The sequence below is a fragment of the Corvus moneduloides genome, chromosome 15 (assembly GCF_009650955.1).
Source record: "Corvus moneduloides isolate bCorMon1 chromosome 15, bCorMon1.pri, whole genome shotgun sequence".
NCBI classification, from domain to species: Eukaryota; Metazoa; Chordata; class Aves; order Passeriformes; family Corvidae; genus Corvus; species Corvus moneduloides.
The window spans coordinates 1,465,823-1,605,701 of NC_045490.1; the positions used below are offsets into that span (position 1 = coordinate 1,465,823).

General features: G+C 49.7%; 5 protein-coding genes across 11 annotated transcripts; 3 read left to right on the plus strand and 2 right to left on the minus strand.

Annotated features, from left to right (window-relative positions):
* The first annotated feature begins 1,305 nt into the window (after positions 1-1,305).
* IL12B (interleukin 12B) lies at positions 1,306-11,505 on the plus strand. Its single transcript, XM_032125287.1, has 8 exons — positions 1,306-1,449; positions 2,314-2,727; positions 5,699-5,783; positions 6,653-6,928; positions 7,701-7,818; positions 8,741-8,934; positions 9,670-9,815; positions 11,026-11,505. The coding sequence occupies exons 3-8, from the start codon at positions 5,699-5,701 to the stop codon at positions 11,146-11,148; spliced, it is 942 nt and encodes a 313-aa protein (XP_031981178.1). The 5' UTR covers positions 1,306-1,449; positions 2,314-2,727; the 3' UTR covers positions 11,149-11,505.
* A 6,033-nt stretch (positions 11,506-17,538) lies between these two features.
* SPINK9 (serine peptidase inhibitor Kazal type 9) lies at positions 17,539-22,749 on the plus strand. Its single transcript, XM_032125288.1, has 5 exons — positions 17,539-17,563; positions 18,466-18,633; positions 20,726-20,745; positions 21,629-21,756; positions 22,233-22,749. Exons 1-5 carry the CDS (start codon positions 17,554-17,556, stop codon positions 22,276-22,278), a joined length of 372 nt encoding a protein of 123 aa, XP_031981179.1. The 5' UTR covers positions 17,539-17,553; the 3' UTR covers positions 22,279-22,749.
* Positions 22,750-25,617: 2,868 nt separating this feature from the next.
* FBXO38 (F-box protein 38) lies at positions 25,618-46,570 on the plus strand. Of its 5 annotated transcripts, none has more exons than XM_032124891.1 (22): positions 25,618-25,714; positions 27,814-27,958; positions 29,005-29,138; positions 30,214-30,377; positions 30,712-30,877; positions 31,210-31,347; positions 31,623-31,760; positions 32,121-32,214; positions 32,486-32,616; positions 32,879-33,049; positions 33,294-33,436; positions 34,272-34,497; positions 35,108-35,227; positions 35,895-36,074; positions 37,317-38,000; positions 39,668-39,768; positions 39,944-40,046; positions 41,002-41,168; positions 42,225-42,370; positions 44,568-44,671; positions 44,868-44,981; positions 45,939-46,570. In XM_032124891.1, the coding sequence occupies exons 2-22, from the start codon at positions 27,831-27,833 to the stop codon at positions 46,115-46,117; spliced, it is 3,531 nt and encodes a 1,176-aa protein (XP_031980782.1). In that variant the 5' UTR covers positions 25,618-25,714; positions 27,814-27,830; the 3' UTR covers positions 46,118-46,570. The 5 variants fall into 5 exon arrangements, with proteins under 5 accessions (XP_031980782.1, XP_031980781.1, XP_031980785.1 ...); XM_032124890.1 differs by having other exon boundaries at positions 27,817-27,958; XM_032124894.1 differs by lacking the exon at positions 25,618-25,714 and having other exon boundaries at positions 30,290-30,377.
* A 4,126-nt stretch (positions 46,571-50,696) lies between these two features.
* HTR4 (5-hydroxytryptamine receptor 4) lies at positions 50,697-121,109 on the minus strand. Of its 3 annotated transcripts, none has more exons than XM_032125234.1 (8): positions 120,906-121,109; positions 108,342-108,482; positions 99,179-99,260; positions 86,172-86,297; positions 85,079-85,279; positions 76,937-77,090; positions 75,661-76,271; positions 50,697-53,358 (listed from the first exon to the last, which is right to left on the minus strand). In XM_032125234.1, the coding sequence occupies exons 3-8, from the start codon at positions 99,202-99,204 to the stop codon at positions 53,271-53,273; spliced, it is 1,206 nt and encodes a 401-aa protein (XP_031981125.1). In that variant the 5' UTR covers positions 99,205-99,260; positions 108,342-108,482; positions 120,906-121,109; the 3' UTR covers positions 50,697-53,270. The 3 variants fall into 3 exon arrangements, 2 of the variants coding, with proteins under 2 accessions (XP_031981125.1, XP_031981124.1); XR_004243251.1 differs by lacking the exon at positions 108,342-108,482 and adding an exon at positions 54,035-54,212 and having other exon boundaries at positions 53,272-53,358; XM_032125233.1 differs by lacking the exon at positions 108,342-108,482.
* Positions 121,110-131,698: 10,589 nt separating this feature from the next.
* On the minus strand, positions 131,699-134,386 carry LOC116451568 (sulfate transporter-like). The gene is made up of 2 exons (XM_032125169.1): positions 133,763-134,386; positions 131,699-133,320 (listed from the first exon to the last, which is right to left on the minus strand). The coding sequence occupies exons 1-2, from the start codon at positions 134,366-134,368 to the stop codon at positions 131,749-131,751; spliced, it is 2,178 nt and encodes a 725-aa protein (XP_031981060.1). The 5' UTR covers positions 134,369-134,386; the 3' UTR covers positions 131,699-131,748.
* Between the last annotated feature and the right edge of the window lie 5,493 nt (positions 134,387-139,879).

Genomic DNA, 139,879 nt, shown 5'->3' on the forward strand with positions numbered 1-139,879 from the left:
AGACCTCTGTTAATCTCTGCATTAGGCTCTGTGAACAAAGGAGAAGGGCATCCATGGAAGCAGGGAAGGGGCGACGAGAGGGAGCTCAGCCTCCGAGGAAGTTGTGCACATAAAGTCACTCCTGCCCTTATTTGTACCTCAGTGCCTGAACCCAGCTCCCACATTTCCTGTGGCTGCTGTTGTGTGTTATCCCAACACCCCCATCCTGGCCAGCTGCTCCAGTGGTACCAAAATCAAATTAACCACTGGTCTATAAAGCCTTTTGCTTTTTGCCAGGAGTTGGATGTATTTCCCCCGCCTTGTTTTCTCTCAAGGCTGGATCTCGGTTCGGTGATTCCATGGAGAGGTTTAATGGGAATTCTTTAGGAAAATCCCTTGCTGCACTAATATGACACAGTATTTCCTGATGAATTCACATAAGTGACTGAATTATAGATTAACAATTATAGGATCATATCTAGAATTACAGACAAAGAACAGTGTTCCCTTCTCAGTGCCACTGCAGTAAAAACGATGGGAACAAAACTTGATCTTTGGCATGAATCTGCCAATGGACATCCATGGAAAACCAGCCAGGGGCTGAAGGGAATTCCTCAAAAAGGAATCAGACAGATTATACACTTCTTATAATTATTCCTTTTCCTTAAGTTACACAGGGGTTTTTCCTGGATGGGAGTGATTTCTTTGTCATTCCAAAATGCAAAAACCCTAAGAAACGGGCCCTTTCTACCAAAAAGGAGTTTTTCCTGTCACTGCTGGCTTGCTGTTGTGTGTTATCCCAAAAGGGATTCTGGACACTGCAAATTCTCTTAAATGGGAACAAATTTGTGCCCAACCTCTGCTCAGCCTGGGCTCTTTCTCCCTCGTGCCCAGGGCTGCACTTACAGCAGGAGGGGAGGGGGTCACTGTTCCCTGAGCTTCCTCCTGCTCCTCATTCCAAGGAGTCCCTGGAAGGACAAGCAGCAGAATGGAAAAATTGTGCCCAGCACAGCCTCCTTTGAGTTGCCTTCAAAGGCAATCAGGGACCGGGATCAGGAGGGGACAATTTTGTCACCTGGAATGGTTTGGATCCCTTTGGAAGTGCCTGGAGCTCCAGTTTCTCCATCCTATCACTGACACAGATCTCAGGTGAGCAGTTCAGTGGCTGCCGGTCAGTTCTGTCTCAGGAATGGATCAATGTGCCCCTCGGAGCCAGATTCAGCATTTGGGATACGAAGGGAACAGCTTTTCCCTGCTAGAGGCACCGTTCAGAGCTGCTCCCCGAGCTGCCCTCCCTGGAGCCCCGCCCGCACCCAGCTCTGCCGGCTGCTCTGGCACAGGGAATTCCCGTGTTTGGGAAGCAGGTTGGGCACTCTGGGATCGGCAGGGAGTCACCAGGGCCACCTGGGAATGCAGGGCCTGGGGTTGTGTCCTGTGGGATGGGAAGGAGTTACAGCTCAGCTGCCAAAGGTGAGTGTGACCCTGTTCAAGACACATTTCTTGCCTGCCCTCAGCCTGGAGTGCCAGGACACAGAGAATGGCTTCCCACTGCCAGAGGGCAGGGCTAGGTGGGATATTGGGAAGGAATTGTTCCCTGGGAGGGTGGGGATGCCCCTGGATCCCTGGCAGTGCCCAAGGCCAGGCTGGATGGGGCTTGGAGCAGCTTGGGACAGTGGGAGGTGTCCCTGCCCATGGCAGGGGTGGAATGAGATGATCCTTAATGTTCCTTCCAACCCGAACCATTCTGGGATTCTACAGCAGCAGGAACAGGCTCCATCATTCTGTTGCAGGGTTCTGGCACTGCAGTTCCTGCACTGTGGGAATCCTGTCCCTGGAAAGCAGCTGGAATTGAGCTGTGTCTCCCCATTAATTCCTAAAGTCTGTCAGGTTGAGTTTCAAACCTTTTTTTTTTTTGCTTTCATAAGCAGTGTGTTTTGGTTTGCCTGGCAAATAATGAGAATTGAATTCAATTATTTCACAAATAATAAAAAAAATCCACAGAAAGTCTTTCCTCATTTTCAAAGCCCATGTGGGGCATGGGGCTCTTCTTATGCCTGAGGTCTAAAAGGAACATCAGGTTCAGATTATATTTTAAAACTGCGGCATAATAATGTGCAAACATCAAGGTTTATCTCTAAGATAGAACTAATTGTTAATTTTTTGGTTGACTTAAGCCTCAATTAAGAGAACAAACACAGCTCGAAACCAGCAATTAAAACTTAATATTCCCTTTCCTTCTGATTGATGTGGGAACCAGGATTAGAGGTCATGTAATTATCTCTCTCATGCTTATCAGGTAGAAAGAGTTTTAGTTTATTGAACTTTCTCTTTCAGGCTTCATTCTGTATTTCCCATCAGACACTTTTGGAAGTTGATTTGGTGTCTTTTCACTCTTCCTCTGTGATGAAGAGACAGAATGAGAGAGAGAAAACCAGTGAGAAAAGGAAATGACTGGCAAACCATTAAAGGTCGTTAAACAATCTCATAATTTCATTTCCTCCTTGAAGTTTACCTGGGACTCCCAAATATTTTTTTTTGGCTGTAGCTGTGGCCCAATGTAAAATAGGAACTGGGGCCGTGTGTTGCAATCCTGTGGCTATTCAGCAGCGAGGAGCACCTCCCCTCACGTTGGGAGCATTTATAAGGCACCCCTTTCCTCTGCAGACTTTGGGACTCAGGACTTTGTTTCCTCCACACCACAGAGCCAACCTTCAGCTGCAGCTCCAGCCCGAGGCTTCCCAGGAAACGGTGAGTGCTCCTTTCTTCTCTACTCAGCTGTCAGATAAAATGAATGACAGCTTAGAATTATTTATGTGAGCGTGGATTTAAATAGGTTTTGGGACATTGTCCTCAGGGCAGTATTTATGTACTCATAAAGTTTAGCACATGATGTACCCATGTCCATGCTCCTGGAGCTGTCACCTGTGTCACCAGGCAGTGACAACCCTTTTATTGGGCCAATATTGGTGTCTCTGGGCTGGCAGCATTGCCAAACTCCTTTTATGGCCATTCTGTTCCCTTGGCCTGGCCCTGCCTGGGGCTGGGACTGGCCCAGATGAGGTCCAGAGGTCCTTCCTGACAGGAATCATTTGGAGATTCCCGGTGAAGGAATCCAGGCTCAGTCCCAGCGCTCAAGCTCCAGAGCAGCGGGGACACGGAGGGGACACCAAGGGACACTCTGTCCCTGTGCCCCTGTGCTCAGGTGAGACCCCACCTGCAGAGCCTCCTGCCCTGGGGTCTCCAACATCAGCAGGACCTGGAGCTGCTGGAGAGAGTCCAGAGGAATCCACGGAGCTGCTCCCAGGACTGGAGCTGCTCTGGAGCCAGGCTGGGAGACCTGGGGGTGTTCATCTGGAGAAGGGAAGCTCCAGGGAGAGCTCAGAGCCCCTTCCAGGGCCTAAAGGGGCTCCAGGAGAGCTGGAGAGGGACTTAGGATGAGGGATAGAGGGACAGGACACAGGGAATGGCTTCAAACTGCCAGAGGGCAGGGATGGATGGGATATCGGGAAGGAATTGGTCCCTGGGAGGGTGGGCAGGCCCTGGCACAGGGTGCCCAGAACAGCTGTGGCTGCCCCTGGATCCCTGACAGTGCCCAGGGCCAGGCTGGACATTGGGGCTGGAGCAGCCTGGGACAGTGGGAGGTGTCCCTGCCATGGCAGGGGTGGCACTGGATGTGCTTTAAGGTCCTTCCAACCCAAACCATCCTGGGATTCTGTGATTCCCTGAACATATGGAACTGGAACATCCTCATCTCTGAAGTGCTCAGGAATTCACTGGTGGTGTTGAGAAACTGAGCTTGTTTCTGATCAATTTTTCAATACAATGTTGAGATGGGGGAGGGGGTGCTCTGCCACATCGAAAACGTGAATCATTTCCGTACAAACTTAAAGTGTTTTCATCGAAAGCCTGAGTCATGAAGCTTCTCTCTCAAACCAAAAGAAACTTTTCTGTCCTGGAGGTTTTAATTGTGATGAATGGAAGAAGGCACAAGTCCCATTCCTCTCCCCCAGTCTGAGCTGTGTTTTGATGTTCAGTTTCAGGTTTATGAAGTGTGGTGATGAATTTCATGTTCCTGTGACAGAAACCAGCAACTTTCAGAAAGTTGCCAAATGAATCTTTCTGTTGGAAATTCCAGCTAATCCTGCCTGAAATCTAAGAGTGCAATGAAGCACTGCTAATACAATATGATATATTTTAGAGCTCTTTTCCAACCTAAATTATTCTGTCATTTCTGTCCAATGATAACTGGCTTTTCCCTGCCCCTCATGCTCCTCTCTGAGCTCAACAGGAGCTGCTGCCTCTCCTGGACACTCTCCAGACACTTTATTGTAGCTCCTCCATTAAGAGCTGGGTACAAATCCAAAGGGCACTGGATGATTTGTGACCAGGATTTAGGATGCTCAGAACAGCAGGAGCTGTTGGGAACAGATTTGCCCACAGGAACCCACTCTGCTCTCAAGGAATCAGGAGGGCTACTCCCCTTTCATTACAAAATGAATGGTTTGGGAGGCAAAACCAACTCAAACCGCTTAATTTTGTGCTTTTCAGTTGCATTCAACCTCCAGCTGTAGTCAGAATAGGCCTTGAGATTATATTCACCATCTCTTTCTTTAAGAGATTCTATTTCCCTTAATTTGATTTAATCTCCAGTTAACAAGGTCTGGAAGTGCAACTGAATACCTGTCATTAAAGGTTTTATGTACCCAGTAGTCGTGACAATATTTGGCAGAGGTGTTTGGTGTTTCGTGGAGAGCTCTGGTGGTATTTGGAACAGATTCAGGATAAATACACATTTATATGTTGGGCATATAGCAGCAGTGATCTCCATACCAGCCCTTCCTGCAGACAGGGCTGTGCCACTGAATCCAGGAGGACTTCTGTCTGAAATTATTCATAAAATTAGATTGTGTGAGATCAGGTGGATATTAGAACTAGAACTAGAACTAGAACTAGAACTAGAACTAGAACTGGAGCAGTCAGGCAAGTGCTGGCACCAGCTCTGCACTGATTACTGTCCTGCTGTCACTTGCTCAGAGATGACGGAGACAAAATCCAGCAAAACCCTTGAGCAGCTCCTTGGGTTTATCCACAATCCATTGTTTTAATGGAACTGCTGATGAGCTGAACCAAACTCAGGCTTTGGATGGGTGAAACCTGATGTCCATTGATCCTTTAGTGCAGTGCCTTGGTTGTGGGGAATAATGGAATCATGGAGGTTGGGAAAGAGCTTTGGGATCACCAAGTCCCAGCTGTGCCCGATGCCCACCTTGTCCCTGGCCCAGAGTCCCGAGTGCCACGTCCTGACCTTCCTCGGGCACCTCCAGGGATGGGCACTCCAGACCTCCCTGGGCAGCCCATTGATCCTTTCTTCCAGTGCCTTGTTCATGGAATTGGCCTCACTGGAGCAGCAGGGCTTTTCCTGCACGAGGAGTATTTAACGAGGGACCAGCCCAGACCCACTCACACAATTCCCGCTGAGTGATTCCTTCTCTAAACTGGCTTGGGATGGGAATCCCAAGTGGATCAAAATCTTGGCTCCAGCTCCAGCACAAACCTGAGATGAACACTTTAATGCAGTCCCAGAGCTCTCAGAATGGGAGGATGTTTCTCAGCCCACTGGGACTGAATTTGTGTCCTTGTCACCCTGCCCAGCCGCAGCCCAATTTTGGAGCACACTCAGCCAACCTCAGTGAAGTTTAATAACATTTTTTCCCCACAGATGTCTCACCTCCTCCGTGCCTTACTGTCCTTGTTGTCCTTTGCTGCCCTACTGGAAAGTGCCCAGTGGAAACTGCAGGAAAATGGTAAGGAAGTCTCTACTTAGTCAGACCTAAAACTCTGGAATTATAATTGTGGCCACGAGCACAGGATTTGTTAACTCCAGTTTCTTAGGCCAGGGCTGTATGTTTATTTGTTTGACAATAATTAATTGGAGTTAATGGAAAAGAAATTTAAATGTCTTTAAATGTCCTCCAACAGCATATTTGCAATATTTGCATTATTTGCATTAGCAACTGTTTTATTTCCCATTCCTCTCCTCATGTTCCGAAGTCTTAGTCACACAGCCTGGATGCAAAACCAGCCTCCTGTGCCTTAGGGAACAACCCTAAAACAAACAAGGGAAGAATTAATTGTGAAAGTAACACCTAAACCCAGAAGTAGTTTATCAACTTCTCTGGTAAAGAAATTAAATGAAAATGAAGGCTCAACAAAAACAAACAATTCTTTTGAATGATTTACCAGAAATTGCTAAATTCAGATTGTCTTCTCTTTCAATGACTTTTCCCCGTATTTTTACATTGAAAAGAATATTCATCCTGGGGGTTCCCCAGGAGGGATTTAATGCTGAAAACAGCAAATCTGTTTGTCAACATTGAGAGTAAACTTTGAGTTTGAAGATTCACTTTGCCTGTGTCCATAGGGAGCTTGGGAGACTTCCAAACTTCCTAGAGCTGAGTATCCTCTGCCAGTTTAGGTTCCACATTTGACAGCTTTCTTAGTGTTTCTCCTTTGTGGTAAAGCCTTAAAGCTCCTTTTCTGGTGCTGAGAAGGTCCCAGAGCTCACTGGGATTCACCCGGAGCTCCCTGGAGGCAGAGCTGAAGGAAAGGGCTCAGCCCAAGCTTCCCCCTGGTCTGTGTGAGCAGCTCCTGATTTTTCCTTGGCCATGGCCAGTGTTTGTCATAGAATCCCAGTGGAATGCTGAGGCCCCAGCCACCACAGTGGAGCTCACCTGTAACACCTCTGAGGAGGCAGTTTACTGGAAAAAGGACTCGGAATGGAAACAAGAAGGGAAGACTCTGACTGCTGCAGTGAAGGAGTTCCCAGATGCCGGCAACTACACCTGTCTGAGCCAGGAGAGCCATGAAGTCCTCGACTCCAACCTCCTCCTCATCGCTAAAATCGACTCCAAGGGGCAGATGATGAGGTGGATTCTGAAAAGCTTTCAAGGTGCGGCCCTAAAATGCTGGGATGGTCCCTGCTCAGCTTTGTGCAGGCTCTGGGAACACCTGGGAAATGTCCTTGGAAAAGGGTTCTCTTCAAAGGCTTTCCTGACAGTGGCAGGCAAATCATCACTGCTGTGGCTCTGGGCAGTGCAGCTGATGAGCAGCACAGGAATTGGGTGCCATGGGATTCATCTGGGGTTCTCTAGGCTGATAGGGTGGAGGGATGGGAGGAATTGGTTTGGAAAACCAGGGCTAGGTGACAGGACCCAAAGGAACATCTGCAGCTGCGCCAGGGAGGACCAGGCTGGATTTTAGGGAAAGGCTCTTCCCCCAGAGGGTGCTGGGCACTGCCCAGGCTCCCCAGGGAATGGGCACGGCCCCGAGGCTGCCGGAGCTCCAGGATAGGGTGAATAGGTTTGGACACTGCTGCCAGGGATGCCCAGGGTGGGAGTGTTGGGGGGTCTGGGCAGTTGAACTCCATGATCCTTGTGGGTCCCTTCCAGCTCAGGAGATTCCATGATTCAGAGATTTGACAGAACCAGGCCCTGACCCAGGTTTGAAGCGCTGTCATTTGGGCCTCTCCATTCAGGGCTAACCCTGGGACAAGCCTGGGAAGTTTTGCATTTTCTGCATGAACCTCACTCATCTGTGTCTGATATTTGAGTCTCTCATGGTACTGCCGGGGAATCGGTGAATTTAGGAATTGCTGTTTTCTCTCTGCCTTGGCCATTTTGGCAAAGAAGAGTAAATAACTCCTGGTTTCTTTCTCTGTCTAGAGCCCAAGTGGACATTTCTAAAGTGTGAGGCAAAGAACTACTCTGGAATTTTCACATGTTCCTGGATGACAGAAAATAACAGTCCAAATGTGAAGTTCACCATCAGAAGCCTGAAAGGGTAAGAGCTTGTACTTTCCTCCACACCCTCACAGAGCAGCCCTTGGTGTTAGTCTGGGCAGGATTTTAGGCTGTTAGGGACATGCAGAAGGGGAGATCTTTTTCCAAGTCTGAACATCCCCAAAATGTTTTGAGTCATTACTGGGATAAAGTTAACTTCCTAAGGGCATGGAAGTCACTCAGAAATGAATAAAGCCTTGAAAACAGAATGAGTCCAAGTGGGCTGGAGTAGCCACTGAGTAACTTAAGCAATAGCAGAACCGTCGGTGCAGGGCAGAGAGGAAGTGGAGCCAACCCAGAAAGAACGAGAGCTCGGGTGCAGAGTGGAGTGGGAGGCTGCCCCCACGGCAGAGGCACATGGCTCCAGGCAAGGCTGTGCTGAGGAACCCTGCAGAAACCTGCAGGGAAATGTGTGCCGGGAACCCTGGGGGGATTTCCTGCCTCCCACTGCTCGGGGGGTTCTCCAAAACATGGAGTGCTTCAGCAAAGGTCACTCCAGTCTGCTAAAGGAGAAACAGCTGCCAAGGGGTTCAGTTTGCTCGGAGCAAAAGTAGAATCAGACTCAGGTAGGACTTTGGTAGCTTTTGGTGTGGACACTTCTCAACCCTCATTTCTTCAGCAAGGTTTGGGAGAGGGCCAAGGGACGAAGGAGGATAGTGGAGCTTGCCACAGGATGGTGGCGTTGAGAAACGAGGTTTAGGTTACAATATTAATTCCTTCTGCTGAGGCAGGGCTGAGGTGAGGCTGTGGTCTGACATTAATACATCCCACAGCCCTGGGAACGGGACAGCTCCCACTGAGCCTTTTCTGCAGCTAAGTCCAGGCAAACCAAAACATTCCCGTCCCAAGCACATATTGTTGTGGTGGCAGCACATTCCCAGGACAAAGCAGCATTCCCAGTGCTTCTCCCTGCTCTGTGCCAGCCCCCAGGGAGACGTGTCCTGCAGCAGCCCCGTGCCTCACACCGAGGGGGCCCTGACCACGTACACGGCCCAGTGCCACAAGGAGAACTTCTGTGCCTTTGCTGAGGAGCACCAGCCCATCGACATCTTCCTGGAGGTCATCGACGAGGTGGAATATGAGAACTACACCGCCAGCTTCTTCATCAGGGACATCGGTGAGTAGCCCAGGAGTGGGGGTTAATTCTGAGCTTTATTTTGCTGCTGCCAGTGGAACTCAGGGTTCAGCCCAGCCCTGGGAATCCCTGCCCTACCCTAAATGTCCACCAAGCCCCAGTTACAGGAACAGGGGATGCCAGGCTGGAGGAGGATGAGGAAGTGAAGCAGCAGCATCTTCCTGGCATGTGACCTCCAGCACCCCGACACTCCCAGCTCCCTGCATGTGTCCAAAGGATGGACATGGTTGGAAAGGGCTCTGGACAAGCCAGAGAATCACCAGTGACCCAGCAGGCTCTGAGAACTGGTTCAGGCTCCTGACCCATTCCTACATTTGGGCATCCAGGGCAGGTTCATAGAAAGGGACAGGACTAAGACAGCTCTGAGTTGTGGCCATGATGCCACAGGGCACAGGAAAATGAGGCAGCATCCCAAAGAAACAGAGGTTTTCCTAAATGCATTAATGGTCAGCAGGGGCTAAAGATATTCCTGTGTGTCCAGCAGAGCCCTCTGCAACCCTCTAGGCCAAAAAAAGAAGGATCTTATCCAGAGTGAGTCTAGGAATGTGCTTAATTTCCCATAAAAAGCACCCAAGGCAGTTCTTACCAATGAAAGCTACTCCTCTCTTAACCTGGAGGCTCCCGAAGCTCGTTCCCATAAAACCACCACCAGTAACACACCAGTATCTGATAGGAAGTTGTTAATGTGAATTAATCCCTCTGTGTTTTCTCTTGCAGTAAAGCCTGATCCCCCCCAGTGTCAGTACGTGGCCACCAATGGAACAGTGACCTGGACGTACCCCAGAACCTGGAGCACCCCAAACTCCTACTTCCCTTTGACCTTCAAGGTCAAAGTTAAAAGCACAAAGAGACACAAATACCAGGTAGAAACACAACATTTGGGACACAATTTTCTTGCTTGAACAGTATACATAATTTAAGTTTTGTATGCAAGAATAATCAATTAAAGTTAAAAAAAAAAAATTGGTGCTGACCCCAAATGTGGCAAATTCTGTCCTGAGAGGAAAAGCCCTTCCCAGGTCCATGAGCAGGAAGATCCCTGAGGTAACTGAGGACAGAAAATCCTGCCCAGCATTGCAGAGCTGTGTTTACTAATTCATTCGGAGGCTGTGTGGGGCCTCATGTGGGAAAATCCCGATTTCCAAACTCAGAACCCCAGGATCCGTGTGTTCTCGTGTGTTGTTCGTACCTGGGTAGCTCAGACTTCATGGGTGAATTGGAAATAAGGGATCAGTGACTCATCTGGAAGCATTTCTGTGGAGAGTCTGGTCTTTTGCCCCCGATTTCCAGTTAATTCATGGAGTTAATTAACTGTGTCAGTGTTAAATCTCCAATGTGTGTCCAGATTGCTCTCGGACACACGATGGCCTGGCTTGGGAAAGAACTGGGAAAAACCACTTGACCACAGGGCAGTTGACCACTGACGCCCAGTGCTGCCTTTCCTAGGTCCAGCACTCAGGAAAGCAGACATGGAATGGTTATCCCAGTTTTCCGGGGGATTAAACCAAAGGCACCAGGGAATGTTTTCCTCAGGGGACGGGATCCAGCCCGGACCAGCAGATGGGGCCGTTCCCCCGATGCTCATTCCCTGATTTCAGCAGCACTGGCTCCTCCGATCCCTTCGGGAGGGAAAGGAAGCTGCTGCGTCCGGGGATGCTCCTTGTGCCACCTCAGCCCTCAGTGGGAATTTCAGCGATACTGAGGGGGAGCAACTTCTGGTTTTTAGGGTTCCTGTTCTGGGAAGAGAAGGAAAAAGAGAAAAACCCAGATAAATAAACGGCCCCTTTGTTTAATGAGTGCTTAGATTTGGGGGTTGGGTCATTTAGAGCACCCAGCTCAGTGGGGTTGGGTCATTTACACCCTCAGTGGGTTTGGGTCATTCAGAGCACCACCCTCAGCGGCGCATGAACTTTTCAGCTGTTTCTGCTGAGCTCAGGTTCTCCCAAGCCGCAGGGCTTTGGGACCTGTTGGTTGGAGCCTCTGGGGCACCAGAGCCCGGCGGGGGCTCGGTGAGCCCTGCCGGTGCTTTGCTGGGTGTTCCGTGCCCCCTGCCAGCGCTGTCGCTGTCCCCAGGTGTATGACACCGACGAGCAGTCCGTGCAGCTGCCAGCCCCCGGGCCAGCAGAGGTGTCGGTGCAGGCCAGGGACCGCTGCTACCTCTCCTCCTGGAGCGAGTGGTCCTCGCTGTGCAGGTAAGGATGCACCGAGGCGGGGCGGGGAGTCCTGCTCTGAGAGACCTGGGAGAACTCTGATGGAAATGGCCTTATTTTACAGATAACCAGTAGGAGATCCCGGGAGGGTGGCACAGCGCTCCTAGAGACAGCAAAGAACGAATTAGCACAAGAACAGAAGCACAGTTAGAAGAAAAGTTTGCGTTTGAGACTCTTAAGAAGCCATAACTTATCTTGCTTTGTAATAGTTGAATGTGGTCCTGATTTTGGCAGCTCTTAAATTCCCCAGACTCGAGTCACACCTTTAGCATCCATCATGTTACATTAACATGATTTTGACAGGTTGCTGGCAGCTATTATTGTATGTCCTGCGTATTATTATTGTGCCTTTATTTATTTCATATTTATTTCATATTTATTTCATATTTATTTCATATTTATTTGTTTGATATTTATTAGTGTGATGTTTATTTATTTATTTATCGATCTATTCAGTATTTTATTTATTTATTTATTTATTTATTTGTTGGCTTGCAAGGCCAGTGGATGGCAGTTGCTGTTCAAACCATTTCATGTGATAACTTATTTGGAAAGTCACTTCCTGAAAGAACTGTTTAGCAATTCCATTATTTAATGGTTTAATTATTTGTCTAGTCGATATTCATTTGTATTAATTTCTGTGGGACTGTGCAAGCACAGAAAGCCTCGGCTGCCTGAGCAGCTGGGTGTGGGGTATCCAGGCCATCCCTGTCCTCCAGGATATTGGAGTAAGGAAGAATTGCAGGTGCAGAGCCCTGGGGATGATTTCTGCTGCCCTGTGTCAGCTCTCTGTGCCCACAGCTGCTGGTGCCCAGCTGGAGAACACTCCTTGAGAGATCCATGGAGCTGGAGCCAACTGGGAGCACTGGGAGCACTGGTGTGAAGGCAGCTCTGAGCCTCCTCTCATCCCTCAGGAACATGAAGGGAGCTGGGAGCCAGGAGCTGCATTTATCACCTCCTGAACCACCTCCCCTCCTTCCACTCCTGAGGCCCTTTTCCCATGGTCCAGGGGTGCCCAGGGCATCTCCTGCAGTGGAATTTCGTGGCAGTGAAATGAATTCCACAGGAATGGCACAGGGCACAGGAGTCAGGAACCCCCAAGGGCCCCAGGGCAGCTGGAACTGCACCCCCAGTGCATCAGATTCCCCAGACCCCAGCTGGGAACTGGTTTTTGTAATTAAATCAGATTTTAGAATAGAGATTTTTATAGCCCACTTTGCAAGTGTTCCCCACCATGCGTTGGGGTGTCCAGAGAACCTCAGGGAAAACTCCTCCTGTTCTGAGCTGCTGGCAGAGCGAGTGCCCAGCTCTGGAAGGAAGCAGAAGCATGAGTTGAAACCTTTGTATTTTTCATGGACTCCTGGAATGGTTTGGGTTGGAAGGACCTTAAAGCTCATCTGTTCCACCCCTGCCATGGGCAGGGACACTTCCCACTGTCCCAGGGTGCTCAGAGCTCCATCCCACCCGGCCTTGAGCCCTGACTTCCAGGAGGGCAAAATACTCTGAAACATCTTTGAGGATTCAGGCCTTAACATCTGATACAGAATCACTGAAATGAAAGTTTTTCACTGCAACCACGCTTCCTTTGTCCAGTCTTAGCAATGGGTGGTAATTTAAGATATTTAAACATTGAAATGTGTGAAGTATCTGACATATCAGAAAACTGCTGACAATTTATCTCCAAGTCCTGTTAGTATTTATTAATATGAAGTTGACATGTCTTATTTTGGCTATAAAGGCAACTTATGTGCTTGTTTACAAAGGAGCTCATAATAAATACACCTGAAAACAAGAAAATTTGGTTCATTTGTGATCTTTTAAGGATGGTTCATGTCACTCTTTGCTTTCCTACCAGAGGATCAGACACTATTTCTGTCTTAATGCCTGCAGGGCAAATTAATTATTACTTATTAATAATACCAAATCCCCAGCCTGTAAAACTGTTCAGGATGACCCAGCCAAGGGACCAGGGTGTGACAGAAGGATCTGCTGAGCCCTGTCCTGCAGGAGAGGAGAACTCTGGGCTTCTTTGTGGTCTCCAGCTTTGAACTGAACCCACCTGACCCAGACCTTGAGGGCTCTGAGGTTCCTCCCTGGTTTCAGTGCTCAGAGGTCCCAGGACCTTCCTGCTCCTCAGGGTTTAAACCTTGGCACTCTTGAACCAATCCCTGAAACCTCTCCTGAGCTTGGGCCCAGCCCAGTCTCCATTCTTGGAATATTCAGCTCAATTTTGGATCCTGACAAACCCTAAATTGATCTTTGCCTTCGGAGTGTGCCTTTCATGACGGCCATAAAATGAGAGAAACCTCCCCACAGGATTCCTGGCATGGATTGTGAGGATCCAGCGAGGGAATTCCTGGCATGGATTGTGAGGATCCAGCAAGGGAAGTCATTAGCTCAGATTTTTCAGGAAAATAACAAAGCTCAGCCTGGAACTGTCCCTTTCTCTGCAGGGATCAGTTCGCTCTCTAAGGCATTAAGTTGGGTTTGATCCCTGATTATCCATTTCCTGGGCCTTCCATGGGTCCCAGTGCCTGTGAATGTCTCTTCTGGGAATTATCAACCTCCCACCTCTGTCTAGATTGGATAAAAAGCAAAAAATATTCACTGTGGTGGCTCCACGCACTGGAGATCATTTTCTAACATGCTCCATCCATCCAAGAACATAATAATTGTGTCAGTCAGTCCTTGGGCTTCTCTTCCTTCATTCCTCTCCTTGCTGCACTGTAAATAATCTGGAAACCTCTGGATAAATGTCACATGCACAGGCTCAGGCTGCACTGTACAAAACTCCCCCCCAAAAAACCCCTTTGGACTGCAAAATCCAAGCTTCTGACACAAAATTTTAGATACAATTTATTCCTGAGGCCCTTGGGGTAGGACAGTCGTTGACTGTATAAAAATAAAGAGTTTTCTGCTGGAGCTGCTCCTTTTTCCATGCCCCACCGTTTCCTGGGAAGGGGCAGCTCCTCCAGCTTTCTATTCACACCCATCACTCAACCGCTGGCTTTGGGTTCTGCTACCACACCTCCCCAAATCTGCTCTGAAAAGAGCCTGACTAATTTCCCGCAGGGCTTTCTGTGGGTGCTCCTCAGCTCAAGGAATGCCTGACAAATAAATGTCGCTGTCCTTAATGAGGCACTAATAAGTCGCTGTAGGAATTTGCTGTTCTCCAAGAGCTTCGGCCCCTGGAGCTGGGCAAGCAGGCACTTGCTGAGAGCAAAAGAGGGGAAAAGCTGGTGTCTAATTGGGGGTTCTGGGGGAGACCACAGATTTCAGGCCCAAATGCTTCATATCCACCCCTTCTCCATGCTGATCTTCCTCCCACCCCTCTTCTTCACAAGTTGCAACTTCTCTTTTATAAATGCTTTATTTTGAATAGAGGGAAAATCAATGCAAGTTGTCCAACCTTGTTGTGAGCCATGAAAAAACCTTAAGAGGCGTTTCTTCAAATGTCAGTTTGATTGACTTTGGTGTGCCAGAACTGCAGAGTCCAAACACCTGGAAATGGCATCTTGAGGCAATTTCAAGTCAGTCATTCATGACCCAAAGGTCATTCAGTGGAAGTGTTGAGCTGTTAATACTTTGTTTTTGGGAAGAATCAGCTCAGAACTATCAATGGTCTGACACTGAGGAATCAAAGGATCCTGAGTTGCCTGCAGGATACCAGGAACCGCTCCTGGCTCTATCCCCCAAAGAGACCAGGAGACACAAAGCAAAGCAAAGATCAGCTCCAGCCTTTGCTCAGCAGTGTTGGGTTTATTTTTAATTTCTGAGCCAACACGAGGCCTTCAGCAGGGCTCTGGCCTGGCCTGACACCCGCAGTGCTGAAGAAAGGCTCCTTTGATCTCCCACAGGGGCGGAAAACGGGAACTCACCTTTCCCCAGGCAAACACCCAAATACTCTGGCACAGCCCCAACAAGGACAGCCCTTGCTTCTCAAACCCTGCATTGAGCAAGACTTCAAAATCTGACGCTTTAATTGCACCTGGGCGGACAACCCTGAGCCAGCCACCCTCCCTGGGCTTGGGGAGCTCAGGATAAACGCCCCGGGATCACGGAGAGGAGAGGAGAGAGGAGAGAGGAGAGAGGAGAGGAGAGAGGAGAGAGGAGAGAGGTCCCACCGTGGCCACAGCAGCCTGGGCTGGTCCCTCCCTCCGAGGTGCTGAGGGACAAAGTGGTTTTCTCACCTTTTCCACGTGCTATTTGTCAGCTCTGTGGATGCCCTGCATGGGAGGCTCTCCATGGATGAGTGGGAGCGGGTTCCTCTCTGGAATGCAGCCAGGGAACATCCTCCCACGCATTTAACTGCTGACCTGCTGCTGCAGCATTTTTGGCATCCCAGTGGTGCTCCAACTGGGGCTCCAAAACGAAAAGCAATCTATAATTGGGAATAAATAATAATTGGGAAAAAATTTCTTACCCTCAGAAAAATGCACACTGGTATTTTACCGCATGGAACACCATGGAATTGCTTTTTCTTCTCCAAAAGATCAACTTGGAGGGATAAGAATTTGGGAAAAAACCAAGATATAATGGCAATACCAGCACACTGGTATTTTACCGCATGGAACACCATGGAATTGCTTTTTCTTCTCCAAAAGATCAACTTGGAGGGATAAGAATTTGGGAAAAAACCAAGATATAATGGCAATACCAGCACACTGGTATTTTACCGCATGGAACACCATGGAATTGCTTTTTCTTCTCCAAAAGATCAACTTGGAGGGATAAGAATTTGGGAAAAAACCAAGATATAATGGCAAAGGTAGAAAATTATGAGAGTTCCACAATTAACCTCCAGGTATTCATGGGTTTGCTGATGAGGTCAAAATTTCACTCACAATTCTTCAATAGAAACTATTTATTTACCTTGTTTACCCTAAATTTCAGAATGAGTTCAGCAGTTAGGCCTTACTGACCCAGCTCTGGGAAGCAGCTATTCCTACACAGATCCCAACATTTGTTTGCCAAGGAGCTTCATTTTCTCCCAGGAGCTCAAATCAGTCCGCTGTAGCACTTCATTGCCCATGTTTGCTTTGTCAAACATTAATTGATGAGGACAAAGACACCACAAGGTCCCTGAAAGTGCCAGCAACAGTTGACATTTTCCTGTGGGAATGCCAGAACCAGTTCCATTGGAATGGCCCATGGAGGTCACCTGGATGCCCACACCCTCTGTGGCCACTTCAGAACAGACCCATTTTTTGGTATCTGATGATCTCTGTGGATAATGTCTCCCTGTGGTTGACTCCTCTCATTGTGAAATTTGTTTTGCTCCCATCTAATTGGGATTTCTCTCCCTGCAATTCGCTCTGTTCCCTCTTCCTTTCACTCTGCAGCTCCCGGAGGGCTCCAGCTCCTGTCTCCTCTGTCGACAGCGAGGCTTTGCCTCCTCCTCCACACGGAGCCAACCACTTCTCCCAAGTTTTCCTCCGTGTTTCACCCCCCTCAGCAGCTTGGTGCTCCCTCACTGGCTCTGATCCAGCATTTCAGTGCCTCTCCCTGCCAGGGAGCCTAGAATTGTCCCAGAACAGCAGCTCCAGCCTCGCCAGTGAGACTTTGGGAATAACTGACTGAAATTCAAATGCAGAGCTGGAAAATCTTCCTACACCAACTCAGCAGGGTGCAGAGAGAGGTTCGTATTTCCTGGGAGGGATGGGATGGGATGGATGCTGGGGCTGCATCCCACGGGACACTGGGAGCACTGGAGTGGGGCCCCTTCCCCATTCCGAGGTCAAGAACCAGTGGGATCTGTCAGGCTGCAGTTTTACAGTGCCAGGACATCCCCCAGAGCTGTGTGTGCTCAAAACTCTTCAGATTAGGAGGTGCTTCCGGGATGTTTTGGGTTTTGCTCCTGTTGCCCAATTGCTCATAATTGTCCATCAACCAGGGACATGTCCTGAATACTCCCCACAAGTTTCTGCATGTTCCTTGCCAGGCTTTCCTCCAGAAAAGCTCCCCAGAACACAAAGTCACCGACAGCCCCAAGCAGAAGCATCCAGACAGCCCCAATGTGAACCCCAACCTGCCTTTAGTGACCTCCAAATTAAGAAAAAAGAAAAATTTAGAACAAAACCACTGAAGGGCATTGAAGAAATAAAATTCCAGGCCTCCAGCTCCAACCAGATCTTTGCCCATTCTGGAATTCAGATTTGATGGCATTTATGTTTTTCATCCTGTTAAGTGATGAGAAATTAAACATTTATTAATTACCTATATTCTTTAAAGACAAAATTATTCATATCCCTTTTGGGATGAGTTAGTGAGGCCCAAGGCTTACCTGACCTATTGGAATCTTTCCTGTAGGAGTTTCCAGGCCATTGTTTTACTGGAATGAGAACCTCTGACTCCAATCCTGCACAGGGAGAAAGCCCTGGGCTACCTTGCAATGAGGGAAGGTGAGCACTAAAAAACTGGGAATTGTGGTGGTGAGCAGGGACTTCTCCTGTGGAGATTTTTGCACATTTAGATGGTAAATCACTAAGAGAAGGCAATTCTGGAAGGATGGGTTGAAACCAAACTCTCACCTCCAAACTCCACATTACTTTGGATTTATGAAAATCAAGCCTCAGATCTGAGTGTTCCATTGGGGCCCCCTCGCAGCTCTGTCGTAAGAGACAGAAATTGCTGCCTTTTGGTTAAGTCACCAACAAATGCTGGATTTGTTTAAGGAATCCCTCCCGTTGTTCTGGGAAATGGGAGCAGAGGGGCAGGCAGAGCAATCTCCTCCATGTGTCCATGGCTGGGCTGGTGCTTGGGGGATGCTCGGGGGGCTGTGAACTCCTCTCTTCCCCTGGCCAGGCAGTGCCACGGGGCATCTTCTCCCCCCAAACATTGGTCCTGATCCCAAACTGGGGACGTTTGAAAGGAAAAGGAGCACTGGGGGATGCTCTGGGTTGGGTGTGAAGGGCTTCAAGCAGAACAGATTTCCCAGAGCAGCCTTAAGGGCTCAGTGCATGGCCACGACCAGCTCAGCTCAAAACCAGCTCCAAAGTGCCCAGAGAATAAGAACGAAGCATTCATGGGATGAATCTTTAGGCAAACATCCAGGCAGGATTATCTCTCCCTGGGAACTACGTTCAGCTTTGAGTTCCCATGGCAATACCAGAGCACCCACCCCTGAGTCAGAGCCCTGCCGCTGGAGCTGGAACAGTTAATTAGGCTGGGTTCAGCCAGGAACAATCCCTGCTCCATCAACACGGGACACCCAGCCCTGCCCCGTGCCCATACCCCGCTCCCTGCACAGGACACATCCCACTGACTCTGCCCACGGCAACACCTTCCCTAATTACCCGCACAGGCATTTCATCACCAGCTCCTGGCTATAAATTGCTCCCACACTCCCATGGCCACACTGGGGACACTGCAGGGACCCGAGAGAGGCTCTGGGACAGCCAAGGGTTGGTGTTTGCCATGAAGGTCACAGGCACCTTCGTGCTCCTGGCGCTGGCAGCTCTGTGCTTGGCACGTGAGTAACTCCCTTTGGCTCCTCAGGGATTTTTCTCCCAAACACTGGAAGGTTCTCAGGTGGTTCCTGCTCTGGGTGGGAGGGAGAAAATGGATTTTTCTGTTTAAAATGCTATTATTTATCACCATAATAATTTATTATTGTTATCCAGCTGGGGCTGGAGTGGAGGGAATCTGCTCCTTGCTGGGGGTAACTCAGAGCTACGTTCTGTGACTGAAAACAACTGGGAAGCCTCAGAATCACCTCATTTTATCTATTTATTTTTAAATTTCTATCTGAGAAGGGAGATGGGAGCTGGTGAGGTCCTTTCCCTGCCCAACTGACCAAGCAGGGGACAGCTGATGCTGCTCAGGCCACAGAAAACAGCTGGGAATCACCTCTTTTTAATGTTATTTTACCAGGCTGCAGAGAGATTTGAGGAACAGGTTGCTCTAAAAAATAGGGATCTAGGAGGAATTTTTTCAGCCTTAACCTGCTTATTTTATTTGTATTAAAAACTTGCAGTAAAAACATATTTTTAGAGAAAAATAAGTGCATTTAAAATAACTGAAAGACTCCACACCTCTGCAGGTAGTATAGAAGTTCAAAAGCATTATGAATGCTAAAGCAGCAAAATAATGAAAATGTTGAACCTAAAATTATGGAACAAAGTAATCTGTTGAGTAGCTCTGAAAAGGTTGCTTTGAAATTCATCAAAACCCCCAAAATTCTTATGAAAAACAGCAGTTTAAATGAAATGTGATGGAAATAATTCATTCTTTCGGTGTTTCATTAACTGCAGGAAAATAATAAATATTCCTTCCATTGGAATTCCAGGAAATCTCTTCCTTGAACATTCTGGTTTATCTTGTCTGCTTGAAAACTTCATGAATCAACACTTTCCGAGCCACACCTTTTCTGCATTCACTCCCGTGTGCAGAGTGGCTCCTGAAAGGTTGCGAGAGGAAAAAATAACATCTGAATGTTTGGGGGGAGTGGATTAAATCAAATCCAATTCCAGAATAATGAAAACTCAGTCAAACCTCTGGTGACAGAGCTGGAACTTGACCTGGAGCTTTATTTCTGCTCATTTTCTTTATACTGAACAGCTGTATTCGATGTGAAGATGTAAACAGGTTTATAAAAGGAAGTTTGTGTGGAAACTTTAACCTCTGAAGATCAGAAAAAAGCCAAATTTATTCCGAAAGACAAGTGCTAGAGCTCTGCTCCAGAACACCTTTGGAAAGTTTAACCTTTAAAGATCAAAAAAAAATCCGCATTTAATCCAAAAAACAAGTGCTAGAGCTCTGCTCCAGAACACATCCCTGCTCCTTCTGCACAGAAATCCCTCCCTGGTAACTTTGACCCCCTGGAAGCCCCAGGATGATGATGATGGGACAGCAGAAGGACAAATACATTCCTAAAGAAAGTACCAAATGTGTCAGCAGCACGGAGCCACGCCAAGGAGCTGATTACTTTGTGGGAGGTGTAATTAGCATTGTTTGGAAGGAGCTCCCTGAAGCCCCACCTGAGAACAGGGCTCTGTCCTACAGGAATGTGGTAAAAATAGGAGCCAATCGGCTTAAAATCCCTGCTGAAGCAAGGGAAACACTTCCTAAAGTGGGATGATGAGCCAAATTGCGTTATCATGGTTATATAGAGCTAACAGTGTGTTTTAAACCTCATTGCTGACAGCAAACCCCAATATAAAAGGGACATGGGATTTGCTCAGAGCCCCGTGCAGCTTTTGACAAACTCAGGAATCAAACCCAATCATGCTCAGCCACCAGTTAATCCTGAACATTACATTTAATATTGACTCCTGGGTTGTCGATGGTTCTGTGGTGAAAAATGGAACAATGGCTCCACTCCCTCCTCCAGCAAAGGCTGCTCCAACAGGTGACAGAAGTTTCTAAGGTAAATAATGCACCAAAATCCATTTGTTTAATAGGTTTGGACACCTGGGCCTTATTAAAAACTGGAAAGCTCTGTCAGTATTGACATTTAAGGAGGTAAAATATTCAGTGTTGCTGAGTGAAATGGTCCTGGTTTGCACCTGAGTGTTCATTAACTGTGGTTTTATTTTCTCTTTTGTGATTCTGTTTCATCGCAGATGCTGCCGAACAGAATGAGGTGAGTGATTTCCTTTTTTCTGGATAAAAATCTATAATATGAGATCAGAAATTAGAATATAATAACATGAGGTCAGGACAAAGTGTGTTAAACTTTAAATAAATGCTGCCAACTTACTGAGATTTCAGTGAACAATCCCTGAGTTTGGGATATGGGGTTCCCATAGAGTTGCCCTGACAACTTCCAGATGTTTTCACCTGTTCGGCATTCGGGGCAAAGACAAACTTTAAATCAGAGAAATCTAGATTTTAAAAAGTATTTATTTGATGATGACTCCATATGGCTTTTTTGATGACTTTTAGGTCTTTAATCGGGTACCTGGAGATTTTAATTCTCTCTCAGTAGTCTGGGGTCAATGTTTGGAAGAAATGAGGAACCAAGCAATAAAAATCCTTCCTGGGGTGAGCAGGAAAGCCCTGGCAGAACAGACAGTGGTGGGGAGAGAAAATTCACCCACACACAGAGCTGGGCCCATATTGGTACAAATCAGGAGGAATTTCTCCATGGAAAGAGGCAGTCAGGCTGCCCAGGGAGGTGGTGGATTCCACCCCTGAAGTGTCCAAGGAAGGCCCGGATGTGAATTAATCCCCCCTGAATTTACTGATTGTGATCAGGTCATAAGGAATCCCAACACTCCGCTCCTCTGGAGCTGGGGAGGGGCTGTGTTCCTGCAGGGGCTCCATTCCTGCCCAGGCCCTGTCACAGGCAGCAGCACTCTCACCTCTGATGAGAAACCTTTCATTTTTGGGGCTTAGCCGCTGCTAATAGAGGTGGTGCCGCCTCCCTGGCTGCGCTGCTCCAAAGCATGCCCCAAAATGTGGCACGTTCATGATTTCTGTGGTGAGTGGAGCATGCGAGGGACTCAAAGCTGCCCTCGTTGCAGGTGGACTGCAGTGAGTACAGGAGGCTGGAGAGAGGGAGGCCCATTTACTGTGAGAGGCTCTACCAACCCTTCTGTGGCTCCGATGGCAAAACCTACAACAACAAATGCTCCTTCTGCAAGGCCGTCCTGTGAGTACAGAGCTGCCAGCCAAAAGCTGGCACTGCCCGAGCTACCAGGGATTTCCACTCCACAAAAGTGCTGTTTCTTTTTAGGCTTGTTACTTCTCTGCTCCTTTGCTTTACCTTTACACAAGAATTGTGCCTCCCACCATAATGTCCAATTGATTAGAAAACAAATGACAGTGATATTTGGGTGAGAGCTTCCCATTGCAGCAGGAATTGTGAAGTTGGGCAGTAAAGAGTCCAACGAGCAGCACAGGCCTGACAAAGCACCCGCACCCAACTCCGGCCACACAGAAGTTCCCAAGTGCTACTGGCAATATCTTGGTTTTGGGGATAAAAGATGTGATTTTGAAAGGAAAGCCGTTTACAGATTGGTGCCCTCATGCCTGCTAGGAATGTTTATTGTCTCCTCTGTAGGCAGAGGGTTTCGGGGGGATTTTGGTGAAGCCTTCTGTGTGCAATGTGCATTCCTTTCCCTGCAGGAGGAGCGGAGGGGCCCTGCACATGAAGCAGGCAGGGGCCTGCTGAGGGAGCTCTGCTGAGAGTGCTGAGAACAGCTCCACACTGCCCCGTGCCCTGGATTTCATCCATCCTGCCTGTGCCAAGCCCAGCCCCAAGGAGAATTGCCAGCTCTGGTCCCTCATTGCTGCTTCTCACTGCTTCAGGGCTGGGACTGGCACTTCTGTCCCTGCAGCAGAACTGTTCCTGTTGCTTTACACGAGCCCTTCAGCAGCTGTTTGTCTCCATGGCTAAAGTTCAAATCCTCTGGCAATGCCCCAAGTCTCTCCCCCGTGTTCAGATGTTTCCTTTCCTTTACCCAGAAGCTTTTAGCATTTTCCCCAAAGGGTTCGGCTTTCCCAGGCAGTGCTTCGACTCTCCCAGTTTTGTAGCTGATTTTTAAATGCTTGTTTTTCTTCCCTCTTTGTACAACTCTGGTTCCTGTATGTTGTTCAGCCACTCAGTGTCCTTGTTTATTAAAATAAATCTTGACTCTTTTTTTTTTTTGTCCATGGTGAACTTCCTAGAGAATTTATTGCATCCATTACTAACAAGTATTTCCCAAGTTACAGAAAACTGTGGTGGAGCAGGGGCTGAGTCTAGAGATAAAAATCCAAAGCCTGGAATACAAAAGTTGTATCCCACTATATGGCATCATATTCTGGAATTGACCCCCAAATCGGTCTCTTTTTTTCCTCTAAATGAAACAAATCTGGTAAAATGTAAGACTGTAGAAGTCTGTTAAATCCTGCCATTTAAATGTGATCATTAATCAGTCTCTTCTAAGAAATTTCAGGCTTTCAGACCTAAAGAAATTTCTGTTCTGCTCTTACATCCTTATTATCTTCACTATAGTTTGTGTCTTTTACTTAATAATTGGTCATGGGAATGTATTTTCCCAGAATTAAAATTGTGAATGACTGACCTTAGTGGGCTTACAGGAGGAAAATTTTGGGACAGCTGCACACAATAAATCCAGCCCCATTCTGAATTCTGTTTATCTGGAAACCAGGTCCCAGCAATTGGACAGCAGGAAAATGCAAATGAGCCAGGTAATATCATACAAGTTTCTCATAGCTCAGAGGCTTCAACCTAAAAAGGTTCCTGGAACAGCTCACCTTGACTGAAAAAAACGAGAAAACAAAGATCAAGTTGAGAAAACAAAGGCAGACTCTGAGGTTTCATCATGATGTCAGAAAATCCAGATTTATGGATATTTTCTGCCTCCCAGCCTCAGCGGATATTCCCACCCTCTGCTTTGGTGGGTTGGGATATTTAATGGGCTGTGCTTGTGGGCCAGACCGAAGACACCAAATTCCTCCTGCAGCCCCAGGAGTGATTCAAGAACCTTTGAGTCCGAGGTCTAAACTCCACCCCTGCGTTTCCCCCGGGGGCTCCAGTTTGTCCCTGATAATTTCTGACATGGAATTACTGAGCCAGGAGCAGCTGGAGAGCAGCACCTTCCCACATGGGTGCTTTTTCTCAGCTCCTGCTGGCTCAAACTTGGCAGAGCATGAGAGATGCACAGCAGCTCCTGCCACATACCAGAGCAGAGAACATCATTTGCAAATTGCTGCAGATGACACCTGAAGAAAATGCTGAAGTGGCTGGACAAGCCGGACAGTCGAGTTTGTGGGATGGAGCAATGAGAAATGCAATGGGCTCTTTAATTTTGCAGCTGATCAAGACCAGAACAGAGTTTTTATTGTTGGCTGTTCAGCATCTTTGATTTCTAATTGTTTTCCTTTGGGTTTTAGTTCAGATCTCCTTGAGTGCCTCAAATTCTAAATTTTCCCACATCTGGCAGTGGAGGGAGAAAGAAATGGAGCAATCCAAAAACCTTCAAAGATTCACTACAGCTGGGCTATGGGATAAATCAGTGGGTTTCTGTTAAGAAAAAATGGGGTGGTTTTGGTTTCTGTTGTGTGTCTTGTAACCACTTCACCATTCCCATACTCTGACTGCTTCAATGACAGTTCAACCCCAAGGCCCTGCCCAAATTCCTTAATTCCATTTCGTGTCTCTTGTATCCTTTTGGCAACCTGCTCTTACTGCCATCCCCTGTGTCCCCTGCCTTGGGGTGAGGGAGGGCAGGACAAGCTCTGCTGGACCTGAATCTGCTCTTCCCACAGGAAGCCTCATGTGCCTACTTCTTCCACATTTTTAGGTCTAACATTTGGGTGCTGCTGTTGTTTTTGATGCTGTGTTGCTGTCGCAGGTTGGACTCAGTGCTCTATGAAGGCTTTTCCAACCTCAGTGATGCTGTTGACACATCCAAAACCCACAGGGATTGCCAAGAATTTATTTTGTTTTTCTTACTCTGCCACAGAGCGCTGTGGATTCCTCTGGGATTATCACTAAACCAGCAGCTGAGTCTTTGCATGCTGTCATTCACAAAAAATAACTCACAAACAGTCTGCTGGGTGACGAATGAGCCTTGTTACCCAATCCCTTGGGGTTTGCATGAAACATGACTTTAAAATGTTGAGGAAATTGGGATTTCTGCTGAGATCCACCCAAACACACTGATTAAAACATGGCTTAAGTATAAACCTTTATAATACTGCAAATACACGTGGAAAGGCAACAGGCAGGAGTTTTGGGCACAGGGTAAAGAGTCTCCATGAAAAATCACTTACAAAGCTCCCAGAGAGCATCTGAAGGAGGAACACGGGGATGGGAAGGGTCTGGAGGGGCCATGGAGGAGCTGCTGAGGGCACTTGGAATGTTCAGCTGGAAGAGACTGAGGGGAGACTCCTCGGGGTCTGCAGCTCCTCCCGAGGGCAGCTCGGATCTCCGCTCTCTGGGACAGGGACAGCACCCAGGGAATGGCTGGAGCTGGGCCAGGGGTGGGTTAGGCTGGATATCAGGAAAGGCTCTTCCCCCAGAGGGTGCCCAGGCTCCCCAGGGAATGGGCACGGCCCCGAGGCTGCCAGAGCTCCAGGAGCGTTTGGACAGCGCTGCCAGGGATGCCCAGGGTGGGAGTGTTGGGGGGTCTGGGCAGGGCCAGGAGCTGCACTGGGTGATCATGAGATGGTTCGGGTTGGAAGGACCTTAAAGCCCATCTCATCCCAGCCCTGCCACGGGCAGGGACCCCTCCCACAGCCGAGGCTGCTCCGAGCTCCATCCACGGTGACTCCTGTGTGTCCCTCCAGCTCAGCACAGCTGTGACTGTAACTGCGCGCTGCCGGAACACTTTTATTGAATCACATCCCTCTCGCTCTGTGCTGAGCGAGCGCAGCCTGCGAACCGGAGCCCCCGGAACCCTCAGCGCTCGCCCCGCCGGGGCCGGGCGGTGCCACGCTCAAGATGGCGGCGGGGCGGGGCCGGAAGCGCGGGCGGAAGCGGAAGCGCGGGGCGGAAGCGGAAGCGCGGCGGCGCTGGCGGAAGGGGCCGCGCAGGAAGCGGGGCCGGGGCTCCCCCGCGGCCACAACCGGGGCGAGGGCGGCGAGGGGAGCGAGGGCAGGTGAGGGCAGCGAGGGGCAGGGGAGGGGGACGCGCCGGGCCCGGCCCCTGGCGGCGGCGGGGCGGGGACACGGAGGCTGCCGCCCCCTGCCGGCCCCGCGGCGTCGGGCCGGCCCCGCTGTCACAGGCCCTGGGGGCCTCCCCGTGAGGGAACGGCGGCGGTGGGGCTGGGGGGAAACCTGTCTTTCTCTCGCTTATCTGGGCACAGATCACCGCGGCCTCGCGTTTTCCCCTTTCCTTAGGGAGCGCCCCTCTGTACCCGGCGCTTGCCAGGCCGGCCCTGGCTGCTCTCGCCGCGTTTTTCCTCAGTTTTCGTTTCTGCGGAGTCTCCCCGTGGTTCTTTAAGGTTTTTAAGGTCCGTGGGGTATTTGCTCATCAAGAATGGAGCACGTCGTGCTGTTGTTTCATCCGACCTTTATTGTCGGGAATTAATTGAGGCGGGGGCCGCAAAATCCCATTTGGTTTATTGAATATATAAAGCTCTTTGCTATGGAGGTTTGTTTTTTATTTTTAAATGAGGTCAGCTCGCTAATATAGAATGAGGTGTTAAAGCTGTGCTCGTTCTCTCAGAATAGCCCCAGGAGGAGCTTTTATTGTGCAGAAACTGCAGACTCATAGAGACGAATCCTTCTTTTTCCCCTCCATGGCAGGGGCGGGTTGTGCTGTTGCAGTTGTGTCTAGCAGGATTTTTCCTGCTTTGGTCGTTAATATTTTTATTTCTCTTGCCTTTTGTCCCAGTCCTTCTGTTGTTCTCTTTCCTGCTGGATTGTACCCAGCTCGTGGCTGTGTCAGTCTGGGATTTTTTAGGTTATGTCCTGCCCTCTGTTCAAATTGAGTTATCCCAGGTGCCTGAGAATCCATGTAATGCTTGCTTTCCTTGGAATTCAGTTTATAAATAATTAGTTTGGGGCTTTATGAGGTTGATCACCCCAAACTGAGCCCTTCCAGCCTGCCCGGAAAAGAAAAACCCAGGGTCTTCACTCCTGGCTGGAGAATTCCCCCAGTCCAGAGGAGCAGAGATCACAGGCACAAGGTGGGGATTTAGTTATTTGAATATCCCCCTTTAAAATCACATCATGGCAACATGCAGTTATTAACTTAGAGTGCACCCAAAATGTGTGAAACCACGTGTTTTGCAGTAGTTAGACCACAGTGAGGTTGTCAATATTTCAAATTTTGCCATCACAGGGAGGCTGCAACAGAGGCCTTTTCCAAAATCTGTCTTTTTTGACCAGTTGTTTTTCCTCAATCCACTGAATTTTGGCATCCAACCTGTTAAACTCAGGTTCACTGAGCTGGTGATGCTTTGCCCTCCTCGTTCTTGTCCTTATGTTAGAATAAAATAAATCCTTGCCAGATACGGTGGTGAAAGGATCTCTCAGCATCTGCAGAAGGTGATTTTCTGTTAGCACTAAGTTCATATTTATTTTAGTTGCCTATTTGTTGCTTCTCATTATAATTGTGGGTGTTTTTAAAGGAGCTGTTGTGGCTGCTGTGCCTGTGTGTGCTGCAGTGTGGATGGACACAGTTCAGCAAGGAGCAGAGGATCCTGCACCTTGCTTTCACACAATGACTCTCAGTTTTTCTATGGCTTTGATCTTTAACTCAGCAACCTGAATATTTTCCTTGGTGTCCTCACCTCGAAGAGGAGCTGGTTTGAGGGGTTTTAGTAGGGCATTTTTGGAGAATGATCAGCAGGAGCCCATTTTTTCAACAAGGAAAAAGAAATCATTTTCCTGCTGGACAGAGACTTTGGGCTTTTATTTTTCACTGGAACGTTGTCGTTGGTGCTGAGTTGGTGATCTCTGCACAACTTTCCTGTGACTGATTCCAGGGTGGAATCTCTGAAGTCTGAAGACTTTTTCTTCAGCAAAAGAACTGATCTCTGGTCCAACCTGTGGAGATTTCCCTCTTTGTGACTCCCTCAGCTGAGAGGGTCTGTCCAGTTTGTCTGATCATCCGCAGGTTATGTCTGAGCCCTTCTGTCTAATCAAACCACAACTTGTTTTTTGAAGCTTAACTGCTGCTTCCTCCTCTTCTCTGTCCCTGTTGTTTTTCAGTTGCCCTGAATTTCCTAACTCTGTGCCCATTTCCTCCCAGCAGAACTCGGTGCAGAGATGGGGCCCCGGCGGAAAACTGTGAAAGCGAGCGCAGTGAGCAGGGAAGGGGCAGGCTCTACCAAAGCTGAGGAGCCAAAAGATTACATGAACCAACTCTCTCATGAGGTGCTTTGCCACATCTTTAGGTGAGCAGCCTGGCAGAAATTATTTAGTGCTTATTATTTTACAGTTCTCTACCTTTTTTCCAACATTAGCTGCACACACAGGAAACTTTTGTGACACGCAGGAAACTCTGGATGTGACACGCAGGAAACTGTGGATGTGCCACGAGTGAATTGGTGGATAAAAAAGGATGGCAAATGTTTTTTTCAGTCCCCAAAATTCATTTGGAAACTGAAAATTAATTTATGAATGTTAGAATGAATAAGAAATAAATGAACAAATTCTGTTATAAATATTGATTTTAGAGCAGAAATACACCTTGGGTAGGGCACAGTTGAGATGATTGGGAATTGTTGCAGCTGCAGAAGGGATCTGGGATGAGGATGTGACCTCCCCTGCAGCAAAGTCATTCTCCCAGATGCTCACTCAGCCCTATTATCCAAAAGTAGCACCTCACCAACAAGTTCTTTGGAAACAGAAACGCTCCACGATAGTTGAAATTGAGCTTGCAGTATGTGCTAGAAAATAGAAGTAACTTAATTAAACCTGTTGAGGCAAGTGGCTTGGTCAGCAGGGTTTGGGTTGGTTTAAATTAAATTTAAGGACAAAATCCTTCCTTGTGAGGGTGGGCAGGCCCTGGCACAGGGTGCTCAGAGCAGCTGGGGCTGCCCCTGGATCCCTGGCAGTGCCCAAGGCCAGGTTGGACATTGGGGCTTGGAGCAGCCTGGGACAGTGGAAGGTGTCCCTGCCATGGCAGGGGTGGCACTGGATGTGCTTTAAGGTCCCTTCCAACCCAAACATTCTGTGATTCTATGATTTATTAGAGAACTAACTCATCTGTGTGTTTAATATTGTATTTGTATGAATGTTCTGCATTCAGTGTCAGAAACTGCTGAGTCACTCTGCTTAGCAGAACTCCACATTTCATCAGAGCGCAGCCCGAAAATTCTGCTTGAGCAGCCACCGTGCAGTGTTAGAAACCCCAACATGGCTGCAGCCAGGCTTTGGCTTGTGACAGGTGCTGAGGGCTGCAGCTGTGCTAAAGCAGGGCTGTTTTTGCTCTCCCAAGGTACCTTCCCTTGCAGGATATCATGTGCATGGAATGCCTGTCCCGGAAGCTGAAGGAGGCGGTGACGCTGTACCTGCGCGTGGTGAAGGTGGTGGATCTGTGTGCGGGGCGTTGGTGGGAGTACATGCCCACAGGTGAGCCCCCTGCTGCTCCCTGCCACTTACCTGTACCAAAGAAACCTCAGATTGTTTGGATGTTCCGTTCCTTTGGGTGGCTGCCTTGAGGAATGGTTTGCCAAGTTTCTGTCTGTGTGTAAATAGAAATTTTGGGTGTTGCTGCGTTAGGTCATAGGTTGGACTTGATGATCTCAAAGGTCTTTTCCAGCCCAGTTCATTCTGTGATTCTGTGACTGGGGGTGCTCTGTAGCCACCTGTCAATACAATCTGTGTTTGTCTGATTGTTGGAAGGGAGTTTATCCAAGGGTTATGCCATGAAGAGGCTGTTTGCATGCAGGCAGCAAAAAATGCAGTGGAATGAGAGAGCAACTCATCTGCCAGCACTTAACAATGTGAGGATAAGTTTTGATGTCACACCTCGAGTCACCTGCAGATCAATAGATAAATGTGTCAATCTAGGTGAACCCTGTGAGTACCAGGATTTCTGTTGGGTTTAAATTGCACTGCTGGGATTTGGTGGGGGACAGAACTAAACAAATTAGACAACTTACAGACTGATATTGATTAGGGCTGGTAGTAGGCAAGTGTTTAGACTTAACCTAAAATTGGTATAAATACAGGCAACTTACCCAGTTAAAATCCTTTTTATGTGCTGAACTACACTAGAATAAAATAAATCCTTGCTTTAAGACACCATCCTGTTTCTGTGAGAAATGTGAGCTGTGGTGAATAATGAACTGAAATAAGGGACCCAGCTGGGATTTTTTTTAGCCATGGAGTTGATAAATGGAATTCCAGGAAAAATAGGCACACAAGCCTTCATGTGAGGAGGGAGAGAGCACAGTTAACCCTTGCAGCCATGCTGCTCCACTGAAGGAAACCTGTAGCAAACCTGCAAAATTCAAGGCAGAAGAGTATTTAGGTCATGATTTCTAGAATGTGGAAGTAAAAGAAAAGCTGTTGCTTCACCAAGTGCATCTTTCAGCATCACAGAACTGGTACTGCCACATACAGAGAGAAGTGTGTTCGGCTTTCCCTTCGCAGCTGAGTGTCTGCTGCCACACCAATACCAAATGTGTTGTTGTCGTCTTAGGTTTCACTGATTCCAGCTTCCTAACGCTGCTGAGGAAGATGCCAGACATTGAACAACTTTATGGTCTTCATCCCAGGTATCTGGAAAGGCGCCGAGTCCGTGGCCACGAAGCTTTCAGCATTCCTGGAGTTTTAGAGGCTTTGCAGGCCTGTCCAAATTTGCTGGTGAGTGGCTGGCTGGGGAGAGAACCTCCTTCAGCACTGTTAAAAGTTGTGACAAGGACTTGGTGCTTCCGGGGCTTTGGTTTAGACCTGGCTGCACAGGGAGCAGTTAATTGTGACCCTATTTGCCAATGACAGCTGTTTTCAGTCGCATCACTGGCAATCCCAGGTGCTCTTAAGCCCAGCAGTGAATTAAAGCTCTGATCCCTCTGCTTTTAAAAAGACAAGTCTTGCTAGAAATTAAGTGATTTAAGCTTGCATTCTGTAGTTTACATGGTAAAGAGGATGTTGTTGTTGAACTGGTGTTAGAGCATTTGCTTTGCTTCCTTTTATCCAGGGTGTTGAGACCTCTCATTTAGAGCTGGTGGAAGCTATTTGGACATACATGCCCCAAGTCCACATTTTAGGGAAGTTTCGTAATCGTAATGGTGCTTTTCCAATTCCTCCTGAGAACAAGCTGAAAATTCCTATAGGAGCTAAAATTCAGACTTTGCACTTAGTAGGTGAGTGTGGTCGTGGTGAAGTAGTTGGCTTCAACACAGGTGGATTTAAAGGCATTGAAACTCTGCAAATTTGTAATTCTTTTGAGGAGAGGGAGTTTGGGCTGTGGCATCTTGGAGCTCTTAGTTGGATATCTGATAGCAAGTGCAGAGGGCAAGTTCTAAAGAATTATTGCCAAACCAAGGCGAAGAACTTGTGTTTCAAGTGTTCACAGCTTTTCTCACTTGCCACAAAGCACAGAAAAGCTTCCTTTTGAAAGCCAGCAATTTGTCATGCAGCTGAATGGTTTAAAGCTTGTTTAAAATGTTTGTTTGTTTTGTTTATGTATTATTAGGGGTGAATGTCCCTGAGATTCCTTGTATCCCAATGCTGAGGCACCTTTATTTGAAGTGGGTGAGACTCACCAAACCACAGCCTTTTAAAGATTTCCTTTGTATCAGCTTACGTGCTTTTGTCATGAGGAACTGTGCTGGTAAGAGGGATTCTTCCTGTCTGAAGGGGATGGTAGAGCATGTAGGAAATCTGGTTCTGTTAAAGTCTTGGAATTCCACATTCTGAGATCAACCCTTGCTTGATTTGTGGTGTTGGACAGAAATCTCTCCCTGTCCTATCCCTTGCTTGGTGCTGTGTGCTTCTGTTGACTTCCTGCTCTGGAGGGACGTGTGTGGATGTGTTTTGATTCTTCCATGGCATAATTCAGGGAGAAGTGAACAATCTGCTTTGTCTTTCTGGCCTTGTTGTGTGCAGGACCCACAAACTCTCTGAAGTACGTTCCCCTGGTGACAGGCCTGGCTTCTGCCAGGAATCTGGAGCACTTGGAACTGGTCCGTGTTCCATTTCTTGGAGGACTTATCCAGCACGTGGTAGAAGACAGCTGGAGATCAGGTGGGAAACTCCTAATCCCTCACACTTCACCAAAAATAAATAAATAAATTAAAGCTTTAGCAAATTCTGGAGGTTTTTTTGTCTGTAGCATATCCTTTCCTGATTGTTATTTCCAAGTTTGGAACTATCATCAGGGGGCTAAATATGTTCTGTATTGGGTGTAATTTTGATATTCTAACTGCAATTAACACTTAATGAGCTGCACTTATTGGTGAGCAGAACCAGGATTGGAGGAGTTGGGTGCAAGTATTTGTTTTCTTGCTTTGCTAAAAAAGGTCAAGACAACACTGGTGCAAATGTGTCGGGCTGAAGGCTGTGGTGTGAGACTGAAGAGTAAGAAGGGTGTTCTTTATTTGCCAGGTGGTTTCAGGAATTTGCACACTATAGTACTGGGAGCTTGCAAGAATGCACTTGAAGTGGATCTTGGCTACCTCATCATAACTGCTGCACGAAGGTACCTCCCTTCAGATGTCTCTTTGCTTCTCCTTTTTCAAAATAAATGTCTTAGGAATGATGTCCAAGAGACAACAGCTGTCAAAGTCTAAGGAATACACGTTTAAACTTTGCATAACAGGAGTGTTCTGTGATTAAAATAACTGCAAATACCCTCTGAATCCAGCCATTGCTGGAAGAATTCTCTGATTTTATTAGGACAGGGCACCTTCTGGAGTGTTTTCTGTGTTGTGGCCTGAATTTTGATAGGAGCAATTTTGAATTCCCTGCAGGTTGCACGAAGTGCGGATCCAGCCTTCCTTGACCAAAGATGGTGTTTTTTCTGCTTTGAAGATGGCTGAACTGGAATTCCCACAGTTTGAAACTCTTCACCTAGGCTACGTTGATGAGTTTTTACTACAGTGTATGACACTTTTTATGTACATAAAAACCATAAGGATTACATAAATTGCTCTGTTCTCAATCGCGTTCTCGGTGATTAATAAGAGTATTAATGTTGCACGTATTGAGGCTGCTGATCTCATACAGCCAAATCCGGTTTTCCTCACTTCCTGAAACTGGCAAAGCTCAGCTTTATTAAAGGAATGATCTGATCAATAAGGAGTTAGAAAATCCTGCTATAAAAGGCAAATTTACTGCTGTGTCTGCTCCTCTCTCTTTTATAGGTAAAATGACGAGTACGGACTTGGTGAGGTACGGCTTGGCTGATGTGGTTGAAAACCCAGGAATTATTACAGATATTGGTATGAAAGCTGTAAATGAAGTTTTTTCTTTCATCAAGTATCTGGTCATTTACAACTGCCCACATCTACATAACCCAAATAATTGGATCACAGGTATTGCACACCTTTGAAATTTCAGAGCTATTCTATGAATTTCTGTGCTAAACCAGAATTTCTCTGCTCTAGTACTGCTTGTTCTGTTGTTAGTAAGTACAGTAGATGATGCTTGCTTTGGGGCCATGGTGATGCTGGGAACAGGATGGAGATACAGAGGATGCTGCTCTCAGATCTGAAAAGGGAGTAATGAACAAGGAGTGAGGTGGGAATCCCTCAGGAACGGCCTCTCTTGTGTTCCCAGATCACTCGAGGTGGACACGCCTGGTTGACCTGACCCTGGTGAGGTGCCACGCCATCAAGCTGGACTCTTTCAGTCAGTTCATCGAGTTACTGCCAAGCTTGGAGTTTATTTCTCTGGACCAGATGTTTAGAGAGCCTCCAAAGGTAAATTCCACAGGATGCTTTGGCTTTTTCTTGTTGCCAAGATTTGTACTTGTTTCTGTTTCATTGGCAATCCGGTGTGCTCCTGCTGCTGTGCAGTCTTTTCAAAGTTGTCATTATTTAAGGAGATTGGTAAGAAATTACTTTGGTTTGCAGTTGCTTTTAGCATGGTCTGCTGAGGAAAGTGGTGCTGCTTCTGCAGATGGGAGCAGTGGCAAGGAGTGAACGTGTGACCAGAAAATAAAACTCACTCATTCTGTCAAGATCTCTGCTGATAGTTCACTGTGCTCCTGCTTTGGATATTATTTTTTCTTCCTAGGCCTCTCTTTACAATACTAAGAGGTTTTTATGATTTTTTTTACTGGGTGAAATGGGGGTAGTTTCCCTTTTGAAGTGTTTTCAAAGCTTAGGAATTTATTTCTTCACGTTGTCCCCTCCCACACTGTAACACAAATCCTTGGTAAGCTGCTGGCATGGAATGGAAAGGGCCCATGTAAAACCTGCTTCCTGTGGTCATTAATGGTGCCTTGAGGCTGCTGTGTGCTGGGGAGACTCTGATCTGCTGTTCCTGTTGATGTAATGATCCCACAGCAAATTAACAGATTAACACAATTAATAGATTAAAATTAAGTGCCTTGAGGAGTTCCCTTTCATTGGGAGTTTAACTGTCAATTTTCTGAGTTGCCAACCTGAAGATGGACATGTGCAGTCAGGAAATCTGAGAGACAGCTTCCCTTTCACAGACAATTCCAGCAGAGTGGTCTTCCTGTTGCCATCAGGGAATGTTGACATAACAAATCCATGTTTTCAAATCTGAATTCCTGCTCTTTGTTTCCAGGGTTGTGCTCGTGTGGGCCTAAGTGCAGGCACAGGAATTGGGGTCTCCTCTGCCCTGGTGAGCAATCAGAACTCCAACAATGACAATGACAACAACAACAACCACCAGAACAACAACAACAACCCCAACATCCACCACAACAACCACCAGCACCCCAACGAGCAGAACGAGGAGAACGAGCTGCGCCAGGAGGGCCCCGCTGAGGAGCAGCAGATTGGGGCTGAGGGTAATCCCAGGGCACCTTTTGGGGGAGATTTGCAGCTGAGGGTAATCCTTGGGGTACTTTGAGGGGTGATTTTATCTGCATTCCCCCTCACATAGGCTCCTGGTGAAGATAGGAATATGCATTGAAAGCTCGTTGCTCTTTCAGCTCCTGGTGTGCAGTTTGAATCTTTCCTGTGCCACATCTGGGTGATAAAAGCTGCCACAGTGCAGAGCTGGCTGTCACTGCAGCTGTAGGCTCCGTGTGACATCCTCTGGGGAAGTGCCAGGACTCCTCAGGGCACAGCTGGGAGAACATCCCAGTGCTGCTGGTGTATTTTTAATATTTCCCAGCAAAGACTGAAGTCGTTGGAGGGAATGAAAATGTAAATCCTGGTTATGCTGCTCTCTGCATAGAACAAAACTTTTGAGGAGGAGGGGAAAATCTGAGTGAACTAAACCCCAAAAGTTAGGCTGGGCTTTAGCTACAGAGATGTAGAACAAATCTGTGAGAGACTTTGTGCAACCCAGAGGCTCATCAAGGGAATCAAGGCAGCTATTATTTATTTCTTGTGGGTGCTTGAGGGCTCTCTTCATTCTCTTTCCTATCCCTGACCTCCTCTTGCCCTTTCCAGCTCTGAATGAGATGGAGGAGGTGGCACAGGAAGAAGGGGTGGCTGCTGGGCAGGCCCAGAACGAGCTGCCAGCTCCCAGCCAGGCTGTTGTTCCCATGGAGGTGGATGAAGAGCAAGCAGGTAACTCTGGCTTTGGGAAGAAATCATCTCTTGGTATCTCCCTGAGGGATTCATTTTCCATTGTAAGTCTGGTTTTGCTTCAGCTGGGTTGTCTGGTTTGGAATGATGATGTTAGCATATCTTAATTTATTTTGTGTTACAGCCCAGAGTTTTCCTCACATATGCAGGGAAATACCTTGACCTTAAATCCTGATTTTTGTGCTCAGTATAGTGAAAGTCAAGGCCTGAATGAGCTTGTCCTGTTGCTCTGTTGGTGTTCATGGCCTTACTTCTTTCACTGCAGCACTTGGGTTCTTTTTTGCTTTTTCTCAAGCCAGCACAACTGGTTCCAGTGTTAATTGGATTTGTATTACTGGCACAAGGCAGTCTTGATTTCTTTTATTGCCACTTTTTGCTGGACAATAACATTTTCTACTGAATATCCTAACAACCTGAAGTAGCATTCCATTGTGCCACTCTTCTCTTCCAAACCAGAATGCTTTAATGCTGAAATGCAGTTATTTTGCTCTTCTCCCATTTAGATTTTAATGAGGGAGCCACAGAATGGGTAGTTAAACTGGCTCAAATTAATTTCTTACCATTTTTTCAAGCAGTGCAGAAAGTTCTTCAACCCTTTAATCCATGCTTGGTTAATTTGTACATGAACTGTTGATATTCTCCTTCTCAGGACCAAGTGGAATTCAACCTGTTGTAAAAGCAGCTCCAATTACCATCCATGATTCAGACAGTGAGGATGAAGAGGAAAACATGGGCACTTCCAGAGCCTGCATCTCCAACAGCATTGCACAGAATTACTCAGATGGGGAGGAGAAGAGCAGGGATCCAGTGGAAACCAGAGAACCTTCAGGTGTGCAACATTTATTTGTAAGCTTCAGTCTTTCCATCTGGTTCAGGTTCATTTCTAGCTCAGTTTGGGATGTAGAGTGAAGGTGTAAGGACATATTTTGAGCTCAAATCACAGATGTTGTACAGAAACAGAAATAGTGGTGCTGCACTGATCAGAAACCTGCAGCTCCTCTTTGGGATTCCCAAGTGGACAGAATTTATCATGCTTGTGAGCCCCCAGTGTGGATGTCAGTTCTGGTTTGAGGGGGGAAATAATCTGTGTTTGGACAGAATTTTTATCGACATTTGTACTGCCAATATTGGGGATTTGGGGTTTGGGGTATGTAATGAGCTAAGAGGATTAAGACAGTAGGTGTTAAGGAGGAATTTCTGCATGGAAAGGGAGCTCAGGCCTTGGCAGGGGCTGCCCAGGGAGGTTTGGAGTGCCCATCTCTGGAGGTGCCCAAGGAAGGGCTGGAGGTGGCACTCAGTGCTCTGGGCTGGGGACAAGGTGGGCATCGGGCACAGCTGGGAGGGCTTTTCCAACTTCAGTGATCCTGGGATTAAGTTCTGTTATGATTTGTACACTGCTCAGTGGGGGCTTTTATTCACCTGTGAGCTGAGGCTGCTGTTACTGCTGGAAGCACTGCCCAGACCCAGGAGGGGGAGCTGAGGGTTGCTGCTGAAATGTGAACTTCAGTCCTGTCTCCATTCCTGTTTGATTCCTCACCTTTAAGAAAATAGAAGCCTCTTTATATTAAATATTAGGAAAAAATCCCCCCCTATGAGGGTGGGCAGGCCCTGGCACAGGGTGCCCAGAGCAGCTGTGGCTGCCCCTGGATCCCTGGCAGTGTCCAAGGCCAGGCTGGGCACTGGGGCTTGGAGCAGCCTGGGACAGTGGGAGGTGTCCCTGCCATGGCAGGGGTGGCACTGGATGAGCTTTAAGGTCTCTTCCAACCCAAACCATTGCATATTCTTTGACTCTGATGTCAGTGTGCCTTTCATATTGTTGTGCCTGTGTGACAGTGAGCTGCTCTGGGACAATTTGACAGATTTATGTGACAAACCCTCCAGCACACGTCTCCAAAAATAGCTGCAGGACATTACAAAGATGCAGCAACAGCTACAAATACTAATAATTCCCATTCCTGGGAAGATTGTCGTTGGCCTCTGGGCTTTCATGTGTTTTCAGTAGCCTTCAGCAGAGTAACACTGACATTGATTTGAGGTTTTCTCACTGTTGTCCCTCCCTTCGCTCCTGCAGTGAGCGGCAAAGGCAAGACTCCCCTGCGGAAGAGATGCAGCAGCAGCCACGGGGGCCAGGCCAAGCAGTTCCCCAGTGAGGAGAGCAGCTGTGAGAAGGGCTGCCAGGTGACCAGCGAGCAGATCAAAGCTGACATGAAAGCAGCCAGTGACATGCCCGAGAGGAGCAAGAGCAAGGATTCCTACGGCAGCAGCGCTCCGGGATCCACGGCAACAGCCAGCTCCTGCAGCGCTGCTTCTCCCAGTCCTGACTGTGCCCAGCCAGCCCAGAGCCACTCTGCTGGCAGCAGCCCAGCAGCTGGAGAGGAGTCCAGGCACTGTGGCTGCTCTCCTTGCAAAAGGGAAGGCTCCAGTGAGAGGGAGCCTGAGGAGAGCTCCGTTTGCTCCCGGTGTTCCTCCAGGGCCGCGCAGCACAGGACGAGCGGGGGGTGTGATGGGGAGTGCCCCTCCACGAGTGGAGCCTGCAGGGACGGGCCAGACTTTGCACTTAGGACACTGCCAGACTGTGGGGCTGCAGGAGAGCCCGGGGATGACAGGACTAGTGGGAGTGCCTGTGGGGCTGGCAGCCAGGAGCAGAGCACGCAGCCCCCGAGCTGGGAGCTGGACTGCAAGGAGGAGTATCCTCGGAGACCCCTGACCAGGGCCAGGAGCAGGCTGTCCCACGTGCCTCTGGTGTCAGAGCCAGGTAGGACTTACACACAGAGTAACGGCTGAGTAACTGCAGTGCTGCCGTGAGACAGCTCTGAGCTCCCCAGGGAGCTCTGATGTGGAGCTTGTTAGTCAGGGATTTAAACCTGAGTGGTTTGAAAGGGTCAGAGCTTGATGGAACAGAGGTGCCATCACCAGGTGAAATCAGATTTCTCTGAAAGTGCCACTGACTTTTTCCTCCATGCAGCTTTCTGTTGATGTTCTCCATACATTCTAACCAGTATTTGCTTTACTCCTTTGGAAAGCAAATGCAGTTTTTTGGTAGCTCTGTCTGCCTGTGAAGGCTGTGATTCATTGAAACATGATGAATGTTTCCTCATTAAAATCCTCCCTGGAAAGGCAGCAGCTACACTTAGATCTGAACAAGAAGGCAAAGGTTATAGCTGGTGCTTTATCAACCAATAAAGAAAGTCATAATTATAATTGAGCCAGGCTTTTGGACCTGCACTGGGTGCTGCTTCCAGGTGTTTAAGGCAAGGTGGTCAAACTTACTGAAAATTGTCCTTTTTTTAAACACCTTCATCCTTCACATTATTGTTTTGCTCATCTGACATAAAATAAAACCCCTGAAGGATTGGAATGAAGGGAGAAAACAACAGATGTGAGAGGGGAACTTGCTGTTTCTTTCAAATATGCTTCCTTTCCAAAATAATCACCTTAGTCTGGCACAAGCTCATATATCCAGGATTCTTTGCTGGGAATATCTGGCAGGTGAAATGAAACTGGAAGATGAAATGTGCTGCTTACAGAACCGTGAGTGTTGGAGGCAAGGGAAGATTGAGAGCAAATTCCTGCCTCTGTTAACATGGAATGATTCAAACACTTTATATCCTGGTGTTTTTCCAGTTTATTTAATGCTCCCAAGTGTTAACAAAACCTAAATCACCTCAGAGGTTCTGCAGGTAGATGCAGCTCAGATTTGAAGAAGAGACCTTGCTATTAAATTTAAAATGTCTTGTTTTCTACCTTATGACTAGTAATTAATTGGGGATCTTTGTGCACATGGCATGTTTTAATTAAGTCAAATAAAGCTTAGTTTTAGTAAAATAAATTCTCATTTTGATCTGTTAATGACAGAGAATTAATTCTAGGGAATTTTTTTTCTCCTCCTGTTGGAAATAATGCTGGTGGTGATTTCTTTTCAAAGACTCTTCTGTTAAATCAAGCAGGAATTTGAGGTCCCTGGTGCAGCTTGGGAACATTAAAGGATTTTATACCTGGGCATCCTTTGCAATATTAGGAAAAACTTAGTGACAGTTATAAAGAACAGATTTTCCAGTAGTTTGAGGTAATTTCTAGTATTTAAACATTAAAGCTATTTTGGGTCTTGTATTTGTCAAGGATGTTCTGTTTCCTGCAGAGAACCAAGTGTAACCTAACCATGAATCTTCTTTCCTTTTCCTGGCTCCACATCTTTCTGTGGTGTTGCACTGTAGGTTCAGCATTCCTGGGTTGTCCCCTATGAAGTTATTTAATGGGAATAATTCTGAGCACAAACCTGACAGTGGGGTTTGAGCAAGGAGAGATTTGTTTTGAAGCCAGGCAGGTGTTTGGATTTACCTGTGTGGGAAAAGTTCTCGTGGGCTGTTCTCAGCTGTCCTGAAATGGAGCAGAGGAGAGATTTTTCCATGTTTTTGTTTCCAGAAGTAGCAAAGCCAAAGCCAAGGCAAACCACCAAGAGGAAAAGGACAGCTGACAAATCCACCAGTACCAGTGACCCCGTGATTGAGGATGATCATGTTCAGGTAAGGGCTTTTCCTTCACTCCCTGCAGCTTTATCACCATGAGCACCTGTTGGGAACTGAAGCTGTATTACATTAATTAATATCCTCCTGTATCTTGTAAAATTCAGTTTATTTTTCCTTCATTTTTACCCTGTCATACATTTTTTTCTTCTTTTTTTTTTTCCATTTTCCCCAGGTACTGACTTTGAAATCCAAAAACCTCGTAGGAATCACACTAACCAACTGTGGAATAACAGATTTGGTGCTGAAAGACTGCCCCAAAATGATGTTCATCCATGGTATGTGCTTCGTGTCAGGGCTGCCTCTTCCCTGTGGCATTATTGGAAACTCCTGAAAGAATTCAAGTCAGGCCACTGCTCATTTTGTATTCATCAGCTGCATTGCTGATGAATTAGAACTCCAAATATTGCTGCTTCCCACTTTGCATGTCTCTTATAACAGCTTTAATAAAGATTAATATCTGAAAATCAACAGCTGAAATGATCTGACAATTAGGGAGATGAGATGTTTATTGAAGAGTGCCAATACAATAATTAGAAGTTGATGAAATGAGTTTGAGTACCTTGTTTTTTCTCTCATTTCTTCATGCTCCTGTAGATTTTTTAGCTGACAGGATGGTACTTTTACTCCTTGACATGATAAAAATCTGTTTTCAGTGGTGGCACTTAGGTTACATTGGTTTCACGTGCCGGGCTGTGACTGCTCCTGGATTGGGTCATTTATTGTTTTCTGCAACATCTAAATGAAGGCCTTTTCTTCTGACATGAGATCTGGCTACTTAGCAGAAATAAAGGAATTACTTCTTTATTCCAGAGTATGTAGAGCACACATTGATTTGGAAGGAAATTTTGATTACATGAGCAGCGTTGCTAGAAGGGAAACAGTTTTGTTTTCCACTGTGTGGCTTCACTATCCTCCGTGGTTGAGCTGATTTTGGAAGTTGTGGCAGCCCACAGACCATTTCAGTGAAAGGAAACAGAGGGAGAAAAAGGTTATTAGATTATATTTGACATGGCCTTTTAAAAGGCCACTTCTGGCAAGTTCACAGCTGAAAAGTTTGATGATAATATGGAAAAAATGAAGAGCTGGGCTATATCTGCTATACTTATGTAATTTTTTGGTACTTATATCACTTGTTTGCCTTCTTTTGAACCTGCCAGCCTTGAAATTCTCTGACAGGAGGCTCCTGAGGTTTTTCATTTCCTTTTAATACCTTTATTTGCTCTTTTCTAGCTACAAGGTGCCGTGTGTTGAAACACTTGAAGGTAGAAAACGCCCCCGTTGTGAATCGCTTTGACTACGCCCAGTGCAAGAAGCTCAACATGGATCAGGTCCTGGATCAGATCCTCAGGATGCCCCCAGAGAGGAACAGGATCATTTACCTTCGTCCCATGCAGCAGGTACAGAGCCAGCCTGGATTCTCTGGGAGCACCCCTGGAGCTCTGCCTGGAGGGGGTTTGCAGTTGAGGCAGGAAATGTTGCAACAACACAACTCCGAAATTGGGTTGTTGAAAGCCCAGCAAGGCTTTTATTGCAGAATCTGCTACTTGGATTTTAAGATACTCTGATAGATTAAATACTAAAAGTCGCTCTCTCCAGTATTCATTGCATTAGAGAATAGTGTAAAATAGGATGCATTGAATTAATTTCCAACTGAATCACTCCAGCTGTAAGAACCTGGGTGTTCCTTGGAGCTGTGTGTGAGCAGAGCATCAGGCACAGGGATCTGACATCCTTAACCCATGTCCTGTTAGATTTAGGAGCACCAGAGTTCGGGATACTGAAGGCACCATCCCCTCCTGATGCTGAAGTGTTGCAGGACACTGGTGGGACTGGGAGCCACCTTCTCCTCTCCCAGGTTGTGCAGGAGCTGGAACAGGGACATTTAGGGAGTTGTTTAAATCATCTGATGAGGATTTATGAGGGCTTAATTTAAGACCTGGAAGGCTGGGAATGTTTAACTTTATCCCTCTGTGGTGCTGCTCCTCTCCTGCTTTTCCTGGCTTGGTTTGCCAAGGAGGGAAAATTGACTGGACATAAAATCCATGAAATCAGCTTTGCTTTGAAACTACACCTCTTGCTTTAGATGTTAGAGGACAATGGTAAAAATATTAGGTGAAAACAAAAATCCAAATCACTGATCCCCTTCCCCTAAGCCAAATTCTGAGGAGTGAATGTAGTTTTAGACCATTCTTTACCTGTATGGAGTTTATTTCCACATTGGAGTTGGGAAACACATCAGAAATGAGACATTTCCCATCCAATTCCAGTACTCAAGAAGCTGACTTGGCAAAGCTGCACTGGGGAAGTTTGGCTCCCCTCAATCCTGTGTTTATTTGTGTTGTTAAAATTCCCTCTCATTGCTGCATTTTCTGGGGATTTGGTCGATGTCTGTTTGCTGTTGACTCTGCAGCCCCATCCCTGTGTTTCTGGTGCTCACAAGTCTTTGTCCCCAGGTGGACACGCTGACTCTGGAGCAGAAGATCTTCAGTGGCCCCTACCCCTACCACATCTGCATCATCCACGAGTTCAGCAACCCCCCCAACGTCCGCAACAAGGTGCGGGTACGGAGCTGGATGGACACCATAGCCAACATCAACCAGTGAGTACTGACCACAGCTGGGGAGTGCTGGCCATAACCAGTGAGTACTGACCACAGCTGGGGAGTGCTGGCCATAACCAGTGAGTACTGACCACAGCTGGGGAGTGCTGGCCATGGCCAGTGAGTACTGACCACAGCTGGGGAGTGCTGGCCATGGCCAGTGAGTACTGACCACAGCTGGGGAGTGCTGGCCATAACCAGTGAGTACTGACCACAGCTGGGGAGTGCTGGCCATGGCCAGTGAGTACTGACCACAGCTGGGGAGTGCTGGCCATGGCCAGTGAGTACTGACCACAGCTGGGGAGTGCTGACCATGGCCAGTGAGTACTGACCACAGCTGGGGGGTGCTGGCCATAACCAGTGAGTACTGACCACAGCTGGGGAGTGCTGGCCATGGCCAGTGAGTACTGACCACAGCTGGGGAGTGCTGGCCATAACCAGTGAGTACTGACCACAGCTGGGGAGTGCTGGCCATGGCCAGTGAGTACTGACCACAGCTGGGGAGTGCTGACCATAACCAGTGAGTACTGACCACAGCTGGGGAGTGCTGGCCATAACCAGTGAGTACTGACCACAGCTGGGGAGTGCTGGCCATAACCAGTGAGTACTGACCACAGCTGGGGAGTGCTGGCCATAACCAGTGAGTACTGACCACAGCTGGGGAGTGCTGGCCATAACCAGTGAGTACTGACCACAGCTGGGGAGTGCTGACCATGGCCAGTGAGTACTGACCACAGCTGGGGAGTGCTGGCCATAACCAGTGAGTACTGACCACAGCTGGGGAGTGCTGACCATGGCCAGTGAGTACTGACCACAGCTGGGGAGTGCTGGCCATAACCAGTGAGTACTGACCACAGCTGGGGAGTGCTGGCCATAACCAGTGAGTACTGACCACAGCTGGGGAGTGCTGACCATGGCCAGTGAGTACTGACCACAGCTGGGGAGTGCTGGCCATAACCAGTGAGTACTGACCACAGCTGGGGAGTGCTGACCATGGCCAGTGAGTACTGACCGCAGCTGGGGAGTGCTGGCCATAACCAGTGAGTACTGACCACAGCTGGGGAGTGCTGACCATGGCCAGTGAGTACTGACCACAGCTGGGGAGTGCTGGCCATGGCCAGTGAGTACTGACCACAGCTGGGGAGTGCTGACCATGGCCAGTGAGTACTGACCACAGCTGGGGAGTGCTGGCCATAACCAGTGAGTACTGACCACAGCTGGGGAGTGCTGGCCATGGCCAGTGAGTACTGACCACAGCTGGGGAGTGCTGGCCATGGCCAGTGAGTACTGACCACAGCTGGGGAGTGCTGACCATGGCCAGTGAGTACTGACCACAGCTGGGGAGTGCTGGCCATAACCAGTGAGCGCTGACCACAGCTGGGGAGTGCTGGCCATGGCCAGTGAGTACTGACCACAGCTGGGGAGTGCTGGCCATAACCAGTGAGTACTGACCACAGCTGGGGAGTGCTGGCCATAACCAGTGAGTACTGACCACAGCTGGGGAGTGCTGACCATGGCCAGTGAGTACTGACCACAGCTGGGGAGTGCTGGCCATAACCAGGGAGTATTTGCCCTCCAGGGACTCTGCCAAGGTGTCCTGGAGCAGCTGCAGTTCCAGCCTTGCTCTCTATTCTGTCACCCAAATTTAAAAAAAAAAAATCCAATCTACTGAAGGTTGAATTCTGGGTGGTGCAGTGTAAAATTCCAGTGTCAAGATGCATGTAATATAAAACAGATTGTAAACCCATATGGGAAATCCTATAAATTCTCCAGTAATAACCACATAATTCATCACGTTCATCCAGCAATAATGCAGTCGTACATTGAAGTCATTGGGATGGCTGAGAAAAATCTTCAAAGCTGAAAACAAGTTACTTTTAAAAAGGAATTTGCTCCAGGAAGTAGTGTTGGTTTCTGTGGTAGGTGATGTTCAGTCAGTGTCAGCTCCTGAAAATTCCCAGCAGCAGGGAATTGTAGCCAGTGGCTCTCATCCAGCTGCTCTAAACCTGTCCCTGTTGGCTCTGGTTGCTCTCCCAAGTGAAGGGATGGATGCTGACTTGGTGCGAGGGTCCTGGGGGAGTTTTTCCACGGATTCAGGCTCCTTAAAGGAAACGTTGTGTGTTAGGATTTCCCATTTGGTTTTTCCTCCCTCCCATCTCCCATTTCCTGGCTGTAACCTCTCCCTCCTTCTCTCCAGAGAGCTGATTAAATACGAGTTCTTCCCTGAGGCCACCAGGACTGAAGAGGACCTGAAGAAATACCCCAAGTACCCCTGGGGCAGAGACATTTACACCCTGGAAGGTGAGAGTTGCTGGAGAGCTGAGGGCTCCTGCTCAGCCTCTTGCTTTGCCTCGTCACCAGAGATGTGGAGAATACTCCTTGTGAGGAAAGAGGGGCAACTCAGCTCAGTGGGGGAATAAAGTGAGGAGATGCTTTGTGGATTTAAGAGTGCTGGTGCTGCAGGGGTGATGTTTTCCTCTCTGGATCCTCATCCCAGGTATTGTGGATGGTGCTCCTTACTCTATGATCACTGACTTCCCCTGGCTGAGGTCCCTGAGGACAGCAGAGCCCAACAGCTACGCCAGATACGACTTTGAGGATGATGAGAGGAGTGAGTAACCTGCTTGGATTCCTCACACCACTTGGTTATTTGGCAGTGCATCCCTTTCTTTTTCAGTTTTCTGGTCCTTTGGCTGGTTTTGGTAGATCTGTTGTTAAGGTAAGCTGGAGGGAAGTGAGAAAACTCACAGAAATTTGACATAAAAGAGTTAAAAACTACTTGAAAACTCTGGAATGGAGATTATGTGGGTTAGAATTCATTGTAGATGTGGCTCTTTCTATTTAGGAGCTTGTCTGCTAAAATACGATGGTAGGCAGTGCCTGGGGCTCAATTAAAAACCTTGCTGGGTAGCAGAGAAAAATATGTTCTTCCATTACTTAATTAGGAACATCCTGCAATCTTCGTTAGAGGTATTTTTAGTTGATCCTGGTTTGGATATTCTTACCCAGCTCCAGTTCAGGAATATCAAGAGGATAAGGAAGAGATTTTTTTTTTTTTTTTTTGCTATACCTTTCTCTGGTTTTATTTTTTAATTTCTTTTTAAAATTTTATTTTAGACTGATGTAATTTAATTTTATTTTAGCCTGACTTAATGCTTGTAGTTCAATATGAGGCCTGAATTACCAAAAATTGATAAGTGTTTGATTAAAGAGTCAGGATATTAAGAGTCCTGGTGTTAAAGCCATGAAAAATAAGGGGAGTGCTGCTGCTTTATCCCTAATTGCTGTTGTTTATAGAACATTGAAGTAATGGATGACCTGGAATTAAGTCAGAGAGGCCTCAGGCAGAGGGTTTGTGATGCCCTGGGATTCATTTCACTCCCAGACATTTGGACATGAGGATTGGAGCCATGGAAAACTTTCAAATACATGGAATGCAGGAGAGAACATTCCCGGTCAGGGGAAGACTCTTCCCTTTGCCTCTTTTGCCAAGCCTGAATGCAAAACCAGCCTGGCTGGTGAATATTTTTGGGAGAAACATCCCCTTTTCCTTGCTGTCTTTCCCCAGCCACCATCTACGCCCCGAGGAGGAAGGGGCAGCTCTCGGCTGACATCTGCATGGAGACCATCGGCGAGGAGATCTCGGAGCTGCGCCAGGTCAGGAAGGGGGTGTTCCAGAGGGTCGTGGCCATCTTCATCCACTACTGTGATGTCAATGGGGAGCCCGTGGAGGATGATTACATCTGAGGGGTGCCCCCAGCCTGCCCTCCCTCCCCCTGGCACTGCTGGCCAAGAAAAAGCAGGATTTTTTCCAAATGCAAAGCATTTCCCACCAAGGCGCCCTCGGCTCTCCCTCTGGCCAGGAGGATGTAGTTAAATGTAAAGTGGAAAGTACAAATTGTATACTAAGAGTTGTACATAGAGGAAAAAAACAAACAAAAACCACCTTCCTAATACGGAGACTTTATTTCATATGTTTATACAATTTAATTTAAGTTCCATTTTAATGAAGGCCAATAATTAGGAACGGGGAAGAAGATTTGAACTTTTCAGCCCATGCAATTCATAGCAGTATTTTTTTTTCCCTCACAAACAACAATTCCATTTGCTGTGTTCAAAAGAGTCATCAGAGTCTCTTTTAATCTGTGCCTTTTTCTTGAGCATTTAAGAGTCCAGTCTGAGTAAACCTGTTGAGCACAATCTTGGTGTCTTGTGTGCATTTTTGGAAGGGTCAGAATATTCTCCAGCTGTTGCAAAGAAGGCCAGAAGCAGGGAAAAAAAAATGTAGAGAATTTGGTGATCTGTGGTAGTTTCTAGAGGTATCCAACCCATTTTTTGGGGGGAAGGAACCCCCCATGTTTAGCACCTTGGAAACAGAATGTTCTCAAGCATTTTGTACTGTTAGATTTCATTTTTGTGGTGTATTTAACTCTGTACTATGGAAATCAAGTTGCTGATTGTTGGTTCCACCCTGTTGAACATAAATCTGCCCATTCTGGCTGGCTGGAAGCTGAGCTTTCCCTTCAGGCAGGTAGAAAAGGGGATGTGGAGCTGCACAGGGTCCATGTGACACAGCCAGGGAGCTTTGGGGCTGGGTTGTGCTCACTCCTGAATGCACATTTGCCATGTGGTCAGTAAAAACTGCTGCTATTTGCCCCAAAATGTGTGTGTGTTGTGTATTGAAAGGTGCTCATGGTGCCCACAGGGGTCTGTCTGGGGGGGATTTGCTGTCAGTGCAGGTGTAAAAATGCACTCACAGGGTGCCCAGGGCTTGGAGAGGCCAATTCCCAGCTCTGGAAGTGGCTGCTTGAATTCCCAGCTCTGGCCTGGTCTCTCACCCATGCTTGTTTAAAATTGGTGTTCCCAGCCTAAAAAAAATGACACTTCCTGAGGTAAAATCTGTACAGTTTAGAGCATTTTATCCAGTTTTGCTCATTATCCTGCTGGTGATTCTCTGAATCTGGGGTAAATGTGGCTATTGGGGATTTCTGTGACGTTTAGCTCTGTAAAATTGAGGTCAAACTGCTCAAACAGCAAAGCCAGTGTTGGTTTTCTCTGCCTCTCTGTGGGAATTCTTGGGATAACGTGGAACTAGAAATACATGGGGTAAGAGGAGGAGAATGGTGCCTCATGGGAGCAGCAAGAGATTTGGGGTAGCAGCATTTCTTCACCTGCTCTGTGCTGACTGGAGGTGCAGCACGGAACACCAGAGAATGTGAATGTTTTTAAATTTGCTTTAATGCAGGATCACAGTCAGTGGTTTATTATAACCCTTATATTTAATTAACAATAGATAATGTATTCAGTGATATTCAGCCAAAACAATTGTGACCCTTCCTAGAAGTGTTTCAAGTCCTCTGAGTCATTGATTCTGTCAGATTTACCATTTTAATCCAGAAAATGTTCCTGAGTTTCTGGAGTACTGTGCCAGATCTCTGGCTGGTATCTCCTAACTCCAGCCTTTGCAGAAGTATTTACACAAATAAAGTGTTTGTTTATATTCAATATTTCTGGAAGCAGTTGAACCTTGCAGTAGTTTTGACCTCTGAAATGTGACACCCATTTCACTCCAGTGCCTGAGTCCACTGTGTCCATCCCTGAGGGCTCTGGGGGAGGGAGGAGCTGGGATCTGCCAGGGATTTGATCTTTTGCCTCTGAGCTTCCCCCTCTCTCCATCTTGTGGCTGTTCTGGGCACTTCTATTCAATCTCCATGCCAAGGGAGGGCTTCCCTGGCTCTGCCCCGTTGAACTTTCCTTGGAGCATCCCAGATGTTTCTGTGCCAGGCTTCTCCTCCCCCCTTGTCCCTGGTGTGCAGCAGGAGGAGCAGCTGCTGTCCCTGCAGGTGAGGGGACAGTGATCCTGCTCTTCCCACCTTCCTGCAACACAGGGAATTCCAGCTGAGCCTTTCAGCTCTGCTCTGCTGCTGTGGGTACAAACTGGGATCCATTCCCAGCCCCCAAAACCAGGGATGTTTGCATCTGGCTAGCAAAGGAAGCTCTGCTGGAGCTCCAAGGCAGCCTGGTGAACATTTAACCTACAAGGTAAGGAAATGATAAAGGCAACTCTGTGCCTGCATCACCTCTGTGCCCTGCTCGCCGCCTGGCTGTGGCTTTGGGGAAACATCCAACAGGAATTTCTTCCCTGGGTCGGCCCTGACCCAGCAACACGGGGTGAGTTAAACCTTGGTTGGGTTCTGTCGCTCCAGTGCAGGTGCACAGTCAGAGGGGTCTCCTCTCACAGTCTCTGAGGAAAAATGAGCACTTCCAGGTCCCTTCAGCTGGGAAAGGCAGGTGGGGATTGGGAAATGAGTCTGAGCTGCCTTTGGCAGTGCTTTTCCCCCAGCTCCTCCTGGAAGAGGATGCAGAGCTCCCAGCTGGGAGATGCTCAGGTGCCTGGGAAATGTCATCTAAATAGTACAGATGGTAAACAGAGAAAGGCCAGAGTGTGTGTGGGCACAGCAGAGGGGGCACAAAGCCTCGTGTTCACCGTGCTGGGGGTTGCTTTTCCCTCTGATTCAGGAGGAAGGCAAAATCAGTGCTGGGGTTTCAAAGAGAAGAGGATTTTGGAAGTGTTTTTATTTGAGGAAAAGCTGTGAGGAGTTGATGGAGGTAGGAATGTTGCCCCTGCTCTCTCTCCGAGCTGTTCAGGGTGTGAGGAGCAGCTGCAGCCTCCCCCTTGCCCAGGATTTCCACTTTTAGTTCCCAGTTCAGCAATTCCAACTCAACCCCTTGTCAGGGGGTGACAGGGACACCCAAAACCAGGACCCATCAACTGGAGAGCTCCCTTCAGCCCCTCAACAGCCACTGGGTGCTGACAGGAGATAAACTGGGGCTTTATTCAGGAAGAGTTCTACAAAGCCTGAAAGAACTAAAAGCTTTTGCATCTTTTTATTGAGTTCATAGCAGAAGAAAGCAGCAGCTTTCCTGCCTTTTGGCCTGGGAGTGCTCAGAGATGGCTCAGGAACTCCAGTGTGGGGAAAAATGGGATCCTAAACTGGGGAAGGGTTTCCAGGTGCCCGGTCCAGAATGAAAATGCTTTCCTTGGCTTCAGCACTCCCGAAGTTGGGTGGGAATGAGTCAGAGTCTGCCGTGTGTGGGCTGCCTGCTCCCAAAGCAGCGCGTGGCTGGAGCTGCTCCCTGCTTTTCATCCGTGCTGGGAATGAGGTGGACGCGATCTGGACCCCATTAGCTGGTTCTGTGTATGTTGTTAAGTCAGGCTGACACAAATAAATGCCTCCTCTTGCTGAGCAGAGCCAGCTGGGAGTGAATTCCATCTTGAAAACCACAATCCTGGGCTGAGATCAGCTCCAGGCCAAAGATATCTATTAGTAATCCCTGAATCAAGAGGTATTTAGAGATGCAAAAGCAGCTAACAGACTATTGCTGATTATTCACAGAGCTCTGATTCCAGTAGGGGACAGAAGGAGCAGATGAGGTAAAATCAAAGCCATGTTGAGGTGTGCTGAATCAGAGGCAAGGTGAGCATCATTTACCTCTCAGCTCTGGCTCATGTGCAGGTTTTCAGTGACACATTCCAGGTGTCCGTCCTCCCTGAAGTGTCCTTTGGTAGAACAGACACCCCAAGAGGAGCATTGCTCGACACCAAGGGGAGCCTTGGTTCTCATTTCTCACCTGAATCTGTTTGGATGGCTCTGATCCCATGAGCAGCTCCACAGGGATCCTCCAGCCTGGGAATCCTCCAGGTAAGGGGCCAGGACAAGGTGGGGGCTCCTGGACTGCAAATCAATCATGATGGGAACGAATGAAGCTGAACAGGGCAGAATTTCTGTGAGCACGAGCAGGGGGACAGTCAGGACCAGGGCAGGGACTGTCCCCTGTGCTGGCACTGCTGAAGGACCTCGAGGGCTGTGTCCAGTTCTGGGTCCTCCGTGTGGGAGGGACCTGGAGGGGCTGGAGCGTGTCCAGGGCAGGGAAAGGGGCTGGAGAATTCCTGAGGGAGCTGGGAAAGGGGCTCAGCCTGGAGCAAAGGAGGCTCAGGGCTCCTTGTGGCTCTGCACAACTCCCCAGGCAGCCCCTGCCAAGGCCTGAGCACCCTTTCCATGGGGAAATTCCTGCTGCTGTCCACCCTGAGCCTGCCCTGGCCCAGCCTGAGGCCGTTCCCTCTCCTCCTGTCCCTGTTCCCTGCCAGCAGAGCCCGACCCCCCCGGCTGCCCCCTCCTGTCAGGGACTTGTAGGAAAAGCAAAGAGGGGCAGCTTCCCCTTCCCTGTTACAGCTCCTGGAGCATCCTGTGGGGCAGCCGAGAAGTGGAACCTGGTGCCACCCTGGGATTTGAGTGCAAACAGCGCCAGAAATGAGCCCGAGCTGAGTTCAGTGCCATGTCCAGAGAGGAGCTTTTATTTTAGGAACAGCCACTGCACCACACATCACTGAGCACAGGCAAGGACTGGCACCACCAGCCAAGATGGGCAATGGGGAAGCTGAACTGGGAGGCCACAGGAGCAGCCAAGGAAATCCAGAGTGGGGCCTTTCCATGAGACACCTTCTTCTTTTCCAGGGCAATCCTGCCACTGCCGATAGCACGGTGGCATTGCTGGGCTCACAGCAGCTTTGCTGGATTCTTGGTTTAGCCAGCAGGAGCTGCCAGGTGGTTCCTGACAGGTTTGCTGAGCCCAAGGAGGAGTTAGAGGGGACACAAAACATGGACATTTCGTGTTTGGAATTCCATCCAGTTGGAAGGGGAGCCCTTTCCCAGCGAGAGCTGTTGACCATTTTGGCTGGTGAGCCACTGCTCCCACTGACAGAGCCTTGGGAACGCTGCCCCTGGGGAAGTCGGGAGTTCCTTTTAAATTCAGAAGAGATCTTTTCCTAATGCACATAAGAATAAAGGAGAAAACAAAGCCTGAAGGACAACGGCAGAACCAAAGAGCCCCTTCCTGTGGCTTCCCCGTGCTGCTGGTTCCATCTCACGCCAGGAAATGTCACACCAAGATTTCAGTGCCGTTTAATGGGGACAGAGAAAAGCTTTTTTTTAGGATTTCTTTACGAAATTTGGCACTTGAGGTGAAACCAAGCCAAGATGTTTTGCAGCCTCGTGTGCCCAAATCCCAACAAAACCCCGGTGGGCACTTCCACACAGGGGGAGGATCACAGGACTGAAGCAACCCTGGATGGATTTTTTTCCAAACTTTCAATAATGGCTTTTTTTCACTCACTGCTCTGGTGAGTAAAAGAGTGAAGTTAAATGAATATTTTTAGGAAACAAAGCCCTGTAAAAACAGGTCATTGCCAAACAGGTCCCGATGATGAACCAGGAGCACCTTCCACCACCACCACCACCAATAATTTGTGTCTTTCCAACTGCCAGCAATTTTCTGCCTTGGTCTTCCAATCGGGGCTCTTTCTGCCCAGTGCCCTTTGGAATCCTAAAGGAGAAGGATGTGAAGCTCTATCAGTGACTTTGCTGTGGAAGAAGGATTTAAAGAAGTTAGACACCATGGCCAGGAAGCCACTTCTTCTTCTCATGCACAACATTTCTCCTACCGAGCAACATTTTTGTTTGTTCCAAGCAGGATTTGTCTGTTTACAGTAAATACCTGTCACATAGCAACAGAAATATTACTAAATAATAATACACAGGATGTTAAGCTCCTTGATCTAGAAGCTTTTAATGAAAAAAAAACGTGTTCCTGATAAAAAATAATAAATAATGTCAGCTTTTCTTTGTACATTAAAAATATCTGTACATGGTTACACGCTGTACCAAAGCACAGTTTTATTTTCTAGGCTCAGGGTGGCATTGCTGGGGTAGATCTTCACCTAAGAGGGGTCGAGGCTCGTGGTCTTGATCCTGCATGAAAATCCTTTTCCCAAATTCGTGGAGTTGAGAGCCTTGCCCACCCTTCCCATGCAAAGGGGGAAGCAGCTCACGAGGAACGTGGCAACATCGACATGCAGGGAGCAGCTGAGGACAGAGATCTTTGCAAAGGGTGACACTGGGAAGTCTGGAGAACTTCCTGCCTCAACTGGAAGAGACCAGCAACAAATAGAAAAATAAAGGTGGCGAAGGTAAGTAGAAGTCTCTCTTCCAAGCGGAGCTAGAAAAGGGTTTAGATGGTTTGTTTTCCAAGATGGCACTTAGTGATCCATTGCAGACTGGCTCTGCCTCTGGGCAAGCTTCCTGCTGGCTCAGAATGCCCAAAGTTTGCTCAGGGGAGGGATGGGGACAGCGCTGGGCTCCAGGGCCACATGCCATCCATTGGGAATGGCAGAGCACAGCCGTGGCTCTGAGCTGGGATGTCCCTGCAGGTCCCACTCCACACCCCTGGAATCCTCCTTGGCCAGGAAACACAACCAAAGCATTCCCAGAGCTCTGCAGGGCTGGGGGAAGCAGTAACTGGTGCTGGCCTCCCCCCAGGGGTGGAACCAAAGGGCAGCAAACATTTCCTCTCGTTTTCCTGGAGAAAACCTGGAGCTGCTCCTCCCCTGACAGTGTCCGGTCTCCGGGCAGGACCTGGCAGGGATGGAGCAGCTCAGTCCCATCCTGCTGGGCTTCAGCCACACCTGGTGACCTCCAGGACAGGGGGATGAGCTGAGCAGAGGGCAGCTGGGAAGGAGCAGCTGGAAAGGAGCAGCAGGAGTCCCGGCACGGGGTGGTTTGGAGCTGTTCTGTGTCCTGACTTTGCCAGGAATTCCCCATTCCTGGAGCAGGGCTCTGGCACGGCCGAGCTCCAGCTGCTCCTGCAGGGACAGGGACAGCAGTCCTGACCCTGCCCACGCTCCCACCCAGCTCCATGGCTGGACATTCCTGGGAATTCACTGCAGGAGGCACCATGACAACGCAGATGGAGGATTTTTCCAGTCCTGCTGCCCGAGAATCCTTGGGATATCCTACAAGACCTTTGTTCTTCCAGCTGGACTGTTTCTCTTCTGGGCCCAGGACTAGAAACAGGACTCTTGGGATTCAGGGTCAGTGTGGATGGGAAGCTTCTCTTGCTCCTGGTGGTGCCCATTGTGTAAAACCGTGTACCTGGGAGGGGGAACACAAAGGTTTGTCAGTGCCAGATCAAACGCCAAACGTAGGGAAAATAGCATCTTGCAAACCCCAAAGTACATTTAAGAGAGTGATTCTTCCAGATATCCAGATCCCACATTAAGAAGTGTGAATCCCTGCTTTGCTCTGTGACAGGGAATGAAATCCCTGAAAACCAAGAACCGGCTGGGTTTCAGGTGGCTGGGGTGAACTGCACTGCCTGAGTGTGCTTGGCCTGGCGGATGCTCCTGCAGGAATTTCCCAGGCTGGATGCTGGTCCCAGCAGGGCCAGGTCCCTGAATGTGCAGATATTTCCCTCAAACATCCCTCGGAACTCCAGCACTTTAAACAAGGACCAGGAATTTTAACCATGTGCTCCCAGTGAGTTACAGACTGGATGTCAGAAAACAAGGAAAGACATTTTGCACCTCACACTGAACAGACTCCAACGAGACGGCCACAAAGTGAAAACAGAGCTGGAATTCGATGGACCAAGCCAGACAGGGACACTGTGGGACACAATCCACCCGGGAGACCTCGGGAATGCCAAAGGCTCTGCCACGGATGGGACACAGAGAGGAAAACCCCTGCTCCATCCCGGGGCAGACACTTGGAGCAGCTCCGGAGCAGCTCAGGACGATGGACAGGGACTGGAATATCCAAGGATCCAAACCTTCCTCCGTGTTCTGCAGCCGTCCCGGAGCGGAGCAAGAGCAGCAAGAGCAGGCGGTGCCGACTGTGAGAGGTTCATTAAGCTAAAGAGGAGTCATTAGGGTGTCCCGGGATGTCTGTGGCACAAAGTGTCTGTCTGAAGCCTCTGGCAGTGAGCTCAACACTTCCAGCTGTTTACCCTGTGGGGAAAGAGGACTGGTAGGACAGGAGGAAAGAGCATTCCTGGCACAGGGAGTGACAGCTCCTGGCTCGCTCAGGTGCCGGCACATCATTCCTAAAAATATTCCCAACACCTCCAGAAACCTGTTAAGGGAGTCCTCTGCTCCCAGGCTTTTGTGTTCCATGGGGTTTTTCCATACCCTGCAGCTTCTCCCTTCACAGATGTAAGTTCAGAGCCGCCTGCCGGCTGCAGGGGACCGATTTAGTGCTGGAGAAAAGCTGGGATTTTACAGCCCTGCTTTTGTTCTCACCCCTTAGTGCCTTCACGGATCTCTGTCTGAAAATGCACTTCATTTTCCAGGTGTGGGCACCTGTGGGGAGCAAGTGTCAGGGCAAAGGCTCAGCTGCACCTGGAATTCAGCTGCTTCCCCTGCAGGATCACACCTGGTGTGCCTCAGCTCCCACCCCGGGCACTTGCCAAGGATTTATCCTACAAAGCAAGGAGGAAACGGCCCTGGAACCCTCCCTGTGTGGGCTGAAGGCTTCAAGAGAAAGGAGCCAGGTAGGTCTGAGAAATGAACACATCTGAGGGAGCCGGGCTATGTGTGCAGGAAAATAAAACACGGAAAGGGTTAAATGCATTAAGTAAATTATCTAGAGCAAATTAATTGCTCCGTTTTCCTGCCTCTGATGAGCTCCTCCCATGGGATTTGTGCTCACAGAGAGTCCCGGGCTGGCCCTGCCCTCTGCATCCTCCCGCAGTGGGCACAGCGTTGCTGTCACTTCCCCTGGAGCCTCCCGGATCCCAACCACCCCCCACAATAAACCCCAATAATGGGAAGGCACTGCCCCCCTGGCACCTGCTGCAAACCCTCCCCGTGGCCCTTTAGTTGTGGGATGGCCAGTTTGGGGCCGACTGCTGGGCACGTCCCGCTGTTCCTGGCAGCCCAAGGGACTCTGTAACTACAGCTTGGACCAGCTCGCAGCACAGGAGGGGAGCTCTGGGGGTTTGCCCTCCACAGGCTCACGAGCAGAACAAGGAGCTCCAGATATTTGGGAATTTGGCAAATCCCAGGGAGAAGACTCCAAGGGGACGCAGTGGCTGCAATGCTCCCACTTCCACTCCCTGCAGAGCCGTCCCCGACACCAACCTGGGCAATTCATGAGGAGAGCAAAGCCCACAAATGGCTGGGCTTTGGTTTCCCCACCTGGAATGAAAACCAGCCACCAATTCCCAGAGCCTGAGGTCCTGCTCAGTCCTCTCCTGATGAGCAAACCTTGGGATCAGCCCTGACCTCTCAGAGACAGGAATTGTGAGGGTTTGGATCATGTTGATCATAAATAACAAAGCAATGAAGGGAAAGCAAAGCCAGCCTGGCCCAGCCACAGCTGAATCCTGCTGGGTGGAGGATTTGTGTGGCTGCACCTCCTGCATTTTCCACCTTCCCAAACCCACCCGAGGTGTGCAGCTGCCGTTGCTCTCTGTTCCATAATCCTTTCCCAGTTTACAGCTGGTTTCATTAATTATTGCTTCCATTTTGGGACCGGCAGGAGCTGGTTCCTGCTGTCCTGACATTCCCTGGACACTCAGGGGAGCTTCTGCAGCTGGGCTTTGTGCAGGGAGGGACGAGAGCTGCTACTCTGGGCTCCCCAGCACTTTTGCCACGAAATCCATCCCCTTCTGCTCGAAAAAGGAAGGACAATAGGCAGAGAAGAGGTTTTTCTGCAGAAATAGGGAGGGGTGGGGGTATTTTTGGTGTATCTGGCACTGCCAGGGTACCTCAGGTCTTGCTGGGTGCACAAATGGCTCAGGAAGCTGAGACATGTGCTGCACAAAAAGCTGCTAAGCATCGCCTTCCATCGTATTTACAAATCTCTTCGTAATTTTTGTACTATAAATGCAAAATTGTCACTGACAGAGTTTCTAAAGGCCCCCCTGAGAATGCAGGAACAGAAGAGAAAATGCAGGTATTGGGTTCACTGAGATGCTGCTGCTCTGAGCTGTTCACTTTGTTTGCTTCTCTCATTCTCCAAACTTTTTCAGCTTCGGATATTTTCCCCATTTCTGATCTCGAGCAAGCCTGCAACTCCTCGTGAGATAAAAAAGAAGAGAAAAGCGGGAAAGAGCAGGCTCCAAGGGGTGTTCCAAGCCTTTTGCTGCTTATATCAGGGGCCTGATCTCCCCACTGCAGTATTGGCAATTGGGGCAGTGAACACTCACTGCCTGGGTCTTCTTTTGCTCCTGTTCCAGTTGCTGCAGCCCAGCTCGAAATGAAACACTTCAAAACACATTTCTTCCTTCATGTGCAACCAGAAACTCCCCCCAGGAACCGGCCACCATCCCACCTGGAAGAGATTTCCAGGGAAAAGGTGATGATGGCTCCCATTGCATCACAAATCTTTTGTTCTTTGCAGGAGCACCCAGGACAGATTTGCTGGGACCAGAGGAAAACAAGACGGAATTATGTAAAATGGGATGAACTGGGAAGATTTGTGCTTGGCTTGAGCAGAATCCCATTTTCCATAGTGACTTTTTATACCATTTTTATCCTCAACCACCTAAAACAGGGGAATGTAGAAGAGGTTTTGAGGTAAAAGTTGGCTGGAGACACATTTGAAATGGAACTGAGCCCCCAAATTGAACGAAGGATTTCACCTTCTCTAAGGTTTGACAGTGGTGCTGCTCCCCTGTTCATCTTTCCATGTGTTTTCCTTTCTCTCCCAAAGCCATTTCCCTCTGGAATATTTGCAGCAGCCCAGCTGGAACTTCACCCTCGGTGTTGTGTCCATTCCTCAAGGCTCTGCTGCTTTCAGATGGACTTCCAAGAGCAAGAACAAATCCCTCTGATCTCCGAGGGGGGGATGGTGGTGAACAATCACTTGGCAGAGGTGATTTTAATGAACACTTCACTGAAATCAGCCTTGCACCATCTGCTCGGTTCCGGAATTACAAATTCTGAGTTAGAAAACAACAGAATTCACAAACCACTCTGAAAGTGAGGGGAAGAGAGAGCAGCTTAAGATGATTTTTACGAGTTATCCCAGCCCAAGATGGATCTGCTCTGCTCCATCCTTGTGTCAGGAACAGGTGGAAAAGAGTCTCTTTTTTAATTCTGTGGTTTATGGCAGCCACAAACCCCCAGAAACCAATCCCTGGAAGTGCAGGATGGGTCTGGGTGGCACCAGCAATTCCCCAGGTTGGAAGCACCAGGAAAGATCCCCACAGATGAAATTCCAGTGGGCCAGGAATACAATCTGAGGAAGGTGCCCTCGTGCTGTCTCCCTGGAAAGGTACTTTTGACATTCTTGGAAAACTGGGGGATCCTGGGAAACAGAGAATTGAGAAGAGTGTGACATAAAATCCGAGAATCCATGGAATTCCCTATTTTAATCTGTGATGTTTTTCCTCTTTGGAAGAGTGGGAAGGCTTTGAAAGAGCAAAATCCTTCAATCTGAACCACACCAAATGTCAGAATGAACTGGGAGCAAAATGCATTGTTCCATTTCCATCTTCTGCTGAACAAAAAATGAATGCACAGAGGCCAAATTAAATGGAATTTCACAAAACATTTGCTTTTAATGCAGCTGCATAGGAAACCTCCACAAATGAGAGAGGGGTTGTCCCTCTGTCAGCATTCCCAGATTCACAGACTCCACAAAATTAGAAGCTTCCCAGTGACTCTGTAAGCTCTGGGCTGAATTTGTCCTGTTCCCACCACTGCAGTGAAGTTCTGCACTCGGCCATCAGCAGAAAACCCTAAGGGCAGGGTGAGAATAAATTGAATTATCCCATTACAGCCCAGTAGTGGAAACCCAGATCTTGGGAAAACGTTCGGATTGCTGAATTATTTACACGGCTCTGACAACAATGTTGATTTTAAAGTCCTTTGTAGTCAAATCTAAGCACAAATCTCTCTCTGTCTCATGACAAGTGTTTATTTTCCCACTCCTGAGCAGTTAAGCTGATTCTCTTCATTATCTTTAAATCAAATAATGCTGGTCCGGCCCTGGGAGCTGAACTAAACCCTCATCATTCTTTACTAAATTTCAAGCAGAGGTTTTATAAAACATCTGTCTCCAGCCCACTTCTCCCAGCCCCCAGTGCATTTTGTAGGATTTCTGCAGAAATACAGATTTAAAATTAGCACTTCTTGAGTAAGCAAAGCCCTTGAATGAGAGAAACGTAAAAAAAAAAAGAGAAAAAAGAGATTTTTTTTTTTGTCTCTGACAAGTCACAGGAAACAAAGCAAGCATCTCCTACTATGTTTGTGTCTCTCCTTTTTTTTCCCATTGTTCCATCATCCCTCCTTTTTTCTGGCAAACCAGGACTAAACCCCTTCCAGTCCCTTTATTTTTGTGTTTGCAGGAGCTGTGGATCTTTTTCAGGGAGGATGTTTAGAAGTGCAGCTAAATAACAACCTGAAATAGGATCTTGAGGTGAGATGTCCAAACCCTTCAGCATCTCGTTTCCTTTTGGTTTTCTCCTGCTGGATTGGACCCAGATTTTGTTTCCCTGGGACTGCAGGTGCTCATTTCCATCCTCCTTTTTAACCTTTTTTATTGCCAGGCTCTATTAATGAATTTCTCTTCCCAATCCCCCTCACCTCCATTGCTGAATTGGACCATTTTCCCCTTTTCCCACTCTCCTGCCTTCAGCTGCTCCACCTGGATAATGTTTATCATTTTCCCTATTTTCCACTGCAGGATGTCCTGCTCAACTTTAGCTAAAAACCTTGGAATTTGGGTATTATGAGCACGTGTTGGATCCACACAGCAACCAAGAGGATGGGGATGGTGCAGAGCTGCTGAATTCTTCCACTACAGATCTGTGACATTTTAATGTTGTAGAAATTGATGTTTCCACAACAGAAGCCGCAATTTGGGCACCAAAAGGACAGAAATGAAGCAGATTTTAAAATCAACGAGGAGCTCCTCGTTTGCAGTGAGTGAAACCCATTTGCTAATTATAAACCAGGGTAAACAAGTAAGCAAAGGAGAGCAGCCACTCAGGGGGATGTGGGGAAGGGGAGCCCTTTCCCCTTTTCCTCCCATTAACTCCCTATTTCCATTTCTCTCCCGTTAATGTTCAGCTTGGCACTCCATTAGAGGCTCTAATTAGCTCCAGATTTTGGCCTCCAGTTCGTTTTTGCACTGTAATTAATGCAACAGTCATGAGAGGCCCAAATCTGATAATGAGGAGAGCACTTGGAAGCGCTCAGACACGTCAGAACCACAGAGCAGCCCATTAAGAGCCGCTCACAGCCACCCCCAGATGGGATGGCTCAGAATGGGCTGCTGGGTTTAAGCGTCTCAATTAATGAAACACAAGCAGGATCAATTAATAATATTCAAATGGAAGATAACGATGATTTAAAATTTTTTTTTTAATGGAGGTCTCACCACTGGCATAATTAAATCTTTCATCTGCTGGGGGATAAACCCACATTTGTTAAAGCTGTGAGGTGAAACAGTGGCAAAGCTCGGAGCTGTTTCTTTGTTCAGTGGAGTTTGTCAGGTTTCAAACACGTGCCGCAGTGGGAGAATCCCAGAATTCCAGGTTGCAAAATCCCTCCCAGCCCATCGAGTCCAGCCTGTGCCCGATGCCCACCTTGTCCCCAGCCCAGAGCACTGAGTGCCACCTCCGGGAATTTCTTGGACACCTCCAGGGATGGGGATCCAAACCTCCCTTCCAATACCGAATAACCCTCTCAATCCAGGAACGGGTGGCTTTTCTGCACTGAAATATCCCGTGGAAAATGGAATTACAGCTTGTGGAAACCGGGCAAAAACCTCCCCATCCGTCCCTGCTTTGTGTGTGAACAGCAGAGCTTTTTGTTTTGGTGTCAAAACCAGATTTCCTCCCAAGCACCACGTGTAGAGAACAAAAGTCTGGCACATGCTCGCTGCTCGTGTCCCTCCTTTGGGTCCCTTTCTGAGGAGCAAATGCCACCAACCCCCTCACAGCAGCTGGGGCTCCCACATGTCCCCTCCCACCCTCCCGGCTGAGGGAAGAGTTCTGCTCCCCAGGGAATGGCTCATCCAGCCTTTCGTCCGTGCAAAACCTGCGGGTTTGTGTCCTGGGAATTTCTGTACAGCCCCAAGGTGGTATGGAAGCTGTGCTTACCTTGAGGTACCTAATTTAAGGGCTGGGAATTGTATTTTCTTGTAAGGGAGTAATGACATAAAAATCAAATAACAAAATAGCAGTTAAATAACAGTTACTTTAAAAACTGTTACATTTGATAACAAAAAAAAATTAATAGTAAATATCCCTGTGCTACCTTTAACATCTCAACTAGGACCTGTTGTAGTTAAGTTGTAGTAAGTCTTACTAACTTAATCTGGTGCCTTTCCTCAGCTCTCCATCGTGGGAAGGAAAGCTCAGAGAGCAAACACCAGGTTCCACCACGTTGTGTTCAGTGTGAGTTTCTTCTCCCTTTTCCTTCTTTATCCAGATTTTCCAATTAATATTTCTATGATGTGATTGAAGTAGCACATTCCTGGCTCTGGACTTTCTCTCCTCCAACCCACTGGGTGTGAATTTGTAAAGCTCCATCCGTGCTATTGTGAACAATATTAAGTAATTGTGAGCTGTGCTCCCCACTCCTCATCTTCTGTGAGCCTTTTATCAGGATTAAATGTCACACCACAGATGGGGACATTGGCAGTGGGTGCTCAATTTGAACAAAATCTCCAGATTCTCCCTCAAAAGCCTTGGTTTGATCAGTGCAGGCTGGGATTTCAGACCCCCTGTGCTCCCTCTATTCACCCACCAGCAAAATTAATTCCCTGCCTCACTTTCCTGGACTTTCTCGTCATTTTTAGCTGTTCAAAGATGCCAAGCCAAGGAGCACATATTGCCTGTGGCGGTGTTCCTTCCCCTGTTCCTCAGGAAGGATGATGCTCCCCTTGCTCATCCCCTTCCCTGCCAAGAGCTCTCTCCCAGCAGGGTCAGATCCTCTTCAGGAGGGGGGGACAGGAGCTGCTGCTTCATTTTGCTGTGATTCAGAGGCTGCTCAGTCCCCACTTTGTGTCACTGTGTCCCCAGACATCCTGTGCTGGTGCTGTTATCCCACCTCAGCCTCTCCAGGATCTGAGGATCTGTCCAGGGATGCCATGTGCTGCTCCCTCTGGGATTTCAGGGATCCTCTGAACTTCTCTGTGAACAAAGACCTGAAGGAAACCCTTTTTTCTCTGAGCATCCTAACGAGCAGAGCCTCAAATATCCTGAAGGTGCCCAAAAGAAAAATGTTAAGCTCAACATTTGAATAAATCATGTCCAAGGGTCAGGAGAGGCAGAAATCTGAATATTTGCACAGCTCCTATTTGTGGGGAGGAGGAGGGGAACCCAAAAACAAGGGATGATAATCAAGAAGATATTTATTTATTCTCTGATGGATTTGGGGTATTTTTACTCACAGTAAAACCAGCTCTCAGCAAATCCCTTCGAGCTCATTCCTTAGAGAAATTCCCTGTGGATTGGGACATGATGTGAAGAGTTCCACTGATCAATGAATTGATTTTGATCACAGGAGGAGGTAACCAAGGCCATCAAAACCCCTGTGTGTGTAAACCCTTTATTTCCACATGCCTGCTGTTAACACCAGGTTATTTCTGTTATTTCGTGCTTTCTTCTGGTCCTTCTGCAGATCTGAGCGTCTTTCAGGGCCACCTCTGAGGCCCTACCTGTCCATTTCTTTATATATTGTTATCAAATTTGAAGTGCAGAGCAAACAAATAAGTTCAAACTTCGGAAGGTTGTGCCCTCCCTTGGCTGCCCCTGGGCCTGTCCATTTGCTGCTGCAGAGGAGATGCCACAGCCCATAAATCTCTGCCCCAGTCCCTGCTTTGGTAAATAAAAGCTGCTCAGATTTATGTTTGTTCCTCCTTGAGGAAAAGCACAGCAATGCTACAGGTGGCAAACAGAACAGAAAATTGCTTTTCAGCCATCAGGTTTCCACTGTAGCTGAGTTCAGTTTGGGCTCTCCTACAACAGCCCCCGGTGTCACAAAATAAACCCAGTTTTGCACCACACTTCCTTGTGTTACGTTGAGGCAACCAATGATGTCCTCAAGTGGTTTCAAACTGAGAGTGGGTTTAGACTGGATATTGGGAAGGAATTCCTGGCTGTGAGGGTGGGGAGGCCCTGGAATGGAATTCCCAGAGAAGCTGTGGCTGCCCCTGGATCCCTGGAAGTGTCCAAGGCCAGGCTGGCCGGGGTTTGGAGTATGCTGGGATAGTGGAAGGTGGTTTAGGGTTGAAACTGGATGAGGTTTAAGGTCCCTTCAACCCAGGCCATTCTCTAATTCCATAATTCTAAGGGATGAAGATCACCCTGCTCTGGCTGCTGCCTCAGAGAGGAAGTGAAGGAACTCTTGGGTTTATTTTGGCAGAGCTCTAACCCTGACCTACCGAGCCTGCAGAAATCCAGGCCTTCACTCCTCCCAGTTCCACAGGGATCCCTGTGTTTGGCCAGGAGAATGGGGCTGTTCCAGGGGCTAACCCCAACCCCTTTAAATAAACCTGGCTGGGGAAGGTGCTTCAGAAAAACAATTTATGAACCCAGCATCTCACACCCCTTTGCTGAGCCAGTTGTGAATTGCTCCCTTTCATCCTCTCCAGCTGTAAATCATGTTGCTTAATTAATCTTAATTAACTGCTGTGGGCATCTCTGGAGCTCAGTTCTCTCTTTATTTAATTACACTAACACACCATGTAATGCTCTCTGTTCAATGGGATGTTTTGCACCAGAGTTTAATCCAGAAGCTGAAAGAATTAATTAGTTCTTAGAACATCTCCAGAGGGGTGGCCAAGCAAACTGGGTTTGTCACAAATGCCTGGACTCTTCAGTGACCAGAATCCATCCCTGACATTGCACGCCTCGAGCCACAAACACATTTCCTTTTGCTGGGGCTCTCAGATCCCTGAGGGATCTCCTGGAGCAGGAATCAGACCCATGGGAGACAGAGCTCTGGGATTTGTCAAGAGTTTACAGCTTGTTCTTGTTCCAAAAGCTTCATCCCCTGTGCCCTGGCCCCTCTCTGCATCCCCATGGCCTGAGCCAGCCCCCAAAAGGGATCAGCTGCCCCTGGAATAGGAATTCCAGCAGGAAAAGCATCTCCCTGTTTGCCAGGGCTTCATGGGAACAGGGCATTCCCTTCCCCAACCCCTGCCTGGTACCTCAGCACATCCACACTGATTTCATTGCCCAGCAAAGCCTGGAGCTGCTGGGCCTCCTCCTCTCCTCTGCCAAAAAGAAGCTGGGATGGCAAAATATGGAACATTGCAGGAAAACTCTTGGAGCAAGGACAAAGGGGAGCGAAGGCAGGGACTGTCCTGTGACCCTGGAGCTCCCAGAGCTCCTCATGCTCCTGCTTGACAGCTCGGCTTGTGATGATTTTGTCACCAGGATGTTCCCTCTAGCTGTGATTCCTTCAGGAACACACCTGCAGGGCAGCACAGGGAGCTCAAGCACCCCAAAGATGGGCTGTTTAAGGGGAGCACATTCTCCCCACCCAAACACAACCAGTCAAAGTCACTGTAAAAGCACAATTCTTCCCACAGACAGACAAGCAGAGCCTGACTGGTTTGCTCCCAACATCTCCATGAACTTTCTGCTTCTTCTTGGCTCAAGCAGGGAGGTCTGGATGCATCAGCAATCTCTGCAGGGATCTGTGGGCTAGGAGAGTGTGGTGGTTGTTGGAGACTCAAGTACTGAGGGCCAACTTCGATCCGTCCTTCAGGAATCACCTTCATCCCAATGGAGGGAAGTTCCAGGTGGGTCAGGGCCCTCCCAAGCCCAGCTGCTGGCAGTCCAGTACTTATGGCAGTACCATTCCAAGAGCTATGACAATGACACTGTTTATAGCTCTGGAAATGGCGCTGCCATCGGCACCACGGCGGCGGCTCCGTCCCCTCCCTGCTCCTCCTGGTGCTCCAGCGGCCTCGGGTGGAAGGAATGAGGATGGAGGAGCAGCTTCGGCTCAGAAAGCCCTGAAATCTTAAGGAAAAGGTCCCGGTGAGGGTGTCTGGAGAAGCCTTCAGAGGTGCTGGCTCCAGTCTCCTGCAGCTGGAATGTGCCCTTGGAATGCAGAGCACACACACTGCGCTCTCTGTTTCCTCTTTGACCCTGGGGTTTAGCTGGGAAAAAAGGGAAAGCCTCCCTCTCCTGATTGCTCCCACAGCAGGTTCTCTCTCCTTCCCTTTGGATTCAAGCCAGAAATGCTGCACAGCCCTGGAGTTCATTTCTCCTGGAGAAAAGCACGTGGAATTCACAGGGCACGCACCAGCTGAGCAAACTGCCCCAAATCCACTTCCCAGTGAATCCTGGAGTCACGCTGGCAATGAAGCCCTGGTCATCCTTACTGCCCTTTCCAGCTGGAAGCCTGTTCCAGGCTGGGTATTTCCATTGGTTCTTTGACAGCATTCCTCAAACCTGAAGGATTTATGCTTTGGAAAATTGGGCAGCCTCTGGTTTCTGCTGCTGAAACCTCTTTCCAGGACATCTGTTGTACCACTACAGCCATAACTCCCACCAGGGATCATCCTTATCACACCAACGAGTTGTTAATGGAGGAAAAAAGACAAAAAGGAGCTTTTCCTTCTCCTTCCAGGGACATCCTGCAGCCTCCAAGGACGATTGTGGGGAAAGGTTTGAGTTACAAGCTGAAATCACTTTTTCTGATGCCTGAGGTGTTTCAATCAGCTGTGCTCCCACAACAGGCACTGACAACTTCTCTCTCAGTGCTTCTAAGCCTCAAAAAAACCCCAGAACCATCTCCAATAACTTTTCTGCAGCCTCGCCGAGGATCTCATCAATAACAACTGTGACAAAATCAGCTGGGGGACATAATCAAGGACAAAGAGAGAAGCAGAAGAACAAGAAGCAGTTTTATCACCCCACTTCTGTCTCTAGACCAGGGAAAATTGGCCCAGAGCATGGAAGGAGTGCCCAGGGCAGGTTTTTCCAGTGCATTTTGCTTTTTTTTTTGTTCTTGCTCCTTGTTGCTTTTTGAATCTGAGCAACTTTTGCTGCTGCCCTGACCTAGAGGGAGGTATTTGTCCCTTTGACCAGGGAGGTGTAAAATCCTACCAGACCAGCTGGGTAAGGTTTTGTGACTCTTTTGCACAGATATGATGGAAAATCAAGATTTTCCTCTCTGTGCCCAGCAGGACGAGGGGAGAGGTGTCATGTCCAAGGGTCACAAACCCTGTGGAGTTTGGCAGCAGCTCAGCTTGGGTTGTTCCAAGCAGAGGCAACACCTTCACTGGAGAGCAGAGAGAGCAGCACGCCCAGCAGATCGCAGTGGCAGCCTCTCTCCAGTGGAGCTTTTTGGGACAATTGTGGCCAGGATGGATCACAACAAAGGGATGGACACAGGGATGCTTCCACAGGGATGAGAGCAGACAAACACACTCACATGAGGACATTTCACAGACACCTGACCCAAAGGACTGAGGGAACAACAGCCAGGTACAGCTGAAATTTAGACCTTTGAGTGCTCAGTGAAGCCTTAGATCCCTAAATGTGAAGAATCCTGAAGCGTTCCAGGTTGAACAGGGCTTGGAGCAGCCTGGGATAGTGGAAGGTGCCCCTGGCAGGGGGTGCAATAGATGGGCTTTAAGGTCCCCTCCAACCCAACCCATTCCATGAGTCTCTATTTCCTCTGTTTCCTGGGAGGGATGGTGCCAGCTCTCCCTCAGAGGCTGGGTGTTCTGCAGGGCAGCTCCAGGGAGCAGGCTGCAGCCTGAGCACAGCTCTGCCTCCCCGTGTGCCCAGCACGCCCGGGAGACCCGGCTGTGGAAGCTTCCAGATGGAGGGAACAGAAACTGCCTTGAGCTCTGCTGAGTAAAGCAACTGCTGCAATCTGCTGCCTCCCTGAAATCTGTGTCCTAATGAGGAATAAACAAAAGCACTGAAGGGAAAAAGGAGAGGGAACCCCCTACCTGCCACTAATCTGTCGGGATAATTGCAGCTTTTGTGGGAGCTGGGCAGTCTGGCCAGGATTTGGGGCTGCAGGAGAAGGGATGGGTACAGTGGAATGCTGGAGCTGTTCTGGGAGTGTGGCACTGAAGGCAGAGATGCGCTCCCTGTGTCCTATCAGTCCTTGTGTCATCCCACTTCCCAGACGGGGAGGCTGGGACCACCAGGATTTTCTCAGCCCTGGGATGAGCCCTGCCCCTTTTCCCTGCCATCTTTCCTGAAACATCTTGAGCAGGAAGGCAATTCCACACTAATTCCATTTTTCTGGAGCTGCACGTCTGGAAGTGCCTGGCTCTGGGGCATTCCCATGGTGGCAGGAACCCCGCTGGAACCTCTGAGGGAAGGGGAAGCCTCAGAGCTGTCAGGTTTAATGGACTTAAGACAGGTCCAGTCTGGCCTTGGACACTACCAGGGATCCAGGGGCAGCCACAGCTTCTCTGGGCACCCTGTGCCAGGGCCTCCCCACCCTCACAGGGAGGAATTTTTCCTGGTATCTAAACCCCCTCTCTGTATCCTGCTTTTCTATGTGTGGTGCCCACTGAAGAGACCCTGCAGTGCTGCACCCTGGTCCCTGGAGTGAGAACAACCATCCCAAAGGGGAAAATCCCTGTTATCCACATCATCCTGCAGCCAGGAGCCCACTCCCAACATCCTGTGAGACATCCCCAATCCCCTGGGGCTGCTGCCTCCACCCCACAAGTGTTAAGCCATAAATAAAGGAGGGTTTCAATTCTGTGGCAATGAACAGTGACCAGACCGAGCTGCAGTAATAAAAGAAGGGACTTACAGAGCATGGTCATGGCTAGACAGGAGCTGGTCTGCTGCAGAGGAGCAGGAGGAGCTTGGAGACAGAGGAACAGCCACTTTTAGTGCAGGAAGGAGCAAAGACAGACACAGTGAGGGAGTTAAGGGGGAAAAAGGAGAAAACACAGCGATGGTTAATCGGGAAACAGCCCCACAGCAAACACTGAGCAGTCAGTGGCATCAGTCAGAGCTACAGCTCCAAACCTCCCACTAAAAAGAGCCTGGTTTTAGAGTTAGAACCACATGAGCCATCAGGTGGAGTCCTCCTTTCCATAAACCATTGTGGGAACCATTCTGCTTTCCAAGAAAACCCTTTTCCTGTCTCGCCCATAGGGTTTTAGGCAGGAATTCTCTGCTGAGCCTGTTTTCCAAAACCTCTGCAGTATTGCTCTAGGAAGGGATTTGGGAGCTGGGTATTGCCTTCCTCCTGCTCATTCCATGAGTTCCAACCATCCCTTTGGTCTGACTGAGGATTCTCTTTGGAGGAAGCCACGTCTGGCTCCTAAACCAAAGTTCAGGGAGCTGTAACTTGGCCACTTAATATGTCCCCATGGTAACTGCCATGCTCACTGCTAAAAAATCTGATTTCTGGAGGCAAAGCAGAGCTGCTGGAGTTCCCTGGCTGGTGATCCTGGAGTCTTTTGACAGCTCCCATGTGCTGGAAGTGTTGGGTTGGGTTTTTAAGTACAGATGGGAGAGCAATAGCTGAGCTCTCTGACTTCGTCTGCGGTGCAGGAGGACAGCAGTTACCACTTAATCTTTACTAAAGCTGGAACTATGCCTGGCTGCAAGGATGAGCTTTAAAATCCCCCTCTGTGGGCTGGGAATGAGGTGCTGCTGGTCTCTCACCAACCCCCTAAAGTGCAACAGGGAATTGCTAGGGGTTCCTAAAGCACTGACCAGCTGGAACCCCTCCCTCATCCTGCACTTTTCTCCTGAGCCAACAAGAGCCTGGCACAGTGCACGTGGAAATGAAAATTTCCCTGCGTAGCAGCAATCCCGGGCTGGAATAAATCAAAATTCAGGTGTCTCCAATCCCTCAGAGTTAAACAGCTTTCCTTATGTGAGGAGAGGATAATGCACAACTGTCCCTGAAGGTAGCTGAGCCTGAAATAGGAGCTTGGAACACTCGTGTGTGCCCTGTGCTGCCAACAGCAGTGCCCACGAGGGAGGAGAGAGGGGCAGGGAACTCCAGGAGAGCCCAGCAGCCTGAGCTGCCCAACCGTTCACTGTGGGACAAGAAGAACCCCAAGGCGAGCAGACACAATTTTAAAGCCAAATCTGCCCAGGCAAACACACGTGAAGCCAAGCAGAGGGGAAAGAGGGTTTTAAGGGAATTAATTTAGCTTGCAGCTTATTTGAAAGGATTTTATGGGCTTGTTTTAAAATGTATCAAGGACAAAGATCCTTTCAAGGACAGAAGAAGGAATGGTTTGTCACTGAGGGGCATCATTCCTTCCCCTGAGTTCTGGGAGCTGGTGTTTTACAGAGTTCTCTCAGAGAACTGAACCACAGAATATCCTGAGCTGGAAGGGATCATCCAGACCCAACAACCCCACCCTGGGCATCCCTGGCAGCGCTGTCCAAACTGGAGCTCTGGCAGCCTCGGGGCCGTGCCCATTCCCTGGGGAGCCTGGGCAGTGCCCAGCACCCTCTGGGGAAAGAACCTTTCCCTGAGATCAATCCCAAATTCCCCTGACTCAGCTCCAGCCATTCCCTGGGTCCTGTCCCTGGCTCAGAAGAGCGATCACTGCTTGGTTTTCCTCACTCCCACTGAGGCTGAAGGGGGCTGTGCCCAAGGATGGAGCTCCAGGGATGCCCAGGGGCTGCAGGAGGTGCTCCTGGGACACTCCTGCTGCATAAAGCATTCCCACCTTCCCCACTGCCAGCTCCAGAGCTGTGCTGGCTCCGTGGAACGCAGCTCTTTGAAGATCCCTTGGCAGCACTTGTGGAAGTGTCGCTCCTAATTGCTTTCCTGCCTGTGGAGCAGTTGCTTTGTGCAGTTCTTGTCTCAAGCGTTGGATCCAAGTGTTATGAAGTGCTTTCAGTGCTAATAAATACCAACCATGGTGCTGTAAAAGCCTGTCACAAAAGCAGCACAGGGCATGAATCTCCCTGAGTGCATTCATGTGCCTTTAATATATCAGAGGAAGCTGGGACTGCTCCTGTGCACTGACAGATCCATCAGGGAGAAAGTCACTCATTTGCAACATTCATATGAGACATGAGCAGTTTCTTGATTCTTCTTTTCTTTTGTATTCGAGTTTGCCTGTTTGGCTCTGCTCTGTTTCGTGTGGCTTTGCAAAGTGACAAATTCATGTTGTTCCCTTCAATTCTTAAATAAATCTCCAAATATGTTGCACTTAAACTGTTGTTTATGTGTCTTTCCAGAGCTGGCTTCACTTCAGTGGCACCAAAAGCACTGCCAGGACTCAGAGCCTGGAAGACTTGGAGGTTAAAGGAATTGTGAGACTTTGTCTTGAGGGAGAAAAGGACTTCAGAGCAGGAAAATGCTCCTGTGTGGATGTCACATCGTTTGGGCTTAATAGCAAGGCAAAGTACAAAAAAAAAATGGGAAGGAGCTGCCCAGGAAGGTTTGGGGTCCCCAAGGAATTCCTGGATGTGGCACTCAGTGCTCTGGGCTGGGGACAAGGCGGGGATTTGGCACAGCCTGGACTCAATCCTGGAGGGCTTTTCCAGCCTCAGCGGTTCCATGATAACACAAACACTTCACAGATAAAGCAAAAAGCTCTTTAGTGCCACGTGCTCTGCAGTTCCTGAAGTGTTTTGATGGATCAGTGGAGTGACACAAATTAACAGCCTCATTAACAACCCTTCTGCTAAACCTTCAGGAGCATCTCTGAAAGCCTGGCAGTGGCAGACACAATCTGCACTCCAGGGACGTGACTGACTTTGAAACCACTGCCAGGGAAGGCTGAATGAAGCAAGATGGGAATTCTGGCTTCTGCGAGGGGAAACAGCACCAGAGAGAGGGAGGAAGTCAGGATGAACCTCAGCAATGCTCCCAGTCCCAGCCCAGTACTGCTGGAGCAAGGAGAAGTTGTACAGCCAAGCCTATCCCAAGGGCTGCTGTGCAAAACTCATTTCAGACCTGTGCCTGGAATGTGTCTGTGCCTTCTGGAATCCAGTTTAAAGGCAGCCCAGCAGAAGCCCATGGCAGGAGTCCCTGGGGAGTTCCCAAACTGCCTCCTAAATCTGGTTACCGGGGTTTTCAAATGCTGCTTCCTGTGATGGCTGCAACGGTCTGGCATGGGCACAGAGCAGAAAGATGAGTGCAGAAGTGAGGACTGGAAATCATCAGCTCATGCAGGAACAGCCCTAATCAGCTGGATTTAATGGGGATGGAGTATTTGCAGGGCAGGATGTAATTCCCACATTTCCAAAGCAGCAGTGCAGCTTTACTGGTGGTAAACCCAAACCAAGCCTGGCTCTGGATCAATTCCCAGGCCAGGTCACTGAGCAGCAGATGGTGGCAAGGATCACCTTTGCTATGCCAAATAAATCAAGCCAAACCCTCGAAGTGGCCATTTTTTCTGCTTTGAAATGGAAAGTTGAAGGTGGAAAGATGCTCAGAGCTGCCCAAGGGCTGGGATCACAGGTGGGTGAGCACTGCAGGCAACAGGAAAGATCCCAAAAGTGGCAAATTGGTAAAAAACAATCAAATCACAGCAGGTGTGCTGAAAGTCCTCAACACCTTCCTGGAAATTCCGAATTCCTGGCCAAAATATCTTGGGAATAACAAGGCTTTCTCTCCCACAGACACTCCAAAAGCCTCAAAAAGCAATTTTAACACAGCAAGAGGGAAGCTTTTCCACATTATGAGTTTACAATGGGGCGGTGCACACAGTGCAGGAATAAATTCTCCTCCAGCAATCAGAAAGGAAGAGAATTATTGAAAAGAAGAGGAACAAAGAAGCAAACCTAAAATGAAAATGCCCTTCCACAACTAGCTCTGAGTTGGAGATTCTGCTGCCCTGAGGAAGAACAGAACATGACAATAACTGCTGAGGTTTCTATAGAATTTCTAACCCTAAGGCACGAGGAGCTCTTTGCAAATGCTGATTTGCATTGCCTGGAAACACTTTGCTGATAAACCAAATTAATCTCTGGAGGGGAGAGAACCAGCCCAACACATTCAAAGGTCAGTTGAAACAGAAGGCGAGTAGGTGGAGAGCAAATTTCTATCCATAACAGAGTTTATTCAGGTACCAAAATTAGTTTTAAATCTTGTTTTGGACCTCTGGAATGAGGGGAGAGACCAGCAAAGGACTGGGAATTGGATCCAAGGTGTGATGCATTGTGAGGGATGTCTCTGTTTTCTCTAAATGCAGTTGTTTAGGTCGCACTCTGTTATTTAAGTGGGAAGTTTCCACCAGGTCTGGGCTTTGCCATGTGCCAGGAGGAGCTGCCAGGCGTTCCAGCTGCAGGGAATGCAGTGCTGTGGCCAGCAGGGCTCTGCTCTGGGCCAAGGATCCCTAATTCCAGCTGGAATCAGGAAGATCCTGCCCCACCACAACACAATGGCCATCATTACCCAAAGCACAATTAAAAGCAAAGATCAATTACACTTCAGTCGTTTCAAAGCTCAAGGTGCCCTTCAGAGCCTCGGCTCCCCCACCAGACACAAACTGAGGCAGGACTTCTGATCTTGAATCTTGTATTAGGCCAAATAACAAAACGGGGTTTAGCTTCACTCTAATCTCTTTTTCCAACATCCAGGCATATTGCAAGAGATGATCTTTTGAAAATTGAAGGAAACGGTGCTATTTTAAAACTCTAATCCCCTCTCCCCTTTGTAAGAAATAAGACAAATATCTTGATTTCACTCAGCACAGTTACAGGAAGCTTTTCTCTTGTCAGAAGCTCTCGGTTCCCTCTGGTGAGGTGTTTTTGGAGCTGGGACAAGGCTTCTGCAATGTCCTGCTCTTTGGGGAGCAGGGTTTTGGGGAAGGAGGGTTCCTCTGACACGGGGGGACAATTTGGGCTTTGTGGAACATCCACATTCCTGGACCCGAGGGGTTCTCTGCTCCTGGATCCCGCAGCAGATCCCCAAATCTCCCCCACGCTCCCTGACTCAGCCCAAAGCTGCTGTTGGAGGGACCCCGATGGTCTCAGCTCCCTGTGCCCTGCTCAGGACCCCTCACAGCCCCCAGTCACAGGGGGTGTCCCACCAAAGGCTGGCACTGTGCAGGCTGGCACTGCTGCCAAGCCGTGAAACCACGCCAGGGAAAGTTGGAACATAAGTTTGGTTGTAAATATTGGCAAAGCTGCATGAAAAAATTAAGAAAGCTCCTTCGAGAAATGACAAAACTCTTTTTTTAGTTATTACTGAGTCTAATCATCTCCTGTATTTTTAGAGAATCCCTTCCCCGGTTGGCAGCTAATGAAATTTAGGTGAAAACCAAATTACCTCTTGACTATTTAACAACATTAGCATTTACAGGCAGCAATCAGATCCCGGAGCTCAGGCTGTGGTCTGGAGCCACTTGTGCTGGCACAGGGAGCTGATCCCTGAACTGAAACCTCTGGAGTGGAAAACATATCTTGAGCAACCTCTGGCTGCCCTGCTCTGGGGCTGGGGCAAAACGAGTGAATTATCACTGAAATCACCATTTTTAAATGCTCATCATTTGCTGTGTTTCTCAAGCTTTTGCTCAGGAATTTAAAAAAAAAAAAAAAAAAAAAAGTTTAGTGGGAATGTGCTTTATCAGTGCCTTGGCAAGGGGGGAAGTTCTTCCCTGAGGGTGCCATGAATAAAGGAACTGCTGGAGAAGGGACAACACAGACCCCAAAGCTCTGCAGGTGCCACCAGCACAGAAACTCCACAGTTGCCTCCAAAATGCCTCCAAAAATGCCCTGTGAAAAATGCAGAAGCAGGGAGTGCTGGGGAATGAAGGGAAGGGCAGAGCAAGACCAAACGATCCACCTGGGGTTAAGGAAATTGTAGTGGAGAAGACAGAACCTGACAGAGCTCTGATTCATCTTGCAGGATCATTGAAATTCCCAGGCACTCCCAAATTTTAACCCTTTCCCAACCCCCAGCACTGAGGGTGTTGCTCTGCCACGGGAAGCTCTGTGGTCTCTGCATCTGTCTCAGTGCCCAGGGAAGGATAAGGAACAAGAGGAACAGGAGGAGATGTTTTACCTTTAAGCCCAGATTTGTGAGAGAAACCTGCCAGATCCACCAGGAGCAGCTCTGAGGAACAACCTCTGTGTTTCCTGAGCTAAGCCACAGCTGCAGCCCATGAAATCCCACCCTCACAGGTGGGATGGGATCACTGCTCCACCCCCGGGACCACCCTGTGCTGAGGGGGAATCCTGGCTGAGAGCCACCCACCACAAACCATTCCAAAAAAGCCATCACAAACCATTCTGTGGTTCCATGATTCTGTGATCCCTCATCCTTTTGCTCCACAGCTCTGACCTCTTCCCTACAATCAGCAGGGATTTACTTTTATCCCAACAGATCCAGGAGTTGTTAAACCTCTGCAAACTGGAGCCCTGAGTAGCTGCACTCCAGTTCCAGGGGCAGCAGGGGACACTGGGGCTCGCTGCAGTGCCAGCCCCCAAGGTGCTCGTTTCTGGTTTTTCCCACTTTGTTTCTCTTGGCTCTTTCAAGAGAAAAATCAGGATGTGTTTTCCTCTGGAGAAATCCAATTGACATTTGGAGGAGACCTCTCTGTGCTGGAAAATGAGTGGTAAATAAACCTCTCACCAGAGCTTTCCCTGAAGGGACCAAAGCAGTGCTCTGAGCACTTCTGAGAGGAAATAGGAACACATCAGAGTGACCTCCCTGACCCAAATGCTCCAGGGTTTGTCTGCTCTAATCATTGCTCAAATATATTTCACCCAAAGTCGTCTCCTTTGCTGTGGCAAAATTTCACAACTTGTTTTATCCAGGAATTCCAGCAATGCTGACCTGGCTCCCCATCCACTTGTGCTGTACAGGAGTTCAGTGATTCATGGAGGCAGGAGTTTGTTGGTTTGTGTTGAATAAATATCTGCTCATGGCAGAAGAAATGCAAACAATCTGTTTCAAGGGGAACATGGAATTTTTCAGATGATTTTGGCTTTTTTTTCTGGTGTTGCACAGAACCCTGAACACCCAGAAATCTCCATCTATTTACAGTTCATTATTGTGCTAATTTTTGTCATATTCAGCACAAGGTCTGTCCCTCCTGCCACTGCTGTCCCTGCCAGGGAGCAGCTGTAAAATCCCACAGGCACAACGTCCCTGTTTGCAGAAGCTCTTGGTCAGGAAGAAGCAACTTTGAGGTTGGAAAAGGAGGGTCTGATCCAGGTGCAGTCCCTGTGGAGCTCCTCAGTGGGGTTGGGAGCAGCCAGCCTGACAGGAAGGTTTCAGTATTTCACTGCTGGACACAGCCCCTTGTATGTCAAAGGCAGAAAAAACTCTATCTATGCCTTGGGAGAACCTGCCTAAGTAACTTTCTCTTCCATCCAGGCTGGATCCAACCTTTTTGGCATTAAAGAGCAAAGCACCGAAGAAATAAAAATTCCTCACCTGAGATGAACTATCCACAAACTAAAATTGGTTGGGTTTGCTTTAATGCCACCCCCTCTGTCACCACCATCAGGGCATATTCTGCGCCAGGGACAGAAGTCACGCTTCTTATCAGTCCCAAAGCTGAGGAAAACACACAGCAATTGCTCTGTGAAGGGCTGGTGTGCAGAGCTGCATCCCCCCAGCACCTGGAGAGAGGAGGGGATGCAGCAGTGGGAAGTGGGAACTGGAGAGATTGGAAAGGCAGGAGATAATCTGAACAGAGCAAAACAGGATTTATAACAAACAGAAGTGGACAAGGGCTGCTCTGTCCCTCCTCCCACCTCAGCACGGGAGCATCTGGATGTCCCTGAGAGAAACAGGCTGAGCCTGGCACGGTGCCACACATCCATCACATGCCCAGGGCTCTGGGACGGGGCACCATGGCCACCAAACAGATTTTAATCAGCAGAAAATAAATATGGTGTGATGCCCTTCATGGCTTAGAAAGCCTGAGGGGTCTGACTCAAGCCCTGTCTCACCTCCCATCCATTTCACGGCTCAGGACTCTTTCCAAAGCTTCAGAGATCACTGCAGAAGGGAGACTGGGGCAAGATCAGAGCCAGCTGGGAAGTGCTTTGGGTCTGGTTTAGTGTCTGGGTGGATCCAGCTCTGAACACTGACACAGCCACCAAGTCCTTGTCTGTGTGTGGAGACTCAGGCACACACCTACCAAAACCACCAGATCTAGACAAAATCTCTGCACAGCTGCACAGAAACACCCCTGGTTCTGTCCAGAGCCTGCAGCTTGTTTTTTGGGAATTACCTGTACTTCCCTCCCTTCCTCCTGCTGTGCCTCCCACCTCTGGCTCAGTGTCCCATCCCCCTGAGTCCCCCAAATCCCTCTGTTGTTCCCCTCAGACCAAACAACACCAAAATTCACGCACAATTTCTGCATTCTCCCAGCTTTTGCTGAGCACACCTCTGGAGAAACTGCACATTCCAGCACGTTCCTGCTCCCTACAAACCCAGGCTGTTCGAGCACCCTCAGGATTTCTTTCGCCCCATCGCTTCCTATGCATTTAACCCATGGAGATGTCGCAAAACGAACTCAATCCCGCACAAATTCCTCCTGCTGCTGGCTGTGGGCAGCACTCACCTCAGCACATGCGTGGAGCCGTTGATGGTGGTGGTGGAGCAGGGCACGGTCTGGCCCAGGATGGAAGGCCTTCGGTAGCGCTCATCACCGCAGCACAGGATGATGAGGAAGGCACGTCTGAAGGCCTTGTTGAGGAAGGCATAGAGGAAAGGGTTCAAGCCCGAGTTGATGTAGCCCAGCCACAGGAAGGCCGTCCACAGCTTGCCGGGCACCGTGTAGTTTATGAAGGGATCCACGATGTTGGTGACGAAGAACGGGGCCCAGCAGAGGCAGAAGCAGCCCATGATGATGCACAGGGTCTTGGCAGCTTTGGTCTCGGTTTTCATGCGGTGGGTGCTGTGCTGGTCAGGGGGGTGCTGCCGTGGCTCCTGGGGCTGCTGCCGGGGCTCCTGGGGCTGCTGCCGGGGCTCGGCCGGGTTCCCCGCGCGCTGCAGCAGCCGGATCTGCCGTGCGTGCGCCCGCGCCGTCACGTAGATGCGGTGGTAGGCCAGCACCATCAGCAGGAAGGGGATGTAGAAGGCCACCACGGAGCAGGTGATGGCGTAGGGCTTGTTCACCATGAAGATGCAGTAGGTGGAGTTGGAGGCCTTGTTGAACTGCCTTTGCTGGATCTGGGGTGCGGAGAGGAGGATGAGGCAAGGAAGGAGGGGAGACGTGAGAATCAGAGCATGGGTTGGGTTGGGAGGGACCTTAAAGATCATCTTGTGTCACCGCCTGTCGTGGGCAGGGACACTTCTGCTCCAAGCCCCATCCAACCATCCTTGGATGCTTGGACACATCCACAACTTCCCTGGGCACCCTGTGCCAGGGCCTCCCCACCTCACAGGGAAGGATTTTTTCCCAATATCCCATCTAACCCTGCCCGCTGGCAGTGTGCAGCCATATCCCTTGTCCTGGCACTACAAGCTCTTGTTTATTCTAACAGGAACAATCCTGTCTCTTATTTAAGTGAGAGCTGCAAAGGCCAAGGGGACCAAGGACTCCTGAGGTGTTTGTTGGAGGCCAGCTGGGGCTTGGCCTTTTTTCCAAGGACTCCTCACTGAACTGAGAGTGAACGTGGGTAAAATCCTCTCCCAGGGCCACCACTGTCCCAGTGTCAGTCCTTCCAGGACAGAGTCACTTCAACCCCCCTTAAAAATCCCCTCCAGAAATTCAGCAGCCCCTCTGCACTGGGAACAGAAAGTTTCTCCTTCTTTTTCCCTTTCCCTGAAAATCGCTTTTTAAAGAACATCCAGCACCCAATAGATTGGATTGGTGTCGCTCCCTGGCTACTCACCAGATCAATGATGCCAATGCTATTCCAGCCTTGCATGATAGGGAGGAAAGAAATGAAGGTTGGGATTACCCAGCACCCTCCCAGCATCACCGCGATGCGCAGCGGGGTCATCTTGTTCCTGTACACCAAGGGCTGGCAGCAGATGGCATAGTACCTGCAGGGCAAAAACGGGGGAGAAACTGTCAGGGGACACTTCCGAGCCTTCTAAAAATTAAATTGTAAAGCTTTTTCTCCAGCTTGTTTCACCCCTTTCAAGATAAAGGGATAAAAAAAGTCTGTAGCCTGCTTGCCTTGGGCCTCTCACACAGGAGCTCGGGATATTTCCACAGCTTCATGGTGGCTCCCAAGGAAAAGCCGGAGTTTTGTGCTTTCCAGCCAGGGAGAATGAGGCACAGATCAGCCTGTGGGTTGTCTGAGGTTGCAGGGCAAGGGAGAGATTCCATATCCAGCCCTCCTCTCCCTCTGCACCGAGGGTGTCCCCATCCTCCAAGGACATCCCTGTCCCTTCCTTCCTGTCAGCTTAACCAAATTTCCGACCTGCACTGGACATTTATTGTGACAAGGCTGCAGAAGCTGTAACCACAAATTAACAAAGCCTCCCAAAGCTGTGAAAATGCCAGGGAAATGAAGGGTGCTTTTCCATAACCAAGCTCCCTTTCTACTTCCCAGGAATCCACCTCTTTTCCAGCTGGGCTTTAACCTTCCCAAGGACAGGGCAAAGGTGTCTTTGCACCATCAGGGGGATGTGCCCTGAACTCTCCTTCCTCTTCCTGATCCATTCCAAATATCCCAAGTACAACAGGTCCCTGGCTACTAAAATAGTTATGGCCTAAAAACATCTTCTCAAAGAGATAAGAAATCGAATTTTCTGTTTGTTTGATCCCTGTGCCACCCCCTGCCTGTGGATCTCTGCATCAGGAAGGGGTAGCAAACCTAAAACTGGGAATCTCTGGCTCTGAAATTATTATTTATTTCTAGGAAGACCAGATCAGCAAATATCCAATTGCAGACTTTCAGTGGTCCTGACCTGACAATCAGTCTTAGGTTCCCAATAAAATTTTTTTTGCTCTTTATTTTTTTGGATTCCAGCACACTCTGTAAAAAAAAAAAATTATGAGGTCAGCAGAACCATGAATTAGAGAAATTAAATCAGCAAGCACACATGTGTGTATTCAGGAGCTGCTCTTTGAGATGTGCATTTATTTCATCAAGATTTGAGTGGGAACCAGGAGCTTTGTCCTAACCAGGCACAAAAATACAAGAATTTCCATTTTTTCCTAAGGCCTTTTTTTTTTTTTTTTAAAAGTCATGTGGAGTCAACTGAATTGCTTTATTTTGATAAAATCAGATGATATATTCCACACAGAGGCTTGAAATAATATCAAAGTGTCAAAAGAAAACATTTCTTAAAAGTCTCTTAGAAACAAGATTCAAAATGTCACAGGGGAAAAACGCTGAAACAGGCATTCAGCTCCTGCAATTTGATAATTCCTCCGTTCTCCTCTGGTTTCCTGATGAGAAATCAGCCTGTTCCTCTGGAAAGCTGCCCTTCCAAAGAAATGGGGTTTGCCAGGAGCAAACCTGTGGGTGAAATGTTCCTCTCATGGAGCTCCAGCTCCCCTGGGGCTGATCCCTGTCCCAGGAAATGAAGTGATTCTGAATCCCAACAGGATTTTTTGGGATGTTTATTGGGACAGAGGGAGCTTCCCTCGGTATCAGAGCTGCTCCTCTGACTCTCAAGACAAAGGATTCATACCTGCACTGTTTAATTGTTTCTTATCTCAGAGTCACCCACTGCAAAGTGCTGGACATCAAAGGCACGGAGCCAAGTCAGAGAGACTCCATTCATTTGCAGAAAGGGCAGAAGAAATCCAATAAATAAAAGGATAAACCCAGCCAAGACAGCAGCTGCCCTTTGACAAGTTGGATAAGCAAACAGGAAAGGAAAACCACTGTACACTGCTAATTAACTGCAGTAGGAAAACAATTCTTGCCAGCAGTTGGAGCGATGGAGCGATCACATTTCTCTGCTCCTCTCCCCGCTGCAGCTGAAAGAATTGCACTGAATTGTTCCTGCTATTAAAGGCCATTAGAGTAAAAATTATGCCTGTAAAAATGACACCTTAAGCTCTCATATTTCTTCCCTCCCAGTGATTCAGCAGCAATTTTCCTCCACTTTCACGTCAAAAGATTTTATTTCATTTTCGCTGGTGCACTCAGCGAGTCGAGCTGGGCTCCTCCTGTCACTGTTTGGGGTGACAGAGTGCCATGAGCAGGGTGTGGGTGACAACTGTGTGACGGGGAGGGAGGCAGAGGAGCAAGCACCCACTTCTCCAGAGCCCAGCAGGATTTCCATCCAAGGAGCCAGGTAACAGCGAGCTGTGAGTGCCAACAGAAGGCTCGGAAGTCACACCTGTTCCTGATTTGATGTATGTGGTGGCCTGAGCATTTAAGCAGCTATTTTTTCACTGGGAGAAAAGTAATTATATCTGTGAGATTATCAATAGTTGCAGTCAGAGGCTGGAATAAAGACATGCTCTGTGTTTCTGCTTCATTTCAAGGCAGAGCTGTTTTGCTGGGCTCCTAAGGAGTATCTGTTATTGCTGCTGTGACAGTGTGATGGATGAACATCAAATGCAATGCATACACATGATTAATGCCATGTCCAGGCCCAATTAAATATTAATTCTCTCTATTATCAGTCGAGTTCCTTGCAAATGTTCACTTCCCTGTTACCTATGGCAGAGCAGATGATGTGGAACATCCTCTCCTCTGCAATGACATTCTCCACTGAAGGGGAAACACAGGAATCCCTTCCTGGAGCTGCAGCTCTTCCAATAAAGCAAATGTTATTATAATGCTTTTCCTTTTCCCTGTCAGACATTTGCCACAGGAATGAATCAAGTGCTAACATTTTACAGGTGGCAGAAAAGAAGAAATCCATTATTTCTCTGGCCTTATGGCTCTTCTGGCCTCTGCAGGAATCACAGAATCACAGGGAAGGGACTTTGGAAGGGATCTTAAAGATCATTTCATTCCATCCCTGCCATGGCAGGGACACCTTCCACTGTCCCAGGCTGCTCCAAGCCCTGTCCAACCTGGCCTTGGGCACTGCCAGGGATTCAGGGACAGCCACAGCTGCTCTGGGCACCCTGTGCCAGGGCCTGCCCACCCTCCCAGGGAGCAATTCCTTCCCAAATCCCATCTATCCCTGCCCTCTGGCTGCGGGAAGCCATTCCCTGTGTCCTGGCACTCTCTTTCCATCTTCCCTCAGGCACTGCAAGGTCCCAGTTAGGAACCACTGCAGTTCCACACCCTGGATCTGACTGCCAGCAGCCCAACCCAGCTCCGGGCCCTGGCAAGGAATTATTTATTTATCCAAACACCTCCTCAATCCCACGGCTGTGGAAGAGCTGCCCTGGAGTGCTCAGCTCCTGCCTCAGGCCCGGTGATGCTCTGACCACACCACTGCTCCCTCCTCGCCTCCTGGGCACTAGGGGAACAGAATTACTGAGCTGCAGGAGAGAATTCCTTGCCCTTGGGGAGAAATGCAAGGATCTCCCTGGTTTGCAGTGCAATTTGGAGCTGGGAGCCTGTCAGCACTACCCTGCAAGGAGCTCTTGAGCTACCTCAGACAGACAAATCCACCCCCACCCTTATCCACAGCCTGGCTCTGGGGGTGGCCCACACTTCAAACGGCTTGGTGTCATGTGCATATGGAAAATGATGTACACAGCATCTGCCTGATCATCAGCGGGGCCAGGATGAGACACAGAACAGTCACCGAGCACTCACACTGAGTAAGAGTTCACCCCCTCTTCAATAATCGAGGAGAAAAGAAGACAAAAGGATGGGAAAACTGGAAAAAAGAAGACAAAAGATGGAAAACTGGAAAAAGGAAGATAAAAGGATAGGAAAACTTGAAAAAAGAAGACAAAAGGATGGGAAAACTGTGGGTACTACTGTGTGTCTCCCAAAGTTAGGGTGCAAAGCCAAGCCCTCTGTCCGTGGGAAGTCACTGTCCTTGTCCCTCAGGGAATCCAGACTGGGACAGAGCCTCCAGCTGAGCCCTGACCAAGTGATGAACCTAAGGAGCCATGATTTCAATTTATTTGTGCCTGTGGGAAATTAATCCAGCACTGCTGTTGCTGATGTTTCAGTGAAAACAGGTTCTGGCCTCCGTATAATCAGATTTTAACATTTTTTTGGAAAGAACAGCTCTTTCTATTTTCCTTTTTCCCACTGAGCAAATAAGCTTTGGGCTCTCATTGTGCCAAAGCAAACAAAGTTCTGCATCGTTGGTCCTGAAAATGTCCTGAAATGATTATATCTAACAAAATTAAATTCATATTAGAAAAACAACGGCCTGCTGGTGTTGAAATAATTACACTGAGGAAAATGCTAAAGAGAACAGTTAATTGGAGCTGGATAAATTTAGCAGGGAATACAAACAAATGTGTGCTGCCAAATGGAGAGAGAGGGCTCCTCCATGGCCCCTGTGGGGCTGAGGTGTGTGGAGGGTTATTGGCAGCAAGAGTGGCAAAATAAATGAAACATTTCTAGAGGGTTTGCAGCGATTAACAAAGGACACAGCATCCCTCAGCCTGTGCCGTGACCATTTGCTCTGGGATTTTCCTTAACACTCTCAGGCTGCAATCCTGCAAACCCTGGGGTGGTTTTTGGGCTGGCAGGGACAACTCCAGAGCTCTGTCACCTCTCACAGCCGCGGGGACAGGCTCCAGCTGGCTTTGCTCAGCCCCTCCCTGCGCTGCCTCTCGGTCCCTCCACCTGAGCACTGGGAGCTGCCCAGATCCAGGTGAGATGGGCACAGGGGATTTACAGCCTGGCCAGGACTCCAGCTGGAATTTGGGGCATTTAATCAGACTGTAACCATTAATTACTGACAGCTGTTCCAAGTTTAGGAACTCTCCCCGCTAACAACCTCCCCCTGCCCCTGGGCAGTCGGGGGTGTTCCACGGGGCACTGCTGGGCACGGCGGCCTCCTCCCAGTCTGGGAAAACACCCTGTGCTCCCAACCAGGGCCTGGGCATCCTTCGGGCACCAGTCCATCCCTCGTGCCTCGTCTGTGATGCCACGGCGAGGGGATGAGCGTGGAATGCTGTGCCGGAGCGCTGGGAGGGCAGTGCCCACGCTGTGTCCCTCAGGGGTGCCCTCCGTGCCCCGGCACAGGGACAGGGCTGCTGTCACAGGATGTCACCACAGAGCACAGGGCTTGGGAGGCTTTACAACATCACCTCTCCCACAGGATTGGGCTAATTTGCTGCCTGAGCAGTCCATTAATGGTAATTAATGTTTGCAAACGGCACAAGGAGCATCTGTCACTCTGCTCTGCCGCTCTCTGGATGCATCTGCCGTGCTTTAGCCCTGCTTTAGCAGGGATTTTGGGCTGTGCCTGAATGTAGGATCGGCTTGGGATGGACAGACACACCCAGGGCTGGTTTGTGGTGTGCAAATGTTTGGAATACTCCAGCAAACAGCACCCAGCAGAGACACAGCCTTGGGGAGAACTTCCTGTGCTGGGACAGCCGGGAGGGTGCAGGGAGCAGGGTGAGGATGCTCCAGCTGCACCCAGAGGTGCCAGATGTGCATCCAAACCCAAAACCACAGATGTTTTTGTTTCTCTGTTGTTTGTCCCCCCCACAAAACTTTGAGAAGTAATTGCAGTGCAAATTGGACTGCAAATACTGGAGGAGAAAATTCCCTTTCCTGACAGGTTTTCTGTATTCAGAGACTCCCTCAGAGCTCCTGGGTCTGTTTATCTGCAGTGCAATTATTTTTTATTGCACTGGCACAAAGAATGGACACGTGTGCCTAAAACATGCAACAAATAAATATTTCAAGGGTAAACCTCTCTATTATATTAGAATATCAAAGAGGGGATGAAAAACCATAAGGCAGTGGCAGCAAACTTTGGATTCAGTGAGCCCTGAGATACCTTTGCTACCTTGGAAAATCCCTTTTCCAGCTGACACTGACAGTGGCTCTCTGCAGTACTTTTCTCCCTGTGTCTGAGCAGTAAAATCAGTTCCCTGCTGGAACAACGCCTTGGAGAATTCAAGCCTCAGTGCTTGTTTCCTTCTTTTCCAGAGGCAGCAGTGGAAACAGATACAAGATATTATCAGATAAAAGTCTTTTCAAGCAACACTTTGTGAATAAGTTGAAGGGAATGACTTTCCAAACAGAGCCTTTAGGATTAGATTAACCACCCAGTTTTCTTTAAAAATCCCTTAAAACTCACGCTTGCACGTCCTGAAATAAAACAGAAGGCAGGAAATAGATCACAGAAAAAGTACCCACTAGCAGCAGCAGGCTCCCATAAATTCTGAATGAACACAAGAGCAAACAGCTAAAAAGAATTGAATTAAGCCCTGGGAAGGAAGCAGCGCTGCCCCTGCAGCCCAGGGAGGCACTGGGGATGGAGAACAGATCGAAGCTGGGCTGAGTCATCCTTCCCTCCACAAAAACCTCTCATTCATCCACCTGCTCTGCCCTTTTGGGGCCATCCACTGCCTTCTCCTCATCTATTCTGGCCCCTTCACACTGTTCTCAATCAGTTCTCACTGTGGAAAAAAACCAGCTAAAAACTGTCAGAGAAATCCAAGTTTCTGCCAGCGAGCTTTAAAGCCCAGGTGGAGGGGTATCCCTAAAGCATCAGCTCCGAGCCACGGCTGTCCCAGGATCTGGGGGACAGATGGGGACAGGCAGCAGGCTCTGCATGTGGGGCATCTCCAGGAGGGCAAGGAAAGCGGGAACCTCCTTTCTGTGCCCCCCACACAGGAAGATCCTCATCCCCTGCTGCAAATCCAGAGGTGAAATCCCACTTTCCCTTCTCTCCACAACCCTCTCTATTTAATGAAGAGCCTGGAGAATCAAACTGCAACATTTCAGAGAGCGAGGTCACGTCCAGAGCACGGTGCCCAACATCTGCTTTCCTGGTAATTGGCTCAGAGTGGCAATTTGTCAATGTTTTGAAGATAACGAGCTTCTCATTTGTGTCCCAGCTATCGAAACTCACAGATAAGGATAGGAGCCGCGCTTGTTGGACACCAGCTTCTCTCTGGATACAAAACTGCCTGTGCTGGTGCCCTGTCTCCCACCCCAGAGCACTGCTGCCCATCAATACAGAGGTTAAGCAATTTTTTTTTAAAGTCTGGCTGCACTCAGACTCTCAAGATACTGAAATAGAACATATTCAAATACCAGCTGTCACAGTGACGAGAATAATTATGGTTATTCTGGCCCTGTTAGCAATACTAAGTAACAGCGTTTTTAAAGGTATTGAAATCTCCACACAGAACTCAAAGGGGAAAAAAAAAGCTCTAAATATTATCAGAATAGCCAGAATGTTTTCTACTGAGTGTTCATCTTGTGAAAAGTTCTTACGGAAGTTCTGCCATTTACCCTGAAAAACTGCAGACAGCAGTCAAACAGAATTGCTCGCCATAAATTATTGAGGCTTTGGGCTTTATTTTTAGGTGACAAGAAAAGTTTGAAAGAAAGGACAGTTTTTAGGACCTCCCAGAAGATTTAGGCTGGAAAAGACCTTCAAGATGATCCTGTGCCCAATCCCCACCTGTGTCCCCAGCCCAGAGCACTGAGTGTCATATCCATCCTTCACCTCCAGGGATGGGCACTCCAAACCTCCCTGGGCAGCCCCTGCCAAGGCCTGAGCACCCTTTCCATGGGGAAATTCCTGCTGCTGTCCACCCTGAGCCTGCCCTGGTGCAGTTTGAGGCTGTTTCCCCTCATCCTGTCCCTGTTCCCTGGGAGCAGAGGAACATCCCTGCTGGTACAACACCCTGTGCACGATGCCCCTCCTCTGCCACAGCTCAGCTCCCTCCTTTGGACACAGCCCAGGTGTCTTTTTCTGCTTCCAAGAAGGAGCAGAGCCACCCCTGCTCAGTGCTGCCAGCAGAGCTGTGCACAGAACAACCCAGGCCCTCACCATAAATCTCACTCCATTCCAAGTTGCTCTGCCCTCATCAGGATTCTCTCCAAAATCACCACTGGGAGAGATTCATTGCTCTGCCATTCCCAACAGGTCCATCTTTGCCCTCTGGCAGCTCAGGATAACCAAGAACACAGCAGAGACTTCAAGCAATGCCACTCTCCAGCTCGTACCTGTCCAGGGAGATGCAGCAGAGGTGCAGGATGGATGCTGTGGTGAGCAGCACATCCAGGGATGTCCGCACCAGGCAGAACATCTCTCCATAGATCCAGTTGTCCTGAACCAGCTCAATGGCTCCAAAGGGCATCACCAGCACCGACACCAGCAGGTCAGCAAAGGCCAGGGAAACAATGAAATAGTTGGTCTTGATTTTCCTGAAAGGCACAACACAAAATTAGGGTGGGTTCAGTGCAGCAGCCTCCACACATGGAGAGAGATTCCAGCCTGATTTTGGGTTTAATCTGCTCCATCACACTAAAAACCCCTCCCTAACACACTCCTCACTTTATATGGTCACCCCTGGCTTGCTCCTGGCTTTTAAAGCCAAATGTCCACCGTTTTCCTGGCATAAACACATCTTTCTGCTCACCCAGAGCAGGCAAATGGATGCTCACAGGCCTCTGCATGTGGCTCAGCCTCACAGCTTGCACTGGAGACTCTGGGGTGGAGGAGGGGGATTTTATTTTAACTTGTAAATGGAGAAAATCCTTCCAGAAAGCACAGAGAATAATCTAGACTGAAGCTGTAATTTCAACTTGAAGAGTACTTTTAAAATCACAACAATAAAATAGAATTAAATCCATTAAAAATCCCACGCAGCACACAAATAGAGGCTGTTAAATATCTTTTTCTGCTCCTAAGGTTGGGCTGACAATTCCCATGGTTAGCAGCAGCCTCAAGACAGGAATTGTGCCTGTGACCCCCTCAAACTGTGGGCAACACTGTCATGGTGGAGCTGCACACCTGGCCCTTGGTCTGTGTGGATTTCTGATGAGCTCCTTGGGAAATCTGAGATGGAAAAGGGGCAGGGGCCAACCTGCTTCCCCCAGGAATTGCTGCTTAGCGGTGTTTTTCACTGATTTGCCTGGTTTTCTACACTGAGAATGCTAAAAAGAATGAGGATGGGAATTAAAATGGTGCCAGCGCCGCGGGACGAGCTGAGGGCAGTGCGGGTGTGCAAGGCAGGGGCACCTCCCTGGTGGCATCTCGTGCCCTCAGCTCGTCAGGAGGGGTTTGCCCCCGTGGTGGCCACCTGGGCGGGCTCACCTGAGCTGCCTGTCCCGGCATACGGCCACCATGACCAGCAGGTTGCCCAGGATGGCCATCAGGATGACGGCGGAGATGAAGGAGAGCAGCACGATCTTCTCCGCGATGCCGAAGCCCTCACTCGAACTGGGAGCGCACAGGGAGACGAGAGAGAGGAAAAGGAGCTGCAGCGGCACGGGGAGGGGTGGCCCAGCGGTGCCAGCCAGGGGCACTGCTGGTGGTGACAGCAGCTGCCTGTGCTGTCCCTGTGGGCCACTCCCAACAACCCTTTCCATCCATGGCCATTCCCACCCATCCCATCCAGCAGCACCAGAGCACCCCCCCAGCACCCACGGCTGCCCAGGGCAGGATGAGCCTCCACACACCCTGGAGGAGCCCATTTAGGAGAGCTGGAATGAGCTGGGCCTGATTCCTGACAGCCCAGCTCAGAGCCCCCGCACAAAAACGTTTCCATCCTCTTTTCACCCCAATAAATAATGTTATTTTCATGCAGAAGCATTCTGGGGTTTTTTTTCCGGTAATTTTTCCATTTTTTCCCCACGGTTTTAGTATCATAAAATCACAAAATGGTTTGGGTTGGAAAGGACATTAAAACTCATCTCATCCCACACCTTCCACTGTCCCAGGGTGCTCCAAGCCCCAATGTCCAACCTGGCCTGGGACATTCCCAGGGACGGGGAAGCCACAGCTTCTCTGGGAATTCCATCCCAGCCCCTCCCCACCCTCACAGGGAAGGATTTTTTCCGTACCTGTAACCTAAATTTCCCCTCTTTTGGTTTGAACCCATCACTCTTTGTCTGTCAGCTCCTGATGTGCTGTGACAAGGACTAATGGGTTCAAACTTTCCTCAAGACGAGCATTTTACATCTTGAATTTTGAAATCTACATAATGTTTTGCCTTTTTCTCTCTTCCCTTCACTCTGTGCCACAAAACACAAAACAGTCTGGCTTTTCTATTTTTTTTTCTCTTTTTTCCCCTTTTTTCACTTAGTAACTTTTCCAGAGTTAGGGAGAGGAAATAAATTCTTTTCCAAGTGCCCAATTTCCCCCTACCCAGAGATCAATAATTTCTTTCAGTTAATGAAGAAGAAGAAAAGAAAAAGGAAGAATAACACAAACCCGCCCCCCCCCAATGTCAGCCATATTTTAAGTCTCCATTTCTACAAGTAATTTGCTGTTTCAAAGAAAGTTTTTGGTTTTTTCTTTTTTCAGCACTTGCAAAGCAGGAAGGTAACACCCAGCATGCAAAAAATTCCTCATAAACCTGGTTTTATCACAAAATTTTGAGCCACTTCTCCTCTAAAGCTATTTCTAATGATATATCCTGAATAAAATGCATCCTAAACCTTCACCTGCTTGTGCCCGTGGGAACAGGGACTTTTCCTGTTATCAAGTGTGCCTGGAGATAAACTGCATTAAAAGCAACACTTGACACTAATTCAGCAGGGAAATTTCTTCTCAGCCTGCAGAGCTGGTGTTGGACACCCAGGACTGATGATGTGAGATTGTTCAGGTAATTGAAAAATGGAACTGTTACTCTGTTTTACCTTGACTGACTCTGGGGTCACTTTTTATTTACTGAACAACATCCCGGGCTTTTTACACTTCATCTCACTGAGGTCTCCTGATTTGGAGAAAAGCTGAAAAAGATCAGGGACTTCTGGCACACAGAAATGTTGAGTTTTACTCATCCAAACAAGCTCTGGAAATGCCAAAGGAGCCCAGCCCTGAGCAACATCTCACCAGACACTGCCTGAGGGGTTTTTCACCTCCAGGAGTTCTAAACCCACATTTCCCACCCCGTGCACCACAGACAACCCTGCCCTGAGAGCGGTGGCATCCTGGTGGCATCCCTGGGCAGAACCGGTCACCACCCAGGCTCTGAGCAGAGCCCAGCAGGGCAGGAACTCACCCTGGCACATTTGTGAGAGGTACATTTGCTCTGGTAGCACTTTTGGAAGGATTTCTGCCGTGCCGTGTTGCACTGCTCCCCTGGGGAACATTACACAGGCGGATGCCTCACTGCGGGTGCAGGAGGGATTTCAGCTGGGCTGTTTCTGCCTTCAGAATAATCCATCATCAAGCAGGAATACATGTTAATTATTCAGTCTTAGTAATTCCGAGTTGTTAATAATGGAAGAAGTGGATATTGCTGTAAATTAAAATCAATGGTTTGCATAACATCTTTTATCAAAGCGGAGTGCTCTGGCTTCCGAGCTTTGCTTCCCTGTTTAATAAAGCAGAGATTGATGGGTTTGCTATTGTGAGGAAATGAGATTCAGGCGAAATGATTGCTGGTTAGTAGGAATATAGAAATCACTTAAGGAAAAAGGTGAAATACTGATGGGGAATGAATGCTTGAAACTCACATGTGGACATATTTAAAAAGCTCTTCTGCACCGTCATTAATGTGAAAGTAAAAAAAAAAAGTAATTACTTTTCCAAGCCCAGTTTTCACTTTCCTGTAAACACCCCAACTTTTCCAAATGAACCCGGGTGCTCCTGCGTATTTTATGCGGCAATTAAAGAGCACAGACCAGTCCTGGGGGTCGGAGCACGCACATCGCTCTGGCTCTCGTTACTCATCACAGCCCGAGCTCCCCGGGGGCACGGAGGGGAAAATCCCTGCCAACAGCTCCGTGCTGGGAGCACAGAACTCCCGCAGGAGGCAGAGAGTCAGGGCTGCAGAAAAACGCCGTGCTTTGGGGGCAGAGGAGCACGGCTGACAAAAAGGATGGCCCGTTTCAGGACGGGAGGGGCCGGCTCTGCCTGACAGGGGCGCCCCGGGAGCACCCCGGGATCACCCCCGGATCGCCGCGGGAGCACCCCGGGATCGCCCCGCGAGCACCCCGGGATCGCCCCGCGAGCACCCCGGGATCGGCCCGCGAGCACCCCGGGATCGCCGCGGGATCACCCCAGGATCGCCCCGGGATCGCCCCGGGATCGCCCCGCGAGCACCCCGGGATCACCCCGGGATCACCCCGCGAGCACCCCGGGATCACCCCGGGATCGCCCCGGGATCGGCCCGCGAGCACCCCGGGATCGCCGCGGGATCACCCCAGGATCGCCCCGGGATCGCCCCGCGAGCACCCCGGGAGCACCCCGGGATCACCCCGCGAGCACCCCAGGATCGCCCCGGGATCGCCCCGGGATCGCCCCGCGAGCACCCCGGGATCGGCCCGGGATCGCCCCGGGATCGCCCCGCGAGCGCCCCGGGAGCACCCCGGGACCGCAGGGAACACTCCCCAACAAGGGATGTGCACAAGCCTCACGGAAGGAGATTAAAAAGCTCGGAGTACTGGGAGCCTCGGGAAGAGTTTTCTTCTTGGTTTAACAGCGCTCTCGGTGTGGGGGGAACACAGGGAAGGGTTGGGTTGCTTTGTTTCCAGCCATGGCTTTTCCCTCCCTAACTCCGTATTTCATAACCACAAATAAGATGTCATTTGCCTCTCCTCTTTCCCACTTCCCTGATTATTCCTAGGCATAAAAAAAATCATTAGGTCTTAAGCACCTAAAAATCAAGATAAGCTATTTTTGTGGGTAAACCTGTTGATGCATCTCAGTACAGAAACACGACAATAGGGAAGAGATTATTCGATCTCTGCTTTTCCAGCTGTTACCACGTCCTTTTCTAAACTATTAATCAGAAGTCAGCATTAATCCAGAAGCATTTAATTTCCTTAAATGCCTTTAAATGCTGCACTGCCTGTGCTGCTTCACTTCAGCCGGTGCAGATGGCAGGACAGCTCCTAACGGATTCCAGTCAATGAATATGTCCTTCACTTCTGTTTTAGAAACAGACGGAAATTAATTAAAGTATTGACAGCATTCCACGTATCAAAATAACTCGGTCATATGAGTCGTTTATTTGAGTGGTTTTTTGAAAAAAAACCCAAACCAAACCAAAACAACAAACCACCACATAAATCGTGGCGGTGGGATGGGAGGGAAGGGATGAGGTTTTCTCCTTTTGTGCTGGTTTGAAACAAAACTCCTGCTAACATCCCCAGTCCTGCACCTCCGCTCCATGAATCTCCCGCAGGCTGAAAGCTGCGGCGCTTCAGAGAATGAAGTGTTTTAAGCAGCTGATAACACTGATTAAAACCAATTGTCAAGATGAAGCAGAGAAGACAGGCTATTTAAACGTTTTAAAAATTGCCGTGTGTGGGCTGGCACAGTCAATCAGTGCGTGCTGGGAGCGCTCTCCCGTTTGGGAACAGGGACCTGCTGGAGCTGCCAGACACGGGGGGACCTCGGGGGACACCGGCACCGGAGAGGCGGCTCCAGCCCTGCTCCCACCTCATGCTCTGGGACTGAATCGTGGAATATCCTAAGTTCCACAGGGATCACCCAGTGCAGCTCCTGGCCCTGCCCAGACCCCCCAACAACCCCACCCTGGGCATCCCTGGCAGCGCTGTCCAAACGCTCCTGGAGCTCTGGCAGCCTCGGGGCCGTGCCCATTCCCTGGGGAGCCTGGGCAGTGCCCAGCACCCTCTGGGGGAAGAGCCTTTCCTGATATCCAACCTAAACCTCCCTGGCACAGCTCCAGCCATTCCCTGGGCGCTGTCCCTGTCCCAGAGAGCGGAGATCGGAGCTGCAGCACCTGAAAAGTCTCCCCTCAGTCTCCTCTCCTCCAAGAGAGCCTTGGGAGGCTCTCCCAAGCTTTAGAGATATTTTTTTCCACTGTGGTGCCCAAACTGCCCCCAGGACTGGTGGTGAAGTGCAGAGCCAGGCTCACACCCAGGGCACGAGGGGCTCCAAGTGTCAAACCCGGGAATCCTCGAGCTCTCTGCTGCTCCGTGCATCCTCCTCAGCTGGCAGCAGCACAAGTTCTGGCCTTTGCTCAGTGGAAATTTCATCTGGGGCTGAAAACTCATCCTGGGCAATGAGAGGCTTGATTACGGTCTGAGACAGAGAGCGAGGCAGGAGTTTGCACTTGGGGAATGAGGGAGGAAACCAACGCAGCCCTTGGGAGCTCTGGGCTCTGCCTGAGCCCTGGGGACTCACTCTGTGCAGGGGAATGAGCTGGCCCAGCAGCCACATCTGTCTGCATCTCCTGCAGGGCAGGACAGAGCCCTGGCTCTGCTCCCTCCCAGGCAGCAGATCCAGAGTTACATAATTTACACCCACATACGAGCAGGTATCGCTGCAGGGCTGATGTATGTGAGTACAATCCTCAAAAGCCATTAGACTGTCACCTAAAATATAAGCTAAAATTAACTTACGAAATCAGCATGAGATTAGGATCACAGTATTTACATGGAGCAAAGGCAGCTGCTGCAACTGCTTCGTTTTGCATCCTCTAACAACTTCCACAGGAGAGCCCTTGCGCCACCCAAATCCCACCCTGACACCTCCACCCAGACTCTGCAGCACCTTGGACTATTCTTTGTTCCTTATAATATATTTTCAAGTCTTCGAGTTTTAATCCAACTGTGCCCTTCACGTGCTGAACATTCCCCTTTTGTTTTCACCCCAACACAACACCACTTTGGGATGCACAGCACAGGGAGGGCCTGGAGCTGCTGCAGCCAGGCCAGAGGAGGCTCTAGGATGCTCAGAGGGATGGAGCAGCTCTGCTGGGAGGAAAGGCTGCGAGAGCTGGGATTGTCCAGCCTGGAGAGGAGAAGCTTTGGGGGACCTGATTGCGGCCTTATAGTGCCTGAAGGAGCTGCAGGAAAGATGGAGAGAGACAAGGGATGGAGGGTCAGGACAAGGAGGAATGGCTTCAAACTGACCGAGTAGGTTTAAATTGGATATTGGGAAGGAATTCCTCCCCGGGAGGGTGGGCAGGCCCTGGCACAGGGTGCCCAGAGCAGCTGTAGCTGCCCCTGGATCCCTGGCAGTGTCCAAGGCCAGGCTGGACATTGGGGCTTGGAGCAGCCTGGGACAGTGGGAGGTGTCCCTGCCCATGGCAGGGGTGGCACTGGATGGGCTTTAAGGTCCCTTCCACCTCAAACCATTCTATTTTTCTCTGATTCTGTGCAGAGTATTTTAACGCGGTTATCAAATACTCCTGGCAATGAAAAAACCCAAATCTCTGACTTAGGCAGGGATTTAGACACACTACACAGCACAGCAGAGATGTTGTAACAATCATTTCTCCTTTGTAAACACTGAATAAAACCAGAGATCAAACATGCCTTTACTCAGAAACGTCTTGATCAGTTCCTAATTAGAATTGCTCCTCCTAATCGAGTGCATGGCCTCTACCAAACCCCACAGCAGTTCAGTGATGAACAGAGGGTGATGAAAGAAGCAGAAAAGTAATCCTGACTTTTGGTGTATGTTCCATAATCAGAATGTGATTATCCCCTGTTGTCTAAGTGCCTCTTGCCTATCTCCTGTCGCACACAGGGCTCGATGCTCAACAACAAACGCCACCGAGCTGCGCTCAGGAGAGCTGATGGAGTGAAGCACCTCATTGCCAATATTCTCATTAACCGTCATTAATTTCCCCTCCTTGTTCTCCAGGGGTTGAAGGCAGAGTCCAGGCTGTACTTCTGCACAAGGATGTTTGTAATTTGGTTATGGTACAGAACAATTTTACCTCACAGAGGCATCACCATTACACACATGTACGGCTCAAACTTTATCTCAGGAGTTTAGAAACGGGCAGTGAATGGATGCACATCCATGACATGACCCCCTCTGGCACAGCGTGAGAAAATAAAGGTTTAGGCTCATGCTAAACATGCTCTGAGGGCCCAGATTGCTCACAGAAATCTGTGTGATGCCTCCTGCAATTATCAGGTGCAGAACTGGGGTGCACAGAGCCCACAGCTCTTCAGACGAGCTGCTGCTCCTGGCCTAAAAGGATTTATTGCCCTGTCTTGTTATAACTTTTCCTAAAAAAAACCAACCCCAAATAAGCCCTGCCCTATGCCCAGAGATTCGTTACCCCAAAGTTAACTCTATCAAAACACCCTAAGGCAGTTCTCAGTCATCCTCAGCATTCTCACGCTGACTTCTCTTTTTCAAACCTTTGTTCCCATCTTTGCCCAAAGCCTGGCACCTGGAAGATGCTCAAATCAGAAACCATGAAGGTCCTGCTCTGCTTTTTCAAACAATATTTGCAGTTAGGAAGGTATTGTTAAATGAGAGGCATTTAGTCAAGACCCTTGGAAGGGTCCTGGCATGAGGCTGGGTATTAAAATATCCAGGCTGTGCCCTTTCCCCACTGCTTGTTTATGCCTTGGACAGCAAAAGACAAATACAGCTATTGGCTGTCTAACTTCTAATAGTTCCTGGAGAGTTTCCCAGTTTCAAGCCTCCAGAAGAATGAAAAATCTCCTTGCAGTTACCCCAGCTAATGGAAGACTTGGCACAGACAGGATGAAATGTTGATTTCTAGAATAAATTTTATTTGAGACCCCCCACAGACCCCCCGCGTGAATCCACGCCACACAAAACCAGCTCCCAGCTCATTTTGAGCATTACCATAAAAACCAAAGTTTGGTAAAGATAGTTCCAGTGGAGGCAGCCAGAAACCTTCCAGCCCCTGATGTTCACCAGCTCATTTTTTATGGCCCTCACCCATGTGTGGAGGCTCCAGACAGGTGTCCTCTCTAAGCACGGGCATGGAATGTCCTTGATTCAAGAGCAGAGCACTTAAATTCCTGGTTTTATTTAAACCTCCTTCTACCTCCCCAGCTAAGTGCATGTTCTGAATACTCTCCACAAAAGCCTCATCGCATTTCTCACTTCAAATAAACAAGAGAGGAGGTCAAGGTGCTTTGAGGATGGGAAGTGCAGGCTCTCAGCTCAGATGGAACCCAGATCCCACCCAGGAGTCAGGACCAGCACATTTCTCCAGCCTGGGGAGCTCTGGGAGTGTTTGTTAATTGTGTTTAATTGCAGCTAAGCGGGGCAGGAGCTTGCAGCAGTCCCTGACTCCTGGAAACAGCCACCCCTGGGGAAGAGGCAGTGCAAAGGCAGAGGTGTTCTTGAAATGACCTGGAGGCATCTTGGCGGCACCAGGGATGGACTCTGCACTCGCAGGTTCTGTGAGCTCCAAGTCTGATCCACAGCTGGGAACCTGGGATCTGGGACTGCCTCTCCCACAGCAGCACAGCCTGATCCTAAAAATCTGTTTTGGTTTGAGAACTGACCCCTTGCCACTAAATCACCCCCAGCTCTGCTGGGTGCCTCAGGTCTGTGCCTTTCCCTGCCCCTGCCTGAAGGGCTCGTTCTGCAGCTGCACTCCCATTCCATCTGGGGCAGGTTACCTGTTCCCCAGGCTGCATTCCCAGGAAAGATCTCCCACCAGGACCTCAGGAGCGTCTTTCTCCACTTCTCCAAAAGCAACTCAAGGAATTTTAACTCCCTGAGAGCAGCGCCATGAGATTTCCACGTACAGCCCAGCCCCTGGTTCTGACATGATGTCGCATCTGTCCTAGAAGGACCCCCACCTCTGCTGATGCGACTTTCGGTGCCCCATGAACCCCACAGCTCCTCTGGCCCCACAGCTCCAGTCCTGTCTCTCAGGACCCCCTCCCAGCTTCCTTACTCCCCACCCCTGAGCACAGCTGTTCAAGAATTCCCAAAACTGAATTTTGCCAGCCTGATGCTGAGGGTCAGCCCTGGGAAGTCAAGGAAGGTGTCCTGGGAAGCCCTGGGCAAAAGCTGGCAATAAGGTCCAGCCCATTTTTGCCAAGCCCTAGAGCCAGGCCTGCCCCAGGATATCCCAGTCTTTAGGGTGGTTTTCACACCCTTTTCCAGATCTCTGCCCCTCTGTGCAGAGAGACTGATGCTAAAGATGTGATGCAAGCCATCCAAAAGTTCATTTTTACGGCCCAGCTTTTAGTCCGGGGAATTTTCATGTGCACAGATTGCTCTAATAAAAACAGGTGAAACCTCACAGAGGTGTGTGATGGCCTGACCTCCCCGTGGGGCTGTGCACCAGCACAAACAGGAGCTGCCCCCCTGCACCCTCCAACTTTATTTACAGAGCCTGTGTGTCACCCTTGCTCCACAGCTGCCATCAGGGAGCACACTATTAATTCGCAGAAGCTGGAGCCAGGCTTAAAATCTCCATTAATTAAGTGTTGGCGGAGGTGTTTGGAAAGATGTTCCCATAAATATAGTGCTTTAAAGTGTTTCCCTAGAAACTGAGAAAAGAGTTGAACAATATGAAAAATACCCAGGCTGATGACTCCCCCACGGAGCAGTGCCTGGGCTGGAGGGAGCATTTAGGAAAGAGAATTTCTTTTTCCAAGGTTTTTTTGGCTACTGGAAATTTTTGGCTGGCAGCAGAGAAACGTGAAATTGAGCCACTTTATCATTCCTTGCTTCCCTGTGCCCTCCTGCTTTGCCCGGGTGTTGGCAGGTGGGCAATGCTCTGTGAACTCTGTGGCTGCAGGTTCAGAAGTGCCCCGGGTGTTTGAGTGCTCCCAGTTGTGGATTCCTCCCTAAGAGAGGATAAACCCGGCAAACCCCACAGCCTCTTTCAGCTGGCTCCTTGTAACATTTCATGGAATCACTGAGGTTGGAAAAGCCCTCCCAGCCCATCAAGTCGAAGCTGTGCCCCATCCCCACCTTGTCCCCAGCCCAGAGCTCTGAGTGCCACCTCCAGCCCTTCCTTGGACACCTCCAGGGATGGGCACTCCAAACCTCCCTGGGCAGCCCCTGCCAAGGCCTGAGCACCCTTTCCATGGGGAAATTCCTGCTGCTGTCCACCCTGAGCCTGCCCTGGCCCAGCCTGAGGCCATTCCCTCTCCTCCTGTCCCTGTTCCCTGCCCCCTCCTGTCAGGGACTTGTGCAGAGCCACAAGGTCCCCCCTGAGCCTCCTTTGCTCCAGGCTGAGCCCCTTTCCAGCTCCCTCAGCCGCTCCTGGGGCTCCAGACCTTTCCCAGCCTGGGGGACCAGGTGGAGAAGAGAGTTTGGCAGAAAATCTTCTCTATCAGTTCGTTTATCTCTGCAGAAATGCGAGAGCAAATCCCTTTCTGGATCTATGCTGCCAATATTACAGGAGGATTAGAGTTGATCTTTCCTTGGAAAGGGAAGGAGGAAGAGAGCTCTGGGCTGATTGTGGCCTGGTAAATGACATTTCATAGCCTGTTATTTCTCACCTAAACAGAAGAATGATCAAAGAGCTTGAGATAAACAATGATTTAATGACTCCAAGTGTAGAAGCTGGAGAGGTTTTGAAAAGAGCTTGTGTACACACCAGAATAAACCCTCCTATTGCAACCTGCTGGAGGCACCCGAAGCTGTTTGCTTCCCATGAATCCCCACTGCCAGGGCACTCGGAGCACACAAACTCTTCCCTACGTCCCTTCCATTTCCTACGCTTTGGCTCATTTTGGTGCCTATTTGGTTGCAACCACTCAGCCCAGCTCTTGTCCCCCTCAGTCCTCACGCGTGGCTGGCAGTGTCCTGAGCAAGCGGGGCTGAGGGCACAGTCCAGCTCCTCTCCTAGGACATCCCAGGGGCTCCAGGGATGGATCTTTGAGTCCCTCTCTCCCCCTCTAGGACTCTTTCTCCTGTTTCTCCCAGGTTTGGATGGGGAGAGGAGATCGAGGACCTTCCCTGCCTCTTCGTGCCCGTGCATAGCACCAGGTGCCAAATCCATCCCAGAGCCAGCCATCAACAGCTCCACTTCTCGTGATCCACAGGGAAAAGGAGCCTCCTGAGCCAGCACAGCAAACTCCAGGATTTGGGAGTGTGTGTCAAACACACAATTCTCTCCCAGGGGCACAGGTGGAGGCCTGCTGTCAGGACCAGTGTTCCCCATGCCTCTGTACCAGCGCTTTGGGTTGAAAAATGGGATCTTTTCTTTGCTTCAAAACAAACACAACCAATCCAACCGATTTGATTCCTTGTTCCCTCACCTTGCTGCTCATTCCTCAAAGTCAGGATAAGATTAATGAGCCGCACACAGAACTGCTGGAGGGCTCTGCACTTTTCAAGCCACAAAAATACCTTCAGCAACAAACTGAGAAAGCGAAAGCTGATAACGACAAGTTTGGAAGCAATTAACATCAATCTAAAAATCAGCTGGTTTAGGGGCTCGGCTTGAAAATAAAAAGCAATTACTGCTGTGACAAACTGAAAGAATACATTGTTTTTCCATAGTTGGTTTAGCAAAGGGAGTCTGCCTTCACCAGCAGCTACAATTAAAGCGGTTTTGTAAAAGCTGTTTACCTGCACTCAGGGTGCTGGTGATTTTTTTTTTTCAGCTGTTTCTCCAGACTGTAACAATCTCTCCCCCACACCTGAGGAAGCAAGAACCCTTTATCAAGTGTGAAGTACTCAGGACAATATCCCAAAATCTGCTTGGAACACAACTGTGGGATCAATATTTAGCACGTGCGGGAAACCACACTATGAAAAGCCAGTGCCCATAAAGGAGAGGAGTCCTGCAGGGAATAAAGGGTGAGAGCCCACTGGGGAATACCCTGAGGAGTTTCTGTCTCGGGCTTTTAAAGGACGCAGCCTCCTTTTATCCTGAACTCCCGGCTGCAGGCAGCCCTCTTCCCAAAGGCTGTTGCTTCTGCGATAGACTTTGTGCTGACCCTTTTATCTATTACCCTAAAGCTCGAGAGTCAAACTTGTCCGGCTTCTGGAACGACCTCGCCCTTGAGGCTGGTGGGGACATTAAGGGCCATTCCACAGCCATCAACAGCCCTCCCCTCACCCATGGAGCTGTTTGTAGAGACATCAGCACACATCTCCTCCTATCGAGCATCAAGGCGATTTTCCAAGGGAAACCTCAGCCAGCCCAGGAAAATCAGATCCCGGCTTTGAGCAGGGCTCAGCCTCTCTGTTAAGCGCAATTTCTCAGTTTGCTGCAATGGATAAACGGGAAAGAAAGGGAAAGAAAGGGAAAGAAAGGGGAAAATAGGGAAAGAAAGGAGGGGGAGAAAAGGCGGGGGAAAAAAGGCAGGGAAAAAAAGGCAGGGACAAAAGATGGGGAAAAAAGATGGGGAAAACAGATGGGGAAAAAAGGGCGAGGGGAAAAAAGGGTGATGGGGGAGGGAAAGGCAGGAAAAACCCAGGCGGGGGAAAAAAAGGGAGGGGGGGGGGGAAGGCAGGAAAAACGGCGGGAAAAAAAAGGCGGGAAAAAAGGGGCAGGGAAGAAAAGGGCAGGAAAATGGCGGGAGAAAAAGGGGGGGAAGGGGTGGAGGGGAAAAAGGCAGGAAAAAAAGGCAGGGCAAAAAAAAGGCAGGGCAAAAAAAGAAGGAAGGGAAAGGAAAAGTGCACAAGGATGGCCAAAAATGCCATGCAGAACTGGTGTAGATAAGAGTCACCTGTGCTCCAAAAATATAAAGAAGTGAGATTTAGCTACCATGACATAAGGAGGAGATGTCAGGCAAACCAGGAATGCTCTGCAAGGAGATGATGGAAGCTTTACCCAAGGTCTAGGAAGGCTTTAGTAGTCTTCCAAATGCCATTGCTCACCCCTGTGCACAGCACAATTGCAACCTACACTGGTAAGAGCCCAGGAGAAGCAGAGTTTGGCCTCTCTGGATCGCTGTAACCAATTTGAGGTTTTCATTTCAAACCACTTGACAGGATCTCATTAACCTGCTGCCTATAATAAATGTGCCCAATAACAATCTCCAAGTCACATGAAATTAAAAAATCCAATAAAATATAAATAGGAAATACTTGCAGATCATTTATTTTTCTACTCTGGAATTAGAGAAAATGAGGTCTGCCACCTCCCTCGGCCCGTGATGAATGCAAGTTCCAAACTGAACTGTCAAAAATTTCCAGGAATGTCTCTCCAACATCACGCTGCAGCCTCCTCAAAATTCATAACATTTTCTACTGAAAAGAAATCTTTGGCTCGTCTGTGCCACATCTGACACTTATGCAAATATCAGGGTGATACCACATCCTCAGAGAAGCTCCAGGAACCCCCAAACCAGGCCCTGCTGCACGAGCAGAGACCTTTATTTGCAGGCAAACAGAAAATGCCACCCTGCAGCTTTGCAGACTCATTGTAGGGTCACTGCCCCGCCGCAGCTCAGGGGCTGCAGGAGCTCAGTCCTTCCTCCTACCTCACATTCACATCAAGTTCTTCCATCACAGGCAACAGGCACAGGTAGCTGGGAGTTCAATGTCCATAGAAGAGACCTCATCCTGCAGTGGAGAGAGTCAGAAATACAGGGATTAGTTCCAGGATCTCCCATAAATGCAAATTTACCCCACTGAAGACACCCATGGGCTGATCCAGGCCAGGTGCCCTCGGTTTTTTGGCCACCTGAGCACCCACCAGCTCATGTTCAGCTGCTTTAGACCAGCACTTCCAGGTCTTTTTCCATCAGGCAGCTTTCCAGCTCTTCCCCCAGCCTGGTTGTGCCCATTCCAAATTACCTGTGCATCTGCAAGACTTCCCCAGCAACTTCCCAACTTTCAAAGCTACAAAAAGTGGTTTAAATAGAGTGAAGCTGAAGAAAGTTTGCAAAGCCCAGGTGGGAAAACACAAGCAAGAAGGCTCGGTAAATTAGTTTCTGTTTTTACACAAAACTAAAACATTGACTAACCACTAAATTAAACCAGGTTTCCTGTGACACTCTATTGTGCAGCCTTATGAATACTTAATAGCAGTGCTGTAATTACAAAGAACTAAACGCTTTGCAGCTTGAGTTAAAATAAATGTACTTACTTCCAGCACCACTAAGTGATGTAAATATTAATGGGGTTTTTAACTCTATCAAAATTCCATCCTGACTCCATAGAAATGAATGCACCATCTTAATAATGTGCTTGTGCATTTGCTGCTGCTAATCCAGTGGAAAAAATAGGCTCAGTTTCGGAGCACTTGAGGATGTTGATTACCCCTTGTGTTGTCTCTAGGGAGCTGGGGATAAAGCCACCACCACAGCACAGTTAATGCCAACCCAGATGCAAATAATGCCATTGTGGTTACTTGGCTTCAAAGGAAAATTGGATTAAAACCGCCTCAGCCTTCCCAGACACTGATGCCAGGTTTGCAATGCAAATGAGCCCCCCGAGCTCCAGACCTGGCTCAGTGTTTGCCACGAGGAGTAATTCAGGACGTATGGATTAGACTTAATTTTGCAAGCAGAATTTGCTGGAATCGAAAGGATGTTTTTATCTAACAGGCAGAGTTTGGCCCCTTGTTTGCAGCTTAAACCTTCAGCTGGTGATTCTTTGGGCACTCTGGAACCTGGTGACTCAAAAACTGCTGCTGTATTTTGCAAAGAAAAGGGTGAGAGGTCTAGAGATTCAGCTCTGCGTCCCTAAGACCTGACCTCCGACTTGAATTGGAAGGAAAAACCCCGAACCCCACTCTCCTGTGCTCCTGCTCTGGAGTTCTTCCATAGGACACAATACCTGATACGGTTTCAGTCTTTGAGATATCAGCATAAAATTAATTCTAATTTCTCCTGCAAAATGGAGGAAAAACTTTTCAGTGATTTTGTATGTCAAAATTCCAGTTAGGGGGCATTTTTCTTGATTTATTTTTCTGGGGAAAAATGTAATTTTATTGTACACCGAGGTCACACAATATCTGTACCATCTTGCTATCATGGAGACCTACAATAACTGAAACTTTCTATGTAAGAGTAAAAAAAAACCTGCAAAACAACCCTGAAGAACCAGAGATTTCTAAAATAGGAAAAAGCCTTCACAAACAGACAAAACCCCCCAGCCAACGAAGGCAATCCAGGAACCAGCATGGAAAGGCTGCACTGGTGGCACTGGGGAATTCAGGAGTGATCCAGCTGAGCTCAGCTCACTCCCTCACCTGGCACACAACAGCCTCCTTGGCAGACACTGTCCTGCCTCTGCCCCTTCTCCTCCTCATCTCCACAGGGAAATGGGAAAACCCAACGAGGACATAGATAAATGGATGCATTTATGCCGTGGCTTTAAGGCATTTACAAAGATTTCACCTGTCAGAGCCATAAGGGGTTGGCTGGTGGCCAACAGGTGACCCTGTCTCAGGGCACCACAGACTCGCCTGCTCTCAGTGGTGGCCTTGCTCTGCCCTGTGGAGATGGAAATGTCCCCCCAGATGCCAGCAATGGCCACAGCATCTTCCCTGCAAGCACCAACTCACTGAGACACTGACACATTCTCCATCCCATTTATTTTCATCCCACTCAGCCCCCATCAAGTTCCACTTTCTGTCACTGCTGAGCTGATGACAACAGGAGTTGAGTCACTGTGAAAAACTCACACCCCCATTTCCTGCAGTGCTGGGTTCCGAAAGTGCTCCGCCACTTGTGGCAGCCGAAATGAAGCACACCTCAGGTGGACTGAGCATTCTGCAAAACCCTTTTTCCCTCCAGACAGACCCACACTGTCCCTTCTGCTCTGGGAGGGACGGATTTAAGCCCTTAACCAAACCAGCAGCAGGATGGAACAGGTTCCAGAGGCAGGAATTCCTCCAGAAAACCCTCACAGGAGAATAGGGACCTATGAGCATGTGCCAGAGCAAGGAGGCGCAGGAGCCTGGAACACTGATCCCACAATTAACACGTGAATAGCAGGTGGCAGCTTTTCCAAGAGTCATTTACCAAGGAACAAAGCAAGGAATCTCACACACACCTTTCCCATTGAGTGCAATTTGACTGCAGCCAAACGCTTTTTTCCTTAAATACAGCAAGATTCTTTACCTGAGACTAAGCGATTCTTCCTTAGCCAAGGCTGAGAGCCTTTATTCGTCACGGGCCCTCAGCTGCCCCATCAGGGCTGATGAAATCCGTGTAATTAATTCCATTAGACACAAACCTTGTCCACATGAGACTCAGATCGGACCCAACTGCACCTGAACTCCATCAGGAGTTCAGAGAGCAAAGGGGTCCACTCTGAACCTCACAACTCAATGGGAGGGTCTCCCTTACCCCTTCGGGTCTCTGGTCACTGTGTAAACCATTTGTAAATCATTCTAGATCCGTTTTAACTCTCTTTTCCTTTGTATTTTTCCTCCCTGCGGTAAGGAACAGAGTGAACCTTGGCACTGAACTTTCTTCAGTCACACTTTTACAACATCCTATATCTGCCAATACCTTTGGAGACAACCCTAAGTGATCACAATTACCCATTTGTGACATGCTCTGCTGCTCCACAAAGCAGGGACGGGGATGTGAAAATAAACTAAATTCGGTTTCTGACTGTCTCATTCTCTTGGTGAAGAATTGGATCACTGCAGTGATCCATCTTCTCTTCATAAGTGTAAGGTAAAAAATCCCCTTTAGACCAGCCCTTTGCCAGCTTTCAGAGCTGTGTGGTGTGCAGTGATGGTGACTCTGATTTCAGTGTAGTTTTCTGGCAGACACACGTTTTTTATGGGGTAACACAGAGCAAAAGATGTCACAGATGTTTAGAACGCCTGTTTAACCTTCCCCTGGAAACTGCTGTCCTCCACACCTCAGATAGTTCTTGGAAGTGCAGGGAGTCATTCAGCTCCCATCCAGAGTGTGATTCCTGATTGAGGCCAGCAGAATCACTCTGACATAAATAAAGACTGCTACTACCATCTAAATCCAGGAGTTCAAGAGGCTCCTCGCTTTCTGTAGTGAGCATCTGCCAAATTGAAGCTGGGATTGAATTAAAAAAAAAGCTGTTGCTCGATTTCCACCACATTTCACATTTGGGGTGGTGATTTTCCTCATAGCTCCATCACTGTCAGAGAAAAAGAAGTTGTTAGCAGAGGTTAACTGGACCAGATCTCCCCAGCCCACATTAATCTGATATTTTTGAAGTGACAGTCACCTCATCCCAAAGACAATTTCTTTCTCATCACTGCAGAGCAGTCCAAAACCCTCCAAGTGTTGTAAGAGAATATCCTGCCCATGACAACACTTGAGGAACAGGAAATATCAAGTGATTCATTTTGTTCATTCCCAGAGAAAATGGCTTTATTTCCACCCATTTCTGCCAAAGGCACTGCCCCCTCCCACAGCACCTCTTCCCTTCCCTTGTCACTGCTCTCTCTTTTCTCCCCATGAAGGACAAAGCTGATAAGGAGTCCCTCGGTTGTCAGCAGAGACAGATTGCTGGGCTGATTTTAATCCAGCATCATTCCAGCAGGTTAAAATGGAGCAGTTTGCTTAAACAGAGAAAAATTAAGAGACACACGCAACACGTCACCCAAAAAATAAAATGGAGTCCAGCTTGAAATAGAAAACACAGAAGAAATGTCTTTATTTTTCAAAAGAGCTCTTTCAACCCAAAGGGAAGGTCTCTGGCTTGACCACCCAAACCAGAGGCACTGAGTTTAGGGGCTCGTGTGCTGAGGGATGCCACAGTCCCGGGTGGCAAGACGGTGACAGTGGCAGCCACGCTGCTGTGCCAACAGGTTTCTCTTGGTGCCAGCCTGGCCTTCACAGCTCCCAGCCGTGCCCTCTGTGCCTCCTCAGCCCCACGCCGGGGCATTCTGCACGGGCTATGTTAAAGTCTGAATTTCATCCTCGAGTACCAAAATAGTCCCCACAGACAGCACGATCCAAGGGCTGTTCCCTAGGAAAGGGCACGGGAGGAAGCTGTGCCTGCCCATTCTCCTGGATCAAATATTTACAGCAGTGGAGTCCCGTGGGTTGCTCAAGGGTGACTTTGCTCCAAAGCAGAGGCATCTGTAGCAGATCTTTGCCTCTCCCAGGCTCAGTTTGTGGGAGGGAGAAGGAGCAGCTGTAAAAGCAGAGGGGTTATTTGCTGTGACAGGGACATTATGAGCTTTCACAGCTCGCTGCTCTCACCTCCAGCAATTACTGTCAGCTTTCGTAGCCAAACCAAGCTTTCAGCTGCACTCTCAAACCTCAGGCAGGAGAAACATCCCACAGGAGATCCTGACTCTCTTAGAAGACCAAAAATACAGTAAGAGATGTCAATTAACAACTGAGGGCAAGAGGGATGGGTGAGTCCTTTCTCACCACCCGTGTTTGATCTGTGCCGGGCTGCCATGCTCCTGCTTTGCTCACGTCAGAAAACTTCCTCAGAACTTACTTTTTCCTTCCTAAAAACACTTTCCAGCTTTTTTTTTTTTCCTCACACCAGCACCAGAGTGTGGAAACCGCTGCCCCAGAAAGGCACCAGCTGTGCTTTCTGTGTCAGATAAATTGTTTGTTTATACAGCCATGCGGACTAGAAATGCTGGTAAATATGGGAATCCCTCAGCTTTGCCATGGGCGGTGCTGCTGGTCACTCCCAGCCTGCTGGAGGAGCTTTGGGATGCTCAGCACCATCCCAGCTCATCCCCTGGGATGGCTGCACACACCCTGTGCCTGGGGCTGCCCGGGATCCTCACTTCCACCGAGTCCCTGACGCCCCATTGTTTAAAAAGCTGCCCTGCTCCAAAGCAAACAGGAGCTGATCCATGGAGGAGGCACATTCCCGTGGACGTTCACCTCATCCCAGACACGCTGCTGTGCTGCCCTGAGCTCTGCCAGCTTGGGAGAGATGAGGGACGGAGCAGTGACAGGAGCCATCTCCCTCCTGGGAGTGCTGGGACATCTCGGGGATTGCCTGCAGTGCCTCCAAATGGCATTTCAATACATGAATTCCTCGCTTTCCCAGCTGCACAGGCGAGCCTTTGTCACCCATTTCTGTCCCTCCTTTGGGTCCCTGTCCTGCCTGCAGACCCCCCCTGGGCAGCACAGCATCAGCCAGGCCCTGGAGGGGAGAAGTGGCTGAGTGAGGCAGGACAATTCCTCCCTGCAGAGAGGATTTATCCTCAGCACAACACGAAGGGCTCCAGCACAGCTTGTGTTCCCTGCTACCCTCAACTCCTGCCCCGTTTCCTGCACAGGTTGTTGTGGTGGACTCATTCCACTCCCCATCTGGAGGCCAGGCACGATTACAGCTTTATTGTGTCGGAATGAAACGCCTCTGGTTTATTTTTATTGCTGCCATAAGCTGGGTTTGTAGGCTGTGAAGCACAAGCAGGAAATCAGCTCCTGCTTCGAAGCCCAGTGCCAAGAGCCAGTTTATGGTTCTGCAACTGGACTTCAGCAGGAACAGGAAGATCTCCTGGCCTGGATGTCTTTCTTTGCTCTAATTCCGTGTAACTCTGACTAAGAAATCCCTTGGGTTGTGCTGAATTGCGCTATCTGTGATTTCAGCTCTGCAGAGGGTTGACAAAATCTCCTGGTTTTAACAGAGCTGAAAACAGGGAGCTAAACAGCAGGAAGGATGGAAAGAGAAGAGAGGGAGAAGCGCCAGGTCACAAACCTGCAGCACCTCAAACCCCATGGGCAGGCTGGGGGCAGAGGTCACAGCTGTGGAAAAATACAGAAGAAAAATGTGTCCAAAACTACAGAAAAAGGGGAAGCTAGTAGCTGTGGATTAATGTCAAAAGTTTAGGAATGGTCAGAAAGCAGTGAGAGTTGCAGGCTGCAGAAGAGGCTGATTTTGAGCACATTGGTAAAAAAATAATTAAAGTGAGGCTGATCAGCTGGAAAATATTTCAGTTGTTGACCATGACTTAAGAAAAGACACTTTGCCAATAAATACTTCAAAAGTTGGACTCAATGATCTTGAAGGTCCTTTCCAACCTGAAGGATTCTGTGATTTTATTTTGGGGACCCTGTTATGTGGTGATGAAGTTTTCCATCCCCACAGATTAAACAGTTTCTGGTCACTTCAAGATTAGCAAATCCAGGTGATGTCATCTTGGTCTTTAAAAAGAGTTTTAAAGAGCTGGGTAAACAAATTCACACACGGTTGGTTTTGATTTCCAGTAAACTTGGACAATCAGAGTTAACAAAGAAAAGTGTCAATATTTTGAAAGAATAAAGGGGATGATCTAGGTAATTATAAGCCTATCAATCCGAGACTGCTCTCCAGCACAAGAATAAAATAGCTCCTAAAGAATACGGTTCATCAGGAATTAAAGATGGGAAATAGAATTTGGCAAATCAGTGGGAATTAGAGGAGAATAAATTTGCCTTCCTGATACTTTCAGTGCTAATCAACAACAATACTGACATAATAAATTGCTGTATTCTCTGATTTCAGAAAAGCATTTGATTTGGGATTACCTGAGGGTTTGATACAGGATAAAAACAACTCCATACAGGACTCTTAAGCCCAGTGTGGTGAGAGAAGCCGTTCTGTGATGTGTGGTTCCATGGTTTGATGATCCGACGAACAGAGCGGAATTTGGGGTCTCTCTGTGCTGACGGAGGGGAAAGCTGTGACTGGGAAGATGAATTGGATGGATTGAGGATGAAGTGCTGTATCCAGAGGGATGAGCATTTATCCAGCGGTTTCCTGCCACCCCCAGGCACTGATTCCAGCCCTGCATTCCTTCAACACAGCAAATCATTCGCTGGAGGATTCAGCACAACCCTGCCAATGCAGCTTGGACTGATCAAGGTGCCAGAATCTCACTGCCTCTCCAAGGAGGAGAAACTTCTGATGTTCAGACAATGGAATTGTGGAGATTTGGTTCTTAAAATAGCACCAAGAAGGGAAGAAACACCCGTGTCAAATAGAAACCTGCGCTTGAGGAGCAGAGCTTTCCTTTCCCCCTCCTGTAACAGGAGAGAAAAGATCCTCTGTACCCCCTGGGATTTCAAGCGCTTTCAGATGAGATTTAATTACTCGGGAGAGCTGCTTGGAGCTTTTGTTCAAGATTTCATGCAACTCAGAGGGCAGCGAGTGCCACTTCAGAGCCCTGTGTTCCCTTAATTGCTGGGATAAAGGGAGGCACAAAGATCCCCGGGCAGCTCTGACTGTGCCTGAGGGCACTTCGCTTCCCAAACTAATCCCTACTTATCCCAGACACTCGATGTCTGACTGGTGGCATTCAGGGAGAAGTGGCCAACTGCACCAGGCTCTCTAATTATAGCCTGACCTGTTGCTAATGAGTGTTTGATTAACCCACTGCTGCTGCTTTATCACACTAAATAAATAATACCCACTCTCCTCTGGCGCTGTTTGCAGAGCTCATTTCCCATTCAGAGCTCAGAGCAGTCCCCGGTGTCAGCCCTGCCTCGCACCTTAACCAGGTGTAAAAGCATCACAGCCTGGCATCAGCAGGAATTCCTGCATGGAAAAGGTGGTTGAACACTGGCAGGGGCTGCCCAGGGAGGTTTGGAGTGCCCATCCCTGGAGGTGCCCGAGGAAGGGCTGGAGGTGGCACTCAGTGCTCTGGGCTGGGGACAAGGTGGGGATGGGGCACAGGCTGGACTCGGAGGGCTTTTCCAGCCTCACTGATTTGGGATTCTCTGACAGTGAGGGCTGCTGAGCAAACAACAGCCACCGCCTTCACCAAAAATTTCACTAAAAACCTTCAGCTCAGCTGGGTCCTCGGAGGTGGAAATAGGGACTGAGGTGGCTGCAGGGGAAGTGCCAAGGACTCCCCACTCCCTGGGGCTCTGGGGAGCTCTGAACGTGATGTTTTGGAGGCAGTGAACCAGTACCATCAAACACCAGGCGTTTCATCCCACCACGTCCATTTTGGAGAAGAATCTCTCTGGCAGGTCCATCCCTGAGTGCTTCCCAGCCTCTTTCCCTGCTCAGACTGGAGGAGCACAGCCTTCCCAGGCTCTCCTGCAGAAGGTCCAGCTCATCCTCAACCTCTCTGGAGCTCCTGCTGCCAGGAGACCTTAAAACCCTGCCTCTACTTGGCCAGCACTTCTCAAAGCTCAGCCTCCCAGACCCTCCCTACCCAGCAGGGCTGACTGCCCCACTCCATTTCCTTCTGAAATGATCAAAGAGAAACTTCTAAAAATCATCCTGAGAGCAATTTGCATTTCTCATGTTGCTCGTGAGAAAAAATTTCCACTTTTTATCCCTGTGCACAAAGAATCTCTGATTTTCTGCCACTTACAGCCACCATGAATATTCCAGCAAATAAACTGGTAAGAAATCCCATGGGAACAGCAGATTTTTAACTGAATATTGGGCATTAGTTAATAATTGGTTCTGAATTTACAGTGGAAAGGAGTAGAAGTGAAAACCTGGTTTAGTCCCCAGGATAATTCAACAGGACAAAGGAATCAACAGTCTGTGACTTTTGTGTCCCCTGGAACTGAACAAAAACAGCTGCAGCATCAGCAACCTAAAAATTGCAATGAATGGCCCACAAACAACCCCAGAGAATAATCTGAATGTTGCCAGCAAAGTTTATGATCCATATTTCTTAATCTAAAATTAAGCTACATCTAGAAATCTCCAGTATAAAGCTCAGAATTCAATCATCTCCGGAGTTCTCGGGAGTGAGATATTCCTCGTTCTTGAGCTCACCTGGACTCATGGTGTGTTCCTCCTGTGCTAAATTAGTTTGGAGGCTGCAACATGCTCAGACTGCAGGGATTTATGGATGGGATGGTCTGTGAGACTGGAAAGGGCACAGGCAGCATCCATGAAGGTCTTTATTTTGAAATTCTGTGGTTTTAAACAAGAAAAAGGTTTGGTCACAAGCGGGTAAAGCATCTTAAGAAAGACCTGACATTTCTCTGAAAAATATGATACAAAATATGGCCCTTTGTGGATTCATTTGGGGCAGGGCTCTGAGACAGGGCAAGAGATTCTGCTGGCCAGGGGGGTTGGGAATCCTCTTAATGCAAGGTACTTTGGGGCATTTTTCACCAAAATTCCTTTACTTTCACCTCTTGAAGCTCCTTTCTGTCCTGGTCTCAGTACTTATGCCAAACCCTGAATATGCCCAGCCCCGAACAACTGCAGAGACTCCAAACTGTGCCACAGGAAAGCAAAAGATGGCAAATTTCCCACAATTTACAGAGTTGCAGACGGGAATTCACGCCTGGCCCTGCACACCCGTAGAGCTCCCTCCTTGTTTGCAGGCTCCCACCTGGCAGCACAGGGGTGCGTGGGGACAACACAGCACCACTGCAGATTGTGGAGCTGCTTATAAGAACCCCAAAAGTGGCTTTAAAAATGGTGATTTCCTGTTTGCACTCCCTCTCTGGAGCACAGGGACACACAGGGCTGGAGGAGTAGCTGCAGCCTGCAGATGCAGTTTGAGGCTGCTTTTAAAAACTTCCATGTGGGTGTTTGCCAAAGGAGCTTTTTTATACATACATTTTATTTTCTGCCCTGCTCGTGAAACAACTGACTTTTATTCATATTTACACAGCCCATCAGAAAGCAAATGAAAAACTTGTCCTGAGAAGCTGCAAAGCACTAAATTAGCCAAAAGCAAATGTTCCTGCTGGGAAAAACGTTCCAGGTGTGGCTGCCAGACTCCTTCCACCCAGAGCTGCAGCTTCTAAGCGAACAAAAGAGCCTGGACATGAGGAAAGGAATGTTGCTGCTCTTGAAATAAAAACAGATTTTGCTCTTAAGCAAAAAGCTGTTTGAGAGACATTTCTTTCACCTGGATGTTTTTCCCAGGGCTGGGTGGGAAATCAGGGGGGGCTCTCAGTCCCCAGAATGATCTGGCAGCCTCCCAAACCAAGAGAGCCTTCACAGTCACTCAAAAGGAATAATTTGTCATTTTGGACTTTTTTTCATTTCTATTTTTCATTCTTGCTCTCCCCAATCCTTTAAGATCCCTCCATACACATTTGTCATCGCCTACTTTTCTGCTTTGGGTTTATTTTGCCCTGAAATCCCCTGACTCCAGCAGTGCTGCACTTCTTAGTGGGTCCTAACTTGCTCTTTAAATAAATTATTCCTTTGAGGAAAAAAACCACCCACCTTAACTAGAGAGTTGATTCTCCTGCTGCATTAATTCTATTAATTAATTCTATTCCCTTCACTCTAATTAAATATAATTCCTACCAGCACAAAAAATCCATCTCCCTGTGGCCAGACTGCCCTGTAAATCCCTCAGGAATTAATGGTGGCTCAGATTTTGGAGTGCTGGTACCAATTTATTGATTTTTACCACAAGAGGAGGTGCTGCCTTGAACAGACCCCACCATCCTCAGCTGCTTCTGGAAGCTCCTCCAGACACAACAGCATTTAAAACAACAGCGAGAAAGGATAAATAATCATTAAAAAACGTCTGTGGAGCGCATGGTTTACTGCAGAGTCTGGGAAGGGCCAGGCAAGGTCACAGAGTCTGCAGCTGGCTGTTAAAGTGAAATGGGGATTTAGCATTATTGGATGCTCTGTAATAAACCTGCCCACACACCTGACCTCCCCGAGATCTTTCCTAATATCCCAGCTGAGGCACAAAAGCATTTTTGTAGGATTTGTTACAGCTTAGGGCTCCTCAAGGTCACTGCATCAGGCAGAGCAGCTCGTTGTGGGTAAGGCTTCACTGGGATCGAGAACACGGATGGAGAATTCACAAATTTCTTGATCTGTGCAGGGGTCCCACTGGGATTTTGGGCCTTGGCCTGCATCCATCCTACCCTTGACCTTGGAGATCCCAGCTGTGGTGGCATCATTTGAACTGACCTCCCCAAACCAGTCTCATTTCTGCACTATCTGGTGCAGCCCTTCTCCTCCTCCTGCTCCTCCTTCTTTTTCATTCTCCACCTCCTCCTCCTCTTCCTTCTTCTCCCCTCCCTCCTCCTCCTTCTTTTTCATTCTCCTCCTCCTTCTTCTCCCTTTCTTCCTCCTTTTCCTCTTCCGCCTCCTGCTCCTTTTCCTCCTCCTCTTCCTCCTCCTGCTCTGGTTGAGGGAGGCTGAAAGCCTGGGAGAGCCTTTCATTTGTCCAGAGCTGCCTTAAAGCTTTCCAGCAGCAGAGATCTTCCTTCCCACCCTTTTGTTTCTGAGAGCAGGGCAAGGTGCTCCTTCAGGTGTTCCCAGACCTGGGAAGGGTTTGTTGGACTGTGCAGAGCATCAAAAGGAGATGTCAGAGGAGAGGTCAGAGGAGAGGTCAGAGGAGATGTCAGAGGAGAGGTCTGAGGAGAGGTCAGAGGGATCTCCGAGATCCCTTGCTGCCACGCCAGGTTTGATGTCTGTGCTCACAGCAGTGTTTAATTCCTGGAGCAGTTGTTCCAGGCTCTGTTTGAAGAGGGAGGCACAGGTTGGACACCAGTTCCCTTCTCCTTCTCTCACAATCTCCTGTTCCCCTGGCTCAGGCTGTCCCTTGGCTGCCTCACCATATCCCCACTGCTAAAAACCTTCCTTACTCAAAGCAGGAGACACTGAATTTTCTCTTTGCACGGCAGGAAACGTCCTCAGGCCCTGCTCTGGGTGATGCAGAAGCGATGTTTGAGCTCACTTAGCACAAGTCCCTGTCCTGGGGAGTGAGGGACACTCGGCTCCAAGTGCTGAGAACAGCTCAGCTTTGGTCACACCACTTCCCTGGAAACTGTTCCCTCCAGGAATTCATGGGCAGCAATCAGATGTTCCCCCCACCCCGCTTTTCATCACAGCTCATCAGGAACTGGGATGGGGCTGGGGAAAGGGCAGGGCAGAGAGAGGCTGAGCTGCGAGGAGGGAACGGATCCAGCCTCGGAAGAGGAACTGACGTTGCAGTTTTTGCCCTGCTCATTTTATGGTAAATAAAGAATTAAGGGAGATTGCTGGAAATGTGTCCATTCAGGCAGCAGCTGAATTTCCTGTTAATTGCTTTGGGAGTGAGGGAGGAGGGAAAAGCGTGGAGACATCACAATGAGCAGTGACTGGTGAGTACCCAAAGCCTTACTCTGCACATGTGCTGCTCATGACAGAAATAGAGATGTGCTCTCATAAAAACCCCTGTTTACTGAAAGAGGGTGAACATAAAAAATAAATCCATCTCTCAAGGAGACAAAGAGTGCAAAATAATTTATTGCTGCATTTGTTTTGGAGGAAGGAGTGGCACCAGGTTTTCCCTGCACCAGTCCCACGAGAGGTGCAGCCCCAGTTCCCCCAGTGGCTCCCACTGCACTGGGACCGGAACCAGCTCAGCACAGGGTGAGGAGGGGCCTTGCCAAAGCCCACCGTGAAAAGGAGCAGCACAAATCACAGAATCATGGGGTGGTTTGGTTTGGAAGGACCTTAAAGCTCATCCAGTGCCACCCCTGCATGGGCAGGGACACCTTCCACTGTCCCAGGCTGCTCCAAGCCCCAATGTCCAGCCTGGCCTTGGGCACTGCCAGGGATCCAGGGGCACCCACAGCTGCTCTGGGCACCCTGTGCCAGGGCCTGCCCACCCTCCCAGGGAAGAGTTTTCTCCCAGTATCCAATCTAAATCCACTCTCTGTCAGCTGAAGCCATTCCCCCTTGTCCTGGCACTCCAGGCTCTGGTAAAAAGTCCCTCCCCATCCTTCTTGGCTCCCTCCAGATCCACCCTGTCACGTGCCAAGCCTGGCCTTGTTCCCGCACCTCACAGGCAGTTCTGGGTTCACAGGGAGGTGAAGCTGCTGGGAAACCAGGAGAGATTTGGATATTCATCCTGGATGCACTCAGGAAGAGGGAAGGAGAACTTGTGCTAACGTCACACACCTTTCAAACCCAGCCAGGGCAACCAGCGAGAAGCGGCTCTGAACAGGGAAGTAGGAAACCCCGAGCTGACACAATCGCCTGCCCTGTTATCTGCACTTTTGGTTTATTGTATTTGACCAGGCTTTTGATCTGAAGGAAGAACATCCGAAGAGAAAACAGCACCAAAATCTTTTGTCAGCACCAACTTTGCAGATCCAATAACACCTCTGAACAACACCAAGTCAGCAGATCCAGCAAGCAGCTTCTCTGTGTGATCTTGGCTTTTTCACAGAAAATCACATTACACCGAAATCAGACTTTTCCCACAGGAAGTTTCCATTTGTCACTTAAAAAACCAGCTCACTACCAAGAAAATCTGCGAGGTCTGTCATGCAGCTGTTTCAGCTCTGTATTTCTTTTCAGGCTGTAAAGCAGATTCTGAGGCCATGGAGAGAAGAATCAGATGGAGAAAAAGGGCTGGGAGAGACCCCGAGGAGCTGTTTAAGCAGCCCCAGCTATATTTTCACCTGCTGTGGATGACATTTGGAGATGGAGATTCCTCACTCTCGTTACGCAGCCTCCCAGGGGAAGCACATGCAGGGATTTTTCTAGGCTCTATCCTTAATCTTCCTTGCTGCATTTTATTGCTGTGACTTCTTTTCCTGCCCTCGACAGACTTTGTTTATTCCTCTTGCTGCAGACACTGCTGCATCTGCAGAGCAGCCCCATGAGCAGCCCTGGCTGTGCTGTCCCTGACACAGAGCCCACCCAGCCCCAGCTCTGCTCTTCCTTGCTGCTCATTCCTCCTTCCTGATCCCTCCTGTGCCTTTCCTGAAGTGCAAACCTGAAAAGAGCACTGGGAAGAAGGACTCCTTCCCTGCTTTCCATGTCCCATCCCTCTGGGTTGTCACTGTTCCTGGGTTTGCTCTGTTCCAGCATTACCTGGGGGGTTTGGTGATTCCCTGTTTTCTGTGTGTGACTTTCGTGTCCTTTGCCGTGCAGTACCTTCCTAACTGCTCATGGAATCACAGAATGGATTGGGTGGGAAGGGACCTAAAGCCCATCCAGTGCCACCCCTGCCATGGGCAGGGACACCTTCCACTGTCCCAGGCTGCTCCCAGCCCCAATGTCCAGCCTGGCCTTGGACACTGCCAGGGATCCAGGGGCAGCCCCAGCTGCTCTGGGCACCCTGTGCCAGGGCCTGCCCACCCTCCCAGGGAAGGATTTCTTCCCCAGGCTGAACAATCCCAATTCTCTCAGCTTTCCCCAGTCCTCTTGGCCTTTCCTCCATCCTCTCCTCGTGCTGTCGGTGATTCCTGCCTCGGCACAGCTCATCCTCATCAGCTCCATCAGTTTCCTTCCCCTCCAGCTCCCCAGGGATGGACACAGACTCCCAGAGAAAGCCTCAGGAGGGAGGTTGGAGTACTCAGGACATGCGGGCACTCGGGTGGGATAGGGCTGACCCTACCCAAGGCTGAGAAAGCAGATCCTTTGCACTCATGGACATCTCTGCCCCTGGGGGATGCCAGCTCGTCACCAACAGCTCCGTGACCCCCTGGAGTTTTCCATGGTTGAGGAGTGAATTCCAGTGGAGTGGATGCCTCTGCAGAGGCCGTCCCACAGCCATTGCTCTCCAGGGTGCTTTTCCTGCTGGTGTTGCTTTTAGCTGGGTTTTGTTAAGCCTTCATCACCTAAAAACGTTTCCATGTGCCAAGATTGGAGCTTTCAGTCTCTCCCGGGCTGCCTATTTTTGGATCCTTGATCTGGGCTCTCGTTGCTGTTTTTTTGTGAGTGTATGTTTGTTTCTAAATAAACAAAAGCTGGAACAATAAATGTCTGGGCACCCAGAGAGCAGTGAGGGATCAGATGTTTGCTAAAGAGGAGTGACGTGGAAAAGAAAGGAACTGACTGAGAACCACTGCAGAGCCAGAACACCTCTCAGCTCATGTGTCAGGGAGGGATGCCGGGGGGGAGGGCAGGGAGTTCTCGGGATGCAGACAGACACGGATGAGCTGGAGAGAAGCATTAATCCAAACCAGAATTAATCTGCTGCCACCATCATCATTATTGCTAATAATAAACAGTGGGGTGTGCTCCCAGCCCTCCTCATTGCCAGAATTCCATGCAGCAGGAATTCCTGGCTGCTGGAAACCCTTCCTCTGCTCCAAGCTTTTCTTCTCCCAGCTATCATTTCCCTGGCACTTACATCTTGCAGATATTTGTGCTCACGTTGCCCTGCCCTCACCCGACTGTCCCCCACAGGTCCCCCACAGGTGGACAACCCCGATTTCTCCTCCCTTCTAGCATTTACATGGTAAGTGGGCATTCCATGGAGCAGGGAAATCCTGAGCTGCATGGGCAGAAGGATATCCCTTCTTCCTCCAATTCCCGATTCCCTGGGTTTGTTTTAATCATCCCCGAGCAAGTTCCGCTTGCTGTATTTTATTAAAAGCAAACACAAGCGCAGAAGGGCTGCTTGTTTTCCTCCCCGAGCTATAATAGAAGGTTTCTGATCAATAAAACAGCACAGCCAAGCAGAGCCCATGGAAAACCAGGCACTCATAAAAGGCATCTTTGCAATTAGTTTTTATCAGCTCCATGATTTGCTGCTGAGCAAGGAGGCTCCTAAACTCAGCCCAGCAAGGAGGTGCTTGCTCTGTGCTTGCCTGGTGCCCCTGTGGTACAGAACAGGCTGGGTTATTCAGCCTGGCTCCTACTGACAAGGCTTTGGGAGCTGCAGAGCTGAATTTCCTGTGTCTGTGAGAGCGGGTCCGTGTGCTGCACAGCCTGGAAGTCAGTGCCGAGAGTGGAGAGGGGATGAAGGCAAAGAGGAGGAGGGAAAGGAACTTCATTTTCCACAGCAGCACGGCCTCTGAGGTGCTTGCAGGGTCTCTGCACAGGACCTGTTTTACTTTCAAATTTCAGTTTATGCCCCCTGACTGCCTGGCCAGTGTTTTTCCCACCTGGAAGTTTGGTGATAGCTCAGCAGATGGAATTTCTTGGAGGGTTCAATCTGATTCTGTCTTCTCCTGTTCTGCCTCTACCATTTGAACCCAGCAAAGCAGTTACTGAACACAACATTCTGGTCGTTCTTAATGTTCCTGGGAGATGCTTTCCCTTCATCCTGAACCGCCCTGCTCATCACTGTTTCACAGATTGCTTTAGCTGCCCTTATCAGACACCTACATGTTCTAATTCCTAATTTATATTCATTGCTGCAACTTTCCCTTATTTTTCTGGGGACAGTGTTGACTGGGTTTGGGGTTTTTTTATTTCCTTTTTCCCTTCTCTGCTGAAGGATAAAAATTTCGCTTGGCAGTTTTTCCTGTCAGGGAAAACATGTTTTTGTAACAATCCCATGGAGGGCCCATGAAGAAGAAACACGTTCCACTGCTCTGGCTCATCTAAAATCAGCTGCAGCCTGGAGTTCTGTCAGGCAGAGCTCTGAGAGGGGCTGTGATGGTGGCAGCTTTGACTTCAGTGATGTTAAAGCGGCCATAAAGAGCCAGATCGCCACAAACATCCTCCTCAAACTGTTTTGGTCTGCATGGAACCAGTCTGGCTCTCAGTTTGCCGATAATTTCACTGCCAGGGCCCAGCCCAACACCCTGTGGTTCAGCTGAGGAGCCCTAAAAGAGCCAGGACACCTCAGAACAACTTCTGGGATGATGAGCTGGGAAGAGCTCATTTCCTGGACCCAGAGGTTCAGCTGCATCCTTCAAGTCCTCTCAGGAAGACCTCTGAGAAAGGTTTAATTGCGACCTTCCTGATGTTAAAGCAGCCCTGGTACAAAATAAGTGGATTCATGAGGCCAAATTAACCCTTCTGCATCTGGGGATGGCTTGGGAGCTTTCCGTGGGTGCTCTGAGAGCGGCTGCTCAGCTGCTGGAAGGGACCCTGTGGAATTTTACTGATCTCAAGGACTCTCAAGCACAAAGGTGGAAAGCCTCAGGCAGGGCTGGGCACAGCTTGGGTGTGCACAGAGCCCAGCAGGAGCCAGACACTGCAGGCACAGAGAACAGGGGAGGAGGACGTGGTTTGGGGTTGGTTTGGGAGGACAGAGAGCCTGACAAGGGGCAGTGCCCGGGTTCCTGCTGGGTGAGATGGACGGGGGAGCTGCTGGAGGCTGTGCCTCACCCCCGTTAACGCTCAGCATCCAACCTGTCTCCATGGGAACTGCAAGGGCAGAACTTGTCTGTGCCACCTCAAACCCAACAGGGGGAAAAGTCCAAGCAAATAAGGAGCCTTGCAGTCCTGAGCAGATGGCTCAGGGGGGTCCTGCCCTCAGCCCACGCTGGCCCTGAGCTGGGACAGAGCCCTGGCCCTGCTGCTCTGTGTCACCAGCCCTGTGCCACCAGTGCAGGGTGTGGTGGCACCCGGTGCTCACCCAGCCAGGGGTGGGGAGGCAGGTGCTGGGTTAGGGAGGGAGCCTGGGTACAGCTGGAACCCTCATAGACCTGATTTTCGGAGGTGTTGAGTCTGCAAAGCTCACTGACTTCAAACTGAAGTGTGGGGGTGAGAACCTTCAGCGAGGCAGGAGATGAGGGCAGGGTGGAGGAGGTGGGAGGAGATGCACTGAAGGCAGGGCTCTGAACTGCTGTCTCAGCTCAGGGAAATACAGACCCAGAACCCACAAGAGAACGATCTGCCTGCTCAGCTTGCTGCATCAGCCAGACCCAGGCACGGCTCTGCCAAACCCATCTGTGAATAACCAAACCCTCCTGGCTGCACCAGCACATGGGAAAAACACCCAACACCACCCACAAAGGGGCAGAAAGTGGCTTTTCACCCTCATCTCCCCATCCCAGGCTGGTGACAGGACCCTGTGCCCAGGGGTGACTCTCCAGAGCATCTCCCACCCCAGCACCATCTCCTCATGAACCACAGGGCCGCTGCACACCCAGTGATTTTCTCTAATTGTTTCCCTAATCACATCAGGTTGCTGAAGTTCCATTTGTGCTCCTACAGAGTAATTTGCTTTCCCCCATGCCCTGCTGGCCGTGTCTCTCCCTGGAACCCCGTGTCTGCAGCCACTCCTCAGGGCTGAGGGGGCCCTCAATTAGGTTATGGGTTCTAATAAAAATCAGTCTGATGGAATTACACCACAGACGGAAATCAGCTGCTTTGCAAAGCCTGGGTTTGGATTGGTGTTAGCTGAGGGAACAAGCACATGGATCATCCCTCTCCCATGTCCACACATCCACTGGGAGGTAACCCACCTCTGCTCCAGCTGAGGCAAAGGTTGCATCACCTTGACAAATAATAATAAAATAAAGGTAGTCCCACAAAAAAATGCACCAGGGAGAGCAGGAAATGGCAGGAAACAGAAGTGCAAGGAGTTAAATGCAAAAGCCATGAAGCTCTTTCACCCCTTTCCTGTAACCTGCACCACAACGAGGTTCTTCACACTCTGCTTCCTCCAGGAATCATCCAGGTTTACAGAGAAACACTGGTACCATTTAATTGGGTGTATTGGTCTTTTGAGATTTGGAAATTTTTTTTGAGGTACTACCTGAGGAATGAAGCACAGGAATGACAACATCAGAACAGGGGATGGTCTCTATCTTGACACCCATCAGTGTCTTTTTCTGCAAATGGGCCAGGGAAGCCCTAAGTGGATATTAATTAGTAGTGTTCCCATGAGAGATTTTCTTTAACCCCCAGGACTTGGCACTGTCACCCCAAATTTTAGCCACAGAGTTCTCAGGATTTACACCAACATTCACTGCAGTCACAGAATTCCAGAATCATTTGGGTGGAAAAAGCCCTCCCAGCCCACCCAGTCCGTGCCCGATGCCCACCTTGTCCCCAGCCCAGAGCACTGAGTGCCACCTCCAGCCCTTCCTTGGGCACCTCCAGGGATGGGCACTCCAAACCTCCCTGGGCAGCCCCTGCCAAGGCCTGAGCACCCTTTCCATGGGGAAATTCCTGCTGATGCCCAGCCTGAGTCCTTTTGGATCCCCAGGCAGCTGAAGCCAGCGTGGCTCCTCAGTGAAATTACTCAGATTATTTCCATTTGTGCCTCTGTGAACCAACCCAAACACGGGGCAATCCTGCCCTGCCTCTCTGCTCCTGTGCACCAGTGTTGGGAGGATGGTGCTCTCCTGCTTCTCCCTCAAACAGCAGCTGTGGTTTCAGACACAAACCCACAGGGAATATTTCCACACCATGCAGGGTGACAGCTGGATGTGCAGGGCAATGTGCTGCCCCTCACACCTTCCTGGCACTCATTCCATCCCCCTCCTGCTGCTCCTGCAGTGTGGGAGACAGCAGCAAGCACAGAGGACATTGGGGTCCCCACCTTGTCCTCCTCCTTGTCCCCACCCCATCCTGCTGTCGCCAGGAGCAGAGGAGTGTGGAAAGCAGGGCAGAGCTCTCCTCAAAGGAGAGGTGGAGAACTCCCAGCTCTTCAGCCCAGCTCCCAACACAGGCTCCTGCATCCTCTGTCCCACGTCCAGCTGCATCTCCCCCGCATTCACCTGGAAACCCACGAGTTCCCGACATTTCTCACCCAGAGGGCTCAGCCCCGTTCTGGCAGGCACCTGTCCCTTGCTCTTTGTCCTACCTCAGACTTCCTGGAATACCTGGAAAAGGGGAGCAAACGTGGAAAACTCGAGGCATGCCAGCTGGCTCCAGAGGATGGGGAGGAGGAGGAGGGGGAGAAGCAGAAGCACTGCTGGCACTTGCAGGAGCACAGTTGGTGCAGAGGAGCTGAATGTACGATCTGGAGACTTCCTAGAAGGCCTTAATGAGCCAACAGGCTCAGTCAGAGCACTCTTAAATCAGCGTTTACAAAGTCCTGGGCAAGCTCAACTATTTCTGTGTGTCCCCAGTCAGAGCCTGCTTCAGGAAATAAGACAAACACACCTTGGTGTGGAAGGAGTTGTTACTTAAGCAAACTCACAGCCTGACTCATGTTTGCTTTCCAACGGCCTTATTGGACAGTGCTGGCAGTGCCAAGGTCAGGCTGGCAGAGGAAAGAGGCAGAGGGAAGATCTCAGAGGAGAGGAAGGCGCTGCTGCTCTTTGCCTGTCACAGCAGTCCCCATTCCTGGTGGGAATGCTCCCATTCCTGGTGGGAATGCTCCCACCCCTGGGTCCCCGGGCACACCTGTGGCTCTTCCCCCAAGGAGTGGTACTGCACAGACCACTGCTCATCCCCGGTACCTCCCCTGGAGAATGACCTCAGCTGGGCTGTCCATCACCCTCTGCTACACCAACAACATCCAAGTGATCTCCTGAAAAACTCCACCCTGCCTGTGCCAAGCGAGAAGAGCCAACTGCAGCAACAGGGGACAGAGAAAAATCATCCTCCTTCAAGAAACACAGGGCAGTGTTCCCATTAAAAGGAAAGTATTTTGGTTTTAAGAAGAAGTGAAGTCATAATGACGTCACACATTTCAAACACCACTCCAGGCTGTCTGGGAGCTTGAAGCTGGCAAACCAGGACTTGGCTCCTTCCTCACCTCCCTCAGGCAGCACAAACTTGCAGCTGTGTAATGTTTTAGTTACTCACCCTTCTATCAAGTTGCCGAGGGTGAGGTTTGTTTTGGAGCAAGGGAAGATGCCTCAGGGGCTGAGGAAGTGACACTATTCTTTCACTCCCGGGCACAGCTCTGTCTCTCCCGGAGTCCGATCCACAAACTGGCTCCACTCCCAGCCCCTGAATCAAAGCACTCACACTTGAGCAGGACTCCTGTGAACTTCCCTCACTCTTGGAGTAGTTCTGAGCAAGCTTCAGCAGTAACAAAATGCTTAACCCTGGTGACACGAGCTTGGAACGGATACAGAGCCTGGAGAGCTCCAGTGTGACCGGAGCCTTTGCACTCTGGACCCTGGGACACAAGTGACACAGCACAGAGCTGCCCCAATCCTGGAAAACACCTTCCTTCCTCGCAGAATCACAGAATTGTTAAGGCTGGAAAGCCCCTCTGAGATCCTCGGGTCCAGCCGCTCCCGCAGCACTGCCAAGGCCACCACCGAACCGTGTCCCCGAGTGCCACAACCTACCCGCTCTTTGAACTCTTCCAGGGACAGCCATTCATCCTCACTTAAGCAAAGTTTCCCACTCGTTCAGAGCCCGCCGAGCCTCCCCTGTGCCAGGGGCTCCTGCCCTCTGCCAGCCTCCATCCCGCTCCTCCCGCCGCCCATTCCAGCACTTCGCTGGGCACACGAGCCGCACATCCCAGCGGGGCCGGCGGTCACCGACGCTGCTCGCTCCCACCTTTACCTGTGCAACCACGCACGCACCAGCCTTCCCTCCGCTCCCCCCGAGCGCTCCGGGGCTCCGCCGCGCACCGGGGGGGACGCCGGGCACCGCACCCGGGGCTATCGGGCACCGCACCCGCATCCGCACCCGCATCACCCCCGGCGCTGCCGAGGGGCGCTCCCGGCGCTCCCGAACAGCTCCCCCCGCAGCGGGCTTGCCACCATCCCCACCGAACCCCCTCTCCACCCGCTCTCTCCGCCGCCTCCTGCTCACCGTGGCCGGGGCAGAGCCCCGCGGCGCCCGGCGCGGCTCCCCCGGCGCGGCCGCTCATCCTGGCGGGGCAGGAGCGGTGTCGGCGCTGCCCAGGCGCGGGGATGCGGTGCCTCCTGCCCGCCCAGGTGCGGGATGCGGTGCCTTCTGCCCGCCCAGGTGCGGATGCGGGGCTGCGCTCCCGCCCGTGGCTCCGCGGGCAGCGCCCACCCCCGGCCCGCCCCGCACGGAGAGCGGGGGATGCCCGGCCCTGTCCCCGCCCCGCCCGGGGAAAGCCGGGGCCGTCCCCTCCGAGACACCAACCCTGTGCTCGCCCCGTGTGCCCCAGGAGTCGTGTGGGCGCTGTGGGCACCTCTCCCTTCATCCCGGTGAATTCTCGCTGGTGCTTCTCCCTGGCTTTCGGAGCAACTTCAGGGGTCGGTGGTTTGGTTTGTTGGCTTGCGTGCAGAAGGGAAGTGGAGCGAGCCCATCTTACTATAAGTTGCTTGATAAGAACCGTTTTTTAAAGATCTGAGGGGTTTTGGCAAAGATCTTTCAATGGATTTCTCAAAACAAACAAAAACATTGGCGGGATTTCCAAGCAAAGGCTTTTTCACTTGCAGCATCAGCCCAGCTCCTCGGACATTATTGGAGCTTTGGCAGCTGGAATCTGGCCCTGACACCCTTAACAAAGCTCAGTCCTGGCAGAGCAGGACACCACAACCAGCTCATCAGCTGCATTTTTAAAATACCCGTTGAAGTATCAGACTGAGCATAAACACAGGATCTGAGCAGCCCCATCTCCAGATGTGCTCACCTTTCACCTCTGGAGCTGGGCTTTGGGGTTTGGGGGTTCAAGCTGCAGTGCCTTTGCACAGTCACTGCGAGATCTTCAGGCTGGCATTTCTCAGAGCAGAACTGTGCTGGATCACTGGATTCACAGGGAGATTCAGAGCACACAGAGGTTCAGAGAAGTGATTTGCTTTGGAGCCATCCACTCCATGCCCTTTAATCACAGCTGAGGTCCTTGCCCCTGGAAAAGGGACATCTCCAACTGTGTGGATGCAGGAGAAGCCAGAGCACCCACAGAATTGCAGTATCTGCTGCTTGCTGACAAAATACATCAAAAAAACCCAAATGTATATTAAACACATTATCAGCTTGTTTGACAGGACTCATTTTTCGAAAATCTGGAGGGCTTTGGCAAAGATTTTTCAGTGGCTTTCTCAAAGATTGGTGGTGTTTTCAGGCGGTGCAGGCAAACACCACCCAGGCTGCCAGGCCTCGTGTGTGCTGCATGTGTTTGTCCATCACTATAGAAACTGAAAGACAGAGGAAGAATAACATTAACAAAAGTAAAACACATCCAATCCATGAAGAAACACCTTGCCACAGCCTGGATTTTCTCAGACTCGAAGGAGCAAACCCAAAGCGAGTGAAGCTGCTCTGGGTGGAGCTGAAATGGGTCAGTTTAAATCCAGCAGTTAAAGAGTTCCTGAAACAATTTTGGTTTGTCTTCATTTTCCTCTCCATGGTACTAATGTGGTTTTGTGGACATTATTAGTATTTACTAATAGTAGATACTAGTGGTAGCTACTCATTAGTGTAGCTCTAGCTTTAATGCTGAATTTAGATATAAATATATGTGGCTTGGTGCCTCTTCATGGAGCAAACAACTGTGGTTCTTCCTGGCAAGATCTGAGTGCTCAGAGCAGCTCCTCACCTACCTTCCCAGGTGTTCCCAGCCAGGATCTCCAGCAGCAGCTCCTAAAGGGAAAAAAATGGCTCAAAAGGGAAAAATCAGAGTGTGGAGCCCTGAGCCAAGCCCATCCTGGGTTTGCAGGAGGGGGAGAACTGAGGTTAAATGGGTTTCTGTGCTCTCATTTCAGTGCTTGAGTGGACTGAGGGCCTGCAGCAGCCTGGGGCAGGGTTAAAGCTGCTCAGGGGAAGGGATTTGGTGCCTGGAGAAGGCAGAGCCCAAGCCCCTTCCATCTCTGGCTGTCCTGAACTCGAGCCATGCTGAACCCCAGTGCTGCCACCAGTTGTGGTCGTGTTCCATCCCACCCCCTCCTAACGCAGATTCCTCTCCAGGATTAGCAAAGGTTTATTCCACCTGAATGGGATGCCTACAAAAATGCAATTAAATTTTTAAACAGGAAATTTGGAGAGGCTTAGAGAGGGAGATAAAGAACTGGGGTTTTTTTCTTCTTTTTTTTTCCTCCGCTCCTCCTTTTCTTCCTGCTCTAACAATGATGAATCCCAAGATCTGGTTGAGGAAGAGAGAGGCTGAGTGATTCATCGGGACTGAATCACAGTCACTCTGCAGAGGCATCCGCTGCCTCTGCTGCTGCAGGTGTAAGCCCATCGCTGCTCTGGAGCCCTGCTGCACCTCCAGGAGCAGAGAGGGAGAGAAACCCAGCCCCAGGGAGCAGCTTCGGGTGTGTTCCCTCTGAGCACGCCGTGGTCTCCTTAGCCCACGTGGGAGGGGTTTTATCCAAAAGGGAGCTTGAATACATTGAGTTTCCGAGGGTTGTAGCCACTGCTGGATCACGCAGCCTCCCACTCCCCTGGGAGAGAACTTTCCTTCTATTCCATTTTAAATGCAAGCTTTCCCCCTCTCTCTCAGAGATTCCCCCTGGAGCAGGCACTAATGCTGGGATACAGCACCAGTTGGTACCCAGAGCCAAGCTGGAAAGTAGGATGCAGCAGCTGAACTCCTGGGATTCCCCAGGTTGGATCCCAGTCCATTTTCTGAGGGAAATCGGAGGAGAGGCAGGAGGAAAATTCTGGTCTGCAGCTGATTTACAGCATCTGATGCTTGTCCTTACACAAATTGTGTCTCTCTGTTGTCACCACCTCCTCTCATCACATTATTCACACCCAGAGCACTCTGGATTGCCAGGAATCCACATTCCCAGACTCCTGGTAAAAGCGCTCAGCCAAGCCGAGGTGGGGAATAGTTCAAAACTGGAATGATCAGGAAGAAGGGGGTCACACTGGTGATTCCTACACAGACAGGCCTTTAAATAATCCAACTCTGCCATCTGTGGTAGGAACTCTCCCTGTCTGCAGAGCACTCTGATCTATTCCCCACACGTTATTTATAGCACTACCTGCAGCCACAAATCTAAAACCCCGCTTAAGGCAGGTCTGACTTTTAGCTTTAAAGCAGGACATTTGTGTTCATTTCTACCAGGGTAACTATCTCTGTTCATGGTTAGCTCAGCTGTCATTTGGGGGGCACAGAATTATTTTACAGGCGTTGAAAGACCCTCTCGGAGCGACCCTTGGAGATATTTATTATGGCAGGACCAAAGGTGGAACCAAAGCAAGGGGAACCATGTCAGCACCAGCTGGAGGCAAATTCCACATTTACATTCCGTGAGCTGGAAACTGCTAAATGCTCCATCAGAAATTCAAGGATGAGGCTCCTCCTGGGAGAGGTTCTCCAAGTCCTGGGCCCTCTCAATCTCTCTCTGAAGGCCACAGAAGTGTGATGGAACTTTCCATCATTTCCTTTTAACTGGTTGTTTGTTTTTTTTTTTTTAAAATCCTATTTCTAGTGAAAAATTTCCTCTTGGTTCTCTGCTCCAGCAAGGAAGTTTTGGAAGAAAAAGACGTGTCTGGGAAGCAGAGATCCATCTCCTGCCATCCCCCCAGTGCTGAGGGGGTGGTTGGGCGTTTGTCCTTCTGCCCTGCAGGACACACTGCTGGACCACACAGGTGACACCAGAGACAAGACTCCAGTACAAACTGGGAAAAGAGAGGGGACCCTCGGTGCAGGGGAGCTGGGGACAGCGGTGTCACCTCTCCCCAGGCTCCTCAGTGTCCCCTGCCGGGAGGGAGGTGACACAAGCCCCTTCCCTACCCCTGGCAGAGCACAGGGATGAATTCCCGGGATGTGGAGCCCTCCTGGGCTGCCTCATTTCCATGCAGATGAGGCTGTGTGTAATTCCATGTGAGTGTAATTCCATGTGGATAACTGATGCGGCTGTGAATAAGAGAGCTGAGTGAATCATTCATCATGGATTATTGATAGGATTAATTTTACCTCTTTTTCTGCTCTCAGCATGCCCACAAGCCCCCCTGAATTTATTTTCCCCCTCTTCTATGGAATATTTCTGGAACAAAGTAGATGAAAGCCGAGTAATTTTTCTGCTCTTCGCTGGGCTGAATGAGATGTTTGCTGCCAGGTTAACCCTTGCAAACTCTCCCTGGAAGCGTCTTCTCTGCTGGCATCATACCCCTGGGATTCACACTGGCTCTGCACACCAGCTCTTGTCCAGACAGGACATCCCAGCCCTGTGTGCTGGCATTCGTACGTGTGACAAAAGCCCTGTCCTGTCTGAGCGTGGCTTCCCCTGGGCCACCCAGCACCACCCGCAAGGTTTGGGATGATTTTGGGATGATTTTACCCAGACAGGCCAAGGATTGTCCCTTGGAGACAGCTGCACACCATGCTGGGGCCGAGGCTGCTGTTTCCATGGCAGCACGTAGCGGATTCCTCTCGTGAGCAGCCCTGAGCTCCAACACAAACCATTCTAACCCTGCAGAGAGGCTTCTCCCTTCCCACCCCTCGGCCTTCGGGGACCCTTCACCCTCTGCTCCTGGCTGGAAACCTCAGGCTGCTGCTGTGGCTTTTCCCTCTGAGTCGCCTGGGGCTGCTGGAGCTGTGGGAGCAGTGGCTGTGGTGTTTGGGGCTCCTTAGAGATGCAAAACCGATTTCCCAAGTCCTTTACCTGTTTGGTGAAGCAACATTATTTCTGCTTATTAATTCCCTATCAAAAACCTCCAGATACAAAAAGGGAAAAGAAGGAGGATTCTTTATTAGGAGCTGTTCAAAGAGATGAGAAGAGACTGGGGCCTGCAGGTGGTTTGCAAACCCTTCCTGCCAACCTCCAGAGGTAAAACCAACCTGTGCCAAGGGCTGAGTCCTGTGCTCAGCTCCTGCCAGGGCTCCACTTCCCAGAATGGTGTTTCCTGCCTTTCCTTTTATGTCTCCAGGATGCCATCCAGAGATCTGCAGCACAGGGGTTAAACCAGAGCTGCCCATCTCAGAGCTGTGCTACCCAAGGGTTTAGGCTGGGCTTTGATAAGACGGACACAGGGCTCATCCCCCTCCCTGGCTGGGATTCAAAGGCACAGCTGGGATCTGCACAGCCAGCCCTGGGCCCAATAAAGGCAGAAGACAATTCAGTGCTTTCCCTTCCGGGAAACAAGCACCAGGAATTCCCCACCCAAATTCAACTCACGTCTTGTGCCACGTTCAACCTTCAGCCATTTCCACATCTCCTTTCTGCAGTTTCCACCCAGGTTTGGGCAAAATTCATGGCAACATTCACAAAGCCTTGAAAGGAAAGTCATTCTGCAGCTTCCCAGCCACAGCAGATATTTTAGGCTGAATAAGGGGCACAGAAGGATGGGCTGGGCACAGGGCGGGGAGGGCTCAGCAAGAGGAAATCACCTTCCACCAGCAGCAGCTGCTGGGTTTCCTCTCTTGAGGCCACACACAATTATTTGCACGAATGCAGCTTCTAGGGTGAAAAAGAAGAGGAAAAAAATGGAAAAAAAAAAAAAAAAAAGAAAGAATTGGTTGCTTATGGTCCAGCCACAGAGCCCAAGGCATTCCAGCAGGACTCAGCCCAGCTGTTGTGGTGCTTGAGGGATAAAAGTGGTCTGATCCCATCCCTTATCTCTGTAATGGCTCCTGGTGGATACCTGAGGGAACGTTGAGAGGGAATTGGGCATTTGGGGTCATCCCTGGACACCCTCCCAGCCTCCAGAGATTGTGGTTAAACAAATCCCTCATCCAGAGATGCTCCCGGACCGCAAGAGTCTCCCAAAATTGATGGCCAGGGCCCGGCCAGGGTGGGGCGGGGCCAGCGGGGCCGTGTGACACAACGGGGCCATCCCGGGTCCCCAACCAGCCTCACCTGCCCCGCCTTTGGGGTTTCATCCTTTTGGGATACAGCAGAGCTGTGCTGTCCCCACAGCAGAGCAGGGCTGGCAGGGGACACCCCGCTGGCAGCTGCCACATTCACAGGAAATATTTGGAAGAGAGGGCCAGCACCTGCTGGCAGCTCCAAGATCCAATTAATGCCCTTTTCTTTAAAAAGAATAAATTAATGTAACAGAGGGAACACAGGTTCAGTGGTAAGGATGGTCTGAAATAGAAACAGGTTTGAGATGTCAGCATTCAGCACTTTTATTTCTGCTTTGCTTTGGTGAACTTCAGGGTGGTTTCAGCCTCAGCTGCTGCCTGGCTCGGCAGGTGTTTTACAGTACACTTAATCTTTATATAGAAACCACAATTGTACCTGCTGAAACACTCCCCAGGCACTAAAGAAAGAAAACAAAAGAGACGTTTTCTTCTTGTTGCGCTCCTTTTTCAGCTTTTAGACTTTAAAAAAAGCTCCTTTTCTGGACCTCTTTTTCTCTATAACTATCTGGGTTATACACTTCTTTATTTTGAAGATGCAACAGCCATCTCCATGAGCTGTTGTGGTTCCCAAGAGTTCAGGTACCTACCAGAAGGCCCTAAAACTGTGAAACATGAAACCAAACTGAAGGATTTTTTTACAAATAAATATAAAATATTTATAAAATAATTATAATAATTAAAGAATTATGTATTTTTTATAAATAAAAGGACCAGAGCTGCTCCAGTGCAGGTAGAACTGGAGTCCAGTTTAATGTCCATGCTCTAAGCTCACCTCCTCCTGATTCAGGGGGTTTTTAGTTCCTTTCCTGCCTTCCCATTTATCTCTACCACATTCCTGCCCTTCTTTGAGCCTTTTCTGACTCTCCTGGAGGCCAAGAATGCCAGAGGTTTTCTGTGCTGCCAAACAGGGGGGGGCACAAATCTCTCTCTGCCCCTCTTTTGCCCTCACTGGGCCACCTCCTGCCGGAGCTGGACCATGACCACCTCCTTGCAATTCTGGCCTTGTTCCAGGGAAGCTCCCTGCAGCTGAGCATCCAGTCTCCTCTAGGCTTTGCCTCCTTAATTATTTTTAATCTTGGCAATTACTGTATTTGTTGTTATTATTGCCAACAAGTGCTTCAGCCTCTCACAGGACAGCACAGCGAGCACTGATTAACCCGGAGGCTGCCACGGGGGCAGAGCAGAGCCCTGGGCTGTGCCACGCCCGGGTCCTTTCCCTGTTTTCCTCAGCCAGGAGGAATTCCCTCATGGAAAGGGTGGTCAGGCACTGGAACTGCCCAGGCAGGTTTGGAGTGCCCATCCCTGGATGTGTCCAAGGAAGGGCTGGAGGTGGCACTCAGTGCTCTGGGCACAGATTGGACTCAATCCTGGAGGGCTTTTCCAGCCTCAGTTATGAGTGTCGGAGTAACTAAAGGCACATCAGGGAGCAGAGCTCACGCTTGGAATGAGGAGGGAGCATCAGCAGGCAGGGAGGTGGTGTCATTCCCTGGGCAGCGATAGGGGACAGCAGGATTTGTCACTAAAGAGCCTGGGCTGGGCAGCACGGGGCCCACAGGGAGCAGGGGGGCCTTGATCTGCCTCCTCTCCCTGATGGACTTCCCGACTAAAAGGCAGAAAGGCATCAGACACAAAGTGGGACAAATTGGCTCCATCCAGTTCCTCTCCATCCAGGATGAAAAAAGGGCAGAGGCAGTTCAGTGGCAAAGCAGCAACTGCAAGAAGATTTCCCGGTCCCTGGGCTGCCTCCTCTGTTTCGTAGGAGATCGCAGAGACCACGGCCGCTGCTGCCTGTGAGGAGCCTGGGCACTGCATGAATTTTCCCCAGAGCAATTTTCCTCCTCAGCTCGTTTCATCCTGTCCTTCCTCTTTTTCTGGCCCTCTGCAAGAGCTGACAGCTTCTCCCAAGCCACTTTCTGCTGGCTCCTCTGTCGCCAGGGCACCTCCAGTGATGCATTAACTGTCCCTAACCTTGACTTTTATCCCAGAAACTCCTGTGCCATTACCTGCAGCTCCCTGCTCTCTCTCTCCAGCTCAGTTCTGTCTGCTGGGGGAAGTGCACACAGGTAGATAAGCACACACTGGCAGCACATCAATTGCTTTACAGCAGTTAGAGAGCTGCAGAAGCAACTCCTTGCCATTCCAGGGGGTGTTTTTCCAGGAGCAGGCGCTGGGAGTGAGGAGAACAACCCTCCATGCAGCAATCAGTGTCTCCAACGCTTTCCAGAGGGGAAGCAATCAGCACCAGCCACAACCTTTACTCCTTCAACTTCCCCAGAGGGAACATTTCAAAGCATCAAAAGGATTTAAAGCTGTCCAGCTGCTGCTGAGCCATAATTAACAGTTGCACAGTCAGCTCCGACTGCGGCTGACAAAGCCTCAGCAGCAAATCCTCTCCTTATCACCCTGCTGGAGTATTTATAGAGCCACGGCCGGGCAGTGGGCAGGGGGAGGACGACAGGTGAGCTGCTTACCAGGGGGGAATAACATTTGCTTTCAGCTGCCCGGCCTTTCCTCAGCCGCTGGGGAAGCTCCAGGAGGGATCCTGGGGTGCAGCCTTTGGCTCTGGGACACAGTGGCAGGTCCTGGTGAGTCCCCAGCTGGGACATTGGCAAACAGGGGCACTCGGGCTGCTGTCCTCACCAGGAGCCCTTCCACCAGCAGGAACTGGCCCTTCCTGCCCTCAGCTGCCTCCTCCAGGAGATCCAAGGGATGGAGGCCAGAGCGACCTTCCACAACTCCGATTTTAAACTGACCTTGGGCCGGGTCGTTTGTCCCTCCTCTGTGTCATTTACCGCCCTGGGCCTCTTCACAGAAAGTGATATAAAAATAGCAATGGTCCTTGAGTGCCTGGGCAGTGTGTGGGGACAGGAGGAACGCTGGGGGCCGGGGTTGTTTGACTGAGGGGCTGGAAGGGAATGCTGGAACTGGTGGGATGGGAGAGCTGGGCAAGCAGGCAGGGCAAGGGCTGCCAGCAAGATCCCAGGAGCTGGAGAGGACAGGGAAGGAGGTTATCACCCCTAAAAGCTGCTGGGCATCGCTGTGGTGTTTTCACAGCTCTCCTGGTTACTCACATGAAGATCCATGTCCATGGTAGGAGTGCAGGATCTCTGCTCTGGATTGCACCAGCCCGTGCCAAGGAATTATCAGCACTGGGTTTATTTCCTGCTGGGCCTTTATGACCCCACTGAGACCATAAATACCTCTGAAGCCTAACTAAACCAGTTTAACTTTCTCCATAAACAGTCTTGTAAAGAAAGCGATGGCAGTGCTGTGCAAAAAAAGGGGGAGGATGCTCAGGTAACAAGAGTATTTTACTACCTCACTGTCGAGCCCCTGAAGTGCCCCTTTGCTCTGTGGCTGATGTAACCTCCCTGGGGAATTCCCTCATGCTGGGATGGCCTGAGAGGATCCTTGGAAAGAGCTGCATCCCACCTGGAGCACAAATATCCATCCCTCCCTGCAAGGAGATCTTTGGGCAGTTCAGCCCCCCTGGCACAGCCCTGCCCCAAGGACTGCAGGCAGCCGGGCACACCAAGCTCTTTAAACCATTTGGAATCATCTTTTGAGCACAAAAAGGCATTTTCCTGAGCACAGCCACAGGATTCCTTTCCCACACACTTTATTTACAGCAGTCTCCCATCCCTGGGCTCCCAAGCCACAGTTCCCTGCAGCAGGATTTGTTTGGTGCTGCATTGCTTGGATAGGGCCAGGGGATGGTCACATACCAAATGTGCAACATAGAAGGTGTTTTTACAGATGGAATTAGTGGAAGAAAAGCTATTCTGGGATCTGGCAGTGCTGTGGAGCCTTCAGAGCCCAGACTCACCCCATGGGATGCAGAATTGGAGCCAGCAGGATGCTGCCTATCCCAGCCTAGGAGAAAGAACAATCCCTGTGTCCCATTCAGAGCTGGGGCTCCTCTGGCTGCACACCTGGAGGTGCTGCAGGCGTGGGGCAGCCCTGTGACAGCACCAAGTGACAGCACCGTGTCCCCAGCTGCAGCCAGGACCTGGCCCTGGAAGGGAAGCCCAGGGCCTTCCCGGCACTGGGAGAACCATGGCCCTCGCAGGCTGTGGCACTGGTGTCCTGATTTCCAGTTTATAAAGGATTTGTGAGCTCAGGTACCTGTTTTGGGGAGGAAATGTGTCATTTCAGCTGTGGAAGTCATGCAACTCCCAGACTGGAAATAACAGCAGGGAAAGTGCCTCTCCTGCCCTGCAGCTGAGCAGCAGCAGGCTTGAGTAAGAGCCGTGGGCTGAGCAAACTCCCAGTTTCTGACACTTGTTTGGTCTTAGGGCAGTGCTTTGCTGTTGCTGCTGTTTTGTGGCCACAGGCCAGGAGGGTGGGAGCACCTGGGACACGGGAGAGATGGAGAGAGACGATTCACACGAGTCTGTAGTGACACGACAAGGGGGAACGGCTCCAAAATTAAAGGGAGTAGGGTTAGATGGGATTTTGGGAAGAAATCCTTCCCTGGGAGAGTGCTGAGGCCCTGGCACAGGGTGCCCAGAGCAGCTGTGGCTGCCCCTGGATCCCTGGCAGTGTCCACGGCCAGGTTGGACAGGGCTTGGAGCAGCCTGGGACACTGGCAGGGGGGTTGGAATGGGATGATGCTCACAGTGCCATGGCAGGGGGTGGGACGGGGATGAGTTTTGGGGTCCCGTCCCGAATTCCCGGCAATTCCCGGCTCACCCGCGCCCCCCAGCGCCCGCGCGGGGCAGGCGCAGAGCGCTCCCCGCTCCCCACCTTGGGACGCATCCCGAGCATCCTCCCGTGCTCAGCCCCTCCTCAAACCCCTTCCGCACCCTCCTGCCCCATCCCAGCCGCCGGCAGAGCATCCCAGCCCCTTCTGCGCGCTCTGACGGCCCAGACACCGAACCTGCTCCCCAGGCCAGCCCCGTTAGAATCCTTCCCTCGCACACAGGGCTACAAAGACACCTGGAAGTTCAGGTCTGCGGGGTCTGGGGCACCATCCTGTTTGTCCTCGCTTTCCCCCTGGTGCCAGCGCTCAGCAAACTGCACGGCATCGTGGATGCTGTGGAAGGGCAGCTGGCCCCCAGCGCTGCCTGCCTCGCCAGCCCAGCCTCCCTCCCGGAGCCGCTGGCGGATGGAGGGGTTGCAGTTGGCCAGGAGCACCTGGACACCGACCTGCTTATAGTCGTGGTGTGTCTCCTTCAGCACGGAGAGACCCACGGTGTCTATGAACTGCATGGCCCCACAGTCCAGGATTAGGGTGTGCATTTCTGTGGACGGGGGACAGGAGTCTGCTGGAGGCTGCTCAGCCCTTCTCCCGGCCTGTTTCAGGCAGCCAAACCCGGTGCCCCAAAAGCCCTTGCTGCTGCCTGTGTCCGTGTGTGCCTGGGCCCTCAGCAGGACAGGATTGACCCCGGTTTTCTGGTACAGAACAGCCTTGAAATAGTCCTTGTTGGCGTAGTAGAGGGAGGACTCGAAGCGGAAGATTTTGACGTTGGCGATGCTGCTGAGCTGTTTGTAGGTGGCCTGGTCCTCGTAGATCTCCCTGTTGCTGACCTTGCCCAGGAGCGTGGCCCGGGGTCTCTGTGTGCGGAAGATGATGCAGAGCAGGGCGAAGCAAACGCCCACAAGGAGCCCGATCTCCGTGGTGACCAGCGTGGAGCACAGCATGGTTGTCCACCACACCACCGTGTCCAGCTTGCTGAGCTGCCACATCCTGGGCGTGTCACGGAACTTCCTGAGGCCACCCCGCAGGTTGACAATGGTCACCACCCCCAGGATGGAGGTCTGGAGTGAGTAGAAGAGCGGGGAGATCCACAGCAGCACCAGCAGCAGCACCAGGGAGGTGACCAGCCCAGAGACTTGCGTCTGGCTCCCCGTGGACTCCTTCAGCAGCGTCTTGGTCAGGGCAGCAGAGCTGGCAAAGCAGTAGAAGAAGGAAGGGATGAGGTTGCACATGCCAATGGCAATCATCTCCTGGTTGGCACTGACGGCGTAGCCGTGCTTTTTGCCAAAGATTTCTGCCAGGGACACAGTCATGGCAAAGCCAATGACAGCAATGGGCAGAGCATCCATTGCCAGGCTGGGAAACAGGCTGATGTCTGGGACAGTGGGTTTCCTGAAGCCGGTGGGGATGTCCCCACACACAGCGGCCTTGTAGCGCTGCTCGAAGTCAAAGTAGTGGGAGATGAGCGTGGCTACAATGACCACGAGCAGCTCGATGGGGAACGGGGCCTTCATCCTCTCCTTGTAGCGCTCGTTGAGCTCCTTGACGGGCACGATGATGGCCAAAGCCACCAGGCTGGTGAGCAGGTCGCAGATGTTGGTGTTGTGGATGTACCTGAAAAGGTCCACCCAGGTGAGGATGAAGGAGCCCACCCCCTCGTGACGAGGGATTTTCAGGCCCAGCAGATATTTCATCTGGGAGGTGATGATGGTGAGGCTGGAGCCGGTCACGAAGCCACCCAGGAGAGGCTCTGACAGGTAGACAGCCACAAAGCCCAGCTGTAAAACCCCCAGCAGGATCTGAAAAGCAAAGCAGCCACAGCTTTAGCATGGGTGAGGAGGGCTGGAAGGGGTGGCTGGCAATTTATGTCGCTTTGCTGCCACTTCAGCAGCTCTGGCTACTCTGTGAATGTGCTGCACATTCCATGTGAGGAAGCTGTCCTCAGGAGTTAATCTGGGGTGTGGAAAACTAGAGACACCTACCTTTAACACTGGTCTGTGGCTGGGGATGCCACACAAAAGCCTACGAGGTCCCTGCTGCTGCCTCCTCGCAAGCAGCCCCATCAGAGCAGCCCTGGGCATAAAACCATTGTGATGCTCTGAATTTTAGCTGTCCCAGTGGAAAAGCCTGGAACTGCTCAGCGACAGCTCGGCCCAGGCAGTGGGGACGCTGCCAGGGAGCATGGCAGGGTCCTCGAGAGAAATTCCCGGCAGGAAACAGCCCAAGAGTGAACATCTGTACCTGGTAAAGACCGACCAGATAGCTCAAGGAAAGGGCCACGGTGATGGCGTAGCAGCTCCTGTCACAGGCCTCTGTCCCGTTCCCGGGGGAGCTGGAGTTGCCTCCCAAGGCAGCGCTGCTGTCCCCGTACCCCGCCAGCTGCAGGTGCCGCGTCACCGACTGCCCCACCATGAGGCACAGCACCCCAAAGGAGCCCACGCAGGCGTGGCGCGACGTGGCCATGGCCGCGTAGATGATGTTGCAGAAGAAGTTGGTGTAGATGCCGTAGATGGGGTCCTGGTTGGCCAGGAGGGAGTAGGAGATGGACTGAGGGATGGCCACAATCCCCACCAGGAGCCCCGAGATGATGTCCCCGAGCAGCTGGGCCCTGAGGTTGTAGCGGGGCAGCCAGTCCAGCACCGGGAAGAGCCGGCGCAGGGCGGTGCTGAGGCTTTGGGGGCTGCACGTGCAGGCGGCTCTGGCTTTCTCCACGATGAACTCTTTGGCGCTGAAGCCCCTGGGCTCGTATTCCTCCAAGGTGACAAAAGTGGCAGGAGGCTCCTGCGGCTGGAAGGAGCCCGGGGTGTCTTTGCTCAGTGCTGGCTCCTGGCTGGACGCATCCTCCATGGCCCCAGGGCAGCTATGGCAGGCAGGCATGAAGGGCTGCAGGCTGAGCACAAGGGGCTCTGCTTAGCTCATAAATCAGTCAAGGGAAATAACCTCAGACAAATCAAACAAAGGCATTTTCCCAAGGTGGATTTGTTTGTTGTCACTTATGGACCTGATTAACCACAGCCCCCTATCAGGGGCAGAGCTACAGAGACCCCTGTCCTTCTTTCCCATCCTTCTTGTTTTGAAACAGGAACTCCACTGAATTTCAGTGAAATTTCACTGAATTTCACTGAAACTAAAACTCCTTCAAGAACTCTGACTGCCTTCAAGACACTGCTACTTAGGCAAAAACTTTCTTCGGAAATGTTGAGATATTCCAAGGGATACTTTAGGAATCAACATGTGGGTAAGGGAGATGATTTGCAAATTCATTTTTCCTTCAACATGACACGATTTTAAATTGCATTAGTGGCTTGCATCAAACGGGGCTCCCATCTGCAGAATGAAACCATCCTGCTTTCTCAGGCTGCTTAGGTGACAGAGACACCTTCCAGAGCTACCCCAAGTTTTTCAGTCAAAGTGCAGCTGCAACAAAACACCTTTTCGTGACAACTGAACAAGAGACACAGAGAAAAACGCCCCTGAGGGGAGACCCAGAGGGGCTGCGGTTTGGAGCTGAACTGGGATGAGGAGAAATCCCATTCCCCTGCCCCGCACACATCACCACATCTTACCTCTGGCTGCAAACTGGGTGTTTCCTCACCACCTGGAGCTTCTCCCCTGGGGACAGACCTGTCTCCACCTCGAAGCACCCCCTGAGCAGAGGAAAACCTGGCCCATGTGGCCCTTCCCTTGGGATCTGAGCTCCTGAGCCAAGGCATCTCTCTTTTATCGCTCTCCAGCTGCTGCAGACGGTGCAGCTGCCAAGCAGAGCTGTGTTTGGAAAACAAACACCATTCTGAGAGAGTATTTGGGCTGACAACTTGTTCTGGACATGAAGAATGATTGAAAGGGCTTAGAGAATTGCTCCTGCCAGATAAAAGGATTTCTGGGATCTGGAGAAGTGTTTGCTAAACAAGGGCAACAATGGAAAGAAACCTCCCTGCTCTGCCCCTGTCTGAACTGAGCGAGCTCAGGTCCTGCTGGGCTTCTCCTCCCAGGTTTTCATCTATTCTGGACAAGCTTTTGTGCCAAAAACCAAGAAGCAAAGCTCATTCCAGAATGACCTTCCTTTCCTGGTGGTTTTTCCTCCACAGAGGCTCGGTAAAGCAGAGAGCAAAGGTGTGGAGACACCTTTTTGACACCTGTGGTGACACAGGTTATTTCAGGGAGCCAGGAGAACTCGGGAAGAGTCAAATCTGCACAATTCCCATTTTGCAGAGCCTTTTCAGGGACCAGCACACATAACAAGGGGTTTTGCTGGGCAGAAACACAGCTGGGGAAAGTGCAGGGTTGTTTTATTTGGTAGGTAAAGGTGAGCAACTGCACCAGCAGCCAGGAAGAAAGGACTGTTCATCACTCTGAGTGGGAACAGCAGCCTCATAAATACCAGCTGGAACTGCTCTGCCCTTGTGAGCTGTGCCAAGAACCTGCACCAGACCTCTCAGCACACACTCCCACTCCCCTTGATCTCCCTCCTTCTTTTCCATCTCTTTTCCATTGACCCTGCCCAGGTTTTGCTGGGTGTGCCATGCCCTGTGCAGCTGGATAAATGCCAGGCACCTTGGCCTTTGCCTGGGGAGGGGGCTGAGAGCCCACGGCGTTCGGAGAGCTGGAGTGGGGATGGAGAGCTGGAATTTCCACAAGGTTTGGATGCAGGTGCTGGGGAGACACCCTGGGGGAAGAGAAGGGGAAGACCAGCATCCTGAGCTACATTTATCTCATCAGGGGAAGTCTGGTGCTCAGTAATTAGGAGTAAATAAATAAGAAACATCCGTGTTCTCTGGCAGCAGGAGAAAATGGGAGCACATGGTAGGGAGGCAGCTGCTCAATGTTTTTATCTATTTATATCAATTCTTTTTTCTCTGCCATTCCTCCACAGCTCATGTATTTTCAGGTGCATTGTTGAGAGCTTTCCTTCCCCTGCTCTCAGGAAGAGACTCTCTCTTTCCTTGGCCTTGTCATTGCTCCTGTCCTGAAAAGGTGATCCTTCCAGGCACTTTGGTCCTAGTTACAGCTCATTTTGTGCCTTGCCCTGGGTGATGTGGTCTCTACTCACTCATTTTCTTTTTCCGTCTTCTTCCTGAGCAAATGACCTAAATTTCCATCTTCTCTATGAATTCATCTTGAAATTCACTGAAGAAGTGATGAGTCAGCCATTGAAGAGCTGGCCGGGCTGGACCTTTCAATCTGATTGTTCCCTGGGATGAAACACAGCTGAGCACAATCCATCTTTGGGGTTTGATCTTATTTAGGAAGATCCAGCTCTGGATCTCTGCCCTGTCCACCACAAAAATGGGGCAAAGCACCTTTTCCATGTGTGGCAGGACTTAGGTTACCTTCAGCCTCCACCCTGCTGCCACTGCCTGCTGCTGCTGCTTTTCCTTCCAAACTCCATCTTCATTGGTATATTCTGGAGCTCTTTTATTTGTTATGATTTCCTTTACCCCCTGCCAGAGCTTGGTAAGCCCTGACAGAGCCCTGCTCTTCCCTCTCTCCAAGGCTTCTGTCTCCAAGCCTTCCCTGCCACCCTCCCCTACAATTTTTTCCTCCCCTTTCTTGTGCGCAAATTCCTGGTTCCTTTTCCATACTCAAATAATAAATATCTATTTAAATATATATATATATATACACTTTAAAATACTTTTTATACACTGTAAAATATTCCATACTTTTTCCAGTTCTCAAGCTCCTTGTCCCCGCTGGCTTCCCCGTGAGTTTGGTTCTCTGTGCTGGAAATTCCGGCTGTGGGCACTGAGGGGAGGCCACTTCACATCCTCCATCCCAGCAGAGGGGCTGTGAGAACACCCTTGGTGACAGTGAGGACACCTCTGGAATTCCTTTTCCTGGAGGAGGTGAGGCAAGGGCAGAAAACACAGAAGTTTCACGTTCGCCGTGGGAAATGCATCACAAACAGCGCAAGAAAAGAAACCCAGCGGGGAATTTCAGGTGCCCTTGAGCCACCCAGGGCTGGGCTGCCTTCCCCCTGCAAGGTCAGCACAGCTGGAACAGTTTGTTTCCAAAAGCATCTCCAAGGCTTGCTCTTTATTGCCACTATAAACTCTCTCCACGTTCAGCTCCATCCTGGGCAAGGCTGGGCTGCACGGGTGGTTTCAGCTTGGACAGTGCAGGTGGAGACAGGCCCCTGCCTGCACTGGCACGGCCCCCTCTGCTTTCCAGAGCACGAAATCCAAAGTTCTTATTCCTGGCATGCTGTGGGAGCAGTTTAACATCCACCTACCCCCCAGCCACTGCAGCCAGGTGGGAACAGAGCTGTGAGAACAAGCTCCAGGTGCAAGGAAACACAAGAGTGGCATTTGCAGTTTTCCAGCTTGAAGCTAGCAAAAATAATGAGATTTTCTGGGGCTGGGATTGTTATCCAGGCATTTTGCAAGAGGTAAATGCAGCAAACTGAAGCCTGTGCTGCTGTGTCAATGCATCACTTTTGTTTTACAGGACAAGCTGGCACCTCCAGTTTTCCTCAGAACAGATTTAACCGCTCTGGGGGTTTCCACTGCACAAGGGGTTTTGAATTGCTTCAAGGTTTGTAAATACACTTGTGTCTATTTGGCTTCTGGAAGCCTCTCAAGTCACGGGCCAGGCTGGCTTAGGACATGGCTGCACCCACTGCTCCCCATCACTTTGATCACAGTTTTATTTAAAAAAGAAAGAAAGGAAGTGAGCCAGGTGAAGGTGCCAGGTTAAGGGAGATGCTTGTCCTTACCTTCAGATGGGGGATTTGACAATATTTTTGGATGGCTGCTGGTTCAGCTCCACTTGAAATGTATTTACTGCAAAAAAGGTCATCTTTTTTAAGGGAAAAACAAGGAAAAGGAGACAAGCCCAGAACTGGTGCCACGACTGAGATGGCAAAATGCAACAGAAGCACCCGAGGACAAAAAAGCTGAACAGAACCTCTCCAGTGGCTTCTTGGAAAGGGATTATTTACATTTCTGCAAGAGATAACACATCCCAGGGAACAGAGCAGCTCTTGCAGCCCCCTGTTCTCTGGCAGGGCTGTTTAACGTGCAGGGGCCACAGCAGGGCAAAGAAAACACAAATACTGAGAGGCCAGAGGTGTCACTGCCCCCGGGACTGCCCGTGGGGGGCTGAGAGGGACCAAGGGACCTACAAATAAACAACAATGAAGAGCATTTTCACTCCTGGAAGATGGGAACAAAGAGCCAAGCACATCAGCTGCAGAGGTTTTGGGGAGCACTCTGTATTTATAACACAAGGATGAAAAAATTCCTTACCAGCTTTTGCTGCTGTCCCCCTGTTTTTCCCTGCACGACACATTCCCAGCGCTTATGACCCTTTTCCAAATGATCCAGCTAATCACTGAAAAGGCTGTAATGACTCTGCAAACAGATTAAATTGATTCCAGATGAGTACAGTGGAGTAGAAACGTGGAGACACATTTCTATTTCATACTGAATTGGCACCCAGCCCGGGCTATTTGGCATCATTAGGGGGTGAGGACCAGGTTTCCCAGAGAAGCTGCCCCATCCCTGGAAGTGTCCAAAGCCAGGCTGAAAGGGGCTTGGAGCAGTCTGGGATAGTGGAATGTGTTTGGAATGAGATGAGCTTCCAACCCAGTGAAGAATTTTCTCCTAATACCTGATCTAATCTCCTGCCATGTGGCAAGATTGGATCTTCCATCAGATTTTAAATAGAAGGAGAAGTATTTCCCACCACTCAAACATGGGGACGCTGTCACAGGGTGTAGTGGGAGCCAACAGCTTTGGGAAAAGGGGTGATGAAAGTTCTTCAGGAGGAAGTGCTGCAAAAGCTGTAACAAAGGTCCCAGGAGTTCGTACAGGAGGGCTCTGAATGGGCTGGAGCCCTGGGACACCTTTCCCGAGCAGCCCCCACAGCTGGGGCTGTGACCCAGGAAATGGGGCTGGGGTCCCAGCAGGTTCAGGAGCGTGGATGGCAGGGGTTAGCTACTCCCAGGTAAGGCAGAGCCTAAAGCAGCACAGGTCAAGGCTGGGCCTGGCTATCTCAGCTTCAAACCACACTCATTTTGCTGGAGGCAGTGGCTGTTCTCTGCTTTTCAGGAGGAAGCTCCTGCAGGCATTCCCCGTAACTGAGGGCTCCTTCCACCCTGTTGGCACCAACACAGAAATTGCAGCCTGTGCACAGAGGTCCCCTAAGGTGAAAGGCATCCTCAGGTAACAGCTGAGCCATGCTGGGCCAGGAAAGTCTTTTCCATAACTCAAGGACACATTTGCAGACATAAAATCACAGGAGCTGCCCAGAACTGCCCGCAGGTTTTTCTGGCTCTTACTGGCCATGACCTGAGCAAGCCACAGAACCCGGGATAGAATCACAGAATCAAAGGGAAGGGACCCACAAAGATCATCC

Coding starts and splice junctions, on each gene's coding strand:
- HTR4 (XM_032125233.1), bottom strand. CDS start 99,204: ATGGAAGAACTTGATGTGAATGTGAG. Junction 77,091..85,078: donor TGCTGCATCTCCCTGGACAG/GTACGAGCTGGA, acceptor TTTGCCCTGCAG/GTACTATGCCATCTGCTGCC. Junction 76,272..76,936: donor GCATTGGCATCATTGATCTG/GTGAGTAGCCAG, acceptor TCCGCACCCCAG/ATCCAGCAAAGGCAGTTCAA.
- LOC116451568 (XM_032125169.1), bottom strand. CDS start 134,368: ATGGAGGATGCGTCCAGCCAGGAGCCAGCACTGAGCAAAGACACCCCG. Junction 133,321..133,762: donor ATCTGGTCGGTCTTTACCAG/GTACAGATGTTC, acceptor TTTGCTTTTCAG/ATCCTGCTGGGGGTTTTACA.
- SPINK9 (XM_032125288.1), top strand. Junction 18,634..20,725: donor GGCAGCTCTGTGCTTGGCAC/GTGAGTAACTCC, acceptor GTTTCATCGCAG/ATGCTGCCGAACAGAATGAG. Junction 21,757..22,232: donor TCCTTCTGCAAGGCCGTCCT/GTGAGTACAGAG, acceptor CTTTCCCTGCAG/GAGGAGCGGAGGGGCCCTGC.
- IL12B (XM_032125287.1), top strand. CDS start 5,699: ATGTCTCACCTCCTCCGTGCCTTACTGTCCTTGTTGTCCTTTGCTGCC. Junction 5,784..6,652: donor GTGGAAACTGCAGGAAAATG/GTAAGGAAGTCT, acceptor GGCCATGGCCAG/TGTTTGTCATAGAATCCCAG. Junction 9,816..11,025: donor CAAAGAGACACAAATACCAG/GTAGAAACACAA, acceptor CGCTGTCCCCAG/GTGTATGACACCGACGAGCA.
- FBXO38 (XM_032124891.1), top strand. CDS start 27,831: ATGGGGCCCCGGCGGAAAACTGTGAAAGCGAGCGCAGTGAGCAGGGAA. Junction 40,047..41,001: donor CAAAATGATGTTCATCCATG/GTATGTGCTTCG, acceptor GCTCTTTTCTAG/CTACAAGGTGCCGTGTGTTG. Junction 44,672..44,867: donor AGACATTTACACCCTGGAAG/GTGAGAGTTGCT, acceptor TCCTCATCCCAG/GTATTGTGGATGGTGCTCCT.